Raw genomic sequence first — 131,343 nt, forward strand, 5'->3', positions numbered from 1 at the left:
AGCTGCTGCAGGGAACAGTTCACCTCTGACCTCTCTGAAAATTAGCTGCACGAATGTACCGTGTGTGAGTCTCCAGGGGACGTTGGCTGCACCTAGGAAATAAATCCTAATAGTAATTGAGTGCTGCAGATTCCAAAATATAAAATTGAGACGCTGACAGCCATAGATCACAGCTGAACGGACCCTGTAGCGTCTTTTCTTTTCAAACATGAAGTGAATATTTAAATATTTACCTAAAGTAAATCGATATGTGCTCTGATATGTTTCTTCCCAGGCCACGAGAGAACTAGATGATCAAAAGAAATGTGAACTATTTGAGCCTCCCACAACATTCCCATTCCCACGAGGTTTCTCCAGACTTTAAGGGATATTTGAAACGCAAATATTTTCCTCTACATTTTGGTCCCTTGTCCAAATGCAAATTAACTTTTAGGTCACTGGAATAGTCGTTTTCAAAAGGGATGAAGTCAGTGCCTCAATTTAGAGTGGTGAACTTCTGATCTGTTTACATTTGCACTGCTAGATGTTATTTATAAAGTTCTGAAATAATTATAAATAAATAAGTAATAAGCTACAACCAGGAAAGGAAAACAAGCTAACCACGTCAGCTCAAAATGTTCTTCTCTGATATCTATGGGCTTTTACGCCAAAAGTGTTTCTGCACTCTTGCCTTGATGATGATCCTGTATTGGTCCGAATATAAGACGACCCTGATAACAAGATTTGACATTTTCAATAAATCATTAACCATCGAAGTGAGGTCCTGAACCAGCTGGATGACAGCTCTGGTAACAGGCAGACCTTCGCTCAGTTAGTTCAACACACTCTCCTGTCAGAGGAAGCGGTCACTTTGAGGACCACAGTACGATTTGTGTTAGCATCTGTTAGCCAAGACTGTTAGCATTTTTAAGATGATCTCTGACCTCTGTGACGCCGTATTTCTTGGCTGCTTGACAGTTGTTTAATGACCCTTTTTGTTAACTTGTCCGACTTTTGAGCCACTTTTCCGGACGATCACCACGTCTCTCCGTCTTTCATGCCCCTGGCTCTGTAGCTGTGAGTGACAGCTGACCGGGGTACACTCGCTTTACAGATAAGTGGCGCCGTCTACTGTTGTGAACATCTATTGGCATTTCAAAGTCTAGACCTCGAATAGAAGACGATCCCTCTTTTTCAGATGTCTCATACTCGGACCAGTACGGTATTTTGTTAAATAAAGATTGCATGGACAGAATTTTCCTAAAACAGAAGAGAAAAATACCCAAATACTTTCGTTAGTTGTGCTGAAATTTAGATCAGATTAGAAACTCTTCAGAGAAGAACTGTGGAAAGAAGTTTCTCTGATGGTAAAAACTGGGCCCAATTAAGCTAAAGTAGAAGAGCATTATAACTACTTAAATTAAAGTCATTTAGATGCAATGCAGACGTTTGTTTTAATGCAGCAAACAGTTTGGTGTGTGTTAATCAGCTGGGTGGAAATGAACAAACGTTTTAACAGTCCCACAAAAGAAACAACAAGAGATAAAAAGGACTTCATTAAGAGTGAAATGGTTGTTCTTTCACTTTAGTTTCAGCCAAAGTCGGACATTTTTTATTTGATGCATTCACAAAAACAGCAGAAATAATCTTCACCAGCACAGATGAATCGTGTCTGGGATTTCTGCGATGTTTGGGGACAAAAATCCTGCTCCAGCTGAGGTCACTGCACTTTCTCCTGGATGCTTTCAGTGTGCGACTCAGCCTGGGAATATTCTGTGTGTGTTACGTAACATGTGGCAGATTGTAAACAGCAGGGATTAAATTGGCCGAGAGTTTCAGCGGTAACCGGGAGGTTTTGGGGTCGACGTAATCCAACACAAATCTTGGTGTTGCCCGTCTGTAAACTGGTTCGTGGCAGGTCGTGAATCCTCTGTACACAGATGTAAACATGCTGGTGACAACCGGAAAATTCTGTTTGAATGTATTTACTTACATATATTTATCTATGTATTACACACTCTGCTTCTTGTCTTTTGTTCAACTGGATATACTTTCATTTTCAAATACGATAACTCATGTGCAATCTTGAATCCTCCAGGTCCAAAATAACCCTGACTGCCTTCTTGAGGGAAATTAACTCATGCTGATGATCTTTGAATCAATTGAATGTTGTACAAATCAGCTGATTAGCTTCCAATGGTTCGGTTTTCTCATGTCTAATGAGCATCACAGCCTCATTAGGCTACGAGACCAAAGGGTAATTGGGACGGCTCGATTACCAACCGACTACACAAATCTTCGATTTTGGTCTATGTGTGTTTCAGTGTGTATATCTGAAAGACTGACAAAAATATTGATGAAAACTTTGCTTTTTTGTAAGCAGGAACCGTCTGTGAACATTTAGTCAAAATTTGGTGACATTCTGATCTTCATTACCAGAGATACATGTGATAAGGCAGATGGTGTCCCTGATGAAGAGGCCTCAATTTACACTATTTTTGGTTTTTGTTAAAACCCAAAAAACAACTTAAAGAAATAATTTTGCAGTAAAATACGTACAGACACCATCCATTTCATAAAGACGTGGAGAAAAACATGGCTGTGCTTTGTTTGGGTGGAGGTATCTCAAAAACTAAAGCCATTTCGGGGGATGTGTTCCTCCACGAAAAGGTGGAGCCCGTGTTTAACGCCTGGTTTGTGAGATCTTTATCATTCATGATGAATATACTTTTTAAAATATGTATCTATTATATAAATATGAATCAGCATATTCTTTTCTGTATATTTGAACATGTTGAGGATCACGCACTCACACCATCTTGCTGCCTCAAATACTTGGATTCATCCGCTGCTAAAAATAGTCCCCAGCAAATGGACTATTTCCTGCTTATTTGATAAAACTACTGATTGTTTCTGTTCGGTAATTTGTGCATACAAATGATTCATTCATAGGACAAATTATGTAATGTGAAGGGGACAAATTACCAATTTGAGTGTGTGAAATCCCATCTTGTGAGCGTGACGTATAACTCTTCTGATTTGCAGAAGATGAATCAAGCTCAATGCGGACCTGCAGCTATGGATTGCTTTTCCTCCCATCCCTTACACACGTGTCAACTAGATTCACTTTGATCCATAATGTGTCCAGAACAGACCTGATGAATGGACTCTCTGAGCCGTAATGGCCGGCAGAGATGCAGCGCGGGAAGATTAGCTGAGCAGTTAAAGCTTCTGTTTCACTGCATCGACAGATGTTGTAAACGTAGATGGTAGATTTATATCACAGGAGAGACACAGAGGGAGACTCTTCATTCCCCATTAACACATACAGAGCTGCAAACTGATCCCAGTGAGGAAGCTTCATTTGATACAGGAGATACAGCAGGACACCTTTTGTTTTAGCTGGCTTTTTAAGTGTTTGAATATCAAATATGTTTCAATCAAACATTCAGCACAATGATGTAACATTAAACACAGAACTTACAGCAAACTAAATGATCGGCTTTCTTCAAAGGACCAGGCAAATCTTCTCTAAACGCGCTGTTAGTTTACCCACTACTGCACCATATTACACATAGACATTTAAACTAATAATAACTCTATTTATATAGCTTCTTTAGAAACAAGAGTTTACAATGTGCTACAAGGAATCACGAACAGAGTAGGCAACAAGGCCAGACACAGCAAGACAATATGAAGCTACAGTCACTATGGCGTTAAAGCAAGAGGACAAAGGATGTACAAACGTAAAGAGACGGCAGAGACGAGTGTTAAGGATGAAAGCAATGAAAGAAAAGAAATGATATAGGAAGAAATGAAACAAATAAAATCATAAAGTAATATACAGGCTTTTAATGAAGTGATGACGTGGCAATAATGTTTGGAGATATAGTTACCGAAGGCTAATTATGCAACAACAATGACAGCTAATAAAATGACACCTTGGACTTTGTCATCGGTCGATACACAAACTAATGATCCTCAGACCTCTGGCTGCTGCAGCCTGAGCCTGAAGACGAGTTCCTGCGGGGGAAATGCAGCTACATTATCAGAGAGCTTCACTCGCAAACGTGTTAGCTAACAGCTGCCGACTTGTCCAGGAGACAAAGTTAGCCTCCATCTGGAGATCTATATATACAGTGAATGCAAGTCCAATATTCACTCTGATTTTAGCTCTGGTTGGTTCTCCACCAACTCAGAAATAGCTAACTCTTTAGCTGCTAAATGCTGCTCGATGTTCAGCAGCTGGTCTTGTAACATGTCCCACTGCTGTTTGGTGGTGGGCTGGTAGCAGCACGTCTCTCGACACTCAAAATACTTGATTGGTGCAGCTTTAAGTCACTTTTACATCATAAAACCTCCTCATTTGATTCATAATGTTCGTGTACAGCCTGAAAATAATGAAATGAACCTCTAGTTTGGCACTAAATGAGGTAGAGCACAGCCTCAGTCCTTGGAGACAACATTAGATGCATATCTCTGTGCTGCTCCTGGGCTTAATGGGGCTTGATGATGGTAATGCTTCATCTCAAGGTGGACCTGCATTTTTTCAGTCAGTACAAACAGGCTCTCTCTATAACCTTCTTTATTAATGACCAGTATTTAACAAGAGCTTTTATTGGATGGAAGACAAATTGCTTCCAGAATATCTAGGAAAAAAAAGAGCTTTTTGTTTGCATCAGAAAACAGGAGCCGTTTTTAATTATGCAATTAATTTCCAACAGGAGATCCCAGCGATCAATACCTTTTATTCTCACGAGCTGAACTTGCCATCTTTCACCCTAGTCTCACCACTTCTCAGGCCTCTCCTGGTTTGATCAATGCATAAACCATTTTCATTAACAGGGTCGTTGTATGCATGTGGTCAGTGGAGCTGGGTGTTTCGAACTGAAGCCGTTGTGTTTGATCTCAGCAGTTTGATTTCATGTCAGCTTTCACAGCAGCTCATAAAATCACAAACATGGACGAAACAGCAACCGCTTTGATCAGCTCGGTCCCGCTGAGGAATCTGTTTATCAGTTAGGAGGATTTTCTCTCGGGGAGAGATTGAAAATAGTGGGAAAAAACACATTTAAAGGCAAACATAGAAGCGTGTATCGAGTCTTAGAATATTAATCATTCATTCCACAGGAGCATGCATTTCATCTGTGGTCACAGCTTCTCCTAAAACGTGCATTTGTTGTTGTACAAACTAAATCATTCCATCCTAATTCCATTTTGTTAACACCTTAAGAGGAAACGATAATTAATCTGCAAGTGTTTGTTAAAATCTTGGGCAAGAAAACTTGGCAAGTACTCTGCATGCACCACCACAGGTGTTTATATCAGGATGGGGGACAGTTATTTCAGAGCTTAGCCCATCCACCAAGTGCACCTTTAAAAACCATGGGCACCATTAACGCAGCATTTACAAAGAAAGGAGTAAGCCTCCTGCAGTGCTGTAGTAACTTTCTTTCAGTATGACAGGTTATGTTAGCATCATAGCATATGACGCTAACCTATGATCCCTAGGCTTGCTACAGCCTTGGAAACGACACATTGATGGATTGAAACACAAACAGACAAATCAGGGTAGAATTCATGTGCATGGTGCTCTGTTTATGTTTATCTTTATGTCAGGACTCGGGGCATGTAGCTTAAAACCAAGACAATTCCAGACAAATCAGGACATCTGGATGTGCAGCAGAGTTTTCTACTGACAGAGCACGCAACGTCAATATCACCGTCAATTGTGTTTATTGAAAGGGCAGCTCCAGTCATGTTTTAAGACATGTAAAATGCTCTGCTTAAACTTGTTTGATAGTATTTTTTTTTGCAAAATACATTTAATTACCTTGTAAAAATCCTCCCAAGGCATCTCCTCCTTCTTCCTCATTAAAAATTCCTGACTGCATAGTCCCCGCCCACTATGCACATTTCCAACCGCCCCTCCGTCACGAAAACAAAACACGTCTCTGCCATCGTTTAGTGGTTAACTTGTGGAACCTTAGCTAGCTTACAAACGTTAATGTTAGTAGTCAGAAGTGAGTTTGCAAACATTACGATGACGGTTACAGCTGGCTTGCGCATGCATAGCATCACCCCCGTCCATTAATGGGATCGGCTCCTTAGGTTTGTGACGTCTCAAACCTGCCAATCTGAAAGCGTGTAGTCATCTCCATGGCTGGGCCTGTCTGCTTTTAAACTGCAGTGTACCAAGTATATATGTATGTATGTCTTGTAGCACATGAAGAACACCACCTGGAGATGTTTACAAGGTTACAAGGTTAAACACTGGATTTCACTGGAGGAGATCTTTAATCGTGGGAAGCCAAAATCGTGATTGAGATTTATATTCCATTAATTGTGCAGCCCTAGCTAACAGAATGGGACGGTTAGCCTTCATGCTAAAAACAAAGTAAGTCTGTTCTGAAGAGCTCCAGGGAGTTTACTCCCTCCTTTAAATGTGTGTGCATAATCGCACACACGTGCCCATGCATAAACGTACAATCCAATGAAGAGTCTCAGTCTGGGGGGTTTGAAAATATGGTTATACTACGAAAGTTGACAGTGTATTATAGCTAATTGTTAAACTGCTGTAGCCGTTAAGTCGCTAGCCAGTAACAACCCGTTTTTCTTGCTACTGTTCTGTTTACTCCACTCGGTCATTTTGTCAAACATTATCCACCTACTCGTTCGATAAAACTAAATAGCGAGAGCAAAAGCCTTCTAACCTAACAATTTGGTGACAGTCCTCAAAGCTCCAAATCAGGAGTCCTGCTTTTAAAGCAAATTGTTTTGGCTGTTAAAGTTTATTGAATATAGCTCGAGCTTTAATAAAGTTAATTCAATGACTTGTTAAACATTTATCTCTCAACTTAACAACGAGCAAATGATTTGTTTCTCGCCAACGCCAGTTCAAGTCGCTGAGCCAAAAAACAAGTGCAGGAACAGAAACATCAGAGACGTGTCTTTATCAGCTGTAAAATGTTTTACTGCCTGAGTGTCTCTGTGGGGACAAGGAAGCTTCTCCATCACACGTCCAGCAGAGAAAAGGGCAGTGAGGCAGTTTAACACAGCTCTGAGACCCTTCTGGTGAATCCCAAAGGACGTTTCAAAGTCAGAGAGCGGCCACGAAGGTTGTTCATTAAAAGTGGGACTTTTTACAAGACTGGCTCTGGTACTTATCAACTGTAAAACATCCCGCTGGGTGCAAAGCTTTTATTGGAGAGGAGACAGCCGTATATCACCTGCCTTTAAACTCAGCCTCAGGGACGTGCCTTTGGAAAGCTTACGTGTCGCTGTGATTTGTGTCCCGCTCCACTTTATTGTCATTGACAGTTTATTTCATGCATCTTTGTTCTTGTATTACACAACAGGTTGTCACAGACACCAGAGACACATCCATAAATATTCTCAGTGTTTTTCTCCTCCTGAACAAATAAAGCACGTCAGCATTCTGGTGTTTGCTGCTCTGTGTTCCTGACAGATCAGTCTGGTGGGCTGGTGGTCGAGACAATGGAAGGGTTAATGCAGGACTTTTAGAGACCAAGAAACCGAGTACTTTCTGTGAATAACTCTAACCAAACAAACACATTTGCCCTTCCTCTACCTAAAACACACCTTTACCTTGTGTCCTTGGCGTGTTGGAGCCCTCAGGTGGGCTCAGTCTGCATCAGAACAGCTTCTTGTGTCGGTCTGAAGCAGATATTCACGCTTCTGGAAAGTTCAATGACTGTAGTGTTAGTGTTAGTTACGTCTCCTCTCGCCGTTCCTCCTCTACTCTGCTACTCGGGAACAGAACGCTGCAGGAGCCCCATTTGTCAACAGAGCTGTCAATCATGAGGCCACACCCCCTTTTTACAGCATCAAATAACTAATTAAAAGTAAACTTGTCAGAAAAATGAACACGACATAAATCAGCAGGATAAGAACTAACTATAATGACAAAAACCATGTTTGAGAAAAATGTATTTGTCGTGTGTTTTGATCTGGAGGAGGCGGGCTTTATGAGCTATACTGCAGCCAGTCAGCAGGTGGCGACAGAGAGGGTTTGGCTTCACTTTTGGGAAGCTGTCATCCATCTTTTCGGACACTCTATGGTTCACAAACATGAATACTTGCATGTCACCACAGCTGCTGGTGCTGTTGGAGAACCTCGATGATGCAACGCTCTGTAAAGTTTGTAGAACTTTTTATTTTCTGCCTGTTTTTCTAAAGATTTCACAGTTCTAGTTGAGAATCTACCAAAGCCCCCGCTCTCCACACTGATCCCCCTGTTGGATAAGTTTGATCATCTCCCCCTGCTTGCCTGTTTTTCAACCTTTGCTAACCTTGGACCTTTTATTTCACCGTCCGGTCTCAGGGTCGTTCTCTTGGTTTCAAAGCTGCTTTTACTGAGCCTTTACATCTCTAAGACACTTGGATATACTTTATAAATCTGACCATGTCTGGCTATCAAGAGACCTCACAGACACTCTCACCACCGATAGTTGACCCCCAGTGCCTCCCCGGCCAACAGTCTGGAAACTTCAGAGCTTGGAAAGGCTTACTGGCTACTTAACCGGACTATTGCTGCAAAGTTGCATCACAGAGCGGCCCTTTGATGCTCTAAGTGTTGTATTATTTAACCACATACGAGAATGAAAGGTCGAAATCGACAGCAGAGGATTCAGAGAAATAGAAGCCGTTTCACCGACGTGATATTGAAGGAAATTCAAAGCTGTGTTTATCCATTTCTTACCACTAGGGGGCACCCAAACATCTTTAAAAGTTAATAAATTCACAACCACCACCTATTAGTGAACGCTTCTGTCTTTGTGCCACCCACTGGAATATATAAATACATTTCCTAAATATTCCTCATCTCTGTTAATCGAGAAAAATGGCAGCTTGTTAATCAGACTCCTCTGTCTGTCTGTGACATTAACAAATAACACACACTCCCTTCAGAGCCAAATAAATCAATTGAGTACACACCAAGGGGACTGACTGTTAGCTCAGTGTGTGCATGTGTGTGTGTTATTGTCCTTCTACCTTTGTTTGGAGTAATTCAAGAGACAAACCTTGCCAATGACAACGTTTTTGGTAGTGATGACATTTAATCAGGTCCTTATTTCCTCAACATAAGTGGGAGATTAATGTGTAAATCAGGGTCCTCACATCTACAGAGGTACAAACGTGTGTGTGTTTGTTCTGATTGTCATTTATAAACAAAACCCAGCTGATTGTGTCGAGCCTCTCAGATGGCTGTCTGAATACATGATTAGCGTGTGTTTACTTGTGAGTATTGGACACACACGACTATAACAAAGTGTACTTAATGAGAAACAAAAAACAGTCATTGTGTTGACTTAACCCCAATGAACCAGCCACCACAGATAAGTCAATGTATCAATGATGTATGAAAACGACTACAGTACAACAGATCTCTCTCAAGCCACCTCTCTAATATTTGCATGAATTCTCCAAAAGGCACCAACACCACACGAGGCTAACAGTTGCAAAATCCAGTATTTTCAACAATCTACTAAAAGCAATGAGGCATCGTGTTGCTGTTATGTTCCTCAATTACCATGAATGTAATGGAGCACTAAATGGGGATTAATCCGCCACTGAAAATAGTCCCCTAGATGTTCTTTGCGTTCGGTAAAAACTAGTGAAAAACTGTTGGTTTGGATCGTTTCTTTACAATAACAAAATATAGAATAACACAGCCCTGTGCTATAAATTACCAATATGTTAATGTAAACTGTTAATGGTAAATATTTTATAGCATGAATCATAACAAGGTCTGCACGGTGGTGCGTTGGTAAGGGCGGTCACCTCACAGCTAGTTCGAAATCCCAGTTCAGACATAGCGGGCCTTTCCATGTAGAATTTGCATGTTCTCCCCGTGCATGTGTGGGTTCCCTCCGGCTTCCTCCCTCACTCCAAAGACATGTGTGCTAGGTTAATTGGTGACTCTAAATTGCCTGTAGGTGTGAATGTGAGCATGAAAGGTTGTCTGACTCAGCCCTGACTAATCGCAGGGTGTACCCCGCCTCTCGCCCAGTGACGGGTGGGATTTGCTCCAGCCTCCCCACAACCTTGCACAGGATACGCGGTATAGATAATGGATGGATGGAATCAAAACAAGCTCAGAATTAGCATCTTATGTATTCCCACATTGTGCATGCTTGTGTGAAATCAAAGAGGAAAAGAAAAATTTCACTAATGACTGAATAGGAAAAAAAAATCACAGAAATATTATTTACAAACTCAAGAAACCTTGATGTATTTTTAATGAAGTGGATTTCCAACAGGGTAGAGAAGAAGAGAAACTGCTAAATTTTAAACGACATGTTGCAAATGTTGTGCAGCTGAACCTTCATCTGATCATCTCTGTATCCGACTGTAAAGTCTCCCGAGGCTCAGTATGAAATGTCAGTTAAATATCAGGAACATCAGTTCCAACTGACCATAATACTCCCTCAGAGCTCCGCCTCTCATATGAGCGGTGATGGAGTGCAGCAAACTGAGCGAGCAACAGCTGGCGTGCAGATATTAAAGTGATCAGTTTTCACCTCTGAGAACACAGACTGCTGGGCTGAGATATCAGACACCAACACACACGCAGTTGCTGGATTTTATGGTGAATTATTATGGTGAAAACAGACAGGGTTCAACTCAAGAGCACGCAAGTAGCCTCTAACTGTATTGGAAGGTAAACAGCTTAAATCTAGTTTCATCCACCTGTTAATTTAGGGATTTAACAATCTCTACTTTCAAACATACACCCTCTGAGGTTCAGTCTCAATCAATCAGTTTTTATTTACACAGCACCAAATCATAACAAAAGCTATCTCAGGACACTTTACAAAAAGAGCAGGTCTAGATCCTACTCTTTGTAATAATATTTCAAGACATACAACGTTTATTAATCCACCATGAGTGCTTGCAACAGTGGCAAGTTAAGTGCATACATGAGCTTTTACTGACATCTTGTGGCAGTTTATTGTAATTACACCCTCCTGCAACACAAGCTTGACATGTTAATACAAGAACTAGGACTGTATGTACTGTATACTCGACCAGTATATTAGTCTCAATTATTTCAAAATCTGAAGAATGACATGTTTTTCCTCAATTCCTAAATTTCACAAGAGCGCTCCAGTTACGTCCTAACTCCAGTTGGGAGTGTCAAGCAGATATGTGGATATTGTGATCCACATTTGATGCTACAGTATTTCCAAAAGCAGGATCATTTACGTGGGATTGAAAAACAACAACAACTACAACAACAGTCAGACTGAAATATCTCAACAATTATTCCTCTGACATCTGAGGTTTTGAGGAATTTTCTACAACTTTTGCATGGATTTTTATGCTTTTTTGTAAACTCATTTACGTTACTCTCAGCAACAATTTCAATGGCCTTTTGATGTCTGAATCTTCAGCTGCATGAGCACCACCATCAGGTTAAAAAACCCCTCAAAATCAACTGTAAAACCATCAACATTCCCAACAGCCTCAGTTTGCCTTTGGGATTATCCCCGTATTCCCCAGTAAGAACTATCTTCAAACTGCCAAAAAGGGAGATGGATGTTTCCTATGCAGTTTGAATAGAAAACTGGACAACAACAACCATAACTCAAATCCTAACCACCACAGAAAGAATTACATGTGCAGATTAATCTAACGTAATGGAAACAGTAATACGCAGCTCCTGTTAGCAAGCAGCTGCCTGCCAGTTGTAGCTAGTTTTTGCCCGAGGCATAAAACACATGACAGAAGAAGTTTTCTTTTAACTTACAGTATTGATGCAGCTCACTCAAACAGTCCTCTTCATCACCACCCTCCTCATCGTCCAAGTTTGGTAATAGAGTGTCTCCTCCTCGTTTGCACCCTCCTCACTTGAATTAGCAGTCTGTGATCATCACCACTGATATTGTCCATTTTACCTCGTTTCTTACCGTTGACCAAATTTACGCTCTCCAGTCAGATTTGGCACGAACTTATTGTTTTTCAATGAACCGATCTGACACTCGTAGTAACTTCGAGACTAAAAACGGTTTGCTAAATATGTTTACGCTGTCCCACAGAAGCGATCAGCTGAGAGGAGAAACGCAACCAATCAAACTGCACGGCAAAGTTCAACGTCATCATCAGTCGTCACCGGAACGTCATTACGTAAATAAAAATGTGATTATATTTATTTATTTATATATAGAGCAAAGCCAGATTAATATGCCCATATCTGTAGATTACATTTTTTATTCCACAAATATTTTCATCGCCAAATTACTTTCAAAAAAAGATATTGAGCTGGGGATCATAGGCGCCTTGGATACTGGTAGATACACTCACGTACTATTCTAATAAGCTAATGTTAGCATGCTAATATCTTACATGCTAAACTGATATGCATAACGTGGTAAATATTATTTAAATATTACTAAACATTTGCAGGACATCATTGTCAGTGTGAGCATGTTTACATTAGCATTTAGCTAAACGCAGTGCTGTTCTTGATACAGTTTAAAAGAGCCGCTAGCATGGCTCGAGACTACATTTCTAATAGCTTTTGGACATACTATATATAGTACAAGGAAATAACAAGCTTCAAACTTGATGTAATGAATAAATGTAATTTCAATAGCATTTTGGCAAACTCTTTAGGACACGTGAACAGAGAGGTGCTTTGGGCTACTGATTGTGTTGTCTGTGGCTGAAACTTTACAAATAATTATAAGTGATATAAATCTGCAGTGATCCTGATAATCCGCTTTTCCAGGTGTTCATCCAAATCCTCAGTATGTTCCAAAACTATCCTATTTTTGTCTTAAAAAGGCTAAATATAGTGCTGCCCCCATTAAAACTTGCATCAATTAATTATAAGCATGTTAACCACACATAATTCTACAACAAAGAGAAAACTATAAACTGCTAACAGCCAGCAAAGAAGGGGATTGTTAGTACTCAACATAGATTCAAGACGAGGATCACTTTAAATCTACTTAAGGATACTTGAGGTTTGAGAGGTTAAAAAGCGTTTATAGACAACGTGCCTCTGTGTGCTCTTTGTGCTTTGAAAAACCTTAACCAAATTAGCTAAAGTCAACAGTCAGCAGGCCTCTTCTTATCCTATTATGGTTGGGCCTTCTCCACTGGATATTTGGAATTTGAATATCCACACAGGCTTCACTTCACCTTATGTAAGGCTGTTTGAAGCAGACTTCGTTATACTGGAAGCTGTTTCTGACACCTGTATGATTTTAAGACAGGAAGTAATCGCATAGTTTAATCTTTTATGAATGTAGAATAAGGGAGCTGCTTCATGCTTGAGGTGTTGCCAGTAATTGTAATATAAATTCCTGTCTAAATGAGACAAATAAGATTACCATCATTCATTTAAAGCTGTTTTTATGGCATTGTCCAGTTTTGCAGGTGCCTAAGTGCATTCTGGGAAGGACTCAAACGTAAAAAGAGGGCTGCATGAAATTATTATTTATTTAAACTGATTTTAATTATGACATATTTGCTTCCTCAGTGAATGCACGAAGCCTTTAAACAAACACTTATTGGAGCTGCTCCACCAGCTCCTTGTCCATCTCAGAGTCTGAGGAGTCTGGTAGCTTCAACGATTTTTCTTGGCCCAACTTGACCTTCGGTTTAAAGTCCACAGACACAAGCTCCTTCTGGATCCTCTGCTCCCTCTGCCTCTTCAGCAGCGCTAGGATGTCCTCCCTCTGGTGCGCCATGGCTTCATGCCGCCGCCTCTCCTCCTGTCCCTGGCAGAGAGCAGGGACACTCAGCTGTGGCACTGGGGCGGAGTGTTTGGGACCGGCGATGCTGACCAACGGCCGGGACACAGGCAGCCTCAGATGGATGACCGGGCGGGACTCCAGCGGCGGCAGGAGCAACTGAGAGCTCCAGAAATTCCTCGCGTGGGACACATCCTCCGGAGAAGAGCCTTCAAACACGATACATACTCTATCAGACTCCTCCTGGTTATTCATTTTACTCTTAAAAGTGATAACGGTTAAGTATGAAAGGGTCCAATTAGCAAGTGACATGAAAAAAGTGCGAGAGTTTGGAATGCTCACCATGGAAACAAGACGGCTACGGCGAGCGAGCATGAACAAAAAGATTTCCGCGTAAATCTTTCAAAATAATGTTCGCCTACTGCACAATTTATTGACAATCAAAATAAACCAGGGGAAGATGAGCATATTAAATGAATCAAACAAATTGATTACATCTATATTTCCCTATAAAGCGCTATATAGAGAGCAGGTCTAGACCTTACAATTGTTTCAGATGCATTTATTCATATAGTGTTGTAGCAACTGCATAATGTTGTGTGTGCAGAGATATTTTAACTAATTTATAACTCTGTGGCATTAATATATTCTAAAATATTACAACATTATATTTTTATATTGATTATATCATAAAAATAACAATTTACCTCTTAAAAGCAGTGAAGCTAATGGGGAATGCACGACTAAAGTACAAGTACTTAAAAACTGCTAACTAATGACAAACTGTATTTACTCATCAGTTTATCAACTAATTATAGTCACACAAATACTACAGCTCTGTGTACAATGCTAAGCTTTTAATTTGAAGGCAGAGCAATTAAACCTTTCCTTTCCCTGTGATAGGCTGGATGGAAGTCGCCCGTGCCTGCTGCCAACTTTGGAAACGAGGCGGGTTGCAGGAGCTGCTCCACCCCCAGGTGTCCCGGGGAGGTTTAAATAGTGTGGAGAGGAGGAAGGACTTCAACCTCGTCATCCTCATCACTTCTCTTACCTGACATGATAGTCACACATCCCTGGAGTTGAGCCTCCATCCTGCACTGAGGGCTGACGTGCTGCACAGTGAGTACAGAGACTGCTGTATTTCTTCTCTGACACTTTGGACGAAACAACAGCTTTAATACAGAGGACAGGTAGAGGCTTTTACTTTTTGAATAATATCTGCTTAAGTTACCTGTTGCATGAGTCACAGAGGCTTTAATATTATGCAAACTTCCTCGATAACTTAAAAGAAGAACTAAAAAGTCATATTTCTGGATTCTAAAGCTAAAAAAATAATTGCTGCTGAAATTAATAAATGGACATGAGATTTTTTTAAATTTTAATTTTGATTGAAACCAATACCCTGCAGCATTATCCCATGAATTTAAGTGACGGAAGAAGGTGAAAATAGCTACAGGATGAAATTTTACCATTTTTGTGGGTTTTTGATGGATTTTAATAATTACATTTCTCAGTGAATACGTCAGAAATCCTCATTAGAGCTGCTGAATTTTAATTACTGCTTACATACCTGCTCTGTTTTGCCTGTGTGCCAAAGGCCACACATGGATGCACCTTGTGACATGTCACAATTTTGGTGTAAACGGTAAGCTTGGCTGGACACATGAGCTGCACCTTATAAGGTAGTATGCCTGCTAAGTCCCTAGCATCCCTCTTTGGGCTACCAAGCTTACCAGGAGCAAAAGGGTTAGCCAAACATGGGCATTCCAGCATGGCAGCTCAGTTGTTTGATTATAGGAGTTATCTGTGTGCTGCTTTTCATGTTTTATTGCGTGCTGCTCAATGGGAGGTCAAAGCAGCCTTGTGACCTACACGAAGAGGCAGAGACAAGGATAAGTGAGTAAGTAGCTCATTGCAAATTGCACCGAGGTCGTTATCAGCAGTAATCTGTCAGGCAGTTCACTAAAACAATATGTAAATGATCTGTGTGATGCAAAGGCAGCAGTTTGAGTCATAAGAGGAGGAAGAAGGAAGAAAAAAACGTGAGCTAATGATGCTGGTTTGTCTTCTGTGTGGTAAAATTTCTGCTTGGTTACTTAAAACTTGTCCTCTCTGCTTGATGCAATGTATTATTTTGTTGGTAACAACATCTGAGGTAGTGTCTAGTTAAGGGTAAAGTTAATTGTTCCTCATAATCACATCAATTACAGTGAAGAAGTCTTTGGCAATGAAGTTGATGTTCTCAAGCTGCCCACGACAACTAAGACGTAGAAAAGAAAGTTAAAATATAGAAATAAGTTTTGTATAAAAAGAAAACAGTGATGACATGAACAAGACTGTTATGTAGACACATGTGCAGTAATGTGTATGTGTAATGGAGACCGGTTATAGACAGGTGAGAGCAGCATGTAAACGAGCGATGCCTGTACATAAACAGTATTCCTTTTTATGGTTAATTGTTTAAAAACTTGATGACAGTTGTGGCGTCTTTTTTTATGTTTCTAAGTCTTTATAATGAAGATTATGTTTTGAGGATTTTATATTTTTATTGACGATAACGAGGCCGGCATGATATGAGGAAAATCTGCGATGGCATTGTTCAATACAGCGACGACAATATGACGCACAATAAACAAATAAAGAGGTGTGAATATTAGCTCACATGTTGCAGCCTGATTGATAGAGGACTCACTGTTGGGTGTCAAAGAACGCATGTGTTTTAGTTCATTTCAGAGTTTAATTTCTGCTGTTTGTTTTGCCAGTAAGCCAGAGGTCAAACCGAGGTCAGAGGTCAACCCAACTCCCATCAACCCCGCAGAGGCTGACCCAGTCGCCACTGACGATCTTGACAACAGCTCGACCACCTCTGAGCTACCAGAGACCGACTGTGGCCCAGACGAAGCCGGTGACCCTCAGATCGATTCAGCCTCTAACGGTGAGATTTCAAACATGGCTGACCCAGCCCCCGACGACAACAAGTACCTCTTCCTGGAAAATGACTTCCGCAACAGCGGGGTGGCGCAGGCAGATTGGGCGGCCAAGAAGATGGTGTGGATTCCTTCAGAGAGGGAGGGCTTCGAGGCGGCCAGCCTGAAGGAGGAGAAGGGTGATGAGGTAATGCACTTCCTGATGATGTCATTGTTATTAGATGAGGCTGCAGTTTCTTTGCTTCTGTGCATGTTGCTGTTCTCACATGACTTTTTACTTTAACTCTCTGTCTTTTCATATTTGAAAGATTTAACTGATCATACAGTTTTTTTTATTATTTTTGAAATGATTTTAATGTATTATTATTATTATTATTATTATTGTTATAAAACTTAGTTGCACTCACATATTATAACATTTTAATCTTAACCAGGGTTTGGTTTCACCATGCCCTGTTTCACATTACAACTTTCTGCGCACTTTTTAACCCCTGCCCCTCAAACTGCATGTGTACGCCACTGCTGAATTGGTTAGCTTGTTTGTGTAGTTGTGTTCTTCTGGTGTTTTCAGTGGTGAACTTAAACACATTATTTAAATAACACAATATCATCTTAAAGACTAGGCAATTGACGCAGCGGCAGACAAGTAACTCCAGTGTCCTGCAAGGTTAAATGTTGAGTCTGGTGACATTGAAGAGGCCGATGCAGTGGCTGTTTCTCGTTAAAAAAAAGCATCTTACTCTTTAACGAAAAGGTCTCTGTGGGGATTTTTTCTGTAATGTTGTCAAACTCTGAAAATAACGAGCCTCTCAGCCGGCCCAGTTGCCTTAAAGGATTACATTGCCGCCATTACAGCCCTTTTCAAACTGCACAGAGCTGACTGATGTCACCACAGAGTATTTGTTAAGTTTAAACTTGAATATATGGAGAATTGAGTCTGTTAAAAGAAAAGACAGAGACACAAAGATTGACCTTGGAGTGTGTTTTTGGGCTCAGGTGCTGGTGGAGCTCTCCAACGGTCAGAAGAAGACTGTGAACAAAGATGACATCCAGAAGATGAACCCGCCCAAGTTCAGCAAGGTGGAGGACATGGCTGCCCTCACCTTCCTCAATGAGGCCTCCGTCCTGCAGAACCTGAAAGAGAGATACTTCTCCAGCCTGATATATGTGAGCAACACACACACACACACACACACACACAGTTTATATTGCTGTATTAGAGAGGACCCTCCCATAATGTAGTCCCTAACTTGAAGTTTCTTTTTAAACACATCGTTAGTGTCATTTTCACGATACACAGCGGGCCTTCTGTCAGTTAACAATATAATGGTTTGGCACTAACAGCTGACTGACAGCTAATGATTCATTGGTTGCCTTAACAACAGTAGAAAAAAAGGCGCAGGGAGCTGCTGTGTTTTTTAATCGTAGGCTTCAACAAAGGCTCGTGGCTCGCATTTTACGGCCTCCAAAACACGCTCTGTCTGATCGGGCCCTGACTCTACCACCGATAGCTTCTGATACTTTTAATAAGCTGCCACAAATGGAGCGACGCCTGCAAGCTACTTCAGGCAGGCGACTCGAGCTGCACCGATTTCACACTTGACATGCATCATTCTCCACAATCACCTGACACCTGACACGTCCTCCAAATGTGAAGTCTTTTAAAGCTGCGAGATCTCCGCTCTCTTCCTCTGCTCTGTCGTTGCCACCGCTGCCCTGCACCAGTACTGCGCCCCTACTGTCAGCCCCACCACCACCCCAGCATCCACCTGCAGGCTCCGGCGAGGGGGGTTTAAGATATTATCTCATCGCTCCTCAAATTTAAAAATAAATCTGCGAGGAGTGACGAGGTCGGAGCCTCGATGCCAAACACAGGCTGTGTTCTGCTGCTGCAACAAACATTTCAAACCATCACAAACGTGACAGTGAAATCCTTAAAAGTAATTTAACATTAGAATAATAGAACAATTCACCTGTCAGATGTGACAAACAGTAGACCTCTGGAGTTTATGGGAAATGCAGTGGATTAATGTTAAAGTGAAACATTTTAGCTGAAGTTTGCAAGTAAAGAGGAAACAAAAGTAACATGAATGAAAAAAAAGAAAAACAGTTTAGTAAAAGAGTTAAGTACACCGATCATAATGACAAGGTTAAACGATTTGATCTTGTTAAAGAAATGTCTTCATCGTCTGAGCACAAAACAGGACCTTCGAGTCAGAACAAGGTCGTGCTTACATTACAGTCCTAATAAAGGTACCTTCAGTTAAACATGACCTTCAAATATAAAGCGGATATTTCTTGGTTATAAAACATACCATTTTGTTTTGAAAAGGGACCTCTTTATATTTTATGTCTTCATATCAAAGGCTCTGTATTTTATACTGCATGTCCTATAAAGGTCAGCGGGTAAGACGCTGCTCTTAGATCTCCTTATGAAGTTCAGGTGGAAAAGTCCTCGTTTAAGGACTGTGTGCAGACACTCCACGTAGACTCAGGGTGAGATGAAAGGATCAACAGCTTATGTTTTTATTTTTTCAGTCGGTCTCACAAAGTCTAATAAGGTACGGGATGTAAAATTAAAACCTGACCTGGTGCATCTAATACAGACTGCCGTGAGGATCACTGCAGGTTAAGACCTTCAGTCCCTCCAGTCCATATATGAGCAGACACCATCTGAGCGGCCCTAAAAACATCACTAATGCTGAATCGCTGTGACCCTTCGGAGGATGACACAGAGTCCCACAATGAATAAAATGAATAAAATAAAAATATGAAATGTTGTACAGCAAACTTTGTGCAGTATGTCAGTGTGAAAACTGGTTATTTTTAGCTATGATGAGGTAGTGAAGAGGAGCAAAATGACAAGTTGATTAGGTGACAACATGTAGCAGAAATGTGCTGTAGGGTTGCCTCTTACAATTACTTTAATTACTAGTTTATCTGCTGAAGAATTTCTTGATTGGTTGTAAACATGGAACGATATTAAATTCTGGTCAAAATACAGCAGCTGTGGTCGAGCGACAGACAGGAAGTGAATGTAAATATGTATGTAAATAAAGCAGTGGTCACGCTCTAAACAACAAACTGACACGCCTACACCTCCGTACGACCCCGCGGGAAGGTGCAGGGTTTAGTTTTTATAGGCCGAAGTCGACTGTGTGTGTCTGTCTGCTCCGCCCTCCGTCACACCTGGAGCTCTGATATAGCAGCGACGCAGCGGACTGTTCTCATTCACAGAACGACACATGAAGACGTTTTGTGAAGTCTCTTTCACGTCACATAAAGATGCAAACGTTACGATAGCAGAGCAGAGAGACGGACATCAAAAGGGTCGAAATAAGTGCACTTTGCTCTATTTTATCCAGATTAAAAATACGCTTCAAACTATGGAAAAAATCTCCACAATGTAACAAAGTAGAAGTTTAAAGTAACAAAGGATGGAAATAGTCAATTAAAACATACGTACCTAAAATTGTACGGTACTTAAAATTGTAAAAACTCATTCCACAGTGAATTTTTGACGTTGCGATGTGAAATGACGTGTTTTTCCAGACGTACTCGGGTCTGTTCTGCGTCGTGGTGAACCCCTATAAGATGCTGCCCATCTACTCGGAAAAGATCATCGAGATGTACAAGGGAAAGAAACGTCACGAGGTGCCGCCGCACATCTACTCCATCACAGACAACGCCTACAGGAACATGATGCAAGGTAACTTCATGAGCCTTACCCTGACTCTGTGACAGCCTGCTGTTGCTTAAATATCAGGCTAGTTTCTGAAGTATTATAGTGTTATTATAAAAGTGTATTTGAGGTTTTATATAATATATGTTATAATATTGGATTTAGATAATAATCAATGTTATATATATTATATATAATGTTAATTGTGCATAATGAGTACTCTTACTTTGGTGCTTTCATTATGTATTTAATGCTGATACTTTCATACTTCAGTAGGATTTTGAGCACTCTACTTTTACTCAAGTGAACCACCTGCAGAATGAATTCATACTGACTGGTTTTTCGATGGATTTCAGGGTTTGTTTACCAAAATATAAGAATGGAAGTCACCAGCTGTGCCCTAATTCAGGGGCTGCATGTTTCGAAGGAGGTATTGCGTCACGCGCTGACACACTGAGTCGAAGGCTGTCACATTTTGAAGGCTCCTTCAGATGTGTCCTCCTTTTCCCGGGCCATGAAGGATCCATCAGGTGCATTCTTTGTGGCCCAATGTATCCCGAGATTCACTTCGCACCAATTCAAATAACATGGTGGACTCTCAAGCCGCCGAGGAATACTCTTTAAATGTAAACGTTTTTGGTTTCAACTCAATCGAATAGTTCAAGATACAAATGTCAAAGATAACGAAAGGGGCCTTGAAACAAATTATCTTTACAATAACAGGTTAAGTTAAGTGACGTTAGTTATGATAGCTAGTTAGCCTGCTAGCTACCTGTTGCTGGGCAACAGGAGCCATGTTTTGTTACGCAAGGGTAAGGGCGGGAGCAGCTGGTGACGCAAACAGGAAATCCTTCGTACACCAGACCGTCTTTTTTCAGTTCGGCTTTAGCTTCCACACAGGCTACGAACGACTCATCCTCTGTAGACTGCGTCCTTCAAAGGATGCAGCCCCTTAATAAGACACAGCTAACATATCTATAGCTTTAGTATTTAATGCAACTAACCCTTACTTTAAGGGTCAGTTCAGCTAACTTACATATTCTCTCTTGCTGATGGTGCATTCAGTTGGGTCCTTGTAAGTAATATTACAAGGACGAGTGTAGACCTGCTTTATGTGTAAAGTTTTGTGAGATAACTTTTGTTATGATTTGGTGCTTTATAATTAAAAAATATTGATTTAATTGACTTTATAGGAGACTAAATCTTATTTGCTAAAGCACCTATTTGAGAGTAGCCGTTTAACATGTAATCTAACCTCTAATCTTAAAGCAAGTGTTACCTCCTAAAAATGAATTATGTAGGAGTCCTCACAATGTGTGTTAACAAGTATACCTGAGTCAAATTTATGTGAGGTTGGAACTACCAGTTATGATCATAATTATTAATCTAATAGCATTATTTTGTATGTTATAAGGAATGCAGATTGGGACCCCCGGTAGAGACACAAGCAGAGCCTCAGAGTAAAGGTTGAAATAGAGTTTATTGTTAAAGTCTTACCTTGAAAGGTGATTTTGGCTTGTCCGAAGCAAGAAGGTCCTGGGTTGCGAGGGCGGGTTTTGTGGAGTCAGAGTTTACAGATTTTCCAGAGTCAGAAGCTGGCTGGGTTGCGGAGGTTGAGGTCCTGGAGCTGGGTGCTGGAGGGACACAGGAGAGACAGGGTTAACAAGCCGCCACTAGATTTCAAAAATACTTTCAAAACAGCCGAAAAGCTTCCAAAAATCTGAAACTTTGTTTAAAATCATGAAAGGACAAAGAAAATAATAAGATGATTTAATTTGAGAAGTTGTACCTGATTGATTTATGGCACTTTTTCTTCAAAGCAACTTTAACAGTGAACTTTAAAGTTTTACAAGTACAGCATTCCTCCTTTACTTGGCTTTTACTTTAAATTAGGATTGCCTTTTTATGATCATTTGTTATATTGTCTTTACTGTTTACTTTCTGTTGTGAAATCTTTATGCATCATGTTCTTAGTGTGTTCATGTGAGTTTACTGTTACTGCAAACCTGCTGTTGCTACTATACAAGTCTGGGGGGAAAAAGTCGTATTTATAGATGCTGATTTGTGGCACAATCCTCCTCTACAACAAAGTGTTCTATAGCCCAGTGTGTTTCATGTTTAATACTCTATGAAACAGCAAATACACACCCACTTGCTTAGTTATTAAATCAAAGTTCAATGGTAGCAGGGAGCAGCCCTGATTGAAGCCTCAGAGCGTGCCGTCTGCTCTCCGGATGGTCCACCAGTGACCTCAGGCCAACTCCATACTTTCCATTCAGCCCCAGAATGGCCATACATGGAGCAGGGAGACAAGATTACAGCGATGGAGCCCCGCATCCACCTGCTATTTTTAGATGATATGAGTGATGGAGGCTAATCTCCCTCTGAACGAGATCTCAGAGCCGCTGTTTGCTCCCGTGTCCGAGCGAAGCGGCATCGCCTCGGAGTTCATGTTTGGTCTGTTCGGCTTGACTTCAACTAACGAGTTCAGCTCAGTTAAGATTTCACATCCCTTCAAACGCCCCTCTCTCTCTCCCTCTCTCTCTCTCTCCAGACCGTGAGGATCAGTCTATCCTCTGCACGTGAGTCAAATCACACAATACTTCACCATTTTCCACACACACGCACAGACACACACACATCTGTTTCCACCACTTAAAGGGACAGTGCATTGGCTTGTATCAATTTCCTCTATATTAACATTAACCTTAACCCTGAATTAAGTGTTAACCCTAAACCTGAGTAGTGTACATTGTGGGGACTGGTACCCAAAAGGAAGGGCCGGTCTCCTTCTCTCTTATAACCCCTGTCTATGAGTGACTTTGTCCTTGTCTCATGTCTCACACCTGTCTCCTCACCTTTGCTCTGCAACCTAGAGGTGAGTCCGGAGCAGGGAAGACAGAAAACACTAAGAAGGTCATTCAGTACCTGGCTGTCATCGCCTCCTCACACAAGGGCAAGAAGGAAGCAAATCCTGTGAGTTCCAAAGCTTCATAACGCTGATTTAACGCTGCAGCTGCTGTCCGCTCAGCTGCGTATAATCCAGAGAACCATCGCTGGTTTGTTTAGCTGAGGTTTATTGATGCCGCTCTGCTGCATTTCAAGCTGTCACGCAAGAAGCCAATTTTCATTCATTTAACCTGCTTGTGTTCTTGTTTCTGTCTGCAGCCGCCTCAACAGCCGCAGCAAGGATCTCTGGCCTTCGTGAGTATAAAGTTTCATATGGACACTTAAACACAAGCATCTGCAATTGGCCAAAATAAGTTTTGCCATATTTGACAGAACATTGGACAGACAATCCAAAGAAGTGCAGCCTCTTCTTTGAGTTTTTTACTTAGATACACAGACATACTGGATCAATGTGTAACCTTGTTACGGGCTGCAGGGGGAGCTAGAGAAGCAGCTGCTGCAGGCTAATCCCATCCTGGAGGCATTTGGAAACGCCAAAACCATCAAGAACGACAACTCCTCCAGATTTGTAAGTTTGTAGTCCACACCTAAAACCCGTTTGGCTTTTAGTTATTTCAGTCATTAATGAAGTTTTTGTCTCCACAGGGGAAGTTCATCAAGCTCAACTTTGATGTGACCGGCTTTATCGTTGGGGCGAATATTGACACCTGTATCCTAGATTAAAGTTGTTTGTTTTAAATCTGTCACGTGCCATTCTGCTCCCAACACTAACTAAAAACAGACTGGTTATCTACTTAACCCTCTCCTGACCCTCTCAGACCTGCTGGAGAAGTCTCGCTGTATTCGTCAGGCCAACACTGAGAGAGCCTTTCACATCTTCTATTACATGGTGGCCGGAGCCAAAGAGAAGATGAGGGGTGAGAAACGAGACATGACTAAAACATGAACGCTCCTCTTAAGATATATTGGAGCTAGTATGACATATCTAGGAAATTGTCTGAGCGTTAGCATCGCTATTACGGATGTCTGACCTGACGCTGGAGGACGGGGAGTAGCTCGCTCTTCCTCCTGCTTTCATGCACTCATCATGCTGCACTTTGTGCTGTTTTTCCAGCTTGAACAAGTTAGTCGTGTTGCTTTGCGGGGCTTCTTAACATCACTCGCCCTAAACCTGAAATACCTCCAAACAAGCGATGAGGCGTTTCAGGGGAGCGGTGTTTCGGTTTAACGTGGGACTCGTTCTCTTCCTGTTTTAGTGTAACAACAAGCAGCGTTCAAAACGTGACTGAGCTGACTTAATGCCTACATGACACGCTCACACAAACAAGTCTTCAAAGTTTATTTTGAGATCGCGATGAAAAACAACAAAGAGGCATTCACGAGGAGGGCTACATATTCTCTTCCCTTTTAACAGCTGCTGTAACCACGACAACCACAGACACATTCAGTTGAAAGTCTTCAGTTAACATGGTTACTTGTTGAACCGAAACATCGGTTTCTGTTGTTTACTCTTCCACTCTAAACTACCGCTGCAAGGTAGGCGCTCATCACATGACATGCCAGCTCCCCCAGAAGTGAAGCCCAAAGCTCTGCATCGCCCCCTGGGGGAGGGGCTGTTAGTTTAGGGAGCGCTTGATTTGATATGCAGCAGAATTTTCTACAGGCGGAGCATTTTAAACGTCGATATCACCGTCAATCATGTTTATTTAATCGTGGGAAGACAAAATCAGGATCAGGGTTAATATTTGCTTAATTGTGCAGCTCTAGTTTTAAATTTGGTTAGCCTAACTCGGCATCAAGAATAAAGGAAGAGGGGAACAACTAACCCAGTGAAAAATTAACCAACAAAGACGGTGAAAATCTGGCTGACATCTTTTGAAAACTTTAACTTTGGGTTACATCCATACGCAGACGACACACAACTCTACCAAACCTATCGGGGGGGAAAAGATAAAGATACAAATCCTCAATAACTGCTCAGCTGACATTAGAAGTTAGACGTTTAACAACAAATGATTAAAACTTTTGCTCTGTTTGTGTTTAGAGGAGCTTCTGCTGGAGGACTTCAGCTGCTATCGTTTCCTGGTGGCCGGTCACGTGGAGATCCCCGGTCAGGAGGATGACGAGTTGTTTATTGAGACTCTGGAGGCCATGGAGATCATGGGCTTCACTGAGGAGGAGAGATTAGGTACCAACTGCTCAGTTGTTACCATACACGCTTTGTTCTTGCTTTCTAATTTGTATTCAATTTCTTTGTTTAATGTTTGCACCAAAACACCAACATAAATGCCTTGAATGCGTAAAGCTTCTTGGCAATAAACTGGTTTCTGATTCGCTGCAGGGATGTTGAAGGTGGTGTCCACGGTGCTCCAGCTGGGCAACGTCAAGTTCGAGAAGGAGAGGAACAGCGAGCAGGCAACCATGCCTGACAACACCGGTAACCATTTCAGAATACATCCAACACCAGCATTATAACCTCCTGTGAACCTCTCTGACCCCTTCTTTCTCCTGTCTACTGTGACCCTTCAACCCCAGCTGCCCAGAAGGTGTGTCACCTGCAGGGTATCAATGTAACCGACTTCACACGCGCCATCCTGACCCCAAGGATCAAAGTGGGCAGGGAGGTGGTGCAGAAGGCGCAGACCAAGCAGCAGGTAACATCAATAACACAGAAAATAAAAGTACAAAGTCTAAAGTAAAGTACCTGAGCCTACGAGCTAAATAGGAATTCAGTTGTCTTTGAACACTGGACCTATTTATACATATTTTGGGGTCGAAACGATTAATAAGTGGCAGCTAAGAAACTCAGATTGTTATTCATTGCGTCTGACAACATTACAGAAATTAGAGTTCATGTAAGATCCCTTTTTAAACCAGAAAAGCAATTACATTTCTCTCTGCTAAAGCACCAGAATCCATTGACAAAATAGATCATTTTACCTTGCAGAATTTCTGGTCTACAGCAAACCAATCGGTTAGTTTGTTGCTATCGTTGTATGTTACAGAAATATTCTGCTGGATTCCAAATTACTATTTTAGACACCAAAGTCACAAAATAATGCAAACAAACTCACCTTTCAAGGCAGCGGTAGACAAGCATGTTAAGCAAGCTAAATGACCATTTTTGTAAATGGAATCTGGTAGCTTTGAAGAAAACGACATAATAGCCGTTCCTTTCAGAGGGAGGGCCGCAATGCATGCTGGGTGTTGTAGGAATGTAGAATGGGCGAAACCACAAGCTGTTTGTACAACTTTCTCCACAGCTATGGCGCCAATTTCAAATATTACTGCTTCTATTGATTACAGAGAACACCAGCTTTGACTGACAGTGGCTTTTTCCAGGGGCGAGTTGCTCCCTTAAACACTCAGTTGCATCACTTTCCAGCAACCAAACACTACAAAATCATCCTAACATAAATATATGAAAAAAACAAACTCCTGTTTCTCTCCGTCTATCCATCCTCCTCCTCCTGCAGGCTGACTTTGCGATCGAGGCTCTGGCTAAAGCCATGTACGAGCGCCTGTTTCGTTGGATCCTGGCCCGAGTGAACAAGACGCTGGACAAGAGTAAGAGACAGTCGTCCTCCTTCCTCGGCATCCTGGACATCGCCGGCTTTGAGATTTTCGAGGTGATTTCTTACAGAAGACTGAATTTTCTTTTCCTTTTTTTTGTATTGATGATATTTAATAATCGCTGTAACGCTTCTCTGCCTCAGGACAACTCCTTTGAGCAGCTCTGCATCAACTACACCAACGAGCGTCTGCAGCAGCTCTTCAACCATACCATGTTCATCCTGGAGCAGGAGGAGTACAAGAGGGAGGGCATCCAGTGGAGCTTCATCGACTTCGGCCTTGACCTGCAGCCCTGCATCGAGCTCATCGAGAGGCCGGTCAGACCAGCTGCAGCCACACAGACAAACACAATTACCTCTAATGAATCAATAGATTTGATTGTTTAACACAGAGTTCATCATGACCATAAAACCAAGTTAGAAGTTTAAGAATATTTTATATAATCTTTTTTAAATACTCTTAAACTGAGCCTCTGTGTCCCTCACTGTCCTGCAGAACAACCCTCCAGGCATCCTGGCCCTGCTGGACGAGGAGTGCTGGTTCCCCAAAGCCACCGACATGTCCTTCGTGGACAAGCTGCTGAACACCCACACGGGTCACGTCAAATTCAGCAAACCCAAACAACACAAAGACAAACTGATGTTCAGCGTTCTGCACTACGCCGGGAAGGTGAGGATCGAAACAGTAACATGAATAACATTTATTGTTTAGTTAAACGATAGGGCCGTTTTTTTTTCTCTTTGACAACAAATCCCATAAGAAGACCAAAGAACAACAAAAGCACTGTTTTCTTGTGTTTTCAAACATTTATATGGACTGCAACTATGGTTACCTATAGACTGCAGCCTGCTGATACGTGATTGGACAATATTACTCGGACTACAAGTGTAGTTCAAATGGAAACCAGAACACTTGCCTTCCCAGAAATCCATGTTTTAATTTAAAAAAAGATTAAAATGTAATACAAACACAACTTCTATCTATTTGCAGGTGGACTATAATGCAGCTAACTGGCTGACAAAGAACATGGACCCTCTGAATGACAACGTGACCGCTCTGCTCAACAACTCCTCCAGCAACTTCATCCAGGACCTGTGGAAAGAACGTCAGTCCTCCATGACGGGGCAACGTGTCCTAATTTACCCTATTCGACCAGAAGTACCACCGTAAATCTTTAGTCGTGGTAATTAAATGTGTAATAAATCTGTTTTCCTCCGTGTCAGTGGACCGAGTGGTGGGTCTGGAGACCATTACCAAGATGTCGGAGCCAACTTCCACCAAATCCAAGAAGGGCATGTTCCGCACAGTGGGCCAGCTGTACAAAGAGTCTCTGGGCAAACTGATGACCACGCTGCACAACACCCAGCCCAACTTTGTCCGCTGCATCATCCCCAACCACGAGAAGAGGGTAGGTCATCTGCACAGCCTTGTTCTATTACAGTAATACTACATTTAATGTGGATGTCTTCCTTAAATGTTCCCAGGATACGTGGTTTTATTTGAGCTTATAGAGAAGAGCATGTGCATGCATTCAGTGTTTGTTGGTCTGCTGCTGTGCTGCAGTCGGGGAAGATGGACGCTAACCTGGTTCTGGAGCAGCTCAGGTGTAACGGCGTGCTGGAGGGAATCAGGATCTGCAGACAGGGGTTCCCCAACCGCATCGTGTTCCAGGAGTTCAGGCAGAGGTGAGGGAGCTGCAGAGGACATATACTATGTATCATTACACATAACAATTGAATTTAAGCAGCAATTTAGTAAATGTAGTGCTGCAGCTCTTCACTGTGACCACTAGAGGACAGCACAAACACCATTCCAACTTCAAAGTATCTCCAACAAAACATCTTCAACTATTTCAAGAGATTTAACCAAATGAGGACAAAGTTAATTTAAAGTTTAATTTGAAATAAAAGAATAAGATCGATTATTTTTTATTCACTTTAAATGTATTGCATTCTTGCAGCTTGTATTCACAGCAACACTTATATGTGTAGAGTAAAGTGTGTCTTTGTGTGTCTGAACATTCGGTCTTGATCTGCTGTTTTTGTTGTCTGTTGTAGATATGAGATTCTGGCTGCTAACGCCATCCCGAAGGGCTTCATGGATGGGAAGCAGGCGTGCTCTCTGATGGTGAGAAGTGTTTGTATTCTGGATTAGGGATTCTGTTTCACTGTTACACACCTGCATTCATTCATGTAATGTTCCTCCTTAAAGCACACTGTCTTCTCTCCTTCCCCTTCCCGTCTCCTCTCCTCGTCTCCTCTCCTCCAGGTGAAGCACCTGGATCTGGATACTAACCTGTATCGTATCGGTCAGAGTAAGATGTTCTTCAGGACGGGGGTTTTGGCTCAGCTGGAGGAGGAGAGAGACCTCAAACTGACCGTCATCATCATCGCCTTCCAGGCTCAAGCACGAGGATTCCTGGCGCGAAAGTACGACAGAGCGTTAGATGTCTGAACAAAGTATCCATGTTAATGTTGATGACACACATGTTTACGTCTGCTTTTTTTGTGTGTGTGTGTGTGTTTTCAGGGCTTTCAGTAAACGTCAGCAGCAGCTGACCGCCATGAAGGTCATCCAGAGGAACTGCGCCTGTTACCTCAAACTCAAGAACTGGCAGTGGTGGAGGCTCTTCACCAAGGTTACCACACACACACACACACACACACACTTTGTTATGTTTTGATCGTGCATTGTACAAATTTGTACATTACAATATTTAGAATTCTGCACCCTTTGCACGGAGGTTTGTTGCAGAAGGACTTGAAACTCAAATAGAGACTTACAAAGCCAACGCTTTTTAATGCTGGTTGCACAACTGGTGCAGCTGCATCAACATTTTTCTATTTTCTTTTATTTGTTCTCCCCGTGCATGTGTGGGTTTCTTCCGGCTTCCTCCCACAGTCCAAAGACATGCTCGTTAGGTTCATTAGTGACTCTTGATTCCCCATAGGTGTGAATGTGAGCGTGAAAGGTTGTCTGTCTCTATGATTGACCGGCGACCTGTCTAGGTGTAACCCCGCCTTTCGCCCAGTGACAGATGGGACAGGCTCCAGCTTTCCTTTAAGACAAATTAAAGTGCCAAATCTCAGTGTGTAGATCTGAGCCTGATGAACTGATGCTGAATGTCCCGCAATGGCCACCGTACAGAAATAAACACTTTTTATGTAGGTAATAACACAGCCTTTTTCTTACCCCTTCTAGCTGGTATGATTATAAATGTACATACCTGGTAAATGGCATGAAACCAAGTACTATGTATTCCAAAGAAACTGAGTGTTGAATGTGTGTGTGTGGTCCAGGTGAAGCCCCTGCTGCAGGTCACCAGACAAGAAGAAGAGATGGGTCAGAAAGATGAGGAGCTGAAGGCAGCGAAGGAGGTGGCAGCAAAGACGGAGGCCGAGCTGAAGGACATCTCTCAGAAACACACGCAGGTGAAATAAATGCTCTTATTTTATCACTTTTTTTTTTTACATCTTAAAGTACATTTCCAGTAAAGACTGACGTCTCTGTCTTTAGCTGGTCGAGGAGCGAGCCCAGCTGGAGACGAAGCTTCAGGCGGAGACGGAGCTGTACGCGGAGGCCGAGGAGATGAGGGTGCGACTGGAGGCCAAGAAGCAGGAGCTGGAGGAGGTGCTGCATGAGATGGAGACCCGGCTGGAGGAGGAGGAGGACCGCAGCAACGTGCTGCAGCAGGAGAGGAAGGACATGGAGCAGCAGCTGCAGGTGGACACTTAATACTTTATCATAATTTATTGTTAGAAGTAAGTTTTTGTTGATGTTTTCTGACTTTAAAAACTTTATTTTTGCAGTTTCCTTAATTTTTGACTTTAACTTCCTCACACATGTTTTTCTGCAGCTCATGGAGAATCACATAGCGGAGGAGGAGGACGCTAAGCAGAAGCTGCAGCTGGAGAAAGTGGCCGTGGAGGGAAAAGTCAAGAAACTGGAGGAGGACGTTCTGATGATGGAGGACCAGAACAACAAACTGCAGAAGGTAAGAAGCGGCGGTGTTAAGTGGAGGTGTGGTCGGTGTTGAACACACAACACATGCTGAGCTCTTGTGTCTGTGTTTGCAGGAGAGGCAGCTGCTGGAGGAGAGGATGGCTGATATGAACTCTAACCTGGCCGAGGAGGAGGAGAAGTCCAAGAACCTGACCAAACTCAAAGCAAAACACGAGAGCATGATCTCTGACCTCGAGGGTCAGTCACAAAACATCACACTTCTATCTTTACCGGCCTCCAGTCAGGTTTACTCACTTCTGTTTAGACTTACTGAGCTTGTTTTTGTAACTCATAAACCGTCAATCATTCTGTTTTTGTGCCAATCCTTCAAAACAAGAAATAAGATAAAACTATACATATCGTAAGTTGCTTAGACGAGACATTAAAGGTTTTAGCTGGAAAATAATTAATGTTAATTCCTTATATTAAATCCTTAATTAGGATTTTTCAATATAAAACTTTTGCCAATAAAATTAAATGATTTAATTTATCTTCTTGGAAGCTAACGACACACGTTCTTCTGAAGTTCTCCACTTTTCATTTCTTTTATCCGAGAGCTTTTCATAACAAATCGCCGTCTTCATCCCGTGTGTTTGCAGTGCGTATGAAGAAGGAGGAGAAGGGTCGTCTGGACATGGAGAAAGCCAAGAGGAAGGTGGAGGCGGAGCTGGCCGACCTCCAGGAGCAGCACGCCGACCTGCAGGGCCAACTAGCCGAGCTCCAAGCCAAGCTGGCTGCCAAGGAAGAGGAGCTCCAGGCCACACAGGGCCGGTAAAAGAGATTTCATTTAATCAAAAGAATATGGTCAACCATAAAAGGCAAAAATATATATTTTTGAAGATTATTTATTTGGGCCTTTTATGCCTTATTTTAGAGAGAGGACAGTGGATAGTCTCAGAAACAGGGGGTTAGAGAGTGGTGATGACACTGGCAAGGGGCGGAGGGTAGGAGTTGAACCCGTTGCCGCCACATCAGGGACTGAGTCTGTTTACATGGGCCGTGTGATTTAACCACCGACGCCCAAGGCAACAATATTGTTGGGCCGAAAAACATTATAGTGACGTTTAGCTGCAGTGGAGCTTAAAACAGCAAGTTTATCCAGAGGGTGGCGCTAGAGGAGACATTAATATGCTCAGTAAATCTCAATGCTTCCATCTCTCTTTTAAAGAGTGCATTATCTTATGTCTAAGGGGTGATTTTACATCACTGAAAAGGCTACAGGATCGACAAACACAGTAACGTTAATCCTCAGGGGACCTTGATTATCTACAGCAAGCTAAATGGTAATAAGTAATCATGCAATCTTGTGTAGAAAGCCGGGAATTAACTTGAGAAGTAAAGTACCCTTCAAACAAAGAACAAAACAAAGAACTTCGTCCCCCAGCAGCTAACCGACAACAGAATCAAGGGAGCTATGTCAGATCGTTTCTGCAAGTTCCTGAGACCAACATGCTGAAAATTGTGGATGAAAATGCCAGGAGTGCAGGTTTTTAACTTCTAACCTAAGCTCTCTTTTATCTCTTTATTCTCGAGAAAAGACTGTCTAAGGTGCGCACTAGTTAATCTGCCTTTAAGTGTGGCAGAATATAAACAGTTTCACCAAGCAAAGGAGTTCAAGTATCTTGGGGTGTTGTTCATCAGTGAGGGTAAAATGGATTGTGAGATTGACAGACGGGTCGGTGCCGCGTCAGCAGTTTCTCCACGCTGCCAGGAAAAAAATCTGGTGAAAATGTACTGAAAACGTTCTGGAATCTGCTTGACAAAGGGTGAAGAGTTCCCAGAGGTTGCAAAACCTCAACAGATACAAATACAGAGCACGTCAGTGTCTTAGATCCCCCTGCTAATGGCACAAAAGTGAAACTATTTAAGAACCTTTCTTGTGTCTGTGTCCACAGCTTGGAAGAGGAGACCATTCAGCGTGGGGCGGTGGTGAAGCGGGTTCGAGAGTTGGAGGTTGTGATCTCTGAGCTGCAGGAGGACTTGGAGGCAGAGAGGGCAGCCAGGGCGAAGGTGGAGGCGGCTCGACGGGACCTCGGAGACGAGCTGAACGCTCTACGCACCGAGCTGGAGGACAGTCTGGACTCCACCGCCGCCCAGCAAGAGCTACGGTCTGTACCATCTCATGTATCCTCCACATCTGAACTGTGATTATACAACATTAAGGGAAGGAAACACCCTGAGAGTTTGACAGCTTGAGGTGCTGGATAGTAAACAAAAGTGTCACAAGCTATCTGAACTTCCAGGCTGTGTTATTGGTGGATGTGTTGTGATGTCATGTGTTTATGTGACTGGCAGGGCGAAGCGTGAGCAGGAGGTGGCCATGCTGAAGAAGGCCATGGAGGAGGAGGGACGGAGCCACGAGGCCCAAGTCCAGGACCTGCGACAGAAACACGGCCAGGCTGTGGAGGAGCTCAATGAGCAGCTGGAGCAGGCCAAGAGGGTAAACACACACACACACACACACACACACTTACATTTGAAAACATTTACTTTTTCACTCACGTCTCATCCCGTCTTTCTGTCCAGGTGAGGGCTGGTCTGGAGAAAGCCAAGCAGGCTCTGGAGAAAGAGTCTGCAGATCTGAGCGCTGACCTGAGATCCCTCGCCAGCGCCAAACAGGACGTGGAGCACAAGAAGAAGAAGGTGGAAGGTCAGCTGAACGACCTGAACTCACGCTTCAACGAGAGCGAGCGGCAGAGGACCGAGCTCGGGGAGCGAGTCTCCAAGATGACTGTGAGTCGAGAAAATACGAATGTTGTCAAGTTATTTCTAATTTAGTGTCAAACAACATGTTTGGTTCTTAAATGCACCTGTTCTTCTTTTCTTTGGCCTCTGTCAGATGGAGCTGGACAGCATGACAGGTGTGTTGAACGAGGCGGAGGGAAAGAACATCAAGCTGAGTAAAGACGTCTCCACTCTGTCCTCCCAGCTCCAGGATGCACAGGTAAGGACGCCTCTCCCATCTAGAGACATTTTGCAGAGACTGAACTTCACTATTTCTCTGATCCAAGACGAGAAACTTTGGATACAATTCACGTTTGTTTTAAGTGGAACATCAAGACAAGAAAAGTCAAACCAACGTAATTCTCTGCTCCTTCTCCTCCAGGAGCTGCTGTCAGAGGAGACCCGCCAGAAGCTGAATCTCTCCGGACGCCTGCGTCAGATGGAGGAGGACAGGAACAGCCTGATGGAGCAGCTGGAGGAGGAAACGGAGGTCAAACACGGGGTGGAGAGGCAGGTCTCCAGCCTCAACATGCAGGTAGTAACCTTAGACAGAAATTAAAACTGAACTGTGAGAGTCATAGAAGGTCACGTCCTCTAAGCTCTCTCCGTTTCATCTCCACTCAGGTGTCTGACTACAAGAAAAAGCTGGACGAGATGTCGGGGACGGTGGAGATGCTGGAGGAGGGGAAGAAGCGTCTGCAGCGTGACTTGGAGGCGGCCAACAGCGAGTACGAGGAGAAGGCCTCAGCATACGACAAGCTGGATAAGAGCCGGAGCCGGATGCAGCAGGAGCTGGAGGACGTCCTCATGGACCTGGACAGCCAGCGGCAGCTCGTCTCCAACCTGGAGAAGAAGCAGAAGAAGTTTGATCAGGTTTGGATGAAACTCACTTTGTTCTGTCTACCTGAAGCCTCAGATTAACTTTGGAACATTTCCTCCATGTGCAGATTTTCCGTTCCTTTGTGTTCATCTCTTCATCTCTTGTGTTGGTCAGATGTTAGCCGAGGAGCGTGCAGTGTCCCTTAAGGTTGCAGAGGAGCGTGATCGAGCAGAAGCAGAGGTGAGGGAGAAGGAGACGCGGGTGTTAGCTCTGGCCAGAGCTCTGGACGAGAGCCAGGATGCTCTGGAGGAGGCGGACAAGACCATGAAGGGCCTCAAAGCTGAGATGGAGGACCTCATCAGCTCCAAGGACGACGTGGGAAAGAATGTAAGAGGAAACGTCTGAACACATAAAGCATTATCTCAGGTTCACATAAATTCCAATCTGATCTTCTGTCCTTCCTCCGTCAGGTCCACGACCTGGAGAAGGCCAAGCGAGGCCTGGAGGCCATGGTTGAGGAAATGAGAACGCAGATGGAGGAGCTAGAGGACGAGCTGCAGGTCGCTGAGGACGCTAAGCTGCGTCTGGAGGTCAACACTCAGGCCCTGAGAGCTCAGCACGAGAGGGAGCTGCACGGCCGCGATGAGCTGGGCGAGGAGAAGAGGAAGCAGCTCCTCAAACAGGTGGAGTACAAGCTTTCTGGTGATCTCCATACCGTGGAGTTTAAGTGCAAGAAGTGGAAGGAGGGTTGTAGTCATGGCATGTATCTGAATAATAAAAAACAAAACTATAACCACTATTTAAAAAGTAGATGTAGTCAAGAGTTAATCCCAAACTGAAATATAGTTAAAGGGAAAGAAAACAAAAACTGCCATCTCGTCCTCCCTGCTCTCTCTCCATCAGGTGCGTGAGCTGGAGTCGGAGCTGGAGGAGGAGAAGAAGCAGCGAGGTCAAGCATCAGGCAGCAAGAAGAAGCTGGAGGGGGAGCTGAAGGACATGGAGGACCAGCTGGAGGCCACCAGCAGGGGGCGTGACGAGGCCATCAAGCAGCTTCGCAAGATCCAGGTTAGCACGGACATTCACGGATAAGAAGCTCCAAAGCAACTAAAGCTGGACTGTTGAGCTCCTATCTGACCTCCTCTCCTCACAGGGCCAGGTGAAGGACCTGCAGAGGGAGCTGGACGACTCGCGTGCAGCCCAGAAGGAGGTCCAGAACTCAGCCAGGGAGTCTGAGCGCAGATCCAAAGCCATGGAGGCCGACATCGTCCAGCTGCACGATGTGAGAAACACGTCGGCTTCACAGTCAAAGCTTGTTGTCTCCAGTTGTTAATGATCGTGTGAAAATGTTTGCAAAGTGACCTTATAAAAACACACAAGAATTAAACAAATCAACAACGTTAGTCTATTATATCAACTATCTATATCAACACCTCCTGACTTCCTGTTTGTGGCTCTAAGCTCCAAAGCTTTTGGTTCCAACTGACAGAAATGTTTCAAAACACACAAAACCTGGGGGTTTTTTGTACCCCAAGAAAAAAAGAACAACTCAGGACTTCTCCTTTAAGGATGAAGATATTTGCATTTTTTTGTGTATTAATGGTGGCTTAAATCTTCCCTTCTGTCCCTCCAGATGTTGGCAGCAGCTGAGAGAGCTCGTAAGCAGGCAGAGACAGAAAGAGACGAGCTGTCTGAAGAAATGGCGAACAACTCCTCTGGAAAGTGAGTCATGTGTTATTAAGATAAACATTTTTAGGTGAGAAGGAATACAGGAGTGAAAAATTAGAATGTAGGTAAGGAAAGGTTTGTCAGTTGGTAGAAGAATAAATACGTCGGTTTGGGATTTTGTTTTTCTGCTGCCACAAAAGGAGTTGAAGTTTATTAAATGGCAAGTCGTTTCAGTCTGAAGTTTTGTCTTTCTGCGAGCTTCTGCAGATAAAATTTCCTTTAATTTAACTGTGAAAATGTAAGTGTAAATTTGGTCTGTTACTCCCCCTTTCCTCATATTTACCTTCTCTTCTTTCATGTCATCTCTCCCTTCAGATCCATGTTTTCAGATGAAAAGCGCCGTATGGACGCTAAGGTCAGCCAGCTGGAGGAGGAGCTGGAGGAGGAGCAGGCCAACGTGGAGAGCCTGAATGACCGGCTGAGGAAGAGCCAGCAGCTGGTAGGTTCGGGGTCGAGCAGAGGGAGGACGTGAAGATGTGTAGAGAGCGTTTAAAGAAAGACAAGCCATGGCTGTAAAATGATTCACTGCTTGAACTTTCTCAACGACAAGGAACCTTTGCAGATACTTGGTTGTTGGATCATTGCACGCAAAGAGTCATGGGTTGTTGTCTATTGTACATGTGTCTTTAGACTGCAGTGGAAACGTAGACAACATCCGGCTGAAGGAAACTTGTACTTCCTTGAAATGTAGTTCCTTGGACTAAAACTTCCAGGGTTGAAATGCAACTACAGTCGGTGTTATTCAAATGCAAGCTGTAATTCTTTCTCTTGGTGTTTTCTCACCCCGTCCTGCAGGTGGAGCAGCTGGGTGCAGAGCTGACAGCAGAGAGGTCGACTTCTCAGAGCAAGGAGGGATCCCGGCAGCAGCTGGACAGGCAGAACCGAGAGCTGAAGGCCAAAGTGCAGGAGATCGAGGCCCAGGGCCGCTCCAAACTCAAATCCTCCATCGCCTCCCTCGAGGCCAAGCTGAGAGAGGCGGAGGAGCAGCTGGAGATCGAGAGCAGGTAACAGTGCATGATGGGAAACTTAAATTAACGGACACAGGAAGAAGATGCAGAAGGATTAAATGTTCTGATGTTGTGTAGAGAGCGCCAGGCGAACGGAAAGAACCTGCGTCAGAAGGAGAAGAAGCTGAAGGATTTAAGCATCCAGGTGGAGGATGAGAGGAAGCAGGCGCAGCAGTACAAAGACCAGGTAACTCTGATCACAGTGCTAACAATACATCAGGTGCATTTAACGTGCTTTCACTCACATACCTGTTAATAAAATCTCTGCAGGCGGAGAAGGGCAACGTGCGCGTGAAGCAGCTGAAGCATCAGCTGGAGGAGGCGGAGGAGGAGGCTCAGCGTGTGGCGGCCGCTCGCAGGAAACTGCAGAGGGAGCTGGACGAGGCGAGCGAGGCCAACGACGCCATGAGCAGAGAGGTCACTTCACTCAGGAGCAAACTGAGGTAACGAGGGGACAATCAACTAATCTTCCTCCTCTGTTTTTATTCTCTTATGCCAGGCTCTAATAAAGAAAAGTGATGTGTGACGGCATCAGATGATTTGTGATTTTAAATTCCCTCTTCCTCCTTTCATGTCCTGCTTCACACCTTTCCTCAGACACCACTGATCTGCAAACTGTCCTCAAAGCCTCCTGGGAGTTTTCTCCTCTTCCTCAGCGGCCTTTTAACTTCCATTTCTTCATCGCTGTCCTTTTCCCTCCAGTTTACACCTGCCGCAGCGTTTCAGGGGCTTTTTAAAAAAACAATCTCGCTTTGCAACAAGCTGCTCTCTGTTCTTCCTCTGTCCTGCACCTCCTTCTGACCCTCCTCTTCCTCCTCTCTTTCTCTTCCTCCTGATGTGTCGGGCGTTCCCAGGCGTGGTGGCGGTGGCGGCGGTGGGGAGGCGTCGTTCAGCAGCCCCAGCCCTCGCAGCAGCAGCGGTGGCAGCATGAGGAGCCTGGGGCTGGGAGGGAGCATCGGCAGGAGGAGCACCATCAAGGAGAACTCAGTGGAGCTGCAGGAGGAGGAGCCTCGGTCCCCGTCTCCTCGGGCCTTCAGCCCTCCTCTGGAGAACCGTGTGGATGACTACCCCCCCGACGAGTAGAGGGAGACGAAGCATTATGATCAGATTAAAGCGGGAGGAGAGTGTGCTAGAAATATTTTTATGCTTTTAATTTGAAATTTACTTTTAACAATAACGTAAATATTCCTAAACACAGAAGAGTCTCTGGATATTTTAACAACATGATGAATTTAAGTTTAAAATTTGTATTTTTTGGACCTAAAAACAGAAAAGAATTTAGAATTAAAAGAGAAAAAGAAAAAAGAAAATGACCAAAAAGATTTCTTAAAGAACCAATTTGGTGTTTAAAAGTAACAAAACACTTCAGCGTCCCTACCTTACTAACACAAACATTATTACAACATTTATCTTTATTTATTAAATTATTTCTAAACTTTTATTTTATTTACTTTATATACAAGTCATTAAAAAAAGTCCTTAAATTGTCATTTTTAAAGCTAATTTGCAAAATATCTGCAGGTTCCAGCTTCTCAAATATAAACATTTGATCCTTTTTGTTGTCAAATACGAAGGTAAAAGATTTTTTCACTATTTTCTGTTACTTAAACACAAATTAATGAATGGATTTATCTAGAAAATAATCTACATATAAAATAGTAATATACAGTAATATAAAAGAAGTCTTAACTTATAGTTCGGTAAACACAATCATGTTTTTTTTGTCATTCCAGCATCTAAAACGTTTTGATTCTTAATACATTTATAAATGTTTCACTGGTGTCTTATTAAACACTACAGTACCCATGAGCCTCTGCGGCTGTAGCTATGCAGAACACTAGAACCAGAGTTGTAGCTTATTCAGGACAAATTGTAGCTACAATCAGAACTTTATCTGATAAATATACCCAATATATGAAAGTTTAAATATTATAATTTTAGATTTATTTAAAGTTTTATTTAAAGTTTCTGTCGTGAAGCTGTTAGAGAGACAGCTCGATGTCTTCAAAGAAGCAGAACGGTGAAATGCTCCGACAGAGACGCTCCGCTTCACTTCTCTACTTTTCTGTTTATTTATCCAGAGTTTCAGTTCTTAGTTTTAGTGTCAGTTGTTTTGAATTATGGCAGAAAATATTGCAGCTTAAATTCTGTTTTCCCAAAATAAAAACATCAGTCAAAAAATTCCCACTTTTCACACTGCAGCCATTTTCCCTCTCCTGCCGTCACCTGCTGCTTGAAACCACAGCAGTGATTTGATCTGGAGTGTTCAAATTTATTTGGGGGAAATTAATCTAATCATTTAAAAAAAATTATCACCATGCAGTTAGCACAAAGGGGGAAGTTTAGAAAAGTGAACTGATGCAAATTTTCAAAATAAAACGCAGCATCCACATTTCATTCATCAGATCCACAGTTTAAATTCAACAGGTTTTGTAAATTTAAGCGGGAAACAATAAAACCAGCAATGTTTTTTATCAATGATTGGGAATTAATATATCTTATAATTGATGTTAATTTAATATATTTCCATTTATTTATTTTCCAGGTAGTTTAAATACATTTTTTGTCCCTCAGTTTCGTATCTTTTTGAGTTCTGAAAATCAAACACCATGTGACCTTTGCAAGAACCACTTTTTATTCTGAATATATTTCCACAATCTTTTCCAAACACATCTGTTGCATTATATTAAAGATTTTTAACCGTCTCTCAAGTTGCAACCTGTTCAGATGTAGCGGGCCTTTCTGTGTGGAGTTTGCATGTTCTCCTCGAGCATGTGCGATTTCCCTCCGGGTACTCCGGCTTCCTCCCCGATCCAAAGACAGAATTTTTTAATCGCGCAGCAGATAAAAAAAATGTTATTCGTATAGTTCGAGGAAACTTCAAGAAAATATATTCAGAACAAAATGATAGTTTGTTTTTCAGAAAATGAGATGCTTTGGGTTTTGAAGAATCTTTTAGAGACAATCTGTTGGAATTGGAAACTGAATGTAAAACTAAATTTGTAACCCAGCTGTATATTAGGCGGTGTGATTTAAACCTCACAGACACACAATAATAGAAAGAATAAAGGTACGATGACTGCTGTGATGATCCTGCTTTGTGCTGTTAAATAAACTGATACTAAATCCTCACGTGTGCCGTCTCAGTTCCTCCTGAAGAAATGAAATCAAGATGTTTTTGTTTTATTACATTTCAAGTTTTATTGCGTTTCCAGAAACATAAGCAGCACTGACGGTAAACAAAGAGCAAAAAACACCTTGTATGTGAGCGTGTAAGTCTTCCTTTAGAGTCACAGAAGGCAAAAACAAACAAAAAAAGCTTGACTCGTTTCCCACATCTGCGTACACAGACTGACCTTTGACCTTTCCAGTCTGCGGTTTCTGCTTTAAAACTCGCCCTGAGCAGCTAATTACAACTGAAACATTCCTACAGACTCCGCCTACGTTAGTGACCCTACAGTAGAGGTTCAGTATATTTTATTAACACACACTACAAATCAACCTACTTTTTCTTTTTAACATAAAACACGAGTAGCCTTCACTGAAGTTTTCATGTCTCCTCGCTAACAGAAGACGTTTCCTATTTCACTCCTGGAAAGACAGAAGTAGAGCTCTGCAGAGGTTCGTTGCAAGAGTCTGAAGCCTCGTTTCCACCAAAAGCAACCAGGACTTTTAGAGGTACTTTTTAAGAGATTTCAAGGTTCCTCCAGAGCATTGTTGTCTGTATTTCCACTGAGGTTTTAAAGATTAGGCAAATTAGTCTGCTGATGTATGAAGAGGCTTCTGAATTCTGTGAGTACGCCCCCAAACAAACAGAAAAACCCTGAACTTTAAAAGTACTACGTCCCAAGCAGGAACCTTTTGGGGAATAAAATAAAGTCCCTAGAGCTTTATTGAGACCCTGGCAGTGTTGGGGGTAACGCGAGTACGCTCAATTTTAAAGGATACAACGAAAAACATTTTCCCCCCAAAGCCCCTCCCCCAAAACACAGGAGCTTTTATGCCTCAGTTTGGCCCTGATTACACCATGTATTAACATTCATCCTGAGAGGTCCGATTACAAGGGACAGCCTTGAGTACAGGTGTGAATGCACCAAACTGAGGACAAATTGAATCAGGTTATAGAGGCTTTGAAGCAGGTAACAGATTTTTCCCTACACAATATAATGCTTTAAATGGTTAATACTTACAGTGACGTAAAAGAGTTCATTAAATGCTTTTACAGAGGGTTGTTTTTTAAAGCGTTTTTGTTTGATTGACAGGAGTCTCGGCCACTCACATTCAGCCATAAACAAGTCAGCTTCAACGAGCTCTATTTGGAATCAAGTCTAATTTTCACACTTTAATCCTTCAATTAAAATACCAAGTCCATGTTTTCTGCTCTGTGTGCAACTAAATCATCTGTAATAGCTTAAAAAGTCTAAAATATCAGGAGTACAATGTGTGTTTCAGTGCACCATCCATTTCATTCTCTAAGGGATACGTTTAGCAGAGTTTCATCAGATTCGTTTTTCCTTCCCCCCCCCCCCCTTCCTTCAACAAACACCACTGTGCAGAAATATTGTATAAAAGCAGAAGATCAGTAGTTTCATGTCCAAACAGTTAAAAAGAAGCACTGAAAGAAAATCCGTTCCCTCTCTTTTCGTGTAGATAAAAGTGCCCTTCCAGTGTGCAGCGCTCGGACTGGTGTGTTCAACTTAACACTGAGCAAATTTCCTTCAAGGTTCAGTATAACCATGCAGGTTTTAACACTGTCAACTGTTTTGACAGCTCACATTGATGTAAAAACTAAACCCGAATTATGTTTGTTTTTCTTTTTGCCTCCTCCATTGACACTTCATGCGTCTGGGTTTTTTTGTTTTTGCTTGTTTTTATGCATTTGTCTTTTGCATCTTGTGCGCTTGCTGATAACGTTTAAGTTGTGTCCGTTGTTCCATTTGTTTTGCATTATTGTATGCGTCTCTGAACATGCAGCCTGTTTCTTCGAGCCTTTGTCAGCCACCGTAGCTGTCTCAGTCTGGATGCTCGGGCTGTATCAAAATTGCATTGCAAAGTGTCTTCTTGTGTTGATTGCTGTGCAGCAAAACCAGAGAGACAGAAGTGCATCAGAGCTGATGAGCAGAACAGCACAAAATCCACGCTAATACCAGCGGATAGAGGACAACACAGAGGAGAAGGTGACACAGAGGTCTTTAAAACTATGACTTGACAGCATGATATAGTTTGGAGAGATTATTTCTTGTCCTTCTACACCAGAAAACCAAGTAACCAGTGTGTGAATGAAGTAAAAACAACCCGATGCAAATAAAGTGGTGAAGTCTTTTCCTTGACTAGCGTCGCTTAAATTAGCTTCATTTTCAGTCTTTAGCGCAAAAAAAAGAGACAAAAAAAAAAACATCAATAAAACAAAGGAGGTGAGTCTGTGATGTGCAGCTCACGTCCAGGAAGTTAGTTCAAGCTAAGTGCCGAAAAGAAGTCCTGCTAGTAAACAAACAAAACTGAGCTTTTAACGAACATCCCAAAAGTCTTCTTATCAACGTATCCATCAGTGTAGTCGCTGCAGCTCGCAGAGAGAGCGGTCCGTTTGATGGGCAAACACACAGTACCGTCACACGTTCTGGAGATCCGGTCTGGTTGCACAGGAAACATCGAGCAGCTCAGAGGAGGACGGAGGTGGAGGACGGTTTTTACAGCAGCAGTTTGGGTCCCGCTCCGAAGTCTAACCTCTTCACCAGCCTTTAAAACACAACAAACACACTCAGAGAGCCCGTCTGCATTCAGCTGCTTCGGTTTCAATCACTCAGTGGAACTTTAAACTCCTTAAATGTATCTGTCAGATATTTTTAGACGCGCACAAACGAGTACGAGGTAAGAGGAAACATGCCCCTTTACTTTTCTGTCAACATTTTCTTCCTTTTTCAAGCCAAAAACAAGCAAGAAAAAAATGTATGTAAGACTTTGCACAGCGCAGGACAGATCCTCTCACCCCTTGTTGTAGAGGCCGTTGGTAGGATGGGTCTCTGACGAGTTGTTCTGCCCTGGCGGCGCCCCCTGTCCCCCAGCGTGGCCTCGGTTGCGGTTCGTCTGCTCGTGGACGTAGTCCCGACACGAGGCCAGTTTGGACTCCAGGTTCTACAAGAGAAGAGTTTAAGTTCTTTAAAATTCCTCTGCAGGCATTGAGAAACTGACAAAACCTCCTTTAGATCTGTAAATATGCAAGTCCCAGCCTCTATATCTCTAAAGTTGCTCTCCTGTTGCTCGAGTCGAAAGGCGATGTACTTCTGTGTCACTCTACAACCTCGTTTCTCTTTGCAATCAAGCCGTATACACTAAATAATGTAAATTCTCTTCTATTTCAGATGTTATTTTTATGTCACTCTTATTTTTGACTGTTATTTTTAATCTGGCATGTGTATTTCCTTCAGGCAACAACAACTGGAACATCACAGTGATCCTGATAAGCTTAGCTGAACAGCCAGTCAGAGTGATTTCTGTCACCTACAGGCTCCACTGCTAATCCTAACAGTGCAGATCACAGTGCAAAGACTCAGCCACAGATACAGTCCGACACCGGCTGATTGCCGACTGTCAGCCTGGTGTATCAGGCCCCGATTTAAAGTCAGGGGACCATAAAAGTCTGCACCAGATTACACGCCAATCCCTTCAGTTATGAAGATATTTTGTTCTGAACTACAAATGTAAATTTTTTGGTGCCGCAAGAAGAAGGCGTTTAAGATCGATCCCCTGGGGGCGTCGTTTTCAGCTCAGTCAGTAGAGCAGGCGCCCCTCACACACAGACAAAGTCCTCGCCCCATCGGCCGCGGGTTCGACACAGACCTCGGCCCCTTTGTGCATGTCATCCCCTCTCTCTCTTCCCCATATTTCATGTCATAGCTTCACTGTCCTCCGATCAATTGCAGACTATTAGCATATGGACAAAATTCAAAGGAAATCTGTCTGGACCAATGTGATGAACCGAGCATCAGACCGATGCAATCTCCAGGCCCATGACACATGAAATTAAAGAGCATAAAAAATGTCCTCAATAAAACTACATACAAAAGTTGAAGACACAAATATTAATATAATACTGAAGTGCTTGAAATTCAAATACTTCGACCCCTGAAATCATCAAAAGTGAATGTCTCCAAACCCTACAGTCCAAAACAGACTCTCTTTGAATTTGTCAATATTGTAAAAACACTTTGTGCAGGTCTATTAAGGAAAAACTATTGTTGTTCTAGTGTTTGATGCTGGTTCTAAAAAAGAAATAACAATAAAGCCTGATGCCCGAGAAACACACGATTCAGCAGCTGATAAAAAAAATGGGTTTCTCTTTGGTCCTTAAATTGTTCTCACCCCGACTTTTCTGAGCAGCTCTCCAACGATGTTCAGAGCGGAGATCCTCGCTGACGTGGTGAGAGGCGTCCCTGAGAGGCTCTCACCTGCAGAAACAGAACACCCGGTCAAAGCACAGATATTTGTGTTTATTGTGATTAAAAACAGGAAAACAACAGAAAATCTTCACATGTGAAAAACAGAAACAATGAATCGATGACTAAGTATGACGCATAATAGGGCCATAACCACGAGAACGTTTATCTGGACATTTTAATGATAGAAATAACGACGTCATGAACATGAACCGACCTCTGCTGATGGAGGGTAGTGGGGTGGCGAACGTCTCTGCCGAGGCTGCAGGTCTGGATGGCGTTGTGGTGGCAGGGGGGGCGGGCAGGGTAGAGGACGAAGACGTGGTTTTGTCCTCTGTTCTTTTGTCCGGAGGGGTGAGCGGCGGGGTGGGCAAACCCGCCGAGGACGACGAGGAGGCGGCGGCACCGGTGAGAGACGGCTTCCTGTCCTGTACCTGCTGCTTCTGCTGCACGGCCAGCTCCTGCCTCAGGTCTGACACGCACACACACAACAATTAATGAGGACCAGTTACAGACATACAACAGAGACTTTATAATAATGTCACAACCCTCCAGCAGCAGCAATTGGGGCCTTAACTCTTTAGATACATTAGAAAATAGTGAAGACACACCTCTCCTACAGTTTTATACCTTTGCATCGTGTGTCCTCTTCTTGTTCTTGTATTTACATGTGTTACATAAATTAGCTTTATAATTATCCCTGAACTAAGAGATCTAAACCGTTCGCTCGTTCTTTAATTCACGTTTTTTAACTGGGAAATTGTGATTTCTTCAGCTAGCCATGAAAGTAAAGGAGTCGTCACTATTTGAATCATATCGCACAACCGGTTTAAAGTTGGTAAAACTCATTATAACTGAGAGACTCCTCAGTGAAGCTCTACCTCTGGCCTCGTCCTTCAGCCTCTGGACGGACTCCAGGAGGTTCTCCTTCTCGTCCAGCTCGCTCTCCAGGAAGGCGTTCCTCTCGATGACCTGGTTCATCCTCTGCTCAAAGTCCTCCAGTGACATGATGGTCGCCCTGAAACACACACGGGGAAAGACAGACTGCCAGTGAAGCTTCAGCACTCAAGGAACTGCTACACTCTTATTAGATGAGGGTCACGTTACTAAAAAGGCAGCTAAAGACAATGTGAGGCTACTTTTAGCTAGCTACTGTAGGTTAGTTGTACAGTAAACACTTGTGGCTGCCGGTTACCTTAGCTAGCAGATAAGCATTGCATGCTTGCTAACCTTTTGATTTCCTTTCCCCTCTCCCTGCTGTTCTCTTGAAGTTTTAATTCCTCCGAGTTTTTCAGGAAACACAAATATCATACATAATATTTTGAATCAAACATCACTCCGTTAGCTGTTCCACAATGAGATCAAACAGCCCCTTTCTTTCACCTCAGCTCAGGTTTCCAACATGGCTAAAATCTCTTTAATCAGATTGTTAAAAACACATTAGTTTCCTTCCAATGCACTTCCACCATCTCTTGCACGAGTGACCTCTGACCTCTTGGTCCTCTCCAGGTCGTCGTTGGCCTGCTCCAGCTCTCTGATGTACTTGTGGAGCTGGTCTCTGATGGCCGTGGTCTCAGCGAGGTCTCCCTCCAGGCTGGAGATCTGCCGGTAGGCCTCAGAGTGCTGCGTCTCGTACTTCTCCTGACAGACAGAAGGAGAAAACACAGCGTCAGGGGGGGAAAGGGGGTTAATGAGGGCCGGAGGAGAACTTATAATAAATAAATTCAAGAACGTTTGTGAAAATATAAAAATTAATAATAAAAGAATATTCACGTGGAAATATATCAACAAATAACAGAATATGTTATGTTATTTTCTTTTTTGTATTTATGTATATATTTATTTTCTTAATATATCTGCATACGTCTTTTTTTTCTCTGCAGTTTTACATTTTAAAAATAAAGAAGTTGATTATATCCCTTTTTTTTCCCACATTGCTTTTGCAATTCTTCGACAGGTTAAGCTGAGCAATAGTATTTTTTAAAGATAAACATATTTAGAGAAAAATACTTGTTTATATAAAAACTTGTTTATATAAAATAAAGAATTATGTCAAATTTGAAAATATTAATCCTTACAAAATTGAAAATAACTGAAACTGCCTGTAATTACTCTCTTTATTTTTATTCCTTATTGTTTTCCACATCGCTTCAGCTATTCTTTGACAAGCTAAATTGAGCAGTAATATTTATTAAACATTATTAAAAACTAAGAAAATATACATAAAGAGAGAAAAACATATTTATATTCTTTATTTAAACAAATTAGTCTAATATTGAAAATATAAACATACTTAAAAATAAATCAACAAGGGAGAAAATAAAAGAAAATGCCTTTGACTTAATCTATTCTAGTATTTATTTCTCATTTTTTACAGATCTGTTCTTTTTATAGCGCTCATATGACTCCATAAAACAAAAACATGTTTACGAAATAGAACTTATAAACAGAACCATTTGAATGTCATCTTATTGATTAAAAGTGTGTCGAGCTCGTTAAAGCTGACATTAACTTGTATATGAAAGCATCATGTGTTTTAAAGGTCTCGCCAACAAAATATGAACATCATGTCAGAGAACAACTTTTAAAAGAACATAACAAACAGATATAACTACTTCAGAAGCTCAGTGACACAATTCTTATTTTTTAATCACATGTTTTGTTGGATATTCACACAAGTTAATGTTCTGAAATGTTGAATACTCGTCTGCACTGAGCCTCCAGGCAGCATCGAGCGGCTCACAGCTGGAGCAGACAACAGGACACTGTGTCAGGCTTCAGCATGCTTCAGCTAAATTCCACACAGTCTCTGCATACTGGTCATACATGCAGTCCAAGATAAAGACCTCTTACTGCTCTGGAGGTGAGTGGAAACCTTTTCAACTTCACAACATGGTCTAAAAACTGTTTTAAGCGCAGTCTCATACTTCTTGTTTTCTGCTGAGACTGCAGCTTTGAATTAGGCTGTCAATAAATTATTACACCCCTGTTAGCAAGCACAACACATATAGTTTTTTAATAAATCAGTGTAATAATTCAAATGTGTAATTTTTCTAACAGTGCTATTCTCCGGCATTAATACATGACATTATTTTCTTTACAAAGAGATCCTGTTTTTCACCTTTTAGACTGTATTAAATATCTAAGTATAATGTTTACATCCTTCTTAACATTTATATCTTCTATTTTCCATTGCGATATGTTGAAGTATCATGAACATTTTCTATGCTTTTATTGGTTTTCTACACTGACAGCACCCATAAGAACATTTTTATTCTTATTCTCGTATACACTTTTTAAAGGAGAGAAAATGGGGCGAGTGAACTGTGACATGGCAGGGAGATATCTTCTGGTAAGTACTGCCATCCCCTCCAGACACAGACCAGGCAAGAGTCATCAGCTGCCTTTCTCTGCCCTGAATCAATCCTCTGTGTGTGTGAAGTGTGAGTTTGTGTGTGTTTTAAAGAGATAGACAAGTGAAACCGATTGAGCCATGGAAACACCAACCATAAAAACATGGATATGGAAATCCCCATCCACAGTCAAATCTTTTAACGGTCGCTCAGTCGATTGAATGTTATCGAAATAACCCTGACACAGCAGCTCTATGCTGCAGTATCGGCCATAAACCCATTTGGAGACAATGACTCCTGTTACTGATGCTTCTCAAAGCCTCCGGGGAGGGTCAGGAGGACGTATTACACAACTATTACATCTATCCTGGTGCACTGGGACAAAACAGCCTTATACCACTGTTTAATAGCAGATTTGTCCACCTCAGCGTGTTGTGTTTAAGGTCCTGGGGCAAGAATGTAACCCTATCTGAATCTAATTCCTGCAAATTATTTTGAAAAGCCTTCAGTTTTATTTTCTGATGTTACTTTGGATAGTGGGGACACAGAATATTCAAATTTGTTTAGTTGAATGGTAACTGATAACATCTTTACCTTGTAGTTTTCCACTTCCATACGGAGGCGGTTGTTAGCAGCGTTAAGCTCACGGTTTCTCGCCTCACACTGTTTCAGCTCCGTCTCCAGCTCCACCTCATAGTCCCGACTCATCTGCTGGAACTCCTGCAGCTCCTCCTGGGCTTCCTCTGCACTGCACACACACATACGAAAAATGTAAGCCTTATGTTTGTTAGCTTTTGTTGCTAACACACCAAATAATTTGTGCTATTATTCAATTTATTTGCTTGGATTTTCTGTAATCACACTAATGTTTCAGGCAAATAGTGAGCTGATGTCTCAGAGGAAGGCTCGCCTGAATATATCCAAACCAGACCTGTTTGGACAAATAACAAAACCCAGCTGTTTCCCACCAACTAGAGGAAGCTCTCTGCTTTATGGATTAAACATCATAAAAATGTGTTTAATTGGAAAACAACTTCAGGTTCACGTTATTTATACTGCAGGAGTGTCTACAGACTCACATTACTAAAAACTGAAATGGAGAGCAGCAAAACACTATTGCTTATTTTCTTTAGACTCATTTATTACAGATCCCCAAAAGCTCTGCAAGTTTGTATCCGGTTGGCACAAGATGTTTACTTATTGAGCAAAATATCAACTTATATAACGAGAATAATTGCCATCTGCCATCTCTTAGAAATTCTGGGGCCACATAATTAACCTTGAACCAATTGCTCCTTAGATGGTCCCATTTCCAGCGTTGGTAAGTTTATCTTCCAACTTCGCGCTGTTCATGAGCTTCAAATGTAAAGTGGAAAAAACATGGACACTACAGAGAAGATGTGTTGTATTTAATGTATGCTCAGATCTAATGTAAGTCACTCTACATGGCAGCAAAGTTTTTGACCTTTAAGGTAATAGATACTGGGTTTGCAAGTTGCGTCAAGCTCCAACTTGAGGGGGCAGCTGTTTCAGTCAGAAACTCTATTTTCTCGATTATTCTGACACTCCCTAAACGAATGCAGGGTAATACATGGAGGGCATACAGACATTTTATGAAACACTGAAGCATATTTTCATACATTTTCATTAATATAGTGCGCTAAGAGATGCAGAAATCCCCATGATCATCCTTACAGAAAAGAAAACTCCTGGCACACTAACTATGCAAAGTATTCTCATATTGTTTTACAGTGGAAATATACATTCCAGCTTTATAGTTTGTACACAGTTAAACCAGTTAAAAACCTTTTACATCTTTTAAGTTGAAGAGCTGCGGAAAAAACAGCTGCTGGTCTGTTTAAAACAACATAAACATTGGGACTGGGACACACCTCTGTTGGTGCCTGGCAGCCTGCTCCCTCCAGTACTCCAGCTCTTCCTCCAGGGACTCGAACTCTGGAGGCTCTGGATCCCCCATCTCAAGCCCAGTCCAGCCCAGCCCAGATGGAGAGCTGATTCTCCTGTCACACACCACCACTGATCTGCGTAATTAAATCGAAACAAGATATAAAGGCAAGTCACGGTGGGCAGAAATTCAGTTAGAAATTGGTCAATTTATCGTCAAAGTAAAACTATTTCATGGAAACGTATACGTAAAAACAGAACATCATTTGGAATGACTCGTCAGTATTGCCACGTTAATTCGGCCAATGAGTGAAACATTAAGAAGCAATTTGTTTTAGATAAAATCACGGTTTTTAGATAGTGGTCGTCACAGCCATCCATGGTGTTAACTGTGTGCTTAGTTGGGAAAGATAACGTGAAAATCAGACAACTAAGTTTCATTCTACAGTAAATGATGTATCTTTGCATACTAAATGTATGCCGAATTAAAAAACATATTTTATAAACAATTAAAACACATTTTACCTTATTCAAATTAAACTAAATATAACTCAAGCCACTCCTGAATTAATAAGTTATCAAATTTCAACGGAGTCTGGTCACAGAAGGCTAACCCTAGAAAAGGGAACCTAAAGCAAACGTCACCAAAAAGATAACGGTTCATTTAAAGCCTCATGAGGTTTACTTTAAGTAACACCTGCTATCATAAACATAGCAGGAGATTAGCACAAACTCTTAACAACGAAATGTAGGCAACAAAGCATAAAAGAGCAAGAGGAAAGCTTTTAAATGCAAATAAGTTAGCTAGCTCAGCTAACGGAGTTTAGCGTTAACCATTTAAATCCCAGCTGAGATAAACATATCACCGCTGACTTACGCTCAACAGTTAGCTTCCTTCGACGCAATGTTATCCAATTTCTTCTAAAGTCCGCTTCATGTGCTGGTGTTTCTACAGTCTACGTTCTGTCGGTTAAATATAAAGTAGAACCCACAAACGAAACTATTAAGGGACTTGCCCGGAGTTGGGACAAGTTGCGACTGTCTTGAGAAGAAGTCAAACAATACATGTTGCCATTCATATTGTCCACGGCAATCGACCAATCAGAAGTTAGGTTACAGCCTTGCTGTCTGCTCCTATTAGTCAGTTGCCTGTCAATCTAATAATGATAGGCGGGATCAGACTCCTCTGTCCAATCAGAGGAGTGATACGAACATGAGAGGGGGGGGGGGGAATCTGCCTGAAGTCTAGACGTTTTGATGGATTACGAGAGGCCGGTGCTGCCTTCAGGTGCTAGCGGAAACATGAGATGTCATGTGATAACAGCGAGTAGTTCATTCTGCTTATCTGAGCTTAAAGCCATAAATGGAAATATAGCTTAAGTAAAAATGCCGTGTTATTGTCCTAAAATTTCTATTACATCATTTGGATTTAATGTGTCCTAATTTGCAACTCTTTTCACCTTATTTGTAAGGAATTCAGATTCAGATTTATAGCCTTGTATGTTCACATAGAAGTTATTTGCTTTGGTGGTTCGGTGCATAGCAACAAAATGACAGTAGGAAATAAAGAAATATGAAAGCAAGCACTTCTAGTCAAGTATCATGTATAGAAAACACAAAGACAAAGCATTGAATGCAGCATGATCTTTCTGATACATATGGAAGCTCATATTACCCAGGGGGGGGAAAGATCAATACTAGACAGTCACATTAACTCCTAAGCAGTGTTAATAAGGACTTTATGTAAAATGTATGAGTGTGGCAGCACCTGACAGCATCCTTGACTCTGATTGGGGAATTTCACTTCCTGTTGTTGGGGTCAGAGGTCTGTCCTTTTCAGAAGGATTAACCGGGCCTATCTGATCCTGGTTAATCCACATGCACCATCACTGGAGCATAAAGCTGTTATACACACACTCCAATCCTCTCTGTCCTTGCTTCATATCTGGGCTACATGATTTCAGAGAGTCTTGTCCACACTGACAGCAGATTACAAAAACAAGTCTGTGACCCTCAGGGGGAATTTTGTCTAAGAATTTTTTTGAGAAATATGAGAGGAATGGGGTTTAAAAGCATTGATATCAGCCTCATTACTGTGTTTGATGTGGTTAGCTTAGTTTAGATTAAAGACTGGAAACAAGGAAAACAGTAAGCATGGCTCAAAAGTACGTATACCAACTCATTTAAATGTCAATATCTTGTCTTATTTGTTGCATTTTGGCCATCTATCCTAGTCAACAGGTTGCTGTGGTAGCAATATTTCAATCACAATCTGGCCACGCCCTAAAGCACACCTTTCTTTAATGGCTATTTTAATCCAACAGGGACCATAATTTACAAAATGAACATCATACATAAACATTACCGCATTACGAAAATGTTTACTGCAATAATAAATCCAGCGACAAGTAGGGTCATTTTCTCATCGCCCCCTGCACACATTCTTGTCCAGGCTGTACGGTTGTGCAGTGGTTAGTGCTGTCGCCTTACAGCTTGAAGGTTTCTGGTTTGAACCCCAATTTGGGGGGCCTTTCTGTGTAGAGTTTGCATGTTCTCCCCTTGCATGCGTGTGTTCCCCCCGGATACTCCGGCTTCCTCCCACAGTCCAAAGACATGCTCATTAGGTTCATTGGTGACTCTAAAATGCCAGTAGGTGTGAATGTGAGCGTGAAAGCTTGTTAACTTTGGTTATCCCTTAAAACTAAATCAAGGGGCCATGATCTGATAAAAGTAATCAAAAATACAAAACTTGCCACGCCTGCAAAACTAATGACATTCCCCTGAGTCCCAGCACATTTTGTGTTTCATGCCAAGCGGAAATGTTAGCATGCTAACAGGCTAATCTAACTTGGTGAAAATATTAATCGTTATACATGCTAAACATCAGCATGCTAGCACTGTCACTGTGGGAATGTTAGCATGTTGATGCTAGCAGGACATGGCTAGCAAAGGACATATAAACAGCATTTTCCATTTGGAGACATGAGACATATGTCAGTATTTTGTTTTAGGGGCATTATTATAAATATAAAAGTACTAATGCATCAAAAATCTGAAATTCACACTTTTTCTTTGAAATCGTCTTCACAAATTCATAATTCAGACTTTCACACACGTATCTGAACAATATCGAACATTGTTTGAGGTTTTATTTTTGTTTCGTACATGGAAAAACACATAGTTATTCTTTTAAAACATATCTAAAGAACGGCTGTGTTTTTAGAGGAAATAAGCTGTTGTGTTTCTACATATTGAAAAGTTAAAATGAAATATTAAAGAAAAGTGTGTATAAATGTGGTTATTTTACCCATAAAAGTACAATATACATTACAATGCTGAGTCTTTTATTTCTGGTATAATAAGTGTTTATCAATTTTGATTATAAATGATATTAAAAGTCAAAATCTTACTGCTTAATTTAAAGATAATTAAAATCTAAACAAGAGTCAGTTATGGGTCCAGTTTAGGTAAGTGGTGTGTTGCATTATAAGGTATCTGGGCTGATGGCAACCTATGATATGTTTCAAGTAAGAGGACAGGATTAGTCATATGTAGCTTGACAGGACAAACTAGGAGACACAACACAAGTGGGTCGATACACCGATACACATGTTAAACTTAGATCATCACTGGTATGTCTTCGATCTATAAAACAATAATTCCGTTTCAGGATTTTGCATCATGATTCTTTTAGAGGATAAATCTGGTAATATTTGACTCATTTGTTACTTATCAACAAATCCCACAAAAAGAACCACCAAAGAAGTTTTGTCCAAAAACAAAAAATATATAGACTTCTTTTTAAGTTGGTTATATTTACTTTAACTGTTCGGTGGCGGCCTCTAGTGGTCATAAGAAATGTGACGGGGAGAACGAGGACGTCAGGTGCTTTGGTTTAAAGAGCATCGACTGTATAAGAAGTGTAAGTAGTCTCTTGGTTTCAAACGTTAACAAATTAAAGAAGTGCCTTAAACCTGCACTCTTTCTCGTGTCCAGCAGGGGGCGACTCCACTGGTTGCAAAAAGAAGTCTGATCGTTGAGAAGTCAATGAGAAAATGAGCCTACTTCTCCATTGATTTATAACCTCAGTAAACATTTTTCTTATGAGTTTATGGTCTCAATCTCTCGTTTCAAGTCTTCTTTAATACAGCATGATGTTCATTTAGTAAATTATGCTCCCATTTAGGGCGGAGCTTCCTTAGGATTGACAGGTTGCAACCAATACGCATACCAATGTGTATCCACCCTCTCGTCCAAATATGGTCACTTATGGTTTAAAAAAAACAAGATGGCAATGTCAAAAATGCTGATTGATGTCAACATGGCTACGTCCACTTGACAGTAACAGTGACACTACATAGGGAGGAGGTCGGGATCGATCGCTGGGTCAAGAACAAGACTTTCTTCCAGGAGACAGAAGTTCATGTCCTGTTTGAGTCTGAAACTGATGAGTCACCAACTCTCCTAGCCAAGACCGCAGCATAAACAATGTTCACAAAAAAGAACAAACCAAAGATTTACACAAACAGAAATGACATCAAACAATGGATTACCACAAACAAACACACACACTGTAACGTGGATTAACCTGCTGCTGAATATAATCCCCAACAAATGGATTACATTTTCCTGTTGGAGTAACTTCTGCTAAAACCTGAAGCTTCCAGATGTTCAAGGATTGTTTTAGCCTTTTTACTAAAGTCCATAAAACGTAAAGTTGAACTTTATCTTTGTTAGCATTTTTTACGCAGTTGTTTTTTTTTTGTCTTTTTTAGTGGGATTTGTTGACATTAAGAAAAATACAGGAAATAAAAGTGTTGACCTCTTGACCTTTTATCTTCTATAGCACCACCATCATGGTAAATTTCTCTTTAAACAACACTTCGGTCGATGTAAGGGCAGCCTAAAATCAATGACTATGTTTACATAAAATATGCCGTAGATATTTTTAGGAGTTTTCAGATCTCATACTCCTGAAGACTTTTGTCTTGTGTAATCATTCTGACACATTAGTGCATTCCAAACTCAACACAGAAAACACATACATATCTCATTTGGTGAATATTATCAACGACGGTCTTGTCCTGCGGATGTTTGGTCAGGACAGTCTCGTCCCAGAGAGAAGGCACAAGTGGCAGAAATCAGAAATATGTAGCCCTTAAATCTGATCTCAGGAGCTTCACTACACATCAAACCAGTGCCGCCAGCAAAACAGAACATGCCTTTAAAGTTAGAGGTCCATGAGTCCAGTCTGATTTCAACTGAACTCTTTGTATTTTGGAGGCAAGATCATCAATCGTTCATCACTTCAACTGTAAACACATTGTGCAAGACGTACGCACTCAGACCTCACATCCTATTAATGAATCCCACTTAAACCATTTAACTGTTGCTGCTTTGTCCCATCAATCCGGAGTTTCAACTCTTAATGTCTGATAACATTAAATAAAGGATCCCTACAGAGATAGACATTTTTGTTAAACAGTAGGATGCTTTTTGCACACTTCGTCGTTCTTTTCGAAGCCACCAGACTCCATTGACAAAAACATGAATTTAACCTTGCAGAAAACGGGAGTTCCTGTACTACAGCTGCCTTAATAGTTTGTATTGCGTTAGGACTTGGTGTTTTAAAGGGTTAGCTCTGATCCAACACAACACAAAAACACAGTGAAATGAACCAATCCAGGCAGCTGTACACCAGCAACTCCTGTGTCCTGCTCGGTTAAATTACTGTTTTTGTCAATGGAGTCTGGTGACTTTAGGAGAGCAAGTATCTTACGCTTGAACAAAAAGGTCTATCTCTGTTTGATTCCTTTCTGTAATGTTATCAGACACTTAGATTAACAATCAGAGTCTGTCCGAGGCAAAAACAAGCCACTCTAATGGTATTACCTACACGACAGGTTGTCTTGTGGCTGGCGACAGAAGCAACATACCTGAGCAATTCCCAGACTTTTCCCCAGGTGTATTAATACAGAAATTCCCCACTTGTATTAAAATCATTTAGACGACAACCTGCCCTTTAATCTAGAGCTCGCACCAAGAGCACTGTATACCTTCTATATATCTTATGAGCACATTCATGCTCCCCTGAGGATGAACCCAAGTGACTTTAATGAGTGGGTGTCCTTCTGTCCAGTGCCATGTGTTTAAAGAGTTGAATAATTGTGTTTGTTTATTATAACAGCAGCCTCAGATTCCTTTACAGTCACCTGTCTTGTGTGTAATTGTCTCCTTGGACCGTTTACTCTCTGAGGTGCATTCAAGTTTATGGGTGCTGGTTAAGCAGAACTGGATACCCGCTCAAAGTCCCGAACCACAGATGCAGCTTCCCCCTACTGCTCCTCTTTTAGTTCTGCCTCTGGGCCTTCTGCTTTTTTCGGGCCAGCCGCGCCGCACGCATCTCCTCCAGGGTCTTACGGGGGTCCATGACGAAGGCCAGAGCCACGCCGGCAGTGCCATCGCCGTCCTGGCGAGAGAAGCACAGGAAGGTGGCCCACAGGAAGGCGCAGCAGCCCATGAAGGCCGTCCGCATGTACAACGGCATCAGGACAAAGTTCATGAACTGTGGGAAAGGATTTTATTTAGATTTGATCATTAAAATTTGATGATTAATCCCTGCAAGCGGCTATTAATGAAGGTGGACATTGACTTCTGGCATAAAAGGATGTAGCACTTTTTAATATCACCATGAAACATTTCAATCAGAAAACATAGCAGTGTTTAATTATCCTTTTAATCTACATTCAAAATGTAAAAATGGGGGTAAAGCAGTAATTTACTTCACGTTTACCTGCATGAATGGCCAGTACATGAGTCCAGTCTGAAAGTGAAAATAGGATACAATAAGACACACAAGAATGTCCATGCAATCTGTTCTCCGACAGCCTTAAATAATTATTTAGGAGAAAGATGAAAAATACAGGAGATGGTAAAGGTTTAGGTCTGATGGAGATGAATGGAACAAGATTGTGATCCCTCATCTGCAGTGGAAGAAGAATTTAGATACTAAAGTAAAAATCTTTCCTGGTTTCAAAACTTTTCTTGGGAACAAAAAGTACAAAAAAAGATCAAAAGTGCGTTATTATAATAACCAACATATTAGTACATATTACCATGCAGCAGGATGCCTCCTTTAAGAGGTCATAACTGGAATATAGAGATATAATAACTGATGAATGCGGCATTTTAATATGGTGGGGAGGAACTTAGGGTCCTTTAACCTCCAACAATTCCTCTTATTTTATAAACTCATCATAGATTTAGTGCATCAAATCTTCATCTACTAAGTGACTGGAAGAAACAACCAGTAAAAGAATTATATAACAGAAATGGAAATAAACAAAAGCCAAAGTGCATGTAGGCTAAATGTAACACACACACACACACACCAACAGTCTGCTTTTCCAGCATTGCCATGGTTCTTACTGGATAACATGTCTGTCGACAAATGTCTACATCTGCACGACACAGAGATTTACATTTGGCAGGTTTTCAGCTCCTAAAACGTCCTGAAACTGACTCCACTACCCCATTTGCCCCCGGGCGTTGTGCCTTGCATTGCGCAAAAAGCAGCAGTGGCAAAATCTAGGTTAATCTGTTTGTGAGCTCGTGGCAGTGTGTGAAGGGAAGGGAAGGTGACTTTCCTTCGCTTCACGCTGCATAGGCCTTCCCTCCTTCCTTCTTTACCTTCCAAGTGTTGAAGAACTTCTCTCTCCAGTCTTCAAAGATATCCTCCTTACCCTCCAGGAAGCTCACTCCTGCAGGGCAGAGGAGGACATTACGCACAGTTTACGCACAGACATTGCGCAAAGATAAAGGTCTGTTAATGACGCTAACCTTGACCTACTTGGTGTTTGATGTGTTTGAGACACGAGCTTAATAGGAAGCGTCAGCAGCTCATCACTGTCCTTTTTTAGTGATTGCAGGACGTGGAAACAGGATGGTGTTCACCTAAATCCTGAGGTTATATGTTGTTACACTTATAGAGAGACCGAATATTCTAAACATTTTACACATTTTAAACTCGTAAAGACACATTTTGGTGATGGGAAAAATATAGTAATTTAGATATTTTGATGTTTTTATTTTTACATCGAATTATAGCCTATTCCATGGGTGGGCTTGGTCTCTTTTACATTAACCAAACTGTAAATAATTTTGGTCCTCACAGTAGATTTGGACTCGCTTACCCGTGTAGAAGACACTCGTGGCCAAAGGCGACGCAAAGCTTTGGTCCAGCAGGAGTTTTCTGAAGACCATCCCGGCGGACTTCCCGGGGAAACGCCTCTCCAGGGCTCGCAACCAAAAGTAATTAAAGTTTCCATGGAAACTGATTGCCACAATGGCCACATTGCGAGTGTGCTTCCAATCCATGCGCTCCTTCTGAGCCATGAGCTGATGGACAAGGTCACCGCCGGCGAATAAGCACCCGTACAGAGTGACATTGGCCAGCCAGGGGAATCGTTTGGCTGCTTCCTTCAGGACAGCTCTCCTCATGTTGGCACCAGAGAGAGAGGATGGGGTCTTACACAAGGATGCTGGGCTGCCCTAAATGGCTTCAATTCCGCAATCAAGACGCGAGCATAGCGGTTGAATTAATAGGACTAGGCCCTGATGTCAGTCGGCTGACAGACAGGAAGCAATCCATCTGTGAGCGGTAATCAGGCAGGGATTAGACGTTTCCACCGGCAGCAGGAATATCACACATTATCAGACCTCAGATGATTAATGACAAATGTAAACTGCACCAAAAAGTTTCTCAAACACTCCTATGGGCATCTTCTTGCTGTGCGTAAAGCCTGCCATGGCATCACTTTGGTCACTTGGAGAGGGTTCCTCTTTAGTGTCACGTCCTGGACTTCTGCATGCGTAAAATTCGTCTGATAATTAAGAATCTTGTGAAAAAGGTTCGCCTAGAAAATAAATATAAATCTAGATCATTCTGCCAGTTCTGCGTCGCCTCGTCGCTCCCGGTGAATCAGGTGCCTCTACAACAAATCCTGCGGGTCAAGCGCTAATCTGAGGGATTGCGCCTGCAGGCTGCCCATACGACGTCCCACTGCGTCACTGATATCAACGGCATAGTTGCCTGTTCAGAGCTGTGTCCTGAGGCGAGTTCAGCCAGTCCAACCACTGTGAGATCAGCCGTGTGCACGAGCCCCTAAAGCACAAGTCTCGGCAATTTAAATTTGCTTTAGCGTCAAAGTTTAAAGTTTTACAGGTTTACAGTGTTCGACCATTAGGGGGAAGTATTATTAAGCTACTATGGCTGATACTTATTTTCTTTCTTTCTATATGATTTTATGGAAACAGATGATTGCATTTTGATTTTGCAGCTCAATTAAAAAATGCAGCAAGAAATAATATGCCTGCTCTGTCAATATTTTCCATCAGCAGCAGCAGGAATGGATTTACTTGCATGACAATTCCTCTCGGGATAAAAAAAAAATATTTAACCTTATCTGGCATCATGGTGCTTGAGATGGGCTGTACTTCTTTAGGCTGTTACCTGTCTTTGTTGAACCTGTTTCTGCTCGCTGCACCTTGTGTAACAAAATAAGAGCCCCAGAATTAGATCATTTTAAAGGAGAGAAGCCATGCTGTATCCACGACAACCAACAGAGAGCGACGTAACTCCACAGAAACTCACTATAAGACTCTGATTCACTGTACTTTACTTCTTATTTAAGCTTTTGTTGTTTGTTTTTCAGGGCTATCTTAACGTGGATCAAATGTGTTTTGCATACAACAGCAGCAAAGACAGATCACTGAATTTTTTAAAATTAGATTTCTTACATTAACTTCAGTTGTCTTAATAATGTTATAATACATTTGGTTGGTTATTAATAGTTTTCATCACATCACAAACTCAATTTTTGCTGCTTTGAGGTCTCTTTGAGGGGAGTTCTGTTATAAATAAGATCTAATGCACATATAATTATAAGGCTATATTTGGACACCTCCATTAAAGCCAAAGAAGTGCTGCATGTTAATAAAAAGGTGCGTACATTAACCAAATATACACTCTATATTTGGAACATACGCTGTATAAAAATACAACTCAATACTCAGTCAATACAAATATCTTGTACAGTCTATTATTTGGACACACATCAACTAATTTCATCAGTTTCACTCGATCTGAGGTGTAAGTTGATTAGGGAGGGGATAACGGCGCATATCTCAATCTAATTGGCCAATCTTTTTGTCGTTCGAAGTTGTCTTGTCTCTGATTGGCTGTTGCCCCCAAAGCCTCGGAAGTGTCATTTTTGGACTTGAGCAAAACTTCGGCATATCTAGCGGTGGTGTGGCGGCGTGTTGATTCAGAGCTTTCGGGAAGGAATGGCCAGAAGAAAGGACTAAAACAGGTACGTTTAATAACTTTTACTCACTGAAGAAAGTAAACATTTAATTTCAACGATTTGGCCGTTGTTTTCTTTCGTAGTTAGTACATAGGGGTGTTGTATTTGCTCTCTCAAGTATGATTCGAGTTTCATTGTCTTTTGGCCACAAGCTAGCCCCAACTTTCCTTCTGTCTTGTTATTGAGTGAAGCTAACAACCTTCACTCTTTAAAATGGTAATGGCGTCTTGCTTACTGGCAAACAGCACCTTAAATAACTTCTGGCTTTTCTTTATCACTTTTATCAACTCCCCTCTATCCAAGTTGCTCCTTCAGTCCTGTCTACAGCTGAAACCGACAACTTTTTTTGCTAGTACGCCTGGTATTGTCATCAACCAAAGTACACCGTTGGAGATGCGTGAACCCTCTAGAAAAGTTGACATTTCGTGGGTATAAATGTTGCTACCAGAACAACTTACACGCCGAATGTTACGTAAATACGTTATTTATTTCGGAAAACACTTAATTTTGTTATTATGTTTTGTCCGGGTCAGCTGAGAGTAAGGCGAATTTAAAAATACGAGATTTATTAACAGAGTCTGGTAGTGGTTTTTACACACGCCAGATTAATTAAGATTATCAGAACGTAATCCACTAATCTGCCTTGTTGTGACCCTCCAACACTGGAATATGATACATTTTACATGTTAATGTATTTAATTGTGTATTTTATATACTTATAGAGCAGCCCCTGTGATGGTGGGCGGAGGTTTAAGTTGATGAAAATAACTCCAAAATACGGAAGTTGTGCGCGAGTTGAGACACGTCTGCTGTCTCCTGCTGCTGTGCCTTCTTGTCTGCTCTAATAATAATGATAATGTGCATTTGCACTTGAGTGCCTTTCATAACTCTCCTGTGTGTCAGAACATGTGCTGCATGCCTGAAGGAGATGCCTGCAGCCTCTTTGCTGTGATGATGACAGTTGTGGAAAGACGAGACTTGGAGGAATTCATGTGCTTAAAATAAAGTGTAATTTGTGTTTTTATGGTCCCTTTTCACTGGATTTTTAAGTTAGGTGTGTCAGAATTAGTAGTAGTAGTAGAACACTTTTTGGAAGCACATATTTGACACTGACACAGACTTGTGAAAGAAAGCAGGACATCACTCCATGTAGTCTGACCTAAATACTTTGCAAAACACTGCTGTGGAATAAATCATGCTTTGCTGCACATTTAAACATAAAAAAACATACACGACATAAAGACAGTAAGCAGTTAATGTGTTTCTAACCAACACCCATAGTAGAGAGATTTTCAGTGTTATATGAAAACCGGCTTGCCTGGCTAAGAGCCCGGCATTCACTTTGAGTCTTTCGTAGGTTTTTGGAGAGAGAAAGAGGGATTATAAAGCACAGGATTAGAGCGATAGAGGGAGAGGGCCAGCGCCCCTTTTTAGAGGATGAAAAGAAAATCTGTGTTGTGGGAGGGTGTTAATGGCTGGACTGTTTGTTAGCAGAAAGAAAGGAGTCACAAAGAGAGAAAGAGGGGAGGAGGAGTGATATCTGTGTGTATGTTGTTTATGACAGACATTCCTGCATAATTCTGTAGTCTGACATTTGCATTAATGAGTGCATAAACTCATAAACTGGAGTGTAACAACAGATCAGTGTATTTGCTGTTTGCAGCAATGGAAAGTACTTAGGTTCAATTTTGAAGTACTTGACTGCAGTATTTCCTCCTTATGCTACTTTATCCTTACAGATTCAGATTAATAGTACAAATAAATTATAATGTATTATTATCAGCCTTTATTGCTGTTATTTAGTGAGAAAATAAGATACAACTTTATGAACTGCAGGTTTAAAGTGATGCCCCCCTGGTCCCCCCTGATGGTGATACTGTTCGCACTGTAAGTGGCAGAAGCACGAGGCCTTTCAGCGACTTCCTCTTTAGATGCTGTAAAGGAAGCGTGGCCGACCGCAGAGAGGGACCAGGTTGTGTCACTGCTCTCGGCTCTGAGGAAGACGCAGCTCTGCAAAAGATCAACTTTGAATCAGTGGATTTGATGCACCTGCGGTTTGACGTTACACACCTTTAGTCCAACTCATCTCTGACTGTGGTGTGTTTGTAAAGGAGGAATAAGCGACACAAGAAAGTTCACAGAATTTGGTCATTGAAAAAGTGTTGTTTATATTTTAGATGCAGTCTTATGTGGTTGTTTCTTACTGCAGTGGTGTTATATCTGACTGAGCCTTTCTTTATAAAGCTGGGTGAACTTGACATGTTGGTGTTACTTTGCTCTTTCTAGCTTGATGAATGGCTTTGATATTAAACCCACAGCCAAAATAACCCGATGCAGCCGAGCAGCAGCATTATTTTAGTGACCTTCGGTAAAAGTAGGAGGTCACAGGACGAGCTGAACAAACCGCTACCTGCCAAGAACAACCAGGTCTCACAGAGTGTATTCTGGGGCCAGTTTTACTTAATAAGAAATGCACTTATTTTATAGCTTATTTGTGTAAAGAAGGTTAATGATACATCAGAGAAATCATTAGTTATGTTAGCTGACAGTTTGACAGGTTGCTGTCTGGTTGCAGGCTGGTAGGAAGTGGTTTTCTTGTGGCCACACATCCTCTGCCAGAGAAAGCGCTCCTCATGCAGAGTTGTACCTTAAAGTGTCAGAGGTGGAAGATGCAGGTTATTAGATTTTGAAATACTAATGCATCGCATCATTGTGGTTATTGTAAAGCAGCCACAAAGAGAAGGGCTGCACGTTTACGGCCAAACTCATGATCACGATTATTTTGATCAATATTGAGATCACGATTATTAATTGATTTTAGGGACCTTTTTTTTAATTGTACTTTCATATTTAAATAAACAGAAATGCTTTCAGCTCCATTTGGTGCTACATTCAGGCTCATGTACAAATTTAGCGTCAAACTAAGGCTTAAGGTTCTTTAACTGAATTTGTTGCATCATGGGTAATGTCAGTGTGTGGTTGGGAGTTCGGTGGATAGGGTTCTCTGTACAGCCTCTCTGTTATAGATGTCGGACTTGACGCTGGACAAGGACGGGGAGTAGCGACGTTATTCCCCTTGACTTTCATTTTCATATCGCAATTCTTTTGTTCATGACTTTTTGAATCGCCAGCAGACTCCTGAATCGACATTTACGCTGTAAGCCATATCATTCAAACTAACATTTTACATTGGGTGGGAAATCCTGCTTTTATCCAGCAGATGTCATATAAGAAACACATTCGTCATATCCTCTTACAGAAAGAGAAAACATGGCACATGATGCGGTAGGCGTGGAGATTCGAGCTGCACCCTCTCAGTTCCCCCTGATCTCTATATTGGCTGCCCTTAGCCCACGGCCTGTACTTTATTTTTAATGAGTCTCTCAGACATTCATCAGGACATTGATAAACGCTGAGAGACGTGCTGCATGTCTGTTTAAACCTCTTTGTAGGCTCAAATGTTCAAGGCTTGGTATAGGAGCCAAGAGGTTTCTGGCTATGATGCTGCAAACTTTTTTGTGTAGGTCTGAAATGAAACTCTGAAAGACTGAGAGTGAGTTGTCTTTCAAAGCATGATTCTGTCTTCAAAGGTAATATTGAATCCCAATTTTCAGCACCCAAGTATCGTGATAGTATCGTTAGTTCGTTAATTAGTTTAGAGACGCTTGATTTGATATGCAGCAGAGTTTTCTACAGGCGGAGCATTTTAAACGTCAATATCACCGGCAGTCATGTTTATTTAATCATGGGACAAAATCAGGATTAATATTCAAGTTTTATCTGCTGAGAGACTTCTGCTGCCACTCCAACACAAAAGAGGTTATAGGAATTTGATTTTGAAAAGCTAACACCTCTGAAAAGTGATCAAATTGCTCAACAACTATTTTACCATGAAACTAAACAAATAAATATCTGTGAAAATGTAAAAAAATACCTCAGGACATGTTATACAGTGTTTGTTTTATGATGTTTTTGTGTCTGGTTTGATGTTTTTGTGTCTCTCGGTTGTGTTTTGTAAATACATCCATCTCTCGTCTGTGTCAGGAGGCGGGAGGATGTCTGTGGAGGTGGACTTGTTGCTGCAGGAGGCGAAGGAAAGCATCGAGGCGGCCCAGAACTACCGCAGTGAACTCCAGCAGCGCCTGCATGGCCTCAACCAGGCCCGCAAACAGGTACCACAGACCGTCCACGACTTTTACACACATACAGGTCTGAAAATACACTCAGCAGGAAGGAGAGTGTTACACTTTGATGCCTCTGGGGCAATATGAAGTGTGTGAGCCCCTGACCCCTCAGAGTCCCAGCAGAGTATATTCTCTCTCTCTGTCTGTCTGCTATCTCTTCCTTCCTCCCGCTGTCTAGATTTACCCTCCAGCTGCTCACAGTAAACAATGCTGCTATTTCCTGTTGCTAATACGGACGGAAAAAAAGAGTCGGAGGAGAGATGAAGGAAGAAAATGAAAAGAGAAACCAGACAGAATTAAATTGTTATCACTGATTATTCACAGTGAAAGTAAAAACATGTTTTGGGTGCAGAAGTTTTACTGCAGTCCCTCGATTTGGTTAGATACTACTTCATTGTTTTTGAGTACTGACACAAAGACATGCAGTTCAGCATCTAACCAGAAGTGCGAAAGACGTTCAAGTGCAGACTACACATGTGCTGATATGTAAATTAACAGAAGAGGTAGATATGAACAGGCTAAGGCTGGCTGTGGCTGGCTTTAATTTCTTTAAATAATAGGCCTGACAGGATGCTCAGAAATTATGCTTTGTTTATACTTTGCTTTGAGAAATATGAACATGTTTTTATTCAAGAAATAAAGCCAAAATGTCAACCCTAATGCTAAACCATAAATAACTTTGTCTAATAATCAGAAGATATCAAATTAAAGAATAAAAACAAAACTACGTCACCTTATCTCCTGAATTCTGCTCCAATTTCTGTCCCCTTTCTGTCTGCGCACTTGATTTTGGAAAGGCAGCGAACAATGATGCACAGTCAACAATTCCTCCAAATGCATCAAAAGCTAAAGTTAGAATCCTGTTTTGAAAATGTGAGGAGTAAGCTTAAAGTTGTTTCATTCTCTTTGGCGGCACCTGTGGTGACAAACGGTAACTGCAGGAGCACACTTCCCAGATATCCAGACAGTGCTGCATGTGTGACGTCCACGGTCGGCTCCGGTTGTAACTCTTGATTTTCCTGGCTGACGGTCGCTTTCCTTTTCAGACTGTTTGCTTCATCTGAGCGTCGAGTTTGTTTCTTCTTCTTTGGATTTTCACTTCTTGTTGAAGTTGTATCTGTAGTCATCCATCTTTTCTTTGTTTGTTCAGCCATAGTAGATTACTGTTTACTCACAACACTTGCAGAGAGCGGAAAAGCAGCCGCTTAGCTCCGCCTACCCTCTCTGGCAGACCAACCACTGCTGGCTGATGGAAAACAGGTCACTAACTGGGCGCCGCCACAGACACCCAGTCCATAATAATACTATATACTGCAGATGCAAAGGCTTTCATCAGTGGGCCAAATCTCTGAGATTATATCTTTAAGATTTTAGCTACTTTAAGCCGTTATTAACATGTTTGTTTAATTCATAATTAAACCAAAGTAAACATGAAACTTTTTCGGGGGCTTATGTGAGGGACTGTTTCTTGTCCAAGTGCAGTAACTTGCTTGATTGTAACCCCAGAAAAACCACCTAAAATTGCGGTCTCTCAAGTGATGCAATTCTACTTTGGCATCTATAAAAATGATGCAAGAAATGTTTTCATAATGCAACATTTTCAGATTATTCAGAAGTATTTTCTCTTTAAACTACACACACACACACACACACACACACACACACACACACACACACACACACAAACACACACACAATAAGTCATTTTGTGTTTGTGTGTCTGAGACTCCCTCCGCCCAGTCCCAGTTGTCGAATCACACATTATCTCTCTGCATCGAGTGTTCTTGGGTTTCTTTCCCATAACCCCCTTCTTTCCCACAGCAGGGATGGCTCAGCACAGATTGGAGGAATACAGGAAACACACACACACACACACACACACACACACACACACACACACACACACTGAGTATAAGAGGGGAGATAGTAGAGCGTGTGTGTTTAAAATCCCAGACAATACTATCACTGCTGCATCTCGTCTTCTTGTCATCGTCGTCCAAATATTAGCTGCTCTCAGATCAGCTCCTCCCGTGTTTGACAATCGTTGAATAATGTCTGCTCATATTTTTAGCTCGACTATTATCTCACAAAGACAAAAATATTGATCATCGGCCGTCTGTGTTGCGCTGATAGTCGTCAGGAAGTGATGTGTTGGACGCTTCCAGTGGAAAAAGTCCTGTTTCTGCCAGCTTAACACACACACACACACACACACACACATGCACAAAGTCCAGTGTGTATTCTGGCGTAGGCTCGGTGTGTGTTTCCATTCTCATAGTCATGCTGTCCTCGCTTTATCAGTACTGCAGTTGTCAATCAGCCTTCCGTTTCCTGATATCTCTCTATCGTTCTCTATGTAAACTCACTGTGAAGTGTGTGTGTATGTGTGTGTGTGTGTGTGTGTGTGTGTGTGTGTGTGTGTGTGTGTCTGCAAAGAGGAACTGAAACATGACCTCTACCACTGATGGAAAACCAGAAAGCTTCCTTACAACCTACTTGTCTTGTAGCTTTAGTTTGGGCTTTGTGTGCTGGCAGAAGTAGCAGTAGTTTAGTGGTAGAGCACACAATTTTGATTACTCCGCCACTAAAAATAGTCCCTGCATACAGCAGTATTGATCTGTACATATCTGGTATATATTTGTACTTCGAACCTTGGCTGTAAAGGTTTAATATTTCACAAACGTAAAGCAGAATAATGATGCTTTTATAAAGAAACAGTCAGTGCAGTTTCTTGAATCTATCGTCTTTGTTCTTCAGGTCCGGGGCAGCTCGGGTCAGGCCCGCGAGGCCCTCCGGCGGCACTTCACGGAGCTGCAGGCGGCGGCAGGTCGGCTGCTGACGGAGCGATTGAACGCCCTCCTCGCCGAGGTGGACACCATCGAGGCGGACAGCGTCAAACCGCTGGACGACTGCCAGAGCCTCATCGAGCACGGGGTGGGCCAGGCCGACGAGCTGCTGAGAGAAGGTCGGCCCCTGGTTCGTTGTAGATTTCACAATGAAGCCACTGATTTGGACTGTTTGCAAGAAAATCAAGACATTTTAAAAATCTTGTTACTTTTTTGTGAACTAAGAAATAATCTGCATAATAATTGATATTAAAAATAGCTGTTCTTTGCATTCTTGCTTCTGATTACATAATAGCCTTAATAACAATCAGATTAGACAGTATTAGTCATACATATGTAACATATGTCTGCGTCTCTCCAGGGGAAGCAGCTCTGCGTTGTGGTCTTGGGGAGAAGGAGGACCAGCTGGGCAGTTTTACCAAGAAGGCCATGCACATCCAGCTGGACAGGTAGGACAGAGACGAGCTACACGGCTGCAGGTGTTTCAAGAAATCAAGCATAATATTTGACTTTCGAGGGCTAGCTGCTAAAACAATCTCGATACGGGATATTGATTAATCTTTCAGTAGTTCAGTGGTTATGATTTAGCACTTTTGTCTAATAGCACGTCAAACATCTACAATAAATGTGACAGTTTGCCGGTTTTACCATGCCTGTCAAAGTACGCACACACGTCCTACTATGAAGCATGTTTGCAGAAAGTGGACGTCCTCTGGAAAAGAGTGAAAAATGACCAGACTTTCCAACCTTTTAAATGATGAAGGAATCCCAACTTAGAAACAAGCTCAGTTAGCATTAGCATTAGCAAATATCCTCCTGACATCCTGTATCTGCTGAAACGCTTCTTAAAGACACAAATTTCTACTTTATTTATTTTTTATTTACAGATTTTAATTAGATTGACTACAGAAACAAATAGCACAGCCTTAATATGTGTTTTATAGCCCTTTCCCACTGAAATTTGCTCGTTGACGCAGGTTTTTCAGATCCAGGCAGACCCGCTTATAGATGCTGATTGTCTCTTTTCCCATTGCCAGTGAAGTATCCTCCTTTCGGTCTCTTTTCTGCTGCGTCACCGTCTGACGCACATGCGCCGGAGACAGGGTTAGTAACCAGTGAAGATGTTACGGTGGTTAGGTCTTTATTGTCTCTATCACTCATTCAGTCTGTTTATCAAACTCGGCGCAGACAAATGTGGAGCGGTGTTCGAGCGCTGCTCGGACGGAGACGGGCGGAATTTGTAGCTGAGATGACGAGGAGTCGCAGAAGTTTCCGACGGAGCATAACATCGCGCCGGAAAGGGGGCGGAGATTAGTGTGTCGACCGGGTTTTGTGTTCCCATCAATGCGAATCAGAGCAGAGGTGATAATTACCTGGGTCTACTGCAGAGTCATTGGACCCGGGTCTGTATGCAGATTGTAGCCTTTCCCATTAAACAAAGAGCCGAGTGTTAGCAGGTTTTTTGACCAGTGGGAAAGCACCTTTTGACAACTCTAGTTACTCAGGATTCAAACTGGCCGTATTATCAAATTATATATCGTGATAAATATCGAAAATCATATTTCTGGCCCAGCCTCACCTCTAACTTTACTGCTCAGTATTCATGTGTTTCTAACATGTTCTGTGTGTTTTCCAGTCTACCAGAGGTTCCAGCATTGGTGGACGTGCCGTGTGTTTCAGCCCAGCTGGATGACTCCGTGCTGGGGCTGCTGAGGGAGCGCGTGTCCCGCCATGGCTCCGTCTCTTCGCACCCGCCCGCCCAGATCGAAGAGCTGCAGGAGAGACCGGGCAGCGTCCTGGTCCGCTGGTGTAAGGTCAGACGAAACACAGAAAAGTGAACACAGTGAACATCTGAACATCACACTGAACATGTTGTAAATGTCTAATTCTATGTGTTTACCAGGTGGACGAGGACTTTGCGGCAGCAGATTATCGGCTGCAGTACCGGCGGTCGGGCAGCGGGGGGAGCCAGTACGAAGACGCCTACATCGGCCGGGACTGTGAGTTCCTGGTTCTCCACCTGGACCCTCACACGGATTACCTGTTCAGGGTGTGCGCCCGCGGGGAGGGTCGCACCGAGTGGAGCCCCTGGAGCATCCCACAGACCGGATACACCACGCTCACACCGCACGGTAGGTCACGACTCACGGAGGATGCACAGGAACGGATACATTTATACACGTTTCTTCATATTTAATAATTCTGTGTCTGTGCTCTCTCCTCCTGCAGAGTGGAGTCCGGGCACTGAGGGCTACATCCTGAGCAGCAGGAGAAATATCGCTCTGCGCAACGACTCCTCCCAGTCGCGCTGCCCCGTCCTTTACTCAAACGCACCCACATACTTCTGCGGACAGACGCTCACCTTCAGGTACGCACAGAAAAACTGAAGCATGCATGTACATATAGACTTTATATGCTTTAAACTGGCAAACTGAATAAATGTTAAATATTCTAAAGTAGATCTGCCTCCATAGCTACTGTAAAATATGCAGAAAGGTGCACAAACATCGACATCATGCAGCTTTATTAGCAATTCTCCCTCTTCTCTTTTGGCCTAGTTTTTATCTGTATTACTTTTGATTTTACAGAATTTAAAAGTCATATTTCTGTGCCTCTGTGTGTAGGATCTCCGCAGCAGGTCCAATGGATAAGAGGGACAGTCTGGGCGTGTGCGTGGACAGCGGGAGAGGGACGGATTCACTTCAGAGAGACCAGGCCGTCTGCATTTCAACCAACGGTATGCTGACGCAGACGCAGTGTCAAGGCATCCATGTTTATTACATTTGTCATGAAAATCCTGTTTTGCTTTATCTGCTAAAGTCAGCAGCCTCTTTAGTAAAAGCAGCATAAAATCACAGTACAGATTTATTTAACTTCTAAAAGCCCAAAAGAAACCAAAGAAAGCAACGAAACAAGGCGACAATTTGTCTGAGTCACTGAGTACGTTTGTTCTCTACACCTGCCCCATCTTCCTGCCCCCATATCAAACTTTGTTGTTGCCTTAAGGTCTTTTCAGACCGGGGCCGATTGACGCGCCTAGTCGTTCATTTTCAATGAGAGGCGAGCAAGCAGATAGGGAGGCACAGGCAATCTGACAGGCGAAATTGTATCGGCGGTGCTCTTCTCACACATGCGCCCGCCCACTTTCTAGGCTCAAATTTCTTGAACTTTTTTCTACGCGACACTCGGTAGTAACCACAAAAACAATGAACGAGAGCCTGATCCTTGCTGTATGCGAGTTCCCGGAGATATGTAACCACTTTGTAAACAGTTACTGGGACATGAACAGGAGGGCCTTTGCGTGGCGGAGCGTCTGCGCAGGACCGGAAAGGTAACTTAAGCCAGGCTATACGTTACGTTAGTTGGTAACGGTTACAACTATGCTAATTTAATTAATTGTTATAGCCGTTGTAACGGCAGGGATACAGTAGTGCACAGAAGCTGTTTCCATGGTTACCACGCTTAGAGTGCTTGTGTGCCTGTTTGTTCACGAGGGGCGCACTGAGACCCTTAGATTCAAGCGGGTCGAGTGTCGCCCCCTGCCTGAAAAGACCTTTACACTCCATAAAGGTTTAACAAAAAGATGTTGTTTTGTGACACTTTCATGGTGCTGCGGCGAAGGTGAAACCCCGGCAAAATGTCAAATCTAACATGGTGGAGTTTTTTGTCTCTATTCACGCTGTGGTTCAGTTGTTTTAGACAAAGACGTTTGCCGGCCTGTAAACATGGCCGTCTAAAAATGTTGGTGTTTTGCAGAAGTTTTATGAGGAAGGAAAAACATTCAGCTTGTTTGTTTGACCTCAAGGATTCACACAATGACTTTTTGATAAATACAACTTTGTTTGTTTACAAGTAAACTCAACAGGGACCCTCAGCTCTACTTTATTATCATCATCTCAGGCTACGATTAAATCTACACATAACTGTTTAAATAGACTTTCTGTATTTTCTATAGTTAAATGATTAGTAACTTCAAAGATTCAGATTCATGGGTATTGCATCCTCTGTTGGAGTTAAAAGTTCTGTTGTGTATCGCTGTTCAGGTGCTGTTTTCGTCAACGGTAAAGAGATGACCAACCAGCTGCCGGCCGTCACCGTCGGGTCCTCCGTAACCTTCGACATGGAGGTGGTGAACCTGTTTCCCATCAGCAACAACAACCTGAGCGAGGGGGGCAACTTCAAGCTGAGGGTGACCATTGGCTCGGGGAACCGGGAGGTGGTGTTCGATTGGCTGGTGGACCAGGCGGTCGACTGCCTCTTCTTCGGCTGCTCCTTCGTCCACTGCGGCTGGAAAGTGCTCGTGTTTTAAAGGCCTCATCGCTCCACGTTTTACTCCATTACTCAACTTTTAAAGAGTAAAGATGGACTCTTTTAATGCTGGAGTTCAGGAGCTGCTCCCTCTTCTTCTGTTGTTTCTCCTCCCACACCTTGAACAAAGGGACAAATCTTTCATTTCGGTAGCTTCCAGATAGATGACCTTTTTGCCCCCGACAGGCTCACATTGTTACTGAAAGGTGTGTGACAACATTACAGAAAGGATCCCTACAGAGATAGCTCTTCAAAGTCACCAGACTCCATTAAAAAAAACAGCAATTTAACCTCTCAGAACACAGGTGTTGCTGGACTACAGTCGCCCTGATTGGTTGCTTTGTTTATGTTATTGTTTGTCTTTTTTGTGTTAAACGGTTAGTTCAGATCAAACACAATATTTGTGTAACAAACAGCACAAAAAATGGAGGCAATCGGAGCCTGTCGGGGTCAAAAACAAGCACTTTTAGCGGACACACTTATATATGTTACAGCCTGTTTTGTGGCTGCAGGCTGAAGAAAACTACAGCAGCAACTCCAAAACTGTTTGTACCTGTTAGTCCTTTAGACCCTAAAATATATAAGAAAAGGTTTAAAGGTTTAAAAACGTACCAGAAAAACCCTTAAATGCTCTTACGTGGTGAGAAACTTTTTCCTTTTTCTGTTACCAGACTCGTCTGAGCATCGTGCTTTGTTACCGTGTGTTGCTCGAAGCCTCTCTGGGAGGTAAATTTAGTGATTGACCTTGACGTTTCCAGACTCTTTGTAAAGCCTTGTTAGTGTGGATCTCCTCCACTGTCTCTGAAACGTTTTGCAGAAAACCGGCCAACAACAATCCTCAACTTCCTGTTTCTTAGCCTTCAGGGAGCCACGATGGAGAGCTGGTGTTTGTGTTCATCACAGCTTCTCTGCTTTTAGTGTGATGCTCGAGCCTTCTTACGAGGTCGGCCGTTGTTTACAGCTTTTTATGTTGTTATTTAGCTGTTGGTGTGAGTTTAAGTAGGCTGTTGATCTATGCAATGACGCCACAGGGTTACAGATAAGTTATTGTTTTTTGTTCTTGGAGCAGCGGAAAGCAACGTCAGATATGTTATGGTCTTCTGCTGCCTCTTTTGTATTTTTATTATCTTAACAGAAACCAATCACTGTGAAAGTTCTTGTCTGGTGCCTTCTTTCTTCACGAGTTTAAAGGGACAGTTCAGCAAAAAGACAGCCTGAGTGTTATCTGTCTGCGTGGAGCTTTGGTGTGAATTCCTCAGAGCTTTGGAGAACTAGAGGACATTTAAAAAATCAATTATTGTCTCTAAACGTATACAAAGTTTACACATTCTACATGTGCTGCAGACAGTGCTGGGAATCTGCTGGACAAACTACATCACAGGGCCATTTCTAATTACCCTGAGCATTGTTTTTATAGACTGTTGTAGACTGAAGCAATGACTGTATTTAAAGATGGACAACGCGTCTCCATCTGCTCTCATTGTACAAAATTGAAGCCAAAATACCCCCGAGGCGGGCGCTGCCATCTTGCGCTAGTGATGTTTTTTGGAGCCAGTGACTGCACAGTATGTGGAGCCGTCGTAGCCACTTCCACTAACTAAAACACACTTAACCTGCAAAGATCCATCACGTCGGCGTGTTTAACAGCTTCTTGTGTCGCTCTGAAGCAGATATTCACGCTGATGCAAAGTTCAATGACTGTAGTGTTAGTGTTAGTTACGTCTCCTCTCGTCGTTCCTCCTCTACTCTGCTACTCGGGAACAGAACGCTGCAGGAGCCCCATTTGTCAACAGAGCTGTCAATCATGAGGCCACACCCCCTTTTTATAGCATCAAATAACAAATTAAAAGTAAACTTGTCAGAAAAATGAACACTTGGACATAAATCAGCATGATAAGAACTAACTATAATGACAGAAACCATGTTTGAGAAAAATGTATTTGACGTGTATTTTGATTTTATAGTTTGACTCATGTCCCATCTGTTAAAATGGAGGAGGCGGGCTTTTTGAGCTATACTGCAGCCAGTCAGCAGGGGGCGATAGAGAGGGTTTGGACTCACTTTAAGCGAGCTGTGATGTCGGCCATCTTTTTATACAGTCTGCGGTAAGAAGAAGCAGAAAAACTCTGCTGGTTTTAACTTGTGCTTTGTTCCTTTTTTTATCAAACCAAACTCTTGAGATAACACAAACTATTTTCTCCATGAAGAAGGAATGCTTTCTGTTCTGTACCTGGAAAGAAACTCCAAAAGCCCGACTTATTACATCTGTTAAGTCAAGTCTGCGACGGGACAGACGACGCTCCAGGCTGGAGAAATTAACTTTGTTATTTGCTGAACTGTCGCCTTTAAAATAATCAAACTGTTACTTTAAATTACAGTAAGGCTTCTGCATGGACAATCTTAACAGTATTTAAAAACCAGCCGTTTTAGAGGGAGGATAAGAGTCTGAACTAGCTGAATGTATCAGTGATGGTTATTGATAAATCTGTAGGAAACTAATAAGCCTCATTTGGTCCAGTTTACAGTCATCACTGCTGTTTAATAAGAGCCGGGATTAATGAGTTAACTTTTTCTGCTGTCGTGTTGATAAGAAGGTGTGTTTGTAAGACGGATATTAGATCTGAAAACAACAGAAAAACAAGCCGAACAGTTTCTGTTTCAGATCACCTTACAATAAGTTTAGGGTCCTGTAGCTGTTTTGTTTATAAGCAAATTTGAAATTAGAAAATTTCCTGAATTGCATGGAAATCTGTTTTAACCGTTTACAGATTCATCTGTTTCCTGCTAACAAAATTACGTGTAAAATTAGAAATAAATATTTGTGGGCTGTTGTTACCAGGATGTTTTTAAGACATTCACTGATTTTTAATACATTTCAGAATGTAGAAACTTTTTCATCCTCAGCTTTCTGTCCAACACTTGTTGTTTCTCTGCTGATCTGAGGTCAGCATTTTGTCAGTGGAGGACAGTTGGAGCGTCCAGCTGATGGTACAGATTTCCTGAAACCAGTGAACACAACCTGACTGTATTTTTTTTCCAGCTTGAAGGAGGAAAAACTGAACATGAAGCAAACTGCGTTTCAAAGCGTTTGACAGTCGAAACAGTGACACCTGCTGGTCAAACGTTTGCATTGCGTTTGTTCTTAATGCTGTCTTCCTTCACATTTTGTTCAATAAAGGTCATTTTATGTTAACTTATCACTTTTCTACGGAGTTTGTAACATGATCAGGCCTTCTTAACAGTCATGTTTCCTTTTGGTACATTAATATGTAGTGTCTGAGATAGCTAGCTTTGATGCTGAGAAGCTATTAAAGCTAATATTAAACTGAATTGAGTGCTTTATTACCTGGCAAAAAGATGACTTATTGATCAGTAGTGTGTACTAAAGTTTAAAACATTTACATGAGCAGTAACTTATAATATTTGATAAATATGTTAAAGATTTGATGTTACAGTTGACATTCAGTCTTAACAGGACAGAAATGAGTTTTACTGCCCTCTAGTGGCCACAAAGAGAACCTGCAACACTTCTGGGACTAACTTTAAAAATTCAATGACTGAACTGTATAATAGGAGAAATTATGTGGCTAAGCTAACACTGCTATTGTTACCCATTGGCTGTTCACGGCAAATATTTGCAGGTTAAAAATTACTAACATAAACAACAAAACTGGCTTCACATTCAGTTTGAACTGTATAAAAAGATGGCCGACATGACAGCTCCCTAAAAGTGAAGCCAAAACCTCTCTATCGCCCCCTGCTGACTGGCTGCAGTATAGCTCATAAAGCCCGCCTCCTCCATGTTAACAGATGGGACATGAGTCAAACTATAAAATCAAAATACACGTCAAACATGGTTTCTGTCATTATAGTTAGTTCTTATCCTGCTGATTTATGTCCAAGTGTTCATTTTTCTGACACTTTTAATTAGTTATTTGATGCTATAAAAAGGGGGTGTGGCCTCATGATTGACAGCTCGGTTGACAAATGGGGCTCCTGCAGCGTTCTGTTCCCGAGTAGCAGAGTAGAGGAGGAACGGCGAGAGGAGACGTAACTAACACTAACACTACAGTCATTGAACTTTGCATCAGCGTGAATATCTGCTTCAGACCGACACAAGAAGCTGTTCTGCTGCAGACTGAGCCCACCTGAGGGCTCCAACACGCCAAGGACACCTGAGGGCTCCAACACGCCAAGGACACCTGAGGGCTCCAACACGCCAAGGACACAAGGTAAAGGTGTGTTTTGAGTAGAGGAAGGGGCGGGATGTTAATTTTATGATGGACTTTTTGACTTCACTTTTGTACAACAAGAGGAGGTGGAGAGGTGTTGTCTTTATATCCAGTCAATGGTCTGAACTCAACACGCTCAGTAGCTGTAGCAAGGCCTTGTCGTGGTGTTATGTGGCTCTCAGTGCTACTCATTAAGGAAGCTGAAAACAACAATCATCACAGCAAAACTGAGTAAATAAAATGCATGACTGCTTTGGGCTTCCGTAATTAATGGATCACCATTAACAGGTTTTTTTAACATGTGATCTTAATAATAGGAATACACAACATAGGCAATAATAGTACAAAATTGTTCTTTTAATAGAAAAACCATTTTGACTCGACTTAAAAAGTTCACAGCGTCAAAGTTGGTTTTACATAAATCGTTGAAGAAAAGTTTTCTTGACATGGCTCCTCCCATTTTGTGCAAAATGCTGCTGGTCTCATGTGACTGAACCAAAAAGAACACCTTCAGTGGGCTCCATTCAAAACAACAGACTTCAGATGATGTAAAGCTTTAAAAGAGCAGGGTCACAAAGAAATCCAACGCTTCCCATCAAAGTATCTCTGCGTCAGTTCCAGGAGCGTCCGTCCTGACTGCTGCAGGCTCGCACTGCACACAATCTGTTCAACACGGAAAACTACGAGGCAGCATCTGGACGTTGTGCTTTTTGTCTCACAGAAAGTTGAGATCACTTTGAGGCAGTGAACGCTTTGCAGAAACATATTTACACAACAAGCAGAATAGAAACTTTCACAGGAGACAAGACACATGATCGGAGAAATCTGCAACAAATTCATCCCCTTTGGTGTGAAAACTAAGAAGCTACAAATCCTCCCAGGTGGTGTTCAGGTATCCAAGCAATCATAATCAAAGGATAATTTATCACACATGGTTTCACTTCAGCAGACGGCAGCTGCAGCAACAACAGGCGGAGAAATACACAAAAAAACAGGCGATAAAATAAACGTATTTAGGTTCAGTTTGAGTTGATGGCTTTAAATGTGATCTGGTTCAGGCTCTGCCTCCTCTCAAGCAGCACTGCTAACACTTCTTCTGCATGAACAGATATTAAAATAACTTTTTTTTTTTTTTAGATGAATTAATGAGACTATAAATTGCAGCTGAGCAGCTCTCAGAATCTTTATCTGCCAAAAGATTCAGTTCAAATGTAGCTACAGAAATAAGTCGATGGTCATTATTCAAGCATAAAACAAACATTTGCTCGTCCTACATGATTTAATACGAGGAGTTTCTGCTTTTCTTTGTCAGATATGACAGAAAACAAAGAGTGTTTAGGATTTTGACTGAGGTTGAACAAAAGAAGCAACTTGAAGACGCAACATTTAGCTCAGAGAAAAGTGTTTTACTTTCAAAAGACTGAAAGTAGTTAGTTGGAACCCATATTGGAAACAAAAGCAGCAATTTCGTCACAAAGCGCCTGGAGAGAAAGACTGGAAAGGTTTTAAAGCATAATCTGTAACTTTTCAGACAATTAATTCTCTGTTCATCGCCGTTTGAAAAACAGTTAAAGCATGAAAACGGACGCTTTGTGAGGCCTGAACCTGCGTCTTCTCCTCGAATCAGACGATGTAACCGTCTCAGCTTCAGCCTCACAGTGAGGAAACTTAAAGAGGTATGCACAATGACTTCACAACAAAAGGTGATGCAAAATGCTTATGCATCATTTACAAGTCGAAACAAATCTGTCCTTGAACTGTGGATGTCAAAGGAGGCGGAGCCAGAAGTGAGACACAGTTTCCCGTCACTTTGTTTCCCTGGAGCAGCGGAGGAAAAAACACAAGTCCATTAAAAAAAAAAAACACTTTGCATCTTGGCGTCTGTGAGTGCCGACAAAAGAGAGCAAAAGAGACGCGTCCAGAGTGTTTGTGAGGAATGAAATGATCTAGCACCAGTAGTAGAACCTGCAGTGTGTGTGTGTGTGTGTGTGTGTGTGTGTGTGTGTGTGTGTGTGAGAGAGAGCAAAACACTCCCAGGTAAATCCTCGTGATTTCTCTGCACGTGTAAAAACAGAAACAAAGATCCTCAAAGTGGAATATTTGAGTGGAGTGCTGATCCTGAACTCTGAGCCGGTGTGTGTTTGACTCAATGATCGAATGAATGATCGACAAAAACCAGCGATCAGGTGAACGTAAGAGTTTAAATTGGAGGTGGGGACTAGAGAAGATATCCGGAGGCTCGGTCAGAATCCTACAGACCCAGTTAGACACCGAGAGAAGCAGCAGGAGTCCAAACACCTAATCAAACACCCGGAGACATAATGGAGTCATAGAGACATTATCAGACACCTGGAGCTCCGGTATCAGCCCTGGACACCTGATCAGACACCTGTGATCAATCACCGCAGCATTAACATGAATGTAAACAAACTCAGAAACAAAGAAAACCTTTGGTGCAGCAGAGTTTGGCTGATTCGTGCCTCACAACCAGGAAGACAAAGGAAATGACTTCTTCTTAGGTTTGTTAACTGAACTACGGAGCGAGCACAACATGAACCTGACTGCTGATCACACGAAATGTCCAGAGGCCGTAAAACTTCACAGTCTTAACATAACCACAAACCCCAAATCTATCTGACAGAAGAGGAGCAGCGCGATGAAGCAGAGGCCGGCTCTCTGCTCCGGTAACATTATTTTAAAACCTGCTCTGCTGCCGTCTGAGACGCCGCGATGCTCTGGGATCTTTTAATTGACAAGACTTTCTGTGGATGTTTCACAACCCTGGGGAAGAATGGCATTTAAGCACACGTCAGACTTCAAACATGGGCTTTTTTTTTTTAACATCAAGAGTGTGTATAAAAGAAACACAAGTTTTGGATTTTCCGAGTAAATCACTTCCACAAGCAGCTGCAAAACAGGCTGAAATGGCTGCAACGTAATCAAATGCTCCAAATCAAAGTACGTCCACTAACTGTTCTTGTTTTGTGTCCCTGACAGGCTCAGATTGTTTTTCTAAGTGTCTGACAGCATTACAGAAAGGATCGGTACAGAGATCGACCTTTGTGCTTCGCCCCTTTCCCACCTAACTTTAGCGTGTTGACGAAAGACCCACCTATAAATGCTGATTGTATTCCTGTCGGTCTCTTTTCTGCTGCATCAACGTCACAAATACGCTGGAGACAGGGTTAGTAACCAGTGAGGATGTTACGGTGGTTAGGTCTTTATTGTATCTGTTACTCAGTCAGCCTGTTTATCAAACCCGGCAAATTTGGAACGATGTTCGAGCGCTGCTCGGACGGAGACGGGCGGAGTTTGTAGCCGAGATGACGAGGAGCTGCAGAAGTTACTGACGGAGCATAGCACCGCGCCGGAAAGGGGGCGGAGATTAGCAGGTGACCCGAGGAGCCGGGGCGATAATTACCCGGGTCTACTGCAGAGTCATTTGACCCGGGTCTGAATGCCGATTGGAACCTTTCCCACTAAGCAAAACAGCCGGGTGTTAGCGGGAGGAAGATGATTTTTTTAAGCAAGAAACAGCTGCTGCATCGCTCTCTTTGAAGCCACGAGACTCCATTGTCAAAGATTTTTACCTTGCAGATAACAGAGGTCGCTGGTCTACTGCTGCCTCAATCGGTTAGTGTGGTTGTGATGTTTCATGGCTGCCCGCTGGAACAATCAACTGGAGAAATCCCTAAACTTATTGGAACAATTAGTCAGTCTAAAAAATGACTTTAGACTGAAGGCTGAATCTGTTTTGCCGACATGAAAGGAAAGGATGTGGCACCTCTGAAGGCAGGTCGCTGATTGAGAGCTATGACTCTGTTTCATCTGCAGCATTATGATTCAGCCTCAACTTTTCAACTCCTCAATTTACCCAGGTAAAAAAACACTGAAGTCTCTCTTTGATGCTAATGTGTAAAAAAACCAAACAACTCCATCTTGTTTCTGCCCTTGAAAAGAGAATCCCTGCAGTAAAGTGTGTCTGTCGCCTGTTTATGACTGTAACTGCTTTCTGAACCACTTGTCCTGCTCGGAGATCTTTGACCGAGCAGTTAGTCTGACACCGAACCAGAGCCGCCGAGTGTCTGCTCGGCGGTCGCCCTGTCAGTCACAGCTCCTCCTTCCTCCTCCTGCTGGTTTCCGTTCTCCAGGCTCCATCCTTTATACTCGGACGGATCAAGATCTGGATCCGGATCCGGCTCAGGCTGCGACTCCACAGCCGTCTCCCAGTCCTCCTCCTCCTCTTCCTCCTCCTCCTCCTCCTCCTCCCTGTCTGTGTCTCTCTGGTTGCGGAGGAGGCGGAGTCTGGCCATGGCCCTCTCAATGGTGAGCGTGCTAACCAGGTTGAAGTCATGCATGCTGACCAGGTGCAGCAGGAAGTTGCGGCAGAGGTTGCGTTTGTTGATGTAGTCGCCGTGACGATCGGCAAACACCAGGCAGGCCTCGTTCATCTGGTTGTCGGCGATGAAGCTGGAAGGAGGCAGAAGAGTCGGCGTGAGGAAGGAGAGCAAAGACAGAATCTGACAGCAGAGACAGTTTAGCTTTTAGACACGTTTATCTCATTTAATGGGTGTGTCAGAGATTTTACCCAATCAGCAGGGACTCGTGCATGCTTACACAGCACAGAGTTAAACCCATGACTATTTACATAAAGGATACGCCACATTTGCTGGGGTTGAAGTGTCCTGGATTACTGTGAGCGATCAGGTGAACAACACAGCTCGTGTCCGTTTCAATCAAGTCTTATTACTCTAAAACCTCGGCTTAATGAAACTTTGTCTTTTCCTGATTTGTTTTAAAACAATCAATATGTAATGTATAAGCTGACTATCGCCGCAGAGCCCTAGCTTATTAATGATATTCCAACACTGCTGAAAAGTGTGTGTGTTCTCTGCTGCTGCTGTTTATCTTCAAACAAAAACTGCAAGCTAAGAAATACGACTTAACCCCCTCCCTTCTTGATACACACCCGTGCTTCATGACGTGGAGGTTCCACAGCTTCATGATCTCCTTCTCACCCTCGTTGACGTCTGTGAACTCCTCGATTTGCTGCGGAGAGAGCAGAGACACCAGACTTTAAACCAGATCTGTTCCCATAAGAAACACGGTTAGCTACAGCGAGGAACATGTTGGTTGTTGTTGTTGCTCTTGCGGTGCCAAACCTCATCACCTGGACCTTCATGGTCAGCTGCTAATATTTCAGTTGATGTTATAAAAGCTTTAACAAGGAATAGTCCATGAAAAACTGTTTTAACAAATACTTAATGAACTAAACTTGACCAGTAAAAATGAGTGACGTCCCTCTTCGCTGTTAACTGACCTTGGCCGTCTTCTCTCTGAGCCAGTCCGGGTCCCTCTCGTCCTCGCTGTCCACCTCCATCTCCTGAGGCCGCAGCGGCACGCAGCTGTCGCTGTGGAAGTAGAGGCGGTTGTGTCCGCTGATGTACGTCCTCTGCTGCTCCTGATCGCCGTCCTCCGACTCCAGAAACTCAGACAGACTGGGCTTCATCCTCTGGGGTCTAGACAAAAGGATATTTGTCAAAATACCTTTTTTTAATGACATATCAAAAAACAACACTGGCCTTGAAATGCTCATAAGGGACAAACCCAGATATTTAAACTATCCTCAGGATAATTGACAGGAAATAAGGTTATAGAGAAGCTAAAGAATGAAAGCAGAAAGAGTAAATATCTTTTAGTACCTGCAGGTGAGAACGTGGGTGACAGCGGTCCTCTTGACCGGGCCGTTCCTGCTGAAGGCGAAGCCCGGCTGGCTGTGGATGTCCTGAGGGTTTCCTGCGTACGAACCATCGTAACACTCGTTGATGGAGACCTCGATCTTTGCTCCTTTAGGATGAGGCTGCCACAGATCAGGAGAGGTACGTGTCAATAACAACAACAAACTGCTTCCAGAGTAAACTTAATCCAGCCTCCCTCCCTGCACACAGACGGTGCGAGTCAGTCTCACCACGTAGTTGAAGATGAAGCGGGAGTGGGACAGTTTGAGGTGTTTGATCAGACTGTAGAGCTTCCTACAGTTCAGCGTGCACCAGGGACAGTGCAGGTCGTCTCTGGCCTCCGTCTGCTGCCGCGTGTTGTGGTTGTACTGGAACTAGACGGGAAGACAGGAGCGGTGAGCGTCAGAGAAGAAACGGCAAACACAACACAGACAAGGAAAGGGATCATGCTTCGAAACGTGGGCTGAGACGGGAGCTACTGAGAACAAAGCAGTGATCGTTTTAAATATCGTATATGTTCTGTGAGGCTTTCCAAGTATCTCTGGTGAACTTGAGTTGAACATGAGGATGAAACTGATAAGATACAGACTCCAGGATCAGGCGAGGCTGACCTGGTAGAAGATGCGTAGTTTCTGTCGGGGCTCAGCTGAGATCTGTTCTCTTCTGGTTTGGACGTCAGGATTTATGGATTCTTTAACAGCTGCAGCACAGAGAGTGAACATGTGATCTCTGAACTGTTTGACTAAATAATGCAGAAGACTAAGTCCTTGTGCTGCTGTTTGCTCACCCAGTGTGTGCGTGGCTCTCAGGGTGCTGGGTCTGCTGTCCTGGTTGGTCTCAGAGTTGCGGGTGGCCAGGGGTTTGGCCACGGGCGCAGTGGAGCGATCAGAGGAGTCAGTGGTCCAGCGCAGGGTGAACTGCAGGGTGGGGCCCTGAGAGAAGCTCTCAAACGGAGGCAAACGCTGCAAAAAGGGGCAGAAAGTTTTAATACGCTAGCTTACAGCTCATCTTACTGTTAAGACTAACAACAAACAGATTAGAAACTAATGATCTTTAATACGTTTTTTAAGACGAGCTTTTATTTTTGCAGCAAAAGTGATCCCACAGAGTTTTCACAGGTTTGCAGTGCGTCTGAGGTCAGATCAGGACATTTACAGAGATACAAAATCCTTTGACTCCTTCCTATAATTCACTTTTATCTGATGCAATGGGAAACCTTGTGAAAAATCAGACCCTACAAAGATTTACCCGGAGACTGAGCAGGCTGAGAAACGATCTCGTAACATCATTAAAAAAGATTTCAGTGATGCTCCTTTTGGACACATTTCAGAAGAAACAACGCTCGCCTGGAAGTTTATTAAGATTTAACCAGCTGCATAAGTTTGTGCGAGGAACATCCATCCATCCACCCATTATCTACGCCGCTTATCCTGCTTAGGGTTGCATTGGGGCTGGATGGAGGGCGAGAGGCGGGGTTACAACTGGACTGATCGCCAGCAACCACAGGGCTGACACATAGAGACAGACAACCCTTCACGCTCACATTCACACCTACATGCATGCGTGAGGGAACCCACGCATGCATGTAGCTGTGTTGTAGCTGTGTGTAGCATGTTTTAGCTGTGAGGCTACAGCGCTAACTACTGCACCACCGTGCAGCCGCAAAGAACATCTCGCTTCTGAATAAACACTGGCTTGTTCATTTCTTACAAGTAACTTAACTTCTGCTCTAACACACACCTTTCCGTCCAGGATGGTCTCCCAGGTCGCCCTCTTCTTATTGACAGGACACTCCTCCATCTCTTGCATAGACACCTCGTACTCCCCATCCAGCAGCTGCAGACGTCTGCACACAAACTCATCTTAGATTCTGCAGCACTGAGATCATATCACACTTTTTTCCTGTGTGTAAGAAGGTGACAGTTTGTGTGTGTGTGTGTGTGTGTGTGTGTGTGCGTGTGTGCGTGTGCGTGTGTGCGTGTGCGTGCGTGCGTGTGTGATTTACCTGTTTTTATCAAAGACTGTCATCTGAGCCACAAATGTGGTTTCTCCCTCCTCCCTGAGAGAGGAGCTCCTCCTCTTCCTGTTTATCACTTCCTCTGTGAAATCTGCAACATACAAATAATGACATGTAGCTTTCTCTACCACACTTTGGTGGACTTGAAATGACCTTGATCAGTGTGTTTCCATTTCTTCAAGCTAAAACAACAACGTCTCCCCCACCATCACTTCTAAGATTAAAGATTAGAAGATCGTTTAAACCAAAGTTTAACTGTGAGAATCTCATGACTGCATCATTTCTCTCGTGCTACAAACCAGTTCACTCAGGGTCGAAGAATTGTCTTATGGACTAATCTTTTTAACCCTCACAAATCCCATTAGGAAAACTATAACAGGATTTAAAGTGTCATTATTACAGAATGAACATTAATTGGCTAATCTAATAACATCCAATAACAAAATAGCCTCAAAGAGTTTTGTGTCCTGGTTTCTCTGTTCACCTCGGTTGTGGTGATTCTCTCCGTTGGTCAGGCCGTTGATCTGCGTCCGGGAACATCCGGGCCTCGATACTCTGAAGAGCAGCGAGTAGGACTTCACCATGTGAGAGTTACTGGGTTCAAACTCGCTGCTAGGAACCAGCAGGGAGGGGAAGGAGCCCGCTTTGGCCTGGAAACCAGCCCTTGTGTCTGGGTTCAAAGGAACCTGCTTCTTCCCTGTGGGGACCTGCTTCACCGGACAGCTCACATCCTGAACGGGAGGCAGGAGAAGAACACTTAAGACATACTTACTTGGATAAAGTTAGAGATTTCACCTCATTTAAATAAGCAGCACACTCACTTTCCTCTTCTTGTGACAGACTTTGACCAGCAGCACCTCCAGAGAAACTGAGTTCTGCTCGTTCTCACTGTCCTGAGACGGCTTCCCTGGAAAAGCACGTCACAAATCAGGACAGAATCTTCCGGAATCAGTGCAAAAACTTTATCTAAAAAAGGCAAAGGACGACGAGGAGGTCAAACTTACCAGCTTTATGAAAGAAGCCAGTAAAGGTGAGCTGCAGATTAGAGGCTAAGCTGTGGAAACAAAAACAGAAAAGATCACGTGGTCAGCTGTCTGAAAATAGCAGATAATAAAGTGTTTTTCTTGTCAACCTTTTCAGTCAGAAACTACTTTGTTACAGGACATAAAGCATTTATTCATCACCATTTTTGACACTAACTTAGAAATTAACTTAACAATTACTGTCACAGCTTATAGTTTAGGTAATGATAGTAAGCAGCAGATCTTCCCTGAGAATCAATAAGCAGGACTGATTTAGAGATCTCAATCTAGTGAAGTACCTTGATTGTTAGGTATTAATGTTTGGCAAAGATCATTTACAACTGTTAGAAATATACAGTGTGCGTTCTCCTTGTTTAAGTAGAAAGCTTTTGAACTTAAAGGAATAGTTCAGGTTTTACGTACACTAGATAACAGTCAGCCCCTGTTAGGAGAAGCCAGCCGGAGTTCTTATACATAAGCTAAGCTAAGCACCGCTGCAGACGGGGTCAGGAGTACCACGTACTTTACTTAAAAGAGTCCTACTGATAAACAAACATTTCAGTTTAAGTGTACGCTGGACTTTTCATTTTTGCCGACATTTCACGTTGACGCCAGACAGCCCTTTCCCTCGGCACTATGTCTCACTCTGCACAACGGCGCTGTATACCTAAGCATGCAGCGCACCACATCACAACAGCTGTCGGGTCAGTGGTGTGTGGGAGGGACAATAAGTAAAAGAAAATACAATATTATAGAAACTGTGGAGACTATTAATACGCTCCACTTAAAAAAAACCCCCGAACTATCCCTTTAAGTAAACCCCAATAAACATAAATAAACATGAAATATGAAATCCCATGAAGCAGCGGGCCCAGGAGGACGGACTGTTTACCTGTGAGTTTCCTGTTCGCCTCGCATCTTCTCCACTTTGAACAACAGATTGTCAACCTTGGAGCTTTTCCTGTGCATGCAGACAAACAGCAGGGGTTAGTGAAACAGACTCCCATCACCACCAGCCAAACGCTGACCTGCTGGCTGAATCACAGATCATACTCCACATGGACGGCTTTCGGTCCAGAGAAAAGTCAGAACCAAAATAGAATCGGTCCACTGAATATTTTATCTGCTTTTCCTGAGCCTGTAGATCCTCACCCTGACTCATGTTGTGCTAATGCAGATACATCTCTCTAAAATATACATTAAGAGGCATTTTGTTTCCTGACACACACATATACTGTATGTGCAGTTTATATATGTAACGAACATAACAGTTGATTAAGGTGTTTACCATCAGAACAGTATTTTTCACAGCTCACAAGCGTTAGCAGAGCCAGAACAGAGCCTTTTCCTTTTGGGTTTTTACCACGAGAGCGTCCATTCTTTGGATTCAATTCTACGTTAACGGCTACATAAGCGCAAAAACACACCTTTTAATTCCTGACAATCAAAATGTAATAATAAAGTAACAATTCAGTCATTTATATCTCTGTATGTATTTGGTACATTTTGTTTTAACAGTTTAAAGAAGCAACATAATAGTGAAGCTGGATGTTCCCTTGTCCTTACACAATGAAGCCTGATCCCAGTCTCCCACTCACAGAGAGGAACACAGATTATTGATCAAACACTGGTATCTGATCGTGACTCGGTGTACCAAAACTCCTCTGAAAAAGAGTCCGTGTTTCCCTCGATGCGAGATCTGCGTTAGTTCGTCTGTACCGTGTCTGTGATTGTTTACAATTCAATCATCGTGTTCTGTTTTGAGTGCTGAACTAAAATCGAATGGATCGCATGCCCACCTGGATCATATTGGGGTTTTTTGGAGCGAAAATAACTAACAAAGCAACATAAATCTGTCAGACATCAACCTGAGCGGAGGTCTAATGAGCACAGTAACTGAAAACACCTGGGAGGCGCTGCAGAGCCTTACATAAAAACCAGAAATCAGAGCTTTAAGTTAAACTGGTTCAACTTAAACTGCAAAGCAAGTAACAACCTGTGCAAACACAATGCATGCACCAAACACGTCCGCTTCTGTTCCTGTTCCTCTGTTACCTTTATTTCACTATTCTCCAGGAGAAAACAGCCGCGCCTGGACACGCTGTCAGCTGGGGACTTACAGAAAACTGGAGAGACTTGAGATCATTTAGGAGAAACTATGGACCAATGTTGGGAATAAAACACTTTCAAACAGGCAACACAAGAGAGATGAACTGCTCACAGCCTGATAAAGAGACTGAGCCTAGTTGTGCGCAGTTGTGGTTTTTAGTTTCTCATTAAATAATTAAAGGAAAACAGCATTCAATGTATTTAATGAACCCACTGCCTTTAGTTTTAGCTTACAGTAACTGTAGAGTGGACCATGTGCAGATTATTCATCTTGGATCGCAAGCAGCGTTTCATGTGACTAAAGCATGCTGCACACGTGCAGCAGAAAGTGAAACCGAGCTGAGCTGCAGCAGCAAACATGTCACCTAGTTCACTGTCTCCACTTCAAATCAGGAATAATAACGGCTGCCAGTTTGAGTGCCCAAAAACTGTGCTTAACTTCAAACAAGGAAAGCTCCACTCGGCTGCGAGAATGACTAAATAAGGACTGCACAAAATGTTATGCACTTTTCAGAGAGGGTCTGACAGTGTTTCAGATTTAGATGATCAGGAATTAAGCGCTGTAAAGCTCCTTATCCTCAAATGTTTTCTCTTCTCTGTATCCAGTTTTAAATACACTAAATGTATTAGCGCTACAAGCAGCATTGAGCAGGATCTGAGCAGGTTTGTAGCATTTTCTTATTTAATTGACAAGAAGCAAAACTCTTGATCTTCATTGATTATGTGTTTCTGGGTTTTTGGTGGAAAAAAAAAAAGACACTTTAAGCAGAGAACATAAGAAGAAGAAATGTTCACTGTGTCGAACTCAGTAAAACTACTTCAATACATGTTACAAGTAAAACAATGTATGATTAACCCATATTTAATCCTGGCTTACTTTTTTGTGTACAGCTTAATAAATTATGAACTTATAATACTGAAGACACAGTGATATTATTGTGCAACTGTACTTTTATACAAGTGTCAACTAGGGCTGAACAATTCTGAAAAATATCAAGTTGTGATTTTTTTTGACTCATATTGCGATTTCAATATGATTTGCGATTATTAAAAATAAAATATGAACTAGTGATTCTGGTGGGATTTTTGCAGGGATCTGAACCAAGCAAATATATTTGATACTTTGGTTTGTGTATGATGTGTAGGCCAGAGCATCTCTGCAACACTATTTGAATTAAAATGGTATTTTAACACACATTTCACCCTTAAAAAATACTGTGCCTCCTGCGATTTGAAAATAGCAGTAGCCCATATTGCGATTTTGATTCAATTCCAATTAATTGTTCAGCCCTAGTGTCAACATGATACTTCAGTTTTGGTACAGAGACAACACAATTTCAATACCTCCCTCTCTGACAAAGAATCACAAAAATCACAACACAACAAGCAAAACAAGAACAAGCGCTACAAAAGAGCACATGAAATATCAATTAACAATTCCAGACAATCTCGCGATTTGATTGCTAATTAAAAACTGATTATCACCCAGTAATCACTGGGCGCTTTCTCTGTGTTAATTAATTAGTAGCTGTTCAGTAATTTCAGCTTCAAAGAACTTTATTTATCCGTTAGGAACTTCATTTGTGTCAAAGCATCAGGGCAAACACAGGACATAGCTGGACAGACTAAAAACAAGAGTAGACAACAAACAAGTGCAGCTTTAAAAAACCAATTAAAATGTCACCAGTAAGAATAAGTTAGACTTAAGATGTCCATGAATAACCATTGCCTTCTTTGACATAATAATGCAGCCCTAGCTTTTGACAGAATAAAATGAACAACCTGGCTGCAGTCCTTCAACTGAACATCCATGTGATAACGCCATTTTCAAGCACACATTCAGTGCTGACTGAACCACAAGCAGCCCCAAGTGTATTCTGTGCAACGCCTGTATGCAAAGCAGCCTAACTGAAAACGTCTCTAATGTGTCGGCTGATCCATCCAGCGCCCACCTACAGCAGCCGACATGTCAGTTAACTTTCTCTCCAGATAACACTTGACCCACTTTTGCTTTTGAGGCAAAAAACTTAACACCACAAAAAAACACAAAAAAGAAGCTAAATATAATTGATCCGCTAATCATGAAAGTTTTCTATGAACACAGAAGAAGAAGTGATTTTCTGCAATTTGGTTTTTTTTTACCTTTTGATGTTATTCCTTGAATTTCTGTGGGACATGTAGGTGAGTGTCCTGTGCAAGAATATGGGCTGAAACGTAAAAAACAAGTGTTCAATTCTACTTCAACATACCAAGGTGACACAAAGATTAATCATGTGACTATTGATAGGGAGAAAAGGCAACACTTACAGCGATCAAGTTCCTGGTGCGGAGGAACCTGTAGATTTGGGTTGGTTCTGAGAATATATAAATAGTTAAATTATCAGCACATTACTAATTTATAGTCATTTAAATGAAAATATAATTCTTACATGAGGGTCTAAGCCAATCACAAAGCAGGACAGTTTCAGTAACTTAGATCCAAAACGATCCATTTCAATGAATGAAAACTTGGTTTAAATGTTACTTGTTAGTCATTTATCCAGTAAAGATAACAAACATTTTCAACTTAAAGGTGATTTGCCTGCCTCTCTCTGCATTATATTTTATTTATGACCGTTTTTCAGGCAAAATAAGAAATTTGAAGGCATCACGTTGTAGTGAGGTAAGTTTCATAATTTTGTTTTGCAATGCTACACGTTTAATTAATCTACTTAAAATGTACAGTATCAACAAGGACATGTCTGCCCATGATGATTGGACTAGTAAGAAGGTCGGCTACACAACTGTTAAACGATCTACTCCTCCAGTTTTGTAGCTCCTCATCTCACCACTAACGTATCACCTTTAGAACTTTCGGTGACCTTCAATTTAACACTGATATCTTTAAATGTGCAATTTTTCAGCAGCTACTCACTCTCAAAGGCCTGCAGGAACAACTCGTGGTCGGCTTGAATAAGTTGCATGTTGGGCTTCTTGGCTACAGCCATCGCAGAGGAGGACGACTGGTACAACCCGTTGGCTTTTCCTCCAGAACCAAAGCCCGCCGGATGGTTTCCACCCGATGAGCTCTGCTTCTGTGGAGCCATTGACCAAAAAAAGAAAGGAACAAAAGAAAATCCCACTATCAAATGTAAACTGGTGTAGAAAAAAAAAAGGAAACTCAGGTCCTCTTCCTTTGTCAAAACAAAAGAGCAGCGCTTGGAGAAAACCAGTCGTTAAGCAGAAACACTATCTCTTCCATTTAAACGCGACTTACGGAAATTTCAGTAATCGAATTGTGACATTGGTGAATATACATTATAAGGTTTTCGTTGACGAACCGGTGTAAGAGTTACAGAGGTCCGCGAACAGGCTTGAAATGCGCGAAACAAGATTTCAGCCTCCGGCAAGCTGACGCGACTCGCTAGCCAACTGGCTAACTTCCTTAGCCAGCTAGCAACAACCCCGGGCTAACTGACTAGCATCGTCCGCCACTCTGACTTCACTCATTAAGACTACGAAAGCTGTAGCCAAACGACAACGGATTCAGCACAGAATAGGCCCAAGTTTCAGGGATTTCGATGGCATAATATCATCAGAAATCGCATTATGACACTCCGAGCGCCTGTTTGCAAGTTCGGTTAACGGTAGTTGGAAGCAACAGGAAATAACAGACGTCATCCGGTCAGTATTTTCCGCATAAATTTTGATTAAACTCTAATACTGTTCAGAAACTGTTTCACTTTTCTTTTGTGCAATCCAGATGCCAAATTGGAAACAAAAACACATATTTATGAAAACAATCACTACATTATACACATGTTTTCTGGAAGGGTAATCATGATTGATTGCAGTATTTTATTTTGAAGGTAAACTCTATATGTCTTCCTTTTTTTTTGGCGTATTTTCGACGACTTGGAAAATGTAGGTTGAAGCTTCCACTGTGACTTGTGTTGAAAGATCCCGCCTTCTAATAGCTCCACCCAATCAGCGTGTTTGTGTGTGAAGATCAGTGCTCTCATTGGTTGGAAATATTGGCCGGTCTCATTGTAAGAATTGGAAGCAGGAGGTGTCGGCATAGGTACATTTGCCGCCTGCAGCATAACGAGTCTAGTCTTAATATGGTCAGAGTCACAAAACGTTATTAAAATTACATAAATATATACCAGTTGCGTAATGTAAAGTAAATGTATTTTTATTTAGTTTCCCATCTAACTTTCTCCTATAAAATTACCTACAATAGATAGTTTCTCCCTTTTTACTTCTTGAATAGCCTACAGATTTTCTGCTGCAACAGCAAAGCTTTAGCAGCATATAAAAATATATCAAAATTGCTTCTATTTTAGGAATGCACAATTAATTGAAATCACAATACGTCCAGAAACACAATCTAACAATTGCAGAAGCAACTTTTTTTCCACAAAGCTAAAATGTGTCAAATTAAATATAATAAATATGTGATATAATGAAAATCTTTACTGCTGCAGAGATGTTCATCTTTTCTTCGTAAGGACCCAACAGATGTCACATCAAATTAAAATGTTTTTATGCAAAAATAAAAGTTGTGATTACCATTCCAAATGATCATGTTGCAAGTGTTACATCACAAAATGAGTTTTTTTATAAGCATAAAATAATTCATGCAATAATAAACACAGTAATAATGTTTTTTTGGTTGTGGATTTTCATCATATCATAAAGCTTAAGAATTAAATATACGAACAAGCGGGAGAATGAGCAGCTTGGTCTTAAATTATGATTTATTATTCAAACATATTCCCTTTAACAGGAGCCATGGTAGTGATTTGTAACAGTAACATACAGTAGCGCAGACAGTACACTGTCAATAAAACCGAGACAGAAGTGAACCTGACAAATACTTAACTAAAGCATTTAACAATTTTTTTAACACTTGGAAAAACTGTGGAAAGTTTGTTGACAAACTGGAAACAGTGTTCGTAAAATGAAAACTTGAAAAAAATTAAACACATACAAGGACATTAGACAAAACTAAATAAATCAGCTAACCTCCATTTTCAATCCCTTCTCCTTAGCATGAAAATTAAAACAATAAATCAACTAAACAAAGGATGAATTTATTCCCAGTGTATTCACTTCTTAACAGTATTTGTGCTCACCACTGATCACCCTAAGTTTGACCACAGCCACACCGAACCTTAAACCCACCTTTTTCTGGGGGAGCAACATGTGGGAAAACATTCCCTTTAAAAGCCGCAAGAAGTTATGCAAGTTTTACCCTATTCATTTTTTTAATTCTAGTTTTACACAGTGGGAAATTATCACCCAGAAAGAGTGAGTCCATCGTTGATCATTTTTAGCCTGCTGCCTCAAGATCACAACTTAATTATCATACTCTGTTTTTAGGCCTTATATCCAGAGATTGTATTGGATGGTTTTCTTTTGGGTACCGGAGTTGGTGAACAGGCTTGAATGCCAAAAAGGTAATTATGTCCGTATGTCAAGTCTCTTAGAGGTATTAAAACACACTACCAGTAACAGATGTTACACAGATAATTTACATGATTAGTTTGTAAACATGAGAAAAACGTTTATCTGACTTGAGGCAATTATGTTGTGATCTTGTGCTAAAAGGGAAAAAAAACTTCAACAGTTTTAAAAATTAAAAAGTTGTCGTAACAGAAAAACGACTAAACGTCTTCATCCCTCATCACACACAGGGAAGATGTTAAATGAATGAGGCAATCAAGTCCTTGAAGCTCGCCCCAAAAAGCCAAAGTGCAAAGTTGCAATCAAATGCCGCATATGGTTTTGTACTTGTAAGTATTACTCAGGACTATCTAACATCCAAAACAGAGAGACAAACAGATAGATAAGCCAAGCACCCGCCAGAACAGTACGAGACAGAGACTGCATGTCAGGGGAGTCCTTATGGAGAGCTGCTGCTCGGTTTAGTTGCCCATCAGTGCTTCTGACTTCATTTGGGACATCCTTGATTTTTAGCAAGCGGCCACATAATCCTGTCTTTCTGGATGACATGGAGGATGGAAATGTCTCTGGGTTATGTGGGATATCCTACCACAAATCAACATCGAGTGGTTGCGTAGGCCTGGGGTCTCAGTGTTTTCTCACTAGTATGTATGTCATGAGGAGGATGAGGCCTGCTGATAGGCCTGCAATCACAAACTGATGGATGGAGAGCACATTTTCCAGAGTGTGGATCCTCTCCTCCATGGCACTGGTGTGGAAATAGTCGTAGATGCCGGCGCTAATGCTCCACAGCGCCCACACAGCATCCACCACCAGCGGCATGGTGAAGCAGACGTGGAGGCTCAGCTGCAGCAGGTCAGACAGGCTCTGTCAAAGACTGAGACCACAACACAAACAAGTTCAACCAGGGTCTGAGATATGCTTCATTTAAAGGTTTGGTTGAGCATCGAGAACTGGTTCTAAAATTCAGATTCTTCAGAAATAATTAAGACATTTTAATTTTGCTTCTGCTTATCGATTCCTAAACAAAATTCACTCAGGCTAGTTTCAGGACCTGGCTATCTGTCTACACAGCTGATCCTAGTCGGACGATGCAGCTGCGCAAAGCGACTGTTTTTTATTTGTGGGACGATCAATAGCAAGCACATGAGTCTTGGTAGAGCCATGTGCCATCATGGAACAAAAAATTACTTATTTCGTGTTATTTTTCTGTGAAATAGGCATCTGACCTGTTTTGACCCTGGCCTTCAAAGAATTGGAATTGAGAATTGTTAATAACCGGAATCAATAAGCAGAAGCGGAACCATTAAAATCTATATACCATACCCAACCCTATTTAAAGGTTTAGTTTCTGTATCAGTGGCACTGGACAGAGGCTTTAACTTTGAGTATCAAAAAGTTTTAATTGAGTCATGTTTTACAGACAGGAATATTTAACTAATGACATCTGGTCCTTTAGAAACACCGACAGGTGACATGATATTAACAAGAGGATATAACTGAATTATTTTTCTGCCATATGACGGTAACTTCAGTGATGAAGATATTTTGTAGAGGATTATTTCTTGCTTTAACAAATAGATGTTGAGCTTCAATTTGACGCTATATAACAATTTTCAAGCAAAAACATAACATACCGTTGATTTATGGGCCGAATGAAAGAACAGCTCACAATGACTCGCAGGAAATATTAATTAGTGCTATTCCAATACGTTAGCTTGTTGTTAGAAGTACTGTTAAATAACACTACATTGTTTTTAGTATGGTTGGTGTGCGTGACACTGTTGCTGAACTGTTACTACGTTTGTGAAACTAACAAACAGTTACAACAGCAATGGTACCTCTACTTTTATCGCCTGGAGTACTTTAAATGTGTCGGCAAATAACTCACAAAGAATTTAGAGAAGCTCCTCTGCTACCAAGCTAGCTATCTGGTTAGCTAACATACAGGCTTGTTTCTTCTTATCACGCTAGCATCGATTATTCACGATGTAATATTACTTACAACATTTGCTACTTCTGAGAGATTCACAAGAACATGCGACTTTCACATATTACATCTGTAACCTCCACGTTACAGGCAAAGATTGGAACCCAGCTGCTGTGATCCACGAAACGCTACTTCCGGGTGTGTCCTCAATCAAGATTCCCTACTCTCCTGCAAGGTACGCCAGACTTCGTTTAGACATTTGGCGATTTTGACGACTTCGCTTCCTACAAATAATACTAATAACACACTTCCCAAATTTTTTGAACAGTATACAAGGACCTTCTACTGAGATTTTCGGCAGCAGACAAGAATAATGTCAGAATGCATTTCTGTAATTTTAAAGACTTGACATCTCATCTGCTTCATGTGTTGGCGTGCCTTCGGGAGATATGTAGCACACGGGAATCCTTTCGAAAGGTTTACTGTTTTATGCTTTTTAGTATATTGAGTTATGCAGAATTTGTGTTTGAATGCTTGCGAAACATTTCGAAATTTCTAATACTTACTTGAAAGTAGCATTAATCCGTTTGCTCCTAAGAAGTCAAAATTGCTTATAATTTGAATTGAGTTTGGTATTATATTTACCTCCTTGCAGGCGAACGGAAGTATTCTACAGGCTTTTGTACACATATAAAGTACTTACATACTTAAATGTTTGCCATTACGATTAAATACGTAAACTCCGCCCCATTTACATTGCCAGGCGCGGTGGCCAAGTGGTAAGGCGTCGGTCTCGTAAACCGAAGATCGCGGGTTCGAACCCCGTCCGTGCCTGTCAATTGATGATGGGATAATGATGGGATATTTTTAAATGCACCTGTAACATGAAGAATCCACTTAAATTAGCCGTATAGAACCAGCTGCATGACACTAATATATGTATTTTCTACCAAAACATTTCATGTGATTACTGGATTGGCCACAAGCAAAACTTTATACATTTGTACAATATCAGCTCTCCTACTGAAAAAGTCTCTTAAAAGTCCACAAGAGGGCACACATATACTAAAAAATGTTTTTCAATGTCTCATAGATCAAACTTTACACGCTCATTCATCATTTGTCGCAACATGTGAGTTACCTTAAAACATAATGATAAGAATATTTAGACCATGATATTGCAGGTTGGACATTGACAGACGTGGCATCAAGTTTGTTCAAGTACACAGAAATTAACGCAGTATTTTATTTGCAGTATTATTTGCAGTATTTCATTACAGTTGACATTAAGCGTTATATAACACCACAACAAATATTGTCTGCACAAGTTTTCATTGCGGTGAAAAGAATTGCAGTGTGACCCTGATATGAAGTGCAAACCTGTATCCTACATTGCCTTTCTAGACAATTCCGTTATTCAATCATGTTGTGAGTTTTAGCATTAAAGCTACAGCTCATGATCAACAACCTCCACCTCCCCGTGAAGTTTAAGTTCTGTGGTTTCCCAGTCAAAAATGTTTCCCCTTGTCACTCTCTTCCCGGAGAACATGTCTTGGATGGTGCTGTCTGAGAGGACAGAGTCCCACATATTCACATCACAGATCTCCCCAACAAAACTCTGTTGGGCGTCAAAGACACCCGAATAATTATCTGGATCTTGTCCGAGGAGAACCATTCCTCCGGGATGCACAATGTGACCCTTCCTGTAGATTTTGGTCATGCTTTTCCTTCCGTCCATGAAGAGGTCAGCTGCTCCTGAACTGGAATCCCAGGTGAAGCACAGGTGGGTCTGCATGGCTGTGAGCTCAGGGTCTCTGAAACGACCTGCGTCTCCAGTCAGGTAGAAGGACAACCTAAACACACATAAGATAAGTTAATATGCTTCTTTCAGAAATTGTTCATCATATTCTAAAAATAAGTAGGTAGTGCTTGTAGCATATGGGGGCCGTCAAGGGCAAACGCCCTGTAACGGCCCAAACAATTTACATCAGGAGAAACCAGCTGCAAATTCAGAAAGAATGCAAATTCAAAAAGACAGGATACAAAAGAACGTCAACAATGGAAACGCTCTTCAAATGAAAAAATGTGCTGCAGAAAGTCAAAACAAATGCATTAACAGCAAATGCAATAAATGATAAACTTAGAAAGCAAATGCAACAGAATAACACTGCATATCCATTTATAGCGTTTTTGCTTTGTCTCTTTTCTCTCTCTCCCGTAAAATATAAAGCTGTTCCACTTAGCGCCCCTGTCACAAATCAAGGCTGAACCCAGATGCAGACTGACAACAGGTAAGGTTTCACAATGGAGATTTATTTGGAAGTCTGAGGCAGAGGATGGTGAAGGAGTTGCTAGTGGGGGTCCTCAGCTGGGGAGTGGAGGAGTGATCCAAAAAGAGGTTTGCTGGCTGGGCGGGCATGGTATGTGGCTGGGCTGGCTGGCAAAAGGAGGTCCGTATGGCACAACAATCCGGCAGGGACTGACTGTCAGTGCAGGGTTCTTATAGGAGGTGGTGATTGCTTGATGGCTGGCAGGAGTGCTGATTGGAGATCCAAAGCAGGTGTGTGGATAGTGAAAGAGACAGAGAGCCAGGGGGAGGGGAGAACAAAAACACACCAAGCACTCCTCACTCACACTAAAAACTCTGAAAGTAATCAAAAAACCCAAACTTCAACGGGTGCCTCTGGGCGACCTCCGGGGTTTGTCTGGGTGCAGGTTGTGGTACTCCCGGATGAGGGAAGGGTCCAAGATGAGCCGACGGGGAATCCAGCTCCTCTCCTCTGGGCCGTATCCCTCCCAGTCAACCAAGTATTACCGCGACCTCGGCGGCGAGAGTCCAGGATCCAACTTATTTTATAGGCAGGGTGATTTTCTATAATACGGGGAGGTGGAGTTGGAGGGGCTGGGGGAATGAGAGGGCTAGAAGAGACAGGTTTCAGGTTTACCTTGTCTCCAGGGGTGTAATTGGGAGCTGGGGTGCGCCGGCGGTTAGCTTGTTGTTGGTACCAAACAGAGGCTTTCAACAGGGCAGAGCAAGCTTGTTGCCAGGTCTTGTGGCACCGACGGATGTGGGCTTTGACAGATGGGACCAGGATATCCTTCTCCTGAGATTGGAAGAATGGTGGTTGATAACCATACAGGCATTGGAAAGGTGACATACCTGTAGCAGAGGATGGCAGGGTGTTATGGGCATACTCGACCCATGGCAGTTGGGAGGACCAGGAAGCTGGGTTGGCTGACACCAGGCAACGAAGAGTCTTTTCAAGTTCCTGGTTTGCTCTTTCAGCTTGGCCATTGGTTTGTGGATGAAACCCAGAGCCTAGGCTGATGGTGGCACTTATGGCAGAGCAGAAAGCTTTCCAGATGGGTGATCTGAATTGAGGTCCACGGTCAGAAACTACGTCACTGGGAAGGCTGTGGACCCGGAAGACATCCTTCAACAATACATCTGCAGTTTCCTTGGCAGAAGGCAGTTTAGACATGGGCAGATAATGTGCAAATTTACTGAAGCGGTCAATGACAGTAAGGATAACAGTGTTACCATCAGAGACAGGCAGACCAGAGACAAAGTCCAGGGCCAGATGAGACCAGGGGCGACGAGGAACAGGCAAAGGGCGCAGAAGACCAGCACTGGGCTGGGTGGAGTTTTTACTCTGGGCACAGATGGGACTGGCAGAGACAAAAGACTTGGTGTCCTCCTCCAAGGACGGCCACCAGAACCGTCTGCGGAGGAAAGCTAGAGTTCGGTTAACACCAGGATGACAGGTTAGTTTAGAGGAGTGAGCCCATTGAAGCACACTGGGCTTGGCAGCATCAGGGACAAACAAGCGACCGGGGGGGCCGTTACCTGGGTCTGCTTGAGCATGCTGTGCAGAAATTACCTCCTTCTCGACTTTCCAGGTGACGGCTGCAATTATGCGTGAGGCAGGTATAATGGTGTCAGGGGGAGAGCTGATCTCATTTTCCCTGTCATGCAGGCGAGACAGAGCGTCAGGCTTACCATTCTTGGTGCCGGGTCTGTAGGAGAGAGAAAAGGAGAAACGGCCAAAAAAGAGAGCCCACCTGGCCTGACGAGCATTGCGACTCTTAGCAGTCTGGATGTATGTTGTGGTCTGTCCAAACCAAAAAGGGCAGCTCAGATCCTTCCAGCCAATGCCGCCACTCCTCCAAAACCAGCTTCACAACTAGGAGCTCTCGGTTTCCCACATCATAGTTTATTTCTGCAGGAGAGAGACAATGAGACAGAAAGGCACAAGGATGAAGCTTACCATCCTCCAAGGAGCACTGTGAGAGAACTGCCCCCACCCCAATGTTGGAGGCATCTACTTCAACAACGAATTGCTTGGTTGGGTCCGGCTGAATGAGGATGGGAGCATAGGTATAACGGTTCTTAAGATTCTGAAAGGCTGCTTCTGCCTCAGGAGTCCACTGAAACTGTCTGGAAGTGGAGGTTAGAGCAGTTATTGGGGCACCAATATGGCTGTAATTGCGGATGAACCGTCTACAAAAATTGGCAAACCCGAGGAACCTCTGAAGCTATTTACGGCTTGCAGGGGTCGGCCACTCAAGGACCGCTTTACCTTTAGATGGATCCATCTTTACCTGTCCCTTAGCGATGATGTAACCCAGGAATGAGACAGAGGAGGCATGAAATTCGCATTTCTCCGCCTTCAGACAGGCGGTTCTCCAGGAGCCGTTGGAGGACTTGGCGGACATGCTGGATATGTTCAGGTAGGTCTCTTGAAAATATCAAAATGTCGTCCAAGTAAACAAACACAAATCTGTCCAACATGTCCCGCAGGAGGTCATTTACCAGATTCTGGAAGACAGCAGGGGCGTTGGTGAGTCAGAATGGCATCACTAGGTATTCAAAGTGGCCCAGTGGAGTGTTAAAAGCTGTCTTCCATTTATCTCCTTCACTTATCCGAACCAGGTGATATGCATTGCGGAGGTCAAGCTTCGTAAACACTGTGGCTCCCTGGAGAGAATCAAAGGCAGAGTTCATGAGAGGCAGAGGATATTTGTTCTTTACGGTTATGTTATTGAGTCCCCTGTAATCAATACATGGCCTGAGGGTTTTATCCTTCTTGTCCACAAAGAAGAAGCCAGCAGCGAGGGGAGATGATGATGGACAGATGATTCCTGCAGCCAATGAGTCCTTGATGAATCTTTCCATAGCCTCCCGCTCAGGCTTGAAAGGATTGTAGAGGCAGCTGCAGGGGAGATGGGCACCAGGTAGAAGGTTTATGGAGCAATCATAAGGTCGATGGGGAGGTAGAGACAGGGCTTGCTCTTTACTGAAGACAGCCTGAAGGTCTTGGTAAATGGATGAGACAGGTGACAGGTCGGGGGTCTCTGGGGTTGTAATCTGGCAGGAGACAGACTGAGGCAAGGCAGACTTAAGACACGTAGCATGACAAGAGGGGCTCCAACTAATAATTTTGGCAGAAGCCCAATCGATCAGGGGATTATGTTTAATGAGCCATGGATGGCCAAGAACTATGGGTACATAGGGGGAGTTGGTCACAAAGAAACTCAACTCCTCTTGGTGATTCCCTGACAATAGGAGGCGTACAGGAGCAGTTTCACAGGTGACCCTGGCTAGAAGGCGTCCATCCAGGGCATTGGCTACTAATGGCTCATCTAAGCTTTTAACAGAGAGACCTAATTGTTCAATAGTTGTATCCAAAAAACTTTCATCTGCTCCAGAATCTATTAGGGCTAAGAGTTCAGTGGACTGACCTTTCCAGATGAGTATTGCATGCAACTGGGTCCGATGTAGGGGAGCCAAAGTGCAGGCGGCTTGGCTCGTTAGGATTCCCCCCTGTCCTGACGAGCCTGTCCGTTTAACGGCCGTTGGAGACAGCGTTCCTCTTGACCTAGGAGGCAATGGCCTAATTGCATGGGCTCAGCAGCAGGTGAAGAGTCGCGCCTCTCTGGTCCATGGGAAGTGTCAGCATCCATTGCCCAGACTCGGATTGCCGGGATCCAGTGGAGGTGGAGCTCGCTGAGAAGATGAGTGAGGAAGATGACCCCGTCTCTCCCTTCTCCGCTCACGGATGCGATTATCCACCCGAATGGCTAGAGAAATCAAATCATCTCGATAATTTGGCTCAGGAAATGACACCAACTCATCTTTAATTGACTCACTCAGGCCATGGGTGAATACTGCTTGGAGCGACTCCTCATTCCATCGAATCTCTGCTGACACCGTACGAATCTCAATAGAAAACTCAGCAACACTTCGGGGCCCTTGACAGAGAGAAAAAAGCCTCTTGGAGGCATCCTTACCTCGTACAGGATGATCAAACACCTTTCGCATCTCTGCTTTGAAGGCTGAGTAGGACATGGTAACCAGGGACCTCTCCCATTCAGCAGTGGCCCAGGCTAGTGCTTTTCCCCGGAGGAGACCCATGAGGAAAGCAATCTTGGCTCCATCCGTAGAGTATGACAAAGGCTGCTGTTCAAAGACAAGGTCACATTGGAGGAGGAAAGAACGACATAGTCCAAGATCTCCATCATACCTTTCAGGTGAGGGAACCCATGGTTCCCTAACAGGACTTGAGGTGGGGCAGCCTGAGGTGGTGAACGGGGATCTGGGCTGGTCTCTGGGCGTATTTGCTCCTGAATCCACAAGACATTACTTGAGAGCTGCTTGAGGCCCTCCATGATGTCCCGCAGTGTTTGGCTGTGTTGGCCGAGGAGGTTTCCCTGGGCAGATACTGCCTGGCAGACTGAATCCAAGTCTGCTGGGTTCATGACTGGCCGGATCGCACTGTCACGAATCAAGGCTGAACCCAGATGCAGACTGACAACAGGTAAGGTTTCACAATGGAGATTTATTTGGAAGTCTGAGGCAGAGGATGGTGAAGGAGTTGCTAGTGGGGGTCCTCAGCTGGAGAGTGGAGGAGTGATCCAAAAAGAGGTTTGCTGGCTGGCGGCTTGGTAAGTGGCTGGGCTGGCTGGCAAAAGGAGGTCCGTATGGCACAACGATCCGGCAGGGACTGACTGTCAGTGCAGGGTTCTTATAGGAGGTGGTGATTGCTTGATGGCTGGCAGGAGTGCTGATTGGAGATCCAGAGCAGGTGTGTGGATAGTGAAAGAGACAGAGAGCCAGGGGGAGGGGAGAACAAAAACACACCAAGCACTCCTCACTCACACTAAAAACTCTGAAAGTAATCAAAAAACACACACTTACAGGCACACAAATGTCATGGAGAAGGGACTGTGACAGCCCCTGCTGTTGCATATGTTAACTGGGTTTGTATGTTAATGATTTTGCATCGTTAATGTTTTTGCAGAATATTTGCAGCTGATTCTTCTTTCTGTAGAATGTTTTTATCATTTGCAAAAATTTGCATTGTTGTATGTGTTTTGTTTGCAACTTGGGTCCCGATTAAAAAAACTTTTGGGCCGTTACAGTGCATTTGCCCATGTCAGCCACCGTAGTATCAACATTGCTAACAAGTATCAGCATTTAGGCCTATTACAATGTAATTTGACTTAACATAGAAAACTGAAATTAAGCAGTAGCACGGTTGTTATTCTGTATTCCACCCTACCTGCTGTCCTTCTCCCGCCACACATTCAGCTCGTCTTGGTGTCCGTTCTGGTATACAAAGAGGATGATCTCGTGGTCACTGCCGTGCGTTCTGGGTGCTCTGCAGCTAAATGTTGCAGATTGATTGGTTCAAATTGTTTGGTGCTAACTTACATAAGCACCCGTGAAATTCAGTTTTACCAAAAGAAAAAATGATCGGATTTTGATTATTATTATTTTTTATTATTATTGTTTGATTGAAAAATACGAAGAAATGGATTTTCTGTATTTTTTTTGGTCTATATTGTCAAATAGATGCACAATATTCCCGGGGATGTGATCTAAAAGAATTGAAATGAAATTTTTCCTTTCACCTCGACTTTAAAGAAAGTATAATGTGATTTTTTTTGTTAAAAACCACCACGTAGAGGACAAATCAGCATAGAGATACCAGGTACAGCTTTGTCCACAGGGGGCGACAAAATCAACACAAACTGAAAGTTCCTCACAGGAGCTTTAAAAAATAACTCCATTTGTTTCTTGTGCCTTTTTGGGCTGTTATTTTAATCTCCCAGGAGCGGGGGGGAGCAGAGTAGCTTTTGGTTTAGTCACCCAAATATGGTTTTGTGTCAGGTATTACTCAATCCCTCAGCTGACTCCACAGAAACTAATTGTAATTGTCATCATGAACATGTTTAATGTTTTTTTTTTTCTTTGGCAAGATGACATAAGCAGTAAGTTCTTTGAGGTGACCGAGATCAGAAATTGGATTCCTTGTCAGGCTGTATTCCTTACATGTCCAGTGTTTGGCAGTAACAGTGCTACTATAGCTGCTTTAGTAGTTCAGTAGTTTAACTACATTTCTTAGTAACTTGGTGGCACAAAACTAAACAATGAGAACTCATGACAACAAGAGACAAAGTGACAAGGTAAAAGAGGAAACAATATCTGAACCCCGAAATACAAAAACATAACTAAACTAGAATAACTCAGGACAATGCATTTGCTAAATCCATCCAATCACAAGATAATTATCAAATCGAGAGAAGTGGGGGTGAAGGTGGTGGGAGTAAAATTGTGCAGTCAGTGTTTCTTGGAGAAATAAGTGAGAATGACATTTTTACTATAAAGAAAAGTAAGAGCAGAACATCATTCGATTGTCATGGTATTGATATGACTATAGTGAAGAAGACCACTGACTGCATTATTACTCCACTTATATCTGCAGCTTGTCATTTCATTCCGGTGTCTTTCCAGGAAAAATGAAATGGATAAAAGTAGTTCTGCTTTTTTCCCGCTTTTTAAAAATGGTGACTAACATTGCTTCAACACCTTCCGACCAGTGATTGCTGTTTCAGTTTGCTGAAAAGTGTTTTGCTTTTAAATTAGATGATTTCATAGAAAAAAATAAATTGGTAAGAGAGAAACAGTATGGATTTAGAACAAACAGAGCTAGAGGGCACACATATACTAAATAATGTTTAGCTTTTCAATGTCTCATGGATCAAACTTTACACACTCATTCATCATTTGTCGCAACATGTGAGTTACCTTAAAACATAATGATAAGAATATTTAGACCATGATATTGCAGGTTGGACATTGACAGACGTGGCATGAAGTTTGTTCAAGTACACAGAGATTAACGCAGTATTTTATTTGCAGTATTATTTGCAGTATTTCATTACAGTTGACATTAAGCGTTATATAACACCACAACAAATATTGTCTGCACAAGTTTTCATTGCGGTGACAGAATTGCAGTGTGACCCTGATATGAAGTGCAAACCTGTATCCTACATTGTCTTTCTAGACAATTCCGTTATTCAATCATGTTGTGAGTTTTAGCATTAAAGCTACAGCTCATGATCAATAACCTCCACCTCCCCGTGAAGTTTAAGCTCTGTGGTTTCCCAGTCAAAAATGTTTCCCCTTGTCACTCTCTTCCCGGAGAACATGTCTCGGATGGTGCTGTCTGAGAGGACAGAGTCCCACATATTCACATCACAGATCTCCCCAACAAAACTCTGGTGAGCTTCAAAGTCACCCAGGTAACTATCTGGATCTTGTCCGAGGAGAACCTTTCCTCCGGGACGCACAGTGTGACCCTTCCTGTAGATTTTGGTCATGCTTTTCCTTCCGTCCATGAAGAGGTCAGCTGCTCCTGAACTGGAATCCCAGGTGAAGCACAGGTGGGTCTGCATGGCTGTGAGCTCAGGGACTCTAAATAAAACTCCGTCCCCACTCAGGTAGAAGGACAACCTAAACACACATAAGATAAGTTAATATGCTTCTTTCAGAAATTGTTCATCATATTCTAAAAATAAGTAGGTAGTGCTTGTAGCATATGGGGGCCGTCAAGGGCAAACGCCCTGTAACGGCCCAAACAATTTACATCAGGAGAAACCAGCTGCAAATTCAGAAAGAATGCAAATTCAAAAAGACAGGATACAAAAGAACGTCAACAATGGAAACGCTCTTCAAATAACGTTCTTTTCTCTCTCTCCCATAAAAAATAAAGCTGTTCCACTTTGTGCCCCTGCTGTTGCATATGTTAACTGGGTTTGTATGTTAATGATTTGGCATCGTTAATGTTTTTGCAGAATATTTGCAGCTGATTCTTCTTTCTGTAGAACGTTTTTGCCATTTGCTAAAGTTTTGCATTGTTGTTATTTTGTTTGCAGCTTGGGTCCCGATTAAAAAACTTTTGGGCCGTTACAGTGCATTTGCCCATGTCAGCCACCGTAGTATCAACATTGCTAACAAGTATCAGCATTTAGGCCTATTACAATGAAATTTAACTAAATCATAGAAAACTGAAATTAAGCAGTAGCACGGTTGTTATTCTGTAGTAATCACCCTACCTGCCGTCCTTCTCCCGCCACACATTCAGCTCGTCATAGTCTCCTGTCCGGTATGCAAAGAGGATGATCTCGCGGTCACCGCTGAGCTCTGCGGCCACTTTCATGCACAGAGTGAAAGCCCTCATGTTCAGGGGTTTCTGAGGGACCATCTCAACATAAGTGGTGCTCGTCTCAGCTGGGAACACCAAGGTCTTAATGGAGACACTCCCTGAAAGAGAGGAAACGGAGACGGAAGGAAGAATAGGCTTCTGGTCAGTTGTTTTGTCAACAGAAAATCAGATAATAGCAAAGACAAAATATGTAATACAAGTTTTCAGACCCCATGGTGATGTCTTTTCTGTTTTTGTCTGATCAAAAGTCAAAAACCCAAAGATAGTCTGTTAACTATCATGGGAGACAAAGAAACTATTCGCCTTTCAAAAGCAATAAATCACTCATTTTAGTTCTAGTCACTGAATTCGCCTTTAAACATGCAAATGAATGCCTTTAAATTTAAAGCTAAATGTTACATTTATACTTTAATACATGCACAGACATGCACATAAAGACACAAAGGAAAGGTGCAGAATTACCAGCCAACATCGTGGAGATGGAGAGAAGACAAAGGGGCGCTAAAAGCTTCATTTTCTCTCAGACAACCTGCAGAAAAGTAGAAAATGTACTAATTACCTCATTCTCACAGAAAAGTTGTGTAAGGATGTCAATAAAGCTGTATACTCACTGTGCCGCTGCAAAGGTATGGAAAATCTGAACAGGGGGTTTTTATGTTGTGATTCCCCGAAGTCCTCCCTGTTTAAACACGCTGATATGCAAACAATACATCAACAGGTCCGTCCAAAGTTTATGTAATGATTAGGTAATTCTGGATACAGGTTGAGTGGAAGGACTATCAATGTTAAAGGTCGGACAAACAGAATATCTAAAAAAGTCCAGTTTTTTTCAGGACATTTTCCAGTAACATACAAATTTAATAGAAATAAACCAAATACTACACATGTAAAATAAATGAATACATATGTCACCACATTCACACAGCATCACGTTCCTGCTAGGAAGCTCAAATATTGTTATAATGTTGTGTCCTGCTATGTTTTTATGTTGTAACATATTTGATAACCAATTAGCTACCATCAGACAACTGCTAATGTTAGCATTAAGCCACTTCCTAGTTTAGATTGCTGTTAGCTAGGAAATGGCTTTAGGTTTGCTAGCATGACCTGGGTCTTTTCAGTGAGTCAGGTCATTTCTTCACTTCACTTCTGGATTGTGTAACTCATGCTGATTCACCAATATTTGGATGAAGCAATGTTAGTACCTGATTTAAGGGTCATAGGGACAATTTCTGCCTTGTGTTATCTTTCTTGCCAAACATAATAAAGCCCAACACATGATACATTTCTGTAACACTGAAGATGTTAGTCTGTGTGTGCACATATATCACTTACCTTATTTAATATAAATATATTTAGGCCTTTTATATTTCAAACCATAATTCTAATTATTTTTGGAATAAAACCTTAAAAAAATAACATTATATCTGATTGACTGCTTTCTTAATTGTTGCAAGAATGTGAAAGATTCTTTAATAGACAGAATTATCCTGTCATACTTGTCATGAGTTATTGTTGTTTGTATCATGTTCTGATATTCATTTCGTGTTTTACTTTGTATTATGTCACTTTGTCTCTTGTGTTGATCCACTTCCTGTCTTTGTTTCTTTTTTCCCACCTTTGAGATGGGTGCCATGCCGTCATAATTTCACCTGTGTTAATAAATATCTGCAGAGTCTGCATCTGGCTCCCATTTTGTTTAAAGCTCCTACCTTTGACAATGTTAAACATTCAATAGTGGGACATGTCAAGAAGAACCATCCTAGTTGTCATATAAAAATACTACTCTCCCTAATAAGTTAAAGCTCCTGTGAGGAGTTTCTGATGGTTATGAAACAGACTGAAATTATTTCTGATGTCTCTATACGACCTACAAAAGCAAACCAGACCATCAGCGACAAGATTGATTATTTCTGCATAGTTTTCTGTAGTGCCTGAATCTGCTGGTGGGGGGGTAGGCTTCAGACGAACGCACACACGCTGCCTTTGTTTACATTTTCCATTGCAAATATTTAAAATGAGTAATGCATATGACTTTTAAAGTTGAGCTGAAACGGCATTTCGAGAGTATCTAGCTTCCGTATCGTGACGTATTTCCGAGTGAAACAGGACGTGCAGGCGGGACATATCATTAGAGGGATTTGATTTGATCGTTGAGAAGTGGGCGTAGACAGACGTTCTCCACAGCACAGTAGCTAGCTAACTGACCGAGCGTTCTTGGTGCTCTGCGGCTAAATGTTGCAGATTGATTGGTTGAAATTGTTTGGTGCAAACTTATGTAAGCACGCGTGAAATTCAGTTTTACCAAAAGAAAAAATGATCGGATTTTGATTATTATTATTTTTTATTATTATTGTTTGATTGAAAAATACGAAGAAATGGATTTTCTGTATTTTTTTTGGCCTATATTGTCAAATAGATGCACAATATTAATCTAAAAGATCTAAAAGGATTAAAATGACATTTTTCATTTCACCTCGACTTTAAAGAAAGTATAATGTGATTTTTTTGTTAAAAACCACCACGTAGAGGACAAAATCAGCATAGAGATACGAGGTACAGCTTTGTCCACAGGGGGCGACAAAATCAACACAAACTGAAAGTTCCTCACAGGAGCTTTAAATAATAACTATTTGTTTCTTGTGCCTTTTTGGGCTGTTATTTCAATCTCCCAGGAGGAGGGAGGAGCAGAGTAGCTTTCGGTTTAGTCACCCAAATATGGTTTTGTTTCAGGTATTACTCAATCCCTCAGCTGACTCTACAGAAACTTTAGATTTTAATCACAAAGCGCAGGAAGTTTGTTTTACCATGAAACAGGAAGTTGTTGTAATTGTCATCATGAACATGTTTAATGTTTTTTTTTTTCTTTGGCAAGATGACATAAGCAGTAAGTTCTTTGAGGTGACCGAGATCAGAAATTGGATTCCTTGTCAGGCTGTATTCCTTACATGTCCAGTGTTTGGCAGTAACAGTGCTACTATAGCTGCTTTAGTAGTTCAGTAGTTTAACTACATTTCTTAGTAACTTGGTGGCACAAAACTAAACAATGAGAACTCATGACAACAAGAGACAAAGTGACAAGGTAAAAGAGGAAACAATATCTGAACCCCGAAATACAAAAACATAACTAAACTAGAATAACTCAGGACAATGCATTTGCTAAATCCATCCAATCACAAGATAATTATCAAATCGAGAGAAGCGGGGGTGAAGGTGGTGGGAGTAAAATTGTGCAGTCAGTGTTTCTTGGAGAAATAAGTGAGAATGACATTTTTACTATAAAGAAAAGTAAGAGCAGAACATCATTCGATTGTCATGGTATTGATATGACTATAGTGAAGAAGACCACTGACTGCATTATTACTCCACTTATATCTGCAGCTTGTCATTTCATTCCGGTGTCTTTCCAGGAAAAATGAAATGGATAAAAGTAGTTCTGCTTTTTTCCCGCTTTTTAAAAATGGTGACTAACATTGCTTCAACACCTTCCGACCAGTGATTGCTGTTTCAGTTTGCTGAAAAGTGTTTTGCTTTTAAATTAGATGATTTCATAGAAAAAAATAAATTGGTAAGAGAGAAACAGTATGGATTTAGAACAAACAGATCTAGAGGGCACACATATACTAAATAATGTTTAGCTTTTCAATGTCTCATGGATCAAACTTTACACACTCATTCATCATTTGTCGCAACATGTGAGTTACCTTAAAACATAATGATAAGAATATTTATTTGTCTCTTTTCTCTCTCTCCCGTAAAAAATAAAGCTGTTCCACTTTGCGCCCCTGCTGTTGCATATGTTAACTGGGTTTGTATGTTAAAGATTTGGCATCGTTAATGTTTTTGCTGAATATTTGCAGCTGATTCTTCTTTCTGTAGAACGTTTTTGCCATTTGCTAAAGTTTTGCATTGTTGTTATTTTGTTTGCAGCTTGGGTCCCGATTAAAAAACTTTTGGGCCGTTACAGTGCATTTGCCCATGTCAGCAACCGTAGTATCAACATTGCTAACAAGTATCAGCATTTAGGCCTATTACAATGAAATTTAACTAAATCATAGAAAACTGAAATTAAGCAGTAGCACGGTTGGAACACCTACTGTGTTGAGTAGTGTCAACTGTCCCCGTTGACCCCCTGTGTATATAGTCCTTGTCTTCCCCTTTTCTTTGCGAGTTTGTTGTCATCTTTCGTCTGGATACCTCTGTGGAACTTTTGTCTTTCTCTTGTGAAACCTTTTGTTGTTTGTTACCTGAACTCTTTTGGACTTGCCCCGTGGTTCCCTGTGTGTTTCACCTGTGGAAGAGTATTCTTTTGGAATATTTGCTATTTGTTTTATTGGACCTTGCTTTATTGTTGGATATTGTTCACCTACAACCCTTGGACTCGGAACTTGCCTTTTTGTTCTAGCTTTTGGTTTTCCTTTTTTGTTGGTATGAAGATTTTTGCTGGGCCTTTTTGTTTTTGTTTTAATAAATATCTGCAGAGTCTGCATCTGGCTCCCATTTTGTTTAAAGCTCCTACCTTTGACAATTTTAAACATTCAATAGTGGGACATGTCAAGAAGAACCATCCTAGTTGTCTAATAAAAATACTACTCTCCCAAATAATAAGTTAAAGCTCCTGTGAGGAGTTTCTGATGGTTATGAAACAGACTGAAATTAATTCTGATGTCTCTATACGACCTACAAAAGCAAACCAGACCATCAGCGACAAGATTGATTATGTCTGTATAGTTATTTTTAATGCCTGAATCTGCTGGCGGGGGTAGGCTTCAGAAGAAGCGATTAACTGCACGCTGCCTTTGTTTACATTTTCCAGTGCAGACATTTAAAGTGAGTGATGCATATGACGTTTAAAGAAAGTTTTTAAGCTCGTAGAGGACAAAATCAGCATAGAGATACAAGGTACAGCTTTGTCCACAGGGGGCGCCAAAATCAACACAAACTGAAAGTTCCTCTCAGGAGCTTTAAATAATAACTCTAGTTGTTCCTTTTTTGGGCTGTTATTTCAATCTCCCAGGAGGGAGGAGGAGCAGAGTAGCTTTCGGTTTAGTCACCGAAAAATGGTTTTGTTTCAGGTATTACTCAATCCCTCAGCTGACTCCACAGAAACAGAGTTCAGAGTTGCAAAAATCTGTAGATTTTAATCACAAAGCGCAGGAAGTTTATTTTACCATGAAACAGGAAGTTGTTGTAATTGTCATCATGAACATGTTTAATGTTTTTTTTTTTCTTTGGCAAGATGACATAAGCAGTAAGTTCTTTGAGGTGACCGAGATCAGAAATTGGATTCCTTGTCAGGCTGTATTCCTTACATGTCCAGTGTTTGGCAGTAACAGTGCTACTATAGCTGCTTTAGTAGTTCAGTAGTTTAACTACATTTCTTAGTAACTTGGTGGCACAAAACTAAACAATGAGAACTCATGACAACAAGAGACAAAGTGACAAGGTAAAAGAGGAAACAATATCTGAACCCCGAAATACAAAAACATAACTAAACTAGAATAACTCAGGACAATGCATTTGCTAAATCCATCCAATCACAAGATAATTATCAAATCGAGAGAAGCGGGGGTGAAGGTGGTGGGAGTAAAATTGTGCAGTCAGTGTTTCTTGGAGAAATAAGTGAGAATGACATTTTTACTATAAAGAAAAGTAAAACATCATTCGATTGTCATGGTATTGATATGACTATAGTGAAGAAGACCACTGACTGCAGTATTACTCCACTTATATCTGCAGCTTGTCATTTCATTCGGGTGTCTTTCCAGGAAAAATGAAATGGATAAAAGTAGTTCTGCTTTTTTCCCGCTTTTTAAAAATGGTGACTAACATTGTTTCAACACCTTCCGACCAGTGATTGCTGTTTCAGTTTGCTGAAAAGTGTTTTGCTTTTAAATTAGATGATTTCATAGAAAAAAATAAATTGGTAAGAGAGAAACAGTATGGATTTAGAACAAACAGAGCTACATCTGTAGCATTAACAGAATTAATAGAATAAGTCACAGCAGCCATAGAAAACAAGCAATACACAGTGTTTTTTTAATTGATTTAAAAAATGCATTTGACACCATTGACCACGGTTTGTTGCTATCCAAACTGATTATGGAATTAGGGGGAATACTCACAAAAGGCTAAGAAGTTATTTTGAAAATAGAAAGCAGTTTGTTCAGTTTGCTGCTGTTGATTCTGATTTCATGAAAGTAAAGTGTGGAGTCCCACAAGGGTCGCTTTTGGGCCCAAAATTGTTTAACCTGTATATTAATGAAATGTGTGACGTTTCCAGCATTTTGCAATTTCTTTTGTCGGATGACACTGATATGTTTTGTTCTGGAAAGCATTTGAAGTCAATTGCAGATACCATAGTGTGCGAAATGGTCAAACTTAAGAGGTGGTTCGCTGATAATGACTTATCCTTGAATTGGAGTAAAACTAAGTTCATGATCTTTGGTAATAGGAAAAATGATGATCAGTATGGTTGTGAATGATGTTCACACTGAAAGACTGATAATAATAGACAGTCTGACTTGTAAACCTCATATAGATTATATAAAAAGAAAAGTGTGGCAATGTATCAGTGTTAAGGACAGTGTGGATTCTGCTTCTCTTCGTATTTTGTACTGTTCACTTATTCTTCCATATTTCAGTCATTGCTCAGAGGTATGCGCCAACACGTACACGACTAATACTAAACCTTTGCATGTGTTACAGAAAAGAGCAATCAGAATTATAAACAAGGTGCATTTTTTAGTCTGTTTATCAGCTCACTTGTGTTGAAATGTAAAGATTTAGTTGATTTTAAATCATTATTAGTCATATTTAAATAATAGATTATTACCTGAGAACCTACAGAGGTTATTTGTGTCTTTCAAAAGTCCTTGTACTACATTAAAGCAAATGTGTGTATTACTTTATGGAGTGAAATTGTGGAAATCTCTGGATAACGATAAAAGGTTGCACAAATATTTTTTAATTTAAAAGAATGTTGTCCTGTCCGCCTGTTAGGTTAAGTTTTATTTTATTTTTCCTCCTGTTTCATGTCTGTTAGATCCTGTTTTATTTTGAAATCACTCACCCCGTCTCTGTTCCAGGTCTGTGTCGTGCCCCTCCCCCGTCGTGTGCTCACCTGCTCCTGATTGTGCTCTCCCCAGCTGTGTCTCATCAGCCCTATTACCTTGTGTATTTTACCCCCTGTCTTCCCCTCGTTTGTACTTCTGTGTCGCGTTCCAGCATTCTGTTTCCTAGCTCTCGTTTTTGACTACTGATCTGACCCTGTTTTGCCTACTTACCTTGGCTTTTATGGCCTCACGTTTTTGATACCTCTGACTGCTCATCTGTGTATCGAACCCTGCCTGACATTTAACCGCTTCTGAATTTTGATCACCCGTCTGTGTGTTTGCATTTGAGTCCTTCCTCTTGGTCCCCGGTTCATGACAAATGTAAAAAGGAAAAGTAATGGGAAATTCTGAAAATATGACCAACGGGTTAGCCATAATTTTTGTTGTTATCATGAAAAGTGGCAGGTATAAGTTTTCTTCTTCCTGCTTGAGTTTTTGTAGTATTTGACAAAGTATATCATGTATGTTGTGTTATCAAACAAACTGTGAGCGAATAAACTGAATATGAATATGAACTTACGTCAAGATGGAGGGCATCAGAAGAACGCAGTCAGGACGTGATCGGGTCAAATCGTTTACATGGTGCAATTTTTCATTTGATCGGTTCATGAAAAGGTTTAAACCACTCATCAGCAACCGATTGAGATTTCAATAATATTTAGATTCTATTGATATATTCATGAATTGCATTGTTTTTGTGAACATCCTCTGTTTACTTTTTATGTTGTGTTTTATTATCAGCTCTAACGTATTGTGTTATGTATATTATATGTTAGACAAGCAGCTGCATATATCACACAACAACCAGCATTGCCAGCAGAAGCGTTTATTAAAGTAAAAGGAATTACATCACATTAACCATCATTAATACTTCATTTAAGTAACATACAGGTGTAATGTTGACACATTGCCTTTCACTGATTGCAGAGCATTAGATTGTCTTACTTGACATTATGACGTCGCCTACATTATTCCAGCATGTCATGTTTTAGCATTACAGCTACACCTTATGTCTGAGAAGCTTTACCTCTCCGTGAAGCTTAAGCGCTGCGGTTTCCCAGTCAAAAATGTTCCCCCTTATCACACTCTCCCCGCAGGCTATGTCTTCGACCATGCTGTCTGGGAGAACAAAGTCCCACATATTCACATCACTCAGCTCCCCAACAAAACTCTGTCCGGCATCAAAGCTACCCAGGTAACTATCTGGATCTTGTCCGAGGAGAACCTTTCCCCCAGGAAGAACAGTGTGACCCTTCTTGAAGATTTTAATCAAGCTTCTCCTCCCGTCAATGAAGAGGGCAGATGCACCTGAAATGGAATCCCAGGTGACGCACAGGTGGGTCTGCATGGCTGTGAGCTCAGGGACTCTGAAGGAAACTCCCTCTGCAGCCAGGTAGAAGGACAACCTAAACACACATATTTAAAATAATTTTTTATGCATCTTTAAGAACAGAGTTTAACAATGAACAATAGAATACATGACAGACAAAAGAAAGAGCCTGGTAGGTGTCAGTGGAATCAGTTTAATACATATTTATTGTAACGTAAAGTTGTACTTTTTGTAGTCGAAGCCAATTGTTCGTAGATATAGCAGAAGAAGTAAAACACAGACTAGTGTTATTAGTGGTAGTAGTAATAATAGCCGACTGCAATTGATCGTTGTTAGTAGTTAGTAGCTGCAGTATTAGTAGTGGAAGAACAGTGGTACTAGGAGTATTTGTAGCAGCAGTAGAAGAAGACGTATGCCTGCAGAGTGTCTACCTGCCGTCCTTCTCTCTCCACACATTCAGCTCATCGTGGGCTTTGGTCCGGTACGCAAAGAGGATCACCTCTCGCCAACCGGTGAGCTCTGTGGCCACTTGCATGCACAGAGTGAAAGCGCTCAGGTTCAGGGGTTTCTGAGGGACCATCTCAATGTAACTGGTGGTCGACTCAGATGGGAACACCAAGGTCTTATGGGTAACACTCCCTGAAAGACAGGAAAGATATTATTGAGAAAAAATGCTTAGAAAATTACAAAAATGAATGAATCAGCAGTAGAAATTGTTGCTCAATTAATGCACTAATTGCATTAGTTCTTTTGACTTTAATAAACTTTTAGCTATAAATATTAATTCCCTTACATTAAAAACACAATATTGCATTAAGACTTTGCACATAAAGACAGAAAGGAAAGGTGCACAATTACCTGCCAACACCGTGGAGAAGGCGATGAGAAAAAGGACGGCTGAAATTTTCATTTTGTCTCAGCAAACCTGCAGGAAAATCAGACAATTTACTCAGTAACTTATTCTACACATTTGCAGTTTTACATTTCATGTGGTGTCAGTAGTTTTTACTTTTAGTTAAGGTTGTATAAAGGTGGAGAAGTTCAATAAAGCTGTATACTCACTGTACCGCTGCAAAGAACCTGCTACAGACAATCTGACCAGGTGGGTTTTTATGTTGTGTTCATCCAAACTCCTCCCCGTGACAACACACTGAACCTTAAATCTGTTATCTTTAATCTTTAGATGATTCATGGTTTAAGAAATCATCATCGATATAAGGAAGTAGACAAAATGCAGTGTTAAGGGGCGTCTTTATGAATTTTCCAGTCACTCAGGTCAACAACAGTTAACAGGGAACAAAAGAGGACTCTGAGTCTGGGTCTTGTTGTCTTCTGTGGGTATTTTATTCATCAAAGACTTAATTGGTTTGAAAATATCTGGCCAAAGAGCTGCAGTTAAAAGTTAGCAAGCTGGCTAACACCGGCTCGTTGTCAGAAACATGATTAATGTGCCTTGTCTCTGTAAATAAGTAAAATTAAAGTAAATAATTCCAAACAATGAGGAAAAAAAAGAGTCCAAAATGTTTAAAAATAAGTATTCAGGTAATCTAGTGTTCTGTATACATAAGATAATGGTTTAATAATGTTTGCAGTTGGGTTACATACATTTCTCAGCAGAACACCCAACCGGCTTCCTTTTGCTTTAGCGCCCTCTGCTTGCCGTGTTTATAACTGCGTGTAATTACCGAACCTGGCGGGCACTAGGACCCAGAGGAAGTCTGCAGCGGGGAGCATCTATGGAGGACAAACATGGCGGACCAAAACAAGACAGACACCGGCGCTAAGTTCTACAGTGAAATATTAAGGTGAGTTGTTATCTTTTTTGTCAGTAAACAGTAAATTTATCGACAAGACAACAATAACTTTCATATACGCTACATTAAGCGAACGTTCGTCACAGAATTTCTGCTGGTGGAGCTTTAACGGTTGCACATGGGACAGTTGATCAAACTGTCAAGTGATGTCGTTAGCTGGTTGTGTTAGCTGGCAAAGTTTTATGGTTTTGGTACATAATTGTAACGTACATGAAAAAACACAAGATTTATTACAAAAAATAAAAACACTTAAACTAGCTTTATAGTCATTTATAAACTAATATCATTGGTGATCTACACTTTGCTCTGCTGTGTGAAAAACAGGTGTTGTAAAAGCTGTTCGTGGTGTTCTTAATGTTTCAATCTATTTAAAAAAGTTTGGCCACCCTGCATTTGAACGATTTTTGAAATAATCAAATTTGTCTAGGCGTGGTCCGGTGACAGTGAGTCATGACTTTATGACTCATAATAACACTGGAAATAAACAATACTGTGAGTCATTATATGCAGCCGTACTTTGTAAGATAGAAAACCAAAGTACTCAAAGAAGGTAAAGCCTACTGTGTCTATGATCTTTTCAAAACTCAAAAGAATTTAAATATCATTAGAAGCCGATCAATATGGGATTTCTTAGGCCAATTCTGATAGTGATTTTAAAATGGGAAAAATTAGGATATTACAGATAGATTTTAACTGGAGTGAAATTGATTAAAGCTCCTGTGAGGAGTTTTTAGCTGGTTATGAAACTGACTGAAATAATTTCTGATGCCTCTATATGACCTACAAAAGCAAACAAGACCATCAGTGATGAGACTGATTAATTCTTTATAATTATTAATAATGTCTGAAACGGCTAGCAGGGGGGTAGGTGTCAGACAAAGCAATTAACTGTATGCCGCCAAATGTCAATTGTCTGCGTTTCCATAGCGGCCTAAAGTCCCGGGAAGATGACGCAAATCAGGCCTATGACGTACGGAGAAGCAAAAAAAGTAACTACACTACACTGCTTAAATGCTCAGCAAGAAGGTGTCATCTTGCCTGTCCAATAGCAAGAAAGCCAGTTGTGGGTCTGTTTTGATCCCAAAAAGCAATCAATGGTCTCTTCATGATCCGCACGCCCTGGCGATGCTAACTCTAGCTTTCCCCCTGAAGTCGGTCACATTCCTGTTTGGCCAGACGGGCTTCACTAGATTAAACTTTCTTTTCTTTTTTTTTCTTGTGTGTACTTTGTGTTGGTGTTGTTGTTGGTGCCGGTCATTTGTTGACATTATCCGTCTCCATTTCCCAGCTTGCGTTGTCTCGTGTTGCGCACTGTTAACTGTTGGCGGCGAGGAGAGCGCGCATATACGTCACATCCTCATCTTTTCGTGGGCAACTGGCCCGAATGCTTTACATAGGAATCAGTTCACAGGCTGTTGAAGGCAATGGAGGAAGTTAGGGAAGGTCTCAATTTTTCAGTTCCTCTACTATCGCTTCACACATTGGCATTTAAAAAGATTTATACGTGTAAAATCTTACACAATGCACCTTTAAGTCTCTTTATTAATTTGACAAGCACAAGTTTTGACTTCTCTTTAGTGTCTTATAAAACCTTTCGGACGACCACCTTTGCATCGACATTAACAATATCTTTCTTTCTCTTTATATTGTTGTACATTGTTTTAACAGTGATAAAACCATCAAACTTTGGAGGTTAAGCGCTGTTGTCTTTATTTATTTTCCAGTCCATCTGAGCTGTTTGCAGCCCGGTCCAGGAGTCACAAGATCCCAGTCAGAGGACAGAAGGATTTCTTCCCCAATGACTCAGACGAGCAGAGACAGCGGCTCGAGCAGAGTATGGAGGAGCACTGGAGCCTCATATCAGAAGAGCGGGTGGAGAGGCTGTGAGTAGGACCAGCATCCATCCATCTATCCGTTCATCTTCAATGATAACCATTTACTGTATGTACTTTAACTTGCACAGAATATGTTAAGATTTTCACCAAAACAACTTTATAAACTACGTTGAGGTGCTTTTTTTTTTTTGCATTTTGATGGCTAAACAATTAACAAACAAGTCTATAATCTATTTTATAATGTTAATGATGTTAAGAATGCAGGGTGATGTTGATAAGGATAAAAAAAAAGCCGTGTTTGGCATGAAAACATATTGACTTTTTATAATTCACTGCAGAGGAAACCTGGTGAAGGCCGCATGGATTCCAAGCAAGCAGATCGTGGAGCTTCAGTCTCCGGCTGTGAGTACTTTGGAACACACACCCTGTGATGAGTTTGTCTTGTTGTAAAATGTTATTATAAAACGTTTAAGATCAACACCACATTACCACATTTTCACACAGGGCAAGTTTTGGCAGACGATGGGCTTCTCTGCCAATGGAAAGCAGTGTCTCCTCCCTGAAGAGGCTCTCTACCTGATGGAATGTGTGAGTGGTGATGAAACCTGTTTGCCGGGGTGTTGTTTGCGCTCTCACGGCTCTATTCTTGTGTTATTTAGTGATTAACATAACATGATTGGAGCCCCACTGCAACATGTGATCTGTAAAATACCGATTGATGACATCTCTGTGAACAGGGAAACCTGCAGGTGTTTTATCGGGACTTGCCGCTGTCCATCCAGGACGGCTATGAGAAGTTTCTGTCCTCGAGCACAGTGAGCCTCCAGCAGTATCAGGTACAAAAAAACTACCCTGACACGTCCTCTCTAGTATGTGTTCATTTCAAAACAATCTCCTTCCAAATGATGGTTTCAACAACAACAGCTTCTATACTTAATCACCTAAGAAGACATATCACAAGACATTGAAAGCACACAGGGCGTGTGCTATGTACATTTTATTGAACCGTTTAAAGAATATGATGCGTCTCCACCACATGCTGTGAATGAGATGAGCAGGTGATCCATGTTTATCAGAGCTCTCATGAGCGCGTGGAGGAGACACGTTAGGAGAGGAGCAGATATGACACAGATATGTGTGTGTTTTGATGCTATGTACCTAAATCAATAACGTTGCTATCTGTACGTATTTCTGCGCAGTTAAAATATAAACTTAATTTCCACATGCTGTAATATGTCCATATGCTGTGTCGTTCATATATTTCACTGATAACACAGAGCTGTAGAGGAGCATCATGATCAAACAAAGTTTCATATCACGTTATGGGGTGCGAAACCAGGGTTGCCAGCTGGCGCGAGGTCCTGTGCGGTTGCACACTTCGCACAGCCCATACGACATTCTGACTCCACTTACGTTTGGAATGTCACAGACACCTATTGGGTCTCGCAGCCCGGTACTTAACAACCCGAGGCCCAATACAGGTCCGCGCCCCGGTGGTTGGAAACCCCTGCAGTAGTGGAAAAGAAGCATCAAATGGCACAACAACACCTGCTCTTTGTTAAACCCCGAAAAATTACAATTACAAGAGATGCTATTGAACATACACTGCAAATTAGGAGCTACTGGAGAGGCTGCCACTCGCGGTAGCGCAGGACGTATATACGTTGGTATGTATGTTGCAGCAATGGCGAAAATTAGGAACACATACTTGTAATTTTGGGCCGACCTTCAGGTGAATGTGATACTGAAATAAAGAGATAATGAGGGAACAACAAGGCGGGATTAGATCCAAACTGATAAGCACCGATCAGGAAGCAAACGCTGCTTTCTGTGTTATCATTTCCAAAAGTCTCTGTGTCTCACTAAAATGAAATCCACGAGTTTCTGAACTGAAACGGTGTCATAAGTGTTCTCAAGAGTCTCTGTTATAAAGTTTTGAAAGAGCAGAAGTGGTGTGAATGCTAGGTGTAAATGTAGCAAAAGATATGTGTTTAAAATGTGAGTGTGGATGTAGCCTTACTGTTCTGCACTGGTCGACTAACATCTCTTTTTCATCACAAAGGTGTTCGGGCATCTGAAGAGGCTCGGCTACGTGGTGCACAGATTCGATCCCAGGTAATTGAATCCTAATGCCACTCAGACCGGATGAGAAATATAACATAAAAATGAAAATACAATAGATTTACTAAGGATAGCAACGCAGCTGCAGGGAAGGCAGAGTCATTTTGTCCGACACTTTGGTGCAGATAAAAAAGAAGGAAGTTTAAACCATCCATCAAACCTTTCTGTATTATTTCTGACACGTGCTTCTTTATGTAGTTTGGAGATAAAAGTAATTTTATATGTTGCCTTTCAATCCAGGATTAATAAGCATCAGCATTGATTGTTGTGTTTGGCTTGTTGCAGTTCCGAGCCATCGTCCTATGCGAGGCAGCTGAACCTTCCTTCGTCTCGAGACAGAGCTGCAAGACAGCTGAAGAGGAAACGAAGTGTCAGCCCCTCCCCCACCCCGACCAAAACATCCAGGTAAACAGAGACGTGTTCCTAAATTTCTATTTATTTTAAAAATGTAAGTTTCATGACAGTCGGAGTATTGCTGTTTTATTTCTATGTTCACTGTTTGCTCTGGTTAAGTCTAGCTGAAGCACAAGAAGAGTCCACAGCCGACACAATGGAGGAGGATAAATGCAGCCATGAAGAAGAAAAGGATGAAAAACTTCCCGAGTCACTCCTGACGACCACTCCAGGGACGTCAGGGACCCAGACTGCCGCTGCAGGTTCAGGAGAGAAAGGCGCGGGCAGGAGCTGGTGGATGACGGATGATCCAGAGGACCGATTAGATCCTCAGCCTGCGTCTGGTTCCTCACGCTGGCAATTCAGCTCCATCTCTTTCCCTGACCTGGGCTCCAGCAGGCACCTCCCTAGTTGCCTGGCACCACCAGATGCCTTTCTGCTCCCCGGGTCTCTGGTTGTGGGAGTCTGTGACGTCGCCCCCTGGAGGAGAAGGATAAACCTGCGGCAGGTGAAGATGTCCACAAAGGAGCAGAAGAGGGAGAAGGACAAGAGCAGGCGGCGGTGGGATGTCAACAAAGACAGAGAGGTTTGTAGCTTATTTAGGAAAACGTTCCACACAAATTTGTACGGAAATATTATCTCAGGTCTGATCATGTCTTAAAGGTCCGGCGGTGCAGAAACTGGGCAGAGTATCGGGAGCTCCAGGCGAGGCAGGAGGGGCGGCGTAAAGGCCGACCGGCACACTTGTGGAACAGGGAAGTCACTCCTTTACATGACCCAAGACAACCAATCCCAACTGGTGAGATCATCTGATCATACTCTTTAAAAGTTAATATACCTTCTGGTTTTTATCTGCATCCATTAGCTGTATCTGATTCTTCTTATTTTTATTTCAGGGGAGCTGTTGGATAAAATCAGCGTGTCTAAATCTACAAATCTACTCGAGGGAGCGTCCAGGTATCTCATGTTTCTATTTCCTGCTATGTCGCAGAAATTAAGAGAGATAAACCAGGTATTCAGGCTGAAAACAACCCTGCCATGAAAAAGGATGTATTGCTTCCAGTCAGGATGAGACAGATGACAGTTGACCAGTGATTGACAAGTCAAACATGATGCATATTGACCCTTTGATCCAAAAACATAAACAAGCTTACGATGACCAAAATGCCAAACTCAAAGCTTTAAAACTGTAGTCCACAAAAACTACACCACATTAAAAACTACAAGCCTTATTTTCCTACCTGGTTTTCCATCATCCTCAGAGCGCGAGCGCAGTAAAAACAAGACGAGGTCAAAACCTAGTATGTGGCTGACGCATCAGGTCAATGTGCGCTTTTCACATTGAGCTCCGCCCTGAATTGCACACTGCTGAGGGGTTTCTCTTCCTGTTGACATCCGACGTTACACTTGTCCTGAGAGAGAGTGCCCTCTGCTGACACGGGTCACAGTCAAGCTCGTGGGAACAACTTCCGGGTCACAAGAAAAAAATCATTGCAAAATTGAGAACGCGATTTCCACACACGTATTTTATTTCCTGATTTCCATTTGTAAGCACATGAATGAAAATATGAGAATGGGGCATTTTTTTAGTTTTCTATTATCAAAACAAAACTTCTTTCCCTATTTATAAATGGTAGTCGGGAAAAAGCTTGTTTATCGATTTTGATTTTCTCATTTCAAAACAAAAATCTGTTAGCCGACAAGTACACAGACTTTTCCAGGTTGGCATTAATACTGTGACCTCATTCAGGTACTTCATATTCAGTGTAATCAGAAAATCTCTGAGTCACCTGTGAAGGAACCTAAATCAGGCCTTACACTCTGTGTGAACCGAGCTCAGCTCAATAATCACACTTTCTGATCTTTCATTAAGAGCCCCATAAAGACCGAGAGACAAAGGAGCGAGACGCTGCCTCGCGTGCTGTGATGGAGAGTCCGTCATGCAGGGGATGACATGTGCTTTGTCCTCTCAGGCTAAAAGCTTCGGACGATTGGAGGATTTGTTTCAATGTTTACCAGCCTGACACGGTGGCTGACTTCAAGAAGAGCAACCCGGGGAAACCGTACTCCCGCATGTGTGTGTGCAGGTAAGCAAACACACACACACACACCGCCTGTGGGGACGTTTACCCAAGATTGGCTTACAGGAAACAGTAGAACTAAATGAGTATCACAGCGGTAGAGTGAATAGCTCAGTGTCATGTGTCTTTTATTAATTTCAATAGAGCCGTTATATTACCTTCTAGATCTGTTGATTCATTTAATGAATTATTTGTGTTAAAGATTAATTCTGGCATTTATTAAACAGAAGCCCTTACATGAGATATTTTAAAATCTGAATGACTTAAAGGTTCAAAAAGTTATGCTACAGTTAATTGCTTCATCCAGCAGTCCCGAAACACCTGTTATGGCTGCAAGGTAACTTTGTCCTTTTGGCAAATTGCAACTGATAAGTACATCCACTTTCTGACAACATTTCCTGCAGAGGTCGACCTTTTGGTTCACGAGGAAGAGGATTTTTTTTGGAATGAGACACAGCTGTTTGTCGCTCTCTTCAAAGCAACCAAACTCCATTGACGACAACAGTAATTTAACCTCATACAACATGGAGGTTGCTGTTTTTTTTATTGGTGTAATTTTGTGTGACATAAATATTTTGTTGGATCTGGGCTAACCATTTAAAGCACCAAAGGCACATAATAGCACAAGTGCCCTGTTTCTATTTTCATTCCTGTCGCTCGCATTTTACCTGTATGATACCTCCTCATTTCACTACAAAAATCTTAAAGTGGCATTGACATTGCTGTCATCTAACACTTTCACTGACATTCAGGTAAACTCTTCAAACTGTCCTGGCTTACCCTCTAATGTTGCCTCGTAGTACACCCCTCCAGTCTCCAGCGCACAGCTGATAGCAGTATGGTTTGTTACCATGATGGATGCAGTGTGGACAGCGAGCGGCCGTTACAACACGATGCGACGTGATGTCTGACGCTCGCATGCTGTTAGGACACGGTGTTTTTTTTTTAGTGGACGGAATTTGATCAGATGGAAGGATTCAATTGCAGCCAATACAGATTGATTTTGGAGCTGATCGCTCACACAATTTACTGGAGCAATTCCAAACTTTTTGCACCTATTAGTCCCTGAAATATACCACAATACAGACCAGGTTATGTTCTACAATCTAGCAGCAATTGAACATAATGAAAACAGAGCAAACAATCCAAGTTGGTTGGTAGGCCTGTGTAGGCAGAATCCATGTTACAGCTCTAGCTGCATCAGACCGCAGCCAGCATTGCACCGCTGCAAGCTAACGTTAGCACACTTTAGTTTACTACGCATGCTGCTACAGCCCCCCAATAGCATGGTTAATTACACGGAATGACCGTGATGTGATAACGCTACAGAACACTAAGCAAGCAAGCGTAACATTCAAAGAAACGGTGAGTTAGTTATCGTCCCTAATCGTCCCTACTCTAGTCCGTAACTAAAACACTGATAACGTTCATGTAACATTATGAATCCATTAAGGTACTTGCGCATCCAGGAGAGGTAAAGCCAAGTCCGAGTCGAGTTCGAGCTGGGCGTAGGGCTCTCCATCGCGGGAAAGCCAATACAGTATTTACCCTGGTTTTATTTCTCTCTTTGTCTGCTGCCTGCTTAGACACAGAATGATTGTTTGTGCTGGTGGAACACCTTTGGTTCCACCATCTTGTTTCACCAAAGCCGTGCCATAGTAGGACGCTGCCTGTACTTTTTTTTGCAGAGGGAGGGCTGATGGGAGGGAACGCGTTCATGAATTCCCATGAAACGGGAACGCGTCCCGCCAATGTAAACAAAGAGCTAACACAACAAACAGAGGGAGTTTGACTTATTTTTCCAGGGTATATTTACATTCGACATACGTGATTTTGGACGTATTAATGTGTCAAATGTTGCATGTCAACATTTGTTTAACTGTTCCCTGTTGTGTTTCAGTTTCGATGGCCCTGTGCCGGACCTGCGAGCCATCAAGCTGCTGGCCTTCCAGAGTGGAGACATCCAGGTGGTTTGTGCTGTCGTGGACCACGGAGACATCTCCTTCTACACCTTCAAAGACTTCCAGCTGCCCACTGATGTTTACCCCTGAGGCCTCTCTTGTCTTAAACACCAATGTGGACTTTTACATTAATTTTGTGGGCTGGCTGGACTTACAAAGATAAAAATACAACAAATCATTAATGTCGGAGATGAAGAAAGAAATGTTAAGTAAGTTTTTTTGTGTGTCTGGCTGGTGATTTACAACAGGAGGGGGAAGTTTGGTGCCAAAGTTTCAAAGAGTCTGCATAGTTTTTGGGTCCTGTTTGATGCTACCTGTAAATCGTGCCACGGTGCAACATTTTTAAATTACACACAAAGATGATTTAACACATTTAACATAAAAGGTCAGTGATTGAAATAAGAGTTTGTCACTTTCAGGGCTTTGCAGGTTGCAGAATGTAAGGCACACCGCAGTGCCTTTTTTTTTAAATTAAAGTCTACACTTTAAAAAAGAGCAGCTTGTCACATTTTTTATTGTTGCTATCAATAACATGATGATATATAGATAGACGACGCGTCTTCATCTGCTCACATTATACGAAATTGAAGCCAAAATACCCCCTGTGGCGGGCGTGGCCATTATGCAATGTTGACATCATTTGGAGCCAGAGTTGCGCAATAATGAGCGGGTGGAGCCACTTCCGCTGACCAAAACACACACTTAACTTTCCGAAAAAAATGGCAAAGATCCGGCACGTCGGCGTGTTTAACATCAGAACAGCTTCTTGTGTCGGTCTGAAGCAGATATTCACGCTGATGCAAAGTTCAATGACTGTAGTGTTAGTGTTAGTTACGTCTCCTCTCGCCATTCCTCCTCTACTCTGCTACTCGGGAACAGAACACTGCAGGAGCCCCATTTGTCAACAGAGCTGTCAATCATGAGGTCACACCCCCTTTTTATAGCATCAAATAACTAATTAAATGGAAACTTGTCAGAAAAAAACACTTGATAAGAACTAACTATAATGACAGAAACCATGTTGGAGAAAAATGTATTTGACGTGTGTTTTGATTTTATAGTTTGACTCATGTCCCATCTGTTAACATGGAGGAGGCGGGCTTTATGAGCTATACTGCAGCCAGTCAGCAGGGGGCGATAGAGAGGGTTTGGCTTAACTATTAGGGAGCTGTCATGTCGGCTGTGTTTATACGGTCTATGGTTGCTATCCTTGAGCAACATCTGCTAATATCCAAAGCATTTGCCAAAAGTATACACAAAGTATATGTATAAAATAACCTAAGAAGGTACAATATTCTAAATGTTTAAATTAGTGTCCACTAACTTATATATACTTATAATATGTCCATTCAGTGCCTGTTAAAATGAACTCGTCACCACGTCAATACTTGCTACATGGAAAATGTTTTCTACTGTGATTGTAAAGGTGCAGCTGAGATCTCTCTGTCCACTTCTTCTTTATATGTGCACGTCGTCCTTTTAATTAAATAGCCGCGAGTTATTTCATGTCTGTTTTTTTGACTGCAGGTGCTGCTCCCCACTCCCAGCTGATGTCACACTCAGCTCTCCTCATGTTGACTTTGTGCTTTAACAATAGAATCGTACAGAGAGGCTTCCCTACACTTTTACAGTGCAGTGAATCAGATCTATTGATGTCTCTTCCTTTGTATTGTTGTACTATTTATGTAACACAGCTGTGCAGTTTAAAAGGGTTTGCTCAGGTGGAGATGAGGACAAACAGCCATGGATGCTCTGAGGGTTCTCGCTCTTCTTGCTTTAATTGGTGAGTTTCACAAAAGTAAAACACTTGAAGAAGGATTCACAGAAGAAATGTTCATTAAGGTGTTGTGTGTCCTTCCCTGCAGGTGTTTCCAGCAGTCAGACTCCAGACTGCTCATACCTCAGTCTTCTGAAACACCTGCATCTGACTCCTGCAAATGATACTCTACAAATCATGCGACCCGTAAAAAACTGGACTACATCCACCTACGTAGGGCTGGACATGGTGATGTACGGTATCTTACACATGGTGAGTGCCTTTGTAGTTGTCTGTGTGTGGAAACGTGCAGCTTTGTTGCGAACGATGATGAATTCTGACCCGAGTGCTGCTGATTTTCTGCAGGATGAGAAGTCTCAAACGCTCACGAGTCACATCTGGGTCCAGATGGTAAGACATGATCAAATTTTCAAACACTGATAGTGACGTCTGTCCATCATTTTGTTTCAGTCACTCACCAGCCTGTTACAGTTTTAAACCCAACTTTTCCATTTGCCAGAGTTGGGTGAATGAATTCCTGACTTGGAAACCTTCAGACTTTTGTGGGATAGACACGCTCAGCATTCCCAGATCGCGGCTGTGGCTGCCAGATGTAGCCATCCAAGAGGAGTATGTTTAATTTCTGTCATGTTATTATTACATAACTGAAGTTTTGATCTTTTTTAAAGGGGTGTTTCATCAATCAATCAATTAATTATTATTTATATAGCACCAAATCATATCCAAAGTTATCTCAAGACAAAAAGAGCAAGTCTAGACCGTACTCTTTTTCTGTATTATTTAGAGAGACCCAACATGAATCCACCATGAGCAGCACTTCTTGCGCTTCTTGTGTTGGTCTGTAGTGATTGTTTTAGTTATGTTTCCTCTCGACGTTCGCCCTCCACTCTGCTAATCCAGAACTGATTGGCTGCAGGAGCCGTATTTATCAACAGAGCTGTCAATCATCATTTTGACAGCATCAAATAACTAATTAAAAATAAACTTGTCGGAAAAATGAACACTTGGACGTAAATCAGCATGATCAGAACTAGCGATACGAGTCCACGAGACCAGGATACACCTCGGTGTGTTTCAGTTCTGTGGAACATCAGTGTATCTTTAAGAAAAAGCCACAACTCCAATGTTGCTGACATGTTGACATTAGCATCATTTTTCCTTGATCATCTGCTGTCAAAGATCTCATTTAATATTGAGTTATGATGCCATGCATGCACGGAGAGGACACACCGCACTGCCTTTTCTGTTGAAGCCTACATCCCGATCAGACAGAGCGTGTTAAACCGGAGCATCACCTGTCTTAATATGAAACAGAGTAAACAATCCATGAGACCAGGATTCACCTCTGTGTTTCTTTCTTCTTATTCATCTGCTGCCAAAGATCTCATTTAATATTGGGTTATCATGCAATCATTAATATTTGATTGTTATTTCAAGTTGCTGTAAGAAAACATCCAGCTTTTGTTGTACTTTCTTTCCCCTCCTGGATTTGAGTTTGAAGTAGAGTGAACTGTGTGGCCCAGGGGGGCTCAAACTTAAAGTGTGTTAATCGATTTTTGGAGAAGTATCTGCTGAGCTATATAAAGGAGATTATTTGAGGGTTTTCACTAAATCAATCGGTTTTATATGGCCGTCTGTATGAGATGAACAGGAAATATAATGTGCAACCACATGTGCATGGATTGTTCCCTTAAACGCACAGTAGCTATTCCCAAACTTAAGAACTCTGCAGCCCAATTCTAAATTTCAAAAAACACTGGGACAGAGGGATGGGACAAAATAACGATAGGGCAATATATTGTCGTCCTGACTCGTGCATTACAATTATTGTGACGCTTGTGCCAGGTATCGATATTTTAATTTACAAATACACGGCGCGAGTTCCCTGCGATTTTGACTCACCGCTTCTCTACTTCATGACTCCTCGCGGTGGCGCTTGTGACATGAATGAGGGAAACATGAACGGAAATGAATTGGCCGAAAAAAGAAGTTAATCAGATATCGTGATGTGTCATTATATGATTATCTCGCAATGCATCAATTATCGCAGAATCGCCGTATCGTGATATTATCGTGAGTTGCCCTGCGGTTCCCACCCCTACTTACCAATGTATATTTGCTTCATAAACCTTGAGATTTAAAGTGACAAGAGGCCGACGATAATCAGTTTAAGCTACAAAATAAGTCCAAATTGAACATTTTGAAATTGAAAAAATGGAAAATATTGATGCATTTATTGTAAATAAAATCTGCAGTAACTTCGTGGCCCTCCGCTGGACCCCGGCCCACACTTTGGGAACCACTGACTTAGTAAGAATAAGATTAAAATCTTCATATGATTATTGTCTTAGTAGAACAAAACTCCCACTTGTTTTTCTTTGTGTAGAATTTGTTAAATTCTGAATTATTATTCTTGGAATGGTTACTGGGATTCATTTAGATCTCTATCACATTCTTCTTGCTGATGAAGACACGCAAATCAAAGAATCCCTTCCATAACATGAATAAATGTTGTTATGTTTTTGGACTTTTTATGACCTCTTGTTTTGACCGTCTTGACCTTTTTCAGTGCCTCGGACACGGGGAGCATTTACCATGGCCCATTTCTCACGTTGATGCCAAATGGTTTTGTGATGTCAAGCTCACGTCAGCGGCTGACCTCCACCTGTCAGCTGAATCTCGCCTTATTTCCATTCGATACGCAAATCTGTCAAGTCACGTTTGGATCCATGACCACCGATGGTAAATTACATCAGATTTTACAACTAAAAGTGCTGAGAAAAATATTGATGTAATTGTTTAATGCTTATTTTATCATCTACTCAGAGTCAAACATAATGCTTGGAACACTGAACAATGACTCGACTCTGTATAAAGTCTCGGAGGAGCTCATGGTCACGCAGGGAGAATGGGAACTAGATAACATGGAAATAGAAAAGAAGTCTTTTGGTAAAAGCAGTGAAAGTGTAAGCAGGCTCATATACATGGTAAGAAAGTATTTGTAATAACATTTCATAACCATTCACCAGGTGTGTTTCTCTCTGATGAGTCGGATTCTTCTTTCAGATCACGATGTCCAGGAAGCCGATGCTTTATGTGATCAATTTCATCGTGCCGCTGTTCTACTTACTGATCCTGGATGTAGCCTCCTTCTTCATCAGCGAAGCCAGAGGCGAAAAGCTGGGCTTCAAAGTGACCATCCTGCTCTCCATCTCCGTCTTACTGCTCATTCTTCAGGACATGCTGCCGTCCACAGAGTCCGCCATGCCATATATTGGTAAGAAGCCATGCAGGCATCGTACCAGAGATTTTATCGGGACTAGTTAAGCTTCGGCTTGGAGTTGGTGGTATTTGGAACTTGTAATGGGACATTTGCTGGGTTCTATGTGTTTCTGCTCAACTACATACTTGACACTGCTTTCCCTTGTGTCCTCAGCAATACACTCCACAAGTGTGAATACATTTGAATAAGGGGTTTAATAAGGACAAACATAATGATTCAGTCTTTTTAAGTTGGATGCTGCTGTTACAGCGCCACCTATTGGCCGAATGGTACAAAATTTAGCATGGTCCATCAGAGATCATACCTGCACATGTCCAGCAAATTTGGTTGCAATAGCACAAGGCGTTCAGGATACATGAGACATCTTGTAATATAAGCCCAGCCAATAGCATCAAAGCAAACCTTAAGGGCAAGTGATGAAAAAACTTAGAGGAACATCATGGATGCATTACTTATAGATAAATATTCCTTTTTTTTTCACACCAGGTGTGAAGCTAATTTGATAAACAGATTAGATGAAGGACATAGCATACATACATACTAACATAAAAAATACAGTCAGTGTAAACTGGTTAAACTGCGCGTCGGAGGAGTTTACTTTCAGGCCTCTCTGCCAGAAAGGTCTGTCTCCTTCTCCAAAGAGATTGTTGTTCATTCAAACAAAAAGAACAACATTGATGTATTATTTTAGCCAGAACCAGGATCTTTTCTAAAATGTAACAAAGTAGTTAGGATACCAAAACATAAACCTTTTGATGCCTAAAAATTAAAAAGGTTAAGGTTAATTATGTCAGCTTTGACTTTCACATAGGACATAAATCTAGAGCCCTTTTTTGCCAGTTCAAGGTGGGATTATTACGCCTCTGTTATTTTCCATCTTCTATGTAGAACGCATGGAGGCAGAATGGTGGGGCGAAGGCGTTCCGCCTCTGAGTCGGCATCAGAGGTAGTAACAGAGGGCGAAACGGCGTCTGTGTAAACTGCAGAGCCGGCAGGGCGGAACAATGCAGTGAGTGTGTATTTGAGGCGGAACAGTGTAAAAAAGGCTTAGGTTTATGCTTGCATAAACTGTTTTCGAGCTATGCAAAGGACAAACATATGTACAAACAGAGATTCCCTCCTTTATAGTTAAAGTGCTAAGTATCTCCCTAACTGTTGTCAGCATCACACTGAGCCGTTACGTCTCTGCTTCTTTATTCTAGCCAGCTACTGTGTTGGCGTCTTCGCTCTGGTGGGAATCAGCGTTCTGGAGGCCATGCTGGTGAGCTTCCTGTTCGACCTTGATGGTTATTGTAGTACTATGGTTCGATGCTCTGCGGAAGCCCAGGAGGAGATTGAGCTGGAGGACCGCTTCAGCAAAGGTACGTTATGTGCTAACTAAAGACACCCAATCCTCATCTTCTGGTCCGTTTGTAAAGACCTTAAAAACAGGAACAAATTGTTGTCAGACTCAAATACTTTACATTTTTGCTGGAAACAAAAGTAGTTATTTTTAAAATAATGATTACAGACATTTTGTGTTATTAGGAGACCAATACATATGCATCAATGATTCCTCATGTAAATATCAGCCAATTTTTAGCGTACCAAATCTCTTTTGCACACAGAGCCCCCTGGAGCTGAAGAAGACGTCCAGGTGAAACAGGAGAAAAGTTCCCTTCCTCTGGACGGGCCAAACAGCTGCGACGTGCTGAAACAAATCCATGAGCAAGTGAAGTCAGCTCGACAGGAAGCCAAAAGACAAAAAGAAGAGGAGAAAAAGCCTGGGCGGTACAGACGAATGGCGGAAATCATAGACCACGTGTTCTTCATGTTGTATTTGACAGCTGTTGTCGGTTTTCTGACGTACATGTATTTTAAGTGGATGAGCAATATCTATCCATGATGTGTCTTTGATCTGCTCTGATGGCTTTTACAATTACCAAACATTATCTAATATTAACATTTATAAACACAAAACGTACATTTAATCGTCTTGTCTTTCATAACCTCTTATTTGTTGTGGGCTCTAGATATTATTCTTTCTTTATTCATTAAAGTGCAGGAAAAAAAATGACTTCACTAAGCTTCTAGACATTAACTAAAAAACCTGACATGAAAATGACTTTGTTTACAGCATGTAACAAAATATTATATGGTTACTGGATGAAAATACAGTTGAATTGTGTTCATATTGGTTGTTTTTTGTTCTTATGACACTTTACATGAAATAGTGAAAACAGTAACAATTAATGTTTTCAATTCTGCAATAAGGGCAAGAGGCTTAAGGTCATTACCCTTCCTCTAATATCCTAACATAAGCCCTGCATACAGGCCCCTTTTCGCACATTCCTGGTCAGATTGTCAGTGTTGCTTTCTCCTTTGCTTCCCGGCCTCTTGCAACCTGAACACTTTACTCTCAAACCTGGCACTTGAAATCCGCCTTCACCTCTAATTTCCAAGTCTCTTCTTTCTGATTTCCCGTGCTCTTGTATCTTCACTTAACTTAATATATCGTCTATATCTCAAAAAGGTAGTCTTAAATACAAAAGTAAAAAATGTACAATACTCTCACTTTATCACAACATCTTTATCTTAAGAGATACGGGAGGAGTTAAATAGGAATAAGAAACAGATGTATCTCTTTTATTGTTACCCTCCGGTGCTTCATTTTAATTGAAGTGTATTTATGTGTATATTATGAACAAACTTACTTAAAATAAATGTTTAAATTTTGGTTTCTCTAGATGTCTGTGTAGAAGCAGTGTCTCCAGTTTGTATTCTTATGAAGATTCATTTCTTTATTGTATATGTGACACATTATGCTACTAATGATATATAAAGAAAGACAGCATGTATGTATTGTGTAATTGTAAAACTACTAAGAGGACTTTTATTTATGTATTGTGACCTTGTGTGCTCTTAGGAGGGAGGAATTAGGAGTTTAACTCTTAAATAATAGAAATAAAAAACGTTGAATGTATTAGTTTCTAAGGAGTTTAAATTAGGATAAAATGAAATGGTTCATTTCGATTGACCCACATAATAAACCTGAATCCTGCATCCTGTTTCCTCCTGGATGGGGGATGTTCATTTCAATTGTCACACCAGCATTTACCAACCTGTTTAACATGTTCACATATTTTATATCTACCATAAAATGATCTTTAAAGCTGCT

At 41.8% G+C, this 131,343-nt stretch overlaps 10 protein-coding genes and 1 non-coding gene across 16 annotated transcripts; 5 read left to right on the top strand and 6 right to left on the bottom strand.

The window, feature by feature from the left end:
• Positions 1-13,517: 13,517 nt before the first annotated feature.
• Positions 13,518-13,958, bottom strand: hoatz (HOATZ cilia and flagella associated protein). Its single transcript, XM_069676446.1, has one exon. It carries the CDS (start codon positions 13,956-13,958, stop codon positions 13,518-13,520), a length of 441 nt encoding a protein of 146 aa, XP_069532547.1.
• A 2,694-nt stretch (positions 13,959-16,652) lies between these two features.
• On the top strand, positions 16,653-37,520 carry LOC138604284 (myosin-11-like). 5 transcript variants are annotated; one of them, XM_069676175.1, is made up of 41 exons: positions 16,653-16,817; positions 17,627-17,797; positions 20,183-20,339; positions 22,867-22,894; positions 23,189-23,288; positions 23,493-23,516; positions 23,698-23,790; positions 23,868-23,931; positions 24,041-24,139; positions 25,267-25,410; positions 25,564-25,659; positions 25,758-25,876; positions 26,699-26,851; positions 26,939-27,112; positions 27,291-27,464; positions 27,786-27,900; positions 28,019-28,203; positions 28,359-28,480; positions 28,853-28,922; positions 29,064-29,224; positions 29,325-29,433; positions 30,095-30,226; positions 30,312-30,518; positions 30,652-30,789; positions 30,872-30,995; positions 31,397-31,568; positions 32,693-32,905; positions 33,093-33,237; positions 33,324-33,530; positions 33,637-33,741; positions 33,904-34,056; positions 34,146-34,394; positions 34,516-34,728; positions 34,812-35,024; positions 35,245-35,406; positions 35,492-35,620; positions 35,972-36,060; positions 36,382-36,505; positions 36,862-37,070; positions 37,152-37,260; positions 37,344-37,520. In XM_069676175.1, exons 1-41 carry the CDS (start codon positions 16,653-16,655, stop codon positions 37,518-37,520), a joined length of 5,793 nt encoding a protein of 1,930 aa, XP_069532276.1. The 5 variants fall into 5 exon arrangements, with proteins under 5 accessions (XP_069532276.1, XP_069532281.1, XP_069532277.1 ...); XM_069676180.1 differs by lacking the exon at positions 23,493-23,516 and having other exon boundaries at positions 16,734-16,817; positions 23,189-23,300; XM_069676176.1 differs by lacking the exon at positions 23,493-23,516 and having other exon boundaries at positions 16,749-16,817.
• Positions 37,521-40,207: 2,687 nt separating this feature from the next.
• LOC138604097 (nuclear distribution protein nudE homolog 1-like) lies at positions 40,208-50,785 on the bottom strand. The gene is made up of 9 exons (XM_069675942.1): positions 50,642-50,785; positions 49,752-49,901; positions 48,454-48,607; positions 45,999-46,147; positions 45,388-45,524; positions 44,724-44,978; positions 44,433-44,518; positions 43,060-43,205; positions 40,208-42,809 (listed from the first exon to the last, which is right to left on the bottom strand). Exons 2-9 carry the CDS (start codon positions 49,835-49,837, stop codon positions 42,761-42,763), a joined length of 1,062 nt encoding a protein of 353 aa, XP_069532043.1. The 5' UTR covers positions 49,838-49,901; positions 50,642-50,785; the 3' UTR covers positions 40,208-42,760.
• Positions 50,786-56,113: 5,328 nt separating this feature from the next.
• On the bottom strand, positions 56,114-58,263 carry mpv17l (MPV17 mitochondrial membrane protein like). Its single transcript, XM_069676384.1, has 4 exons — positions 57,957-58,263; positions 57,454-57,524; positions 56,558-56,587; positions 56,114-56,329 (listed from the first exon to the last, which is right to left on the bottom strand). Exons 1-4 carry the CDS (start codon positions 58,261-58,263, stop codon positions 56,114-56,116), a joined length of 624 nt encoding a protein of 207 aa, XP_069532485.1.
• Positions 58,264-60,070: 1,807 nt separating this feature from the next.
• On the top strand, positions 60,071-74,663 carry crlf3 (cytokine receptor-like factor 3). Its single transcript, XM_069676356.1, has 9 exons — positions 60,071-60,134; positions 64,173-64,300; positions 67,070-67,277; positions 67,520-67,607; positions 68,795-68,972; positions 69,062-69,290; positions 69,388-69,526; positions 69,783-69,895; positions 71,202-74,663. Exons 2-9 carry the CDS (start codon positions 64,184-64,186, stop codon positions 71,465-71,467), a joined length of 1,338 nt encoding a protein of 445 aa, XP_069532457.1. The 5' UTR covers positions 60,071-60,134; positions 64,173-64,183; the 3' UTR covers positions 71,468-74,663.
• Positions 74,664-76,059: 1,396 nt separating this feature from the next.
• On the bottom strand, positions 76,060-90,008 carry LOC138604349 (polycomb protein suz12-B-like). The gene is made up of 16 exons (XM_069676264.1): positions 89,499-90,008; positions 88,892-88,938; positions 88,727-88,791; positions 85,368-85,436; positions 84,458-84,507; positions 84,275-84,360; positions 83,938-84,184; positions 83,442-83,544; positions 83,177-83,282; positions 82,224-82,398; positions 82,048-82,136; positions 81,667-81,810; positions 81,401-81,558; positions 81,019-81,217; positions 80,668-80,747; positions 76,060-80,168 (listed from the first exon to the last, which is right to left on the bottom strand). The coding sequence occupies exons 1-16, from the start codon at positions 89,668-89,670 to the stop codon at positions 79,751-79,753; spliced, it is 2,208 nt and encodes a 735-aa protein (XP_069532365.1). The 5' UTR covers positions 89,671-90,008; the 3' UTR covers positions 76,060-79,750.
• Positions 90,009-94,724: 4,716 nt separating this feature from the next.
• trnat-cgu (transfer RNA threonine (anticodon CGU)) lies at positions 94,725-94,796 on the top strand. Its single transcript has one exon. It is a non-coding gene; the product is annotated as a tRNA-Thr (tRNA).
• Positions 94,797-103,281: 8,485 nt separating this feature from the next.
• On the bottom strand, positions 103,282-105,009 carry LOC138604092 (C-reactive protein-like). Its single transcript, XM_069675934.1, has 3 exons — positions 104,939-105,009; positions 104,367-104,574; positions 103,282-103,764 (listed from the first exon to the last, which is right to left on the bottom strand). Exons 1-3 carry the CDS (start codon positions 104,988-104,990, stop codon positions 103,359-103,361), a joined length of 666 nt encoding a protein of 221 aa, XP_069532035.1. The 5' UTR covers positions 104,991-105,009; the 3' UTR covers positions 103,282-103,358.
• Positions 105,010-112,401: 7,392 nt separating this feature from the next.
• On the bottom strand, positions 112,402-114,016 carry LOC138604091 (C-reactive protein-like). Of its 2 annotated transcripts, none has more exons than XM_069675931.1 (4): positions 113,984-114,016; positions 113,780-113,846; positions 113,353-113,560; positions 112,402-112,997 (listed from the first exon to the last, which is right to left on the bottom strand). In XM_069675931.1, exons 2-4 carry the CDS (start codon positions 113,829-113,831, stop codon positions 112,592-112,594), a joined length of 666 nt encoding a protein of 221 aa, XP_069532032.1. In that variant the 5' UTR covers positions 113,832-113,846; positions 113,984-114,016; the 3' UTR covers positions 112,402-112,591. The 2 variants fall into 2 exon arrangements, with proteins under 2 accessions (XP_069532032.1, XP_069532033.1); XM_069675932.1 differs by lacking the exon at positions 113,984-114,016 and adding an exon at positions 113,931-113,948.
• Positions 114,017-114,670: 654 nt separating this feature from the next.
• tsen54 (TSEN54 tRNA splicing endonuclease subunit) lies at positions 114,671-123,614 on the top strand. Its single transcript, XM_069676270.1, has 12 exons — positions 114,671-114,726; positions 116,460-116,618; positions 116,909-116,972; positions 117,075-117,158; positions 117,308-117,406; positions 118,633-118,685; positions 118,977-119,096; positions 119,205-119,670; positions 119,748-119,883; positions 119,981-120,041; positions 121,058-121,171; positions 123,066-123,614. The coding sequence occupies exons 1-12, from the start codon at positions 114,671-114,673 to the stop codon at positions 123,214-123,216; spliced, it is 1,563 nt and encodes a 520-aa protein (XP_069532371.1). The 3' UTR covers positions 123,217-123,614.
• Positions 123,615-124,863: 1,249 nt separating this feature from the next.
• On the top strand, positions 124,864-130,156 carry LOC138604385 (5-hydroxytryptamine receptor 3A). The gene is made up of 9 exons (XM_069676309.1): positions 124,864-124,909; positions 124,992-125,155; positions 125,249-125,293; positions 125,403-125,512; positions 127,473-127,645; positions 127,730-127,890; positions 127,970-128,180; positions 129,389-129,547; positions 129,794-130,156. Exons 1-9 carry the CDS (start codon positions 124,870-124,872, stop codon positions 130,069-130,071), a joined length of 1,341 nt encoding a protein of 446 aa, XP_069532410.1. The 5' UTR covers positions 124,864-124,869; the 3' UTR covers positions 130,072-130,156.
• The last annotated feature ends 1,187 nt before the right edge of the window (positions 130,157-131,343 follow it).

This window comes from Semicossyphus pulcher, unplaced genomic scaffold, assembly GCF_022749685.1.
Source record: "Semicossyphus pulcher isolate SPU_LCO1_2020_fin unplaced genomic scaffold, fSemPul1.0.p SCAF_25, whole genome shotgun sequence".
NCBI lineage: Eukaryota > Metazoa > Chordata > Actinopteri > Labriformes > Labridae > Semicossyphus > Semicossyphus pulcher.

Coding starts and splice junctions, on each gene's coding strand:
- mpv17l (XM_069676384.1), bottom strand. CDS start 58,263: ATGAGGAGAGCTGTCCTGAAGGAAGCAGCCAAACGATTCCCCTGGCTG. Junction 57,525..57,956: donor CACGAGTGTCTTCTACACGG/GTAAGCGAGTCC, acceptor TCTGCCCTGCAG/GAGTGAGCTTCCTGGAGGGT. Junction 56,588..57,453: donor AGTTCTTCAACACTTGGAAG/GTAAAGAAGGAA, acceptor TTTCACTTTCAG/ACTGGACTCATGTACTGGCC.
- LOC138604284 (XM_069676175.1), top strand. CDS start 16,653: ATGGCTGACCCAGCCCCCGACGACAACAAGTACCTCTTCCTGGAAAAT. Junction 23,791..23,867: donor ACGACAACTCCTCCAGATTT/GTAAGTTTGTAG, acceptor TTGTCTCCACAG/GGGAAGTTCATCAAGCTCAA. Junction 25,411..25,563: donor CACTGAGGAGGAGAGATTAG/GTACCAACTGCT, acceptor GATTCGCTGCAG/GGATGTTGAAGGTGGTGTCC.
- LOC138604092 (XM_069675934.1), bottom strand. CDS start 104,990: ATGAAGCTTTTAGCGCCCCTTTGTCTTCTCTCCATCTCCACGATGTTG. Junction 104,575..104,938: donor CATCTCCACGATGTTGGCTG/GTAATTCTGCAC, acceptor CCTCTCTTTCAG/GGAGTGTCTCCATTAAGACC. Junction 103,765..104,366: donor TGGCGGGAGAAGGACGGCAG/GTAGGGTGATTA, acceptor ATGTGTGTTTAG/GTTGTCCTTCTACCTGAGTG.
- tsen54 (XM_069676270.1), top strand. CDS start 114,671: ATGGCGGACCAAAACAAGACAGACACCGGCGCTAAGTTCTACAGTGAA. Junction 117,159..117,307: donor CTCTCTACCTGATGGAATGT/GTGAGTGGTGAT, acceptor CTCTGTGAACAG/GGAAACCTGCAGGTGTTTTA. Junction 119,097..119,204: donor ACCCCGACCAAAACATCCAG/GTAAACAGAGAC, acceptor GCTCTGGTTAAG/TCTAGCTGAAGCACAAGAAG.
- crlf3 (XM_069676356.1), top strand. CDS start 64,184: ATGTCTGTGGAGGTGGACTTGTTGCTGCAGGAGGCGAAGGAAAGCATC. Junction 69,291..69,387: donor CACCACGCTCACACCGCACG/GTAGGTCACGAC, acceptor CTCCTCCTGCAG/AGTGGAGTCCGGGCACTGAG. Junction 69,896..71,201: donor CGTCTGCATTTCAACCAACG/GTATGCTGACGC, acceptor ATCGCTGTTCAG/GTGCTGTTTTCGTCAACGGT.
- LOC138604385 (XM_069676309.1), top strand. CDS start 124,870: ATGGATGCTCTGAGGGTTCTCGCTCTTCTTGCTTTAATTG. Junction 125,294..125,402: donor GTCACATCTGGGTCCAGATG/GTAAGACATGAT, acceptor TCCATTTGCCAG/AGTTGGGTGAATGAATTCCT. Junction 125,513..127,472: donor GATGTAGCCATCCAAGAGGA/GTATGTTTAATT, acceptor GACCTTTTTCAG/TGCCTCGGACACGGGGAGCA.
- LOC138604349 (XM_069676264.1), bottom strand. CDS start 89,670: ATGGCTCCACAGAAGCAGAGCTCATCGGGTGGAAACCATCCGGCGGGC. Junction 83,283..83,441: donor ACAGTCTTTGATAAAAACAG/GTAAATCACACA, acceptor GTTTGTGTGCAG/ACGTCTGCAGCTGCTGGATG. Junction 81,218..81,400: donor ACCCACGTTCTCACCTGCAG/GTACTAAAAGAT, acceptor CCTTTTGTCTAG/ACCCCAGAGGATGAAGCCCA.
- LOC138604091 (XM_069675931.1), bottom strand. CDS start 113,831: ATGAAAATTTCAGCCGTCCTTTTTCTCATCGCCTTCTCCACGGTGTTG. Junction 113,561..113,779: donor CTTCTCCACGGTGTTGGCAG/GTAATTGTGCAC, acceptor CCTGTCTTTCAG/GGAGTGTTACCCATAAGACC. Junction 112,998..113,352: donor TGGAGAGAGAAGGACGGCAG/GTAGACACTCTG, acceptor ATGTGTGTTTAG/GTTGTCCTTCTACCTGGCTG.
- LOC138604097 (XM_069675942.1), bottom strand. CDS start 49,837: ATGGGGGATCCAGAGCCTCCAGAGTTCGAGTCCCTGGAGGAAGAGCTG. Junction 44,979..45,387: donor GCTGAAGGACGAGGCCAGAG/GTAGAGCTTCAC, acceptor TGTGCGTGTCAG/ACCTGAGGCAGGAGCTGGCC. Junction 43,206..44,432: donor AGCTGCTCAGAAAAGTCGGG/GTGAGAACAATT, acceptor CTTCTCTTGTAG/AACCTGGAGTCCAAACTGGC.
- hoatz (XM_069676446.1), bottom strand. CDS start 13,958: ATGAATAACCAGGAGGAGTCTGATAGAGTATGTATCGTGTTTGAAGGC.